General features: G+C 41.6%; 2 protein-coding genes across 2 annotated transcripts; both read right to left on the minus strand.

Annotated features, from left to right (window-relative positions):
• Window positions 1-12,672: 12,672 nt before the first annotated feature.
• zgc:109965 (Nicalin-1-like) lies at window positions 12,673-29,692 on the minus strand. The gene is made up of 15 exons (XM_060935512.1): window positions 29,536-29,692; window positions 29,014-29,204; window positions 28,048-28,192; window positions 26,186-26,283; window positions 26,013-26,090; window positions 22,450-22,553; window positions 22,074-22,162; window positions 20,265-20,404; window positions 19,966-20,144; window positions 19,784-19,871; window positions 19,627-19,665; window positions 18,840-19,012; window positions 17,175-17,228; window positions 12,879-12,957; window positions 12,673-12,794 (listed from the first exon to the last, which is right to left on the minus strand). The coding sequence occupies exons 1-15, from the start codon at window positions 29,690-29,692 to the stop codon at window positions 12,741-12,743; spliced, it is 1,668 nt and encodes a 555-aa protein (XP_060791495.1). The 3' UTR covers window positions 12,673-12,740.
• A 4,109-nt stretch (window positions 29,693-33,801) lies between these two features.
• Window positions 33,802-97,348, minus strand: fam219aa (family with sequence similarity 219 member Aa). The gene is made up of 6 exons (XM_060935513.1): window positions 97,147-97,348; window positions 54,661-54,760; window positions 50,290-50,392; window positions 46,438-46,518; window positions 45,099-45,153; window positions 33,802-39,045 (listed from the first exon to the last, which is right to left on the minus strand). The coding sequence occupies exons 1-6, from the start codon at window positions 97,204-97,206 to the stop codon at window positions 38,887-38,889; spliced, it is 558 nt and encodes a 185-aa protein (XP_060791496.1). The 5' UTR covers window positions 97,207-97,348; the 3' UTR covers window positions 33,802-38,886.
• Window positions 97,349-144,179: the final 46,831 nt, after the last annotated feature.

Below are 144,179 nucleotides of genomic sequence, written 5' to 3' on the forward strand. Positions count from 1 at the left end.
AGAGATATGCATAGATAGATAGAAAGAGGGATGGTTAGAGAGGGAATGAGATATATACTATATTATAGAAATTACTAAAACAGTAGAACAGTGCCAAAAAATCTTATTTCTTTCAGTAGGTTAAAACATTGCTAAAACATGCAGCAATCATTCCATCAATCATTTCATCATTATTCAATGTTCCAAGCGTTCAAATTGCAAGGGAACACCATTTGCCTCTCCCTCCGTGCTGTCCCCCCAACAGTAAAGGGGCGGGGCAATTTTTTCACAATATCCTGTCTTGACAGGACAGCCTTATCTTTCTCTTTGAAGACAAAGGTCGGCTTTCTTGCAGAGCCATGGCATGACCGGCTTCTTTTGACAAATCTTGCCTCTATTTCGAAGACATCCAATTTGATTATCTGGCCAATGAAGAAATGCACTTTCTTCTTCCCCGTGAATTTTGCCACAACATAATCCCCCACATCTAACAACTGGTCTTCCTCATCTGATGTCATATATATATATATATATATATATATATATATATATATATATATATAATGTTGTTGTCATATATGACCAGTAAATGTGAAAACTTAAGTGTCATCCATATTGGGTAAGCTCAGCCACCAATGGGGTAAGTTGAGCCAGTGGCTCAACTTGCCCCACATCTAATGGCTCATCTTACGCCGTGGCCACCATTTTGTAGAAAAATGCTAATAAAGGGGATTAGGCTAATCAAAATTATTTTTATTAGCATTCATATCGTAGCTTAGAAAGCCACTAACTTAACCCTAATGTGTCTAAATATTATTCTACTTTTGTCTTCTCTAAATCATCTTCACTGTGGACAAACATGGAATTGACTTAGAAAGCACAAAAACACATTTTTATAAATATCTCCCTCACCAAGTTTGACATGTGGTGCTCCTCTCCACAAGTGTAAGTAAATGGTCCCGCCCCCCCTTTGAATGTGGTCACATGATCACATTTGTTTACTGTTTCTTAGAAACAGGGGGTGGCTCATCTTACCCTCTGGCTCATCTTACCCCGCTCTCCCCTACTGTAGACACAGACAACCATTCACACTCGCATTCACACCTACGGTCAATTTAGAGTCACCAGTTAACCTAACCTGCATGTCTTTGGACTGTGGGGGAAACCGGAGCACCCGGAGGAAACCCACACAGACAACATGCAAACTCCGCACAGAATGGCCCTCGCCAGCCACGGGGCTCAGACCCGGACCTTCTTGCTCTGAGGCGACAGCGCTAACCACTACACCACCGCATACATGTCAACCCCTTTGGGCATCCACCTGTAGTATCAGAGGAAGAAATCCATAAAATCAACATAAAATCCTTATAGCCTTCGAATCGCACCAAACTTTTATTTTGATGTACATTTGTACAATACACATTTACTGCTGGGCGGCACAATGGTGTAGTGGTTAGCGCTGTTGCCTCACAGCAAGAAGGTCCGGGTTCGAGCCCTGTGGCCGGCGAGGGCCTTTCTGTGCGGAGTTTGCATGTTCTCCCCGTGTCCGCGTGGGTTTCCTCCAGGTGCTCCGGTTTCAGCCACAGTCCAAAGACATGCAGGTTAGGTTAACTGGTGACTCTAAATTGACTGTGAGTGTGAATGGTTGTCTGTGTCTATGTGTCAGCCCTGTGATGACCTGGCGACTTGTCCAGGGTGTACCCCGCCTTTCGCCCGTAGTCAGCTGGGATAGGCTCCAGCTTGCCTGCGACCCTGTAGAACAGGATAAAGCGGCTAGAGATAATGAGATGAGACATTTACTGCTATCCTATTGTTCATAGGGTAGGCTGCTCCCACTCCAAAGGAAAATACTTTTTACAGACTCAGGGAAAACACTCAAATTCCACTGTCTGTGCACTGTCAGTCAAAGTGTAGGCTGCTCCCATTTCAATGGGATACTTTTCACAGAGACCATTTTTGTCCACAGTCAACTTTTCATGTAGCCTGAGAAAGCACTCAAACTTCACCATTTTTGTCCACAGTCAGTCATGTTTACATATGATCTTGATTATAATCACTGGCAGCCTTCTTTGCCAGCTGTAACTGCCTTTCTGTGGGGGTGATGTCACAACAGAAGTCTGTGTTCAGTTTGCATTGCAGTAGTGCAGTAAGGGTGTCTGTGCCCAGGTTTTTTCTGCAGTCAGTGTGGATTTTCCTGACCTGTGAGAATACCCTCACACAGTCAGCATTGCTGTGAGGTAGACACAGCAATGCCTCCATAGTTTTTCTCAGGTTTGGAAATCTCTCTTGTCCGCATCTGCGCATGACCGGAACGAGCGAAGTCTCGCAGTCGCGATACTGCACGAGGCTTGAGGAATAAACATCCGGTTTCACATAGTCTGGGTTATCTGCCCCTGCATACACGCTGTTCTTTGTCTATAAATCAAGCTTTTGTATGTTTTTGCAACGATCAGCTGACGATGTTCCAGTAAGATACACAAAATAAATTTAGGTCAGAAAATACTGAAAAACTGTAAGACTTTGTTTATACGCCCGTACGCCCTTGAAATGAGCTAAAATCCATATAATTTCCGGACAATCCGTATAGGTTGACATGTATGCCACCGTGCCGCCCACCGAGACTATGGATGAGAGCTGCGGTACACCCTGGACAGGTCGCCAGGTCATCACAGGGTGAACACATAGACACAGACAGAGGGAGGGGAAAGTGGCATTCACGTCCCAGGAATTGAACCCAAAGCTGCTTCTCTGACCTTCAGGCCATGGCTGCCCCCATAAATTTTACTTGTATCAGGAGGACAAGGATAGATAGGGATTGAACCCATGACCTTCAGTTTACAAGGCCGTCACATTCCTACTTGGCCACTATGCCTGAGTGATAATGTGATATGCTCTGTCGAAGCAAACACACCCTTCAAGCCGGATTCACAGTCACATTCACACCTACAGTCAGTTTAGAGCCACCAATTTGCCTAACCTGCATGTCTTTGGACTGTCGGGGAAACCAGAGCAACCGGAGGAAACCCACGTGGACACCATGCAAACTCCACACAGAAAGGCTCTCGCCGGCCGCTAGGATCAAACCCAGGACCTTCTTGCTGTGAAGCGACAGTGCTAACCACTACACCACCGTGCCGAAAGCAGCGTCATGAAGTAGTTTATTTATTGATTTTTTGACTTATTAATCGAGTCACACTGATATCTATGTATGTGTCTTGTTGGACGAAGTCCCTGGAAAACATTTGAGAACTTATGTATTTAACTATTATTCAAAGAAGAAGCCACATGTACACTCAAGCATATCTTAACCCATCTGACACAGTGAACACACACATATCCAGAGGGGTTAGGTGTCTTGCTCAAGGAGCCTTGGGTTTGGTTCCTGGGATGTGAACAGCACTTTCTCCTCCCTCTGTATCATGGCTGAAATGCCCTTGATACAAAGGGAGGGGAAAGGGCTGTTCACATCCCAGGAATTGAACCCAAAGCTGCTTCTCTGACCTTCAGGCCATGGCTGCCCCCATAAATTTTGCTTGTATCAGGAGGACAAGGAGATGAACTTTGCATAGGATTGAACCCATAACCTTCAATTTGCAAGGCCAACAAATTCCCACTTGGCCACCATGCCTGAGTGATAATGTGACATGCTCTGTCAAACCAAACACATCCTTCGAGCCAGATTCGAACCAACGACCTTAGGATGGCTGTTGTAAGCACCTACAATCCTCCGCTTGACCAACTGAGCTATATTATTATTAGCCTTAGCAGCCGTGATTACCTCACCCGGGACGAAGTCCACGAGGGGGTGAGGTATTGTTTTCGGTGGGGTTTGTTTGTTAACAATATTACGGGAAACCGGCTGGAGCAATCTTCATGAAACTTTCAGGATAAATGGGTATTGGTCTCAAATAGAACCTCCAACATTTTGAGGGTCATCCGGTCAAGGTCACCAAAAAGGTCAAAATAGTTTTTGTTGCGGCTACTGCCTCATATACAGGCGCTAGCCACTACGTCATCATGCTGTAAGAATGTAAGAGTGTAACAAAAGCGCACTGCACATGTGCATACGTGTTCCAATTAAAATGGCAGGTGAGCATATACAAGTCGGTTCACCATTTGAAATAAAAGGACTAGACTAAAGAAATCGCTTTCAGACATGTTTATGCTTATTACAGAGGGAAAGTGCGTTCCACTGAGCTCTAGCGCCAGGCCAGTTTCAGGAAATAAGAGTTTGGGTCATGGCGACAGCGTGTGTATGTCAGCCTCGGTTCGGAGGTTTCAGTTTCGAAAACTGTAAGAGGTAAGAGTAGAATAATATAAAGTACAGGCACTTGGTATATTTTACTTCTGTGATTTTTAAATTGTTCATTTTTGGATTACTCTTCATTTTTGTGGCTACCGCCTCATAGAGTAAATACATATATATATATATATATATATATATATATATATATATATATATATATGTGTGTGTGTGTGTGTGTTATATTTACTGTATGGACATAGTATCAGAAAGCAATTTTATTTATAAGCAGTAGCCACATGGATCCACATGGTACCTATTTTTTTCACGATATCTTCCTTCATATTCATCATAAGTGCTACCAGGCGAGGTTTGTTTTGCCTGGCAACACTTATTATTGTCACATGTACACTCAAGCACAGAGAAATTCCTCCTCTGCATTTAACCCATCTGAAGCAGTGAACACACACATTATCCAGAGCAGTGGGCAGCTATGCTGCAGCACCCAGAGAGCAGTTCGGTGTCTTGCTCAAGGGCACTTCAGCCATGATACAGAGGGAGGAGAAAGTGCTGTTCACATCCCAGGAATTGAACCCAAGGCTTCTCTAACCTTCAGGCCCCAGACATTTTACCTGTATCAGGAGGATAAAGAAATGAACATTGCATTACTTGACTTTTACAAGGCATGGATGGGGATTGAACCCGACACGTTCCCTGAGGGATAATGTGATATGCTCTGTTGAAGCAAACACATCCTTCAAGCCAGATTTGAGCCAACAACCTTAGGGTGGCTGGTGTAAGCACCTACAAGCCTCCACTCTACCAACTGAGCTATCCATTCACCCATTAGCTGTAGCCACTTATCCTGTTCTACAGGGTCGCAGGCAAGCTGGAGCCTATCCCAGCAGATGATGGGCGAGAGGCAGGGTACACCCTGGACAAGTCGCCAGGTCATCACAGGGCTGACACATAGAGACAAACAACCATTCATAGCTACGGTCAATTTAGAGCCACCAATTAGCCTAACCTGCATGTCTTTGGACTGTGGGGGAAACCAGAGCACCTGGAAGAAACTCACACAGACACGGGGAGAGCATGCAAACTCCACACAGAAAGGCCCTCATCGGCCACTGGGCTCAAACCCAGGACCTTCTTGCTGTGAGGTGACAGCGCTAACCACTGTGCCGCCCCCAACTGAGCTATATTATTATTATTATTATTAGCAGCAGCAGCTGTTATTCTTATTTGTTTGTTTGGTTGGTTGGTTGGTTGGTTTGATGAAGATCTATGGGGATGGACCAATGATGTTACTTCAGTAAAGAGCTTGAACAACCACTAACTGTTACCATAAAATAACAGATTTAATGATCAGAAGATCTAGCTAGCTATTTAGCTATCAAAGACTTTCAGGACATGTCTACTCTCTAGCATGTTGTTTTTAGAGCAAACAGCATCATAAAGTAGTTTATTCATTGCTTTGTTTGTTTATTACATTACAGGCATTTAGCAGATGCTGTTATCTGGAACGACGTACAATGAGTGCAAAAGTCAGGTACAAGAAGTGCTGAACTTCTAGACAAGAATGTCTCATCTCATCTCATTATCTCTAGCCGCTTTATCCTGTCCTACAGGGTCACAGGCAAGCTGGAGCCTATCCCAGCTGACTACGGGCGAAAGGCGGGATACACCCTGGACAAGTCGCCAGGTCATTACAGGGCTGAAACATAGACACAAGACAACCATTCGCATTCACATTCACACCTACGGTCAATTTAGAGTCACCAGTTAACCTAACCTGCATGTCTTTGGACTGTGGGGGAAACCGGAGCACCCGGAGGAAACCCACGCGGACACGGGGAGAACATGCAAACTCCACACAGAAAGGCCCTCGCCGGCCACGGGGCTCGAACCCGGACCTTCTTGCTGTGAGGCGACAGTGCTAACCACTACACCACCGTGCCGCCCAGACAAGAACGTTCTAGTGCCAAATGAACAAGTGACAACAGAAGAACACTAAGTGTAAGATTCTGTTGAAATAACAACAACCAACAAACAGCCAAGGAAAACAAGCCAACCATATAAATGAGCTGACAAAGCACAACTAAATAGAGAAAAATTAAACCTCAGTGGCTAAAACTGAGTCATCATGACCAGGCTAGACAGTACATAGCCTGAGCTGGTCAAGACTGATATGCGATTACACAGTGGGCAGGGAAGCAGGGGAGAGGTGCACCCTGAAAAGGCAGGAGTCGACAGTTCTGACCTCAGTGGGAAGGTTCCACCGACGGGGAACCAGGACAGACAGTAGTCTTGAGCGGGTCGGGCAGGAACGGAGAGGAGGAGGGGCCAGGTGACCAGTAGCAGTGGAGTGTAGAGATCTGGCTGGCGTATGCTGGACCTGACTGCCTGGTAAGCTAGCACCAAAGTCTTAAATTTGATGCGAGATGCAATAAGCAGCCAGTGAAGGGCAGCAAGCATAGGGGTAATGTAGGAGGAACAAGGGAGGTTGTAGACCAGGCCTGGATGAGCTGCAGGGTCTGGTGTCAGATGCTGAGAGGCCGGTGAGGAGAGAGTTGCAGCAGTCCAAGTGGGAGAGGATCAGCATTTGGACCAGGAGCTGAGTAGAGTGGATGGTGAGAGGAAGGGGCAGATCCTTTGAATGTTGTAAAGGAGGAATCTGTACGTCCGGGTCACTGCAGCGATGTTCTCCAAAGAGGAGAGTGTGTGGCCGAACATCATCCCTTGGTTCTTCGCATTGGGTGAAGGTTTGTTATTTATTTAATTTGCCACCCTTTAACCACGAGTTAAACACAAAATTAAGGGACTGGAGTGCAGTAGGCTGGAAGTGCAGTCCAGTGAAAGCTGCACACTTTTCCAGCAGCATTTCAGGTATGAACTCAGTGAGGATGATGTAATATTCAGACTGAAATGTAGGCATTTAAAATGAACTCATCGTTACCAGTTTGATGCATGAAATGTTCATATTCACACAAAAGCATGACAACCCGTCATCAGATGTTGCAAGCTATAGAAAGTGCATAGCTCTGACATAAATTATATCATTACCAAAGAGTATTAAAGTTTTAAAACCAGTAAAATCTTTATTGAATATGGAAACACACTAACAGGAAACAGTGAGCTTTGGGATTGGACTGGTGATCCTCATGAGTTACCTGTCATGTGGACAGCAGCCATCCAGCAGGGGGCAGAGTACACACTACAACTGAGAGAGAGAGTACACAATAATATTTTTGACTGGTTTATGTTTTCAAACATATTATAACAGTTATAAATATAAACTTTGATCATCGAGGGTTGTGATATCCACTGTGATGTTTTTAGAAATGTACAAGATGTAAATCACTTCCCTTTCACTTTTTTAAGTATAAAAAAATGTTTGAAACAAACCTTATTAGGTGTCTTTCTTTCTTTTTAAATAAAACATCATATACATTCAGAGGTAAAACTATACACAGTATAAATACATATTTAAATATACATTTTCTGTTATTTTTTGCTTTAATGTTTACCTCGCCCGTGACGGAGTAAGCGGGATGAGGTATTGTAATCAGTGCGGTTTGTTTGTTTGTTTGTTTGTTACCTCCGCCAAGGAGGTTATGTTTTCGGTAGCGTTGGTTTGTTTGTTTGTTGGTTTGTCTGTAAGCAACATTACAAAAAAAGTTATGAACAGATTGCTCTGAATTTTTTTCCAGAGGTGTGACTGGGCACAAGTAACAATCCATTAAATTTTGGCAGTGATCCAGATCACTTTCTGGATCCCGGAATTTTTTAAAGGATTCTTGGTGGAAGTCTGCGCTCTCCGAGTGCTTTTCTAGTTTGTGTCTGTTAATTTAGTGTCTAGACAGTTGCACCGATTGACTTTAAATTTTCAGGGTAGGTGAGCAATGGTCTATAGATTACCTGATTAAATTTTGGGGGTAATCAGGTCAAGGTCACCGGAAAGGTCAATCCTCCATCCATCCATTATCTGTAGCCGCTTATCCTGTCCTACAGTACAGGGTCGCAGGCAAGCTGGAGCCTATCCCAGCTGACTATGGATGAGAGGCAGGGTACACCCTGGACAAGTCACCAGGTCATCGCAGACAATAATTCACACTCACGGTCAATTTAGAGCTATCAATTAGCCTAACCTGCATGCCTTTGGGGGAAACCGGAGCACCTAGAGGAAAACCCATGCAGACACAGGGAGAGCATGCAAACTCCACACAGAAAGGCCCTTGCCAGTCGCTGGGCTCAAACCCAGGACCTTCTTGCTGTGAGGTGACAGTGCGAACCACTACACCACCGTGCCACCCGGAAAGGTCAACCTTTCGGTCAAAATAGCATATTTTCCATTATAACTCAAAAACGGTTGCCGACAGACAGATGTTTACTATTATGAGCGTATAGGAACTCGCATATGGCCTTTCATTTGGCATCATGATCTTTGACCTTGAGTGACCCTGAAATGTCAAACTCAAGGTCATGGATTTTTAGAGGGCTGTAACTTGAAAACGGTTGATGGTAGACAGATATTTACCATTATCCACTTATAGGAAGCGCCATATGGGCTTTCATTTGGTACCATGATCTTTGACCTTGAATGACTTTGAAATGTCAAACTAACGGTCATTGATTTTCATAGGACTATAATCTGGCAGCTGATGATTGAGAAATATTACCATTATCAACATATAGGTATAAAATAAGTGCTCCTGGGCAAGTTTTTTTTTTTTTTTTTTTTGGGGGGGGGGGGGGTTGAGTTACGCTTACAATATTAATGAATAGCTTTTAACATTGTGTAACAGTACCCCATTTTATTCTACTTCATGGCAACTAAATTCAGTTGCCTTTGTGATATGAATTCATCTCATCTCATCTCATTATCTCTAGCCGCTTTATCCTGTTCTACAGGGTCGCAGGCAAGCTGGAGCCTATCCCAGCTGACTATGGGCGAAAGGCGGGGTACACCCTGGACAAGTCGCCAGGTCATCACAGGGCTGACAGATAGACACAGACAACCATTCACACTCACACCTACGGTCAATTTAGAGTCACCAGTTAACCTAACCTGCATGTCTTTGGACTGTGGGGGAAACCGGAGCACCCAGAGGAAACCCACGCGGACACGGGGAGAACATGCAAACTCCGCACAGAAAGGCCCTCGCCGGCCACGGGGCTCGAACCCGGACCTTCTTGCTGTGAGGCGACAGTGCTAACCACTACACCACCGTGCCGCCCGTGATATGAATTTATTCATTCATTCATGCTTTTTTATTTTTTTTGACAAAAAAAATCATGATGTGTTGTAATAATTTATTCCTGAAAAGGTTTATGAAGAAAATATTTTAACATTCCATAACATTACCCCCATTTTACTTGTACTTCATGGCTACTAATTTCAATTGCCTTTGTTATATGACTTATTTAAATTTTTATCTATCTATCTATCTATCTATCTATCTATCTATCTATCTATCTATCTATCTATCTATCTGCCTTTTTCATGTTTTTTTTTCTTTGTACAAAAAATCATGATGCATTAGAATGATTTATTCCTGAAAAGGTTTATGAAGAAAAGAATATTAAAGGTCTAAATTATTTCAAACACAACACACACATGAAAAACTCAACCCCCTTTTCGGACTTTCGGATATGGCTCTGCTCTCAGCAGAGACTTATTTCCAAATATAACATATATTTAACTTTGAACAGTAAATGTGATGGGACATCAGAACTGAAACATGTTTCTATTCCCCCAAATGCTACATGTGTGGGGGAAAAAATGGACCTGTATGTGCAGTCAGTGGCCAAAAACAATGGCCTGTACAGTATCTGCATGCTGTCTGTGGTTTACTCAGCAGCAGGACGTCTTGGGTACCAAGAGGGCAAAGGAAAGGAGAACCCTTTAGCCAAGTTGGCACCTGATCTTCCCAAACAGTGTCCCAGTGTGTTTTCACTTGTTTTGCCAACACAAATTGAGGTTTAAAGCAGCTGTGGGTAACTGGATGGATGGGGTCAAATACAGTATGTGGCTTTTGTACTGAGGGGCAAAACTGATAAATAATGGATTAAATGTAATGATAAGTAATTATCATTTAGTCCAATTAATAAAGAAATCTCATCTATGCTGAACCTTATATAAGCATTAAATATGCTGATGACTCAAATGAAATCTTTAATGTTTTTATCTTTCTTTTTTTTATAAATAGATCTCACAAAAGTGTATCATTTTGTTATTATTAGTTCCATTTCCAGCAAGTGACAAGTGAACGCTTTGAGAAAAAGAAATTTGATTGAGAAACAAGATGGATCCATAATTCCACGTTTCATTGGTTGCTCTTGGGGTTCCACCAACTACGGTATTTGGTGTCTTCTGTTTGGCTGGGATGAAAACTTGTAGTTACGTTGGTCCTAGCCAATCAAAAAATGTCTTTTCTAGCTGTTGAGCAAAAGGTTTTCTCACACTGGCATATTGTGTGTTTGTCCATCAATTTGAATTTATCATTTTAATACACAATAGGAATATGTTAAAGATCCTTATATCAAGTTTTCTTCAAAAATTTGGCTGAATAAGCATTGTAAGCAATTGTAGCCATTATTTAGCATTATTAAGCATTAACCGTCTACTGAACCAACATATACAGTGGTGCTTGAAAGTTTGTGAACCCTTTAGAATTTTCTATATTTCTGCTTAAATATGACCTAAAACATTATCAGATTTTCACACAAGTCCTAAAAGCAGATAAAGAGAACCCAGTTAAACAAATGAGACAAAAATATTATACTTGGTGATTTATTTATTGAGGAAAATGATCCAATATTACATATCTGTGAGTGGCAAAAATATGTGAACCTCTAGGATTAGCAGTTAATTTGAAGGTGAAATTAGAGTCAGGTGTTTTCAATTAATGGGATAACAATCAGGTGTGAGTGGGCACCCTGTTTTATTTAAAGAACAGTCAAACAAAGTTCAAAGATCAAAGTCTGATCTTCACAACACATGTTTGAGGAAGTGTATCATGGCACGAACAAAAGAGATTTCTGAGGACCTCAGAAAAAGCGTTGTTGATGCTCATCAGGCTGGAAAAGGTTACAAAACCATCTCTAAAGAGTTTGGACTCCACCAATCCACAGTCAGACAGATTCTGTACAAATGGAGGAAATTCAAGGCCATTGTTACCCTCCCCAGGAGTGGTCGACCAACAAAGATCACTCCGAGAGCAAGGCGTGTAATAGTCGGCAAGGTCACAAAGGACCCCAGGGTAACTTCTAAGCAACTGAAGGCCTCTCTCGCATTGGCTAATGTTAATGTTCATGAGTCCACCATCAGGAGAACACTGAACAACAATGGTGCGCATGACAGGGTTGCAAGGAGAAAACCACTGCTCTCCAAAAAGAGCATTGCTGCTAGTCTGCAGTTTGCTAAAGATCACGTGGACAAGCCAGAAGGCTATTGGAAAAATGTTTTGTGGACGGATGAGACCAAAATAGAACTTTTTGGTTTAAATGAGAAGCATTATGTTTAGAGAAAGGAAAACACTGCATTCCAGCATAAGAACCTTATCCCATCTGTGAAACATGGTGGTGGTAGTATCATGGTTTGGGCCTGTTTTGCTGCATCTGGGCCAGGACAGCTTGCCATCATTGATCGAACAATGAATTCTGAATTATACCAGCGAATTCTAAAGGAAAATGTCAGGACATCTGTCCATGAACTGAATCTCAAGAGAAGGTGGGTCATGCAGCAAAACAACGACCCTAAGCACACAAGTCGTTCTACCAGAGAATGGTTAAAGAAGAATAAAGTTAATGTTTTGGAATGGCCAAGTCAAAGTCCTGACCTTAATCCAATCGAAATGTTGTGGAAGGACCTGAAGTGAGCAGTTCATGTGAGGAAACCCACCAACATCCTAGAGTTGAAGCTGTTCTGTGCGGAGGAATGGGCTAAAATTCCTCCAAGCCGGTGTGCAGGACTGATCAACAGTTACCGGAAACATTTAGTTGCAGTTATTGCTGCACAAGGGGGTCACACCAGGTACTGAAAGCAAAGGTTCACATACTTTTGCCACTCACAGATATGTAATACTGGATCATTTTCCTCAACAATTAAATGACCAAGTATAATATTTTTGTCTCATTTGTTTAGCTGGGTTCTCTTGATCTACTTTTAGGACTTGTGTGAAAATCTGATGATGTTTTAGGTCATATTTAAGCAGAAATATGGAAAATTCTAAAGGGTTCACAAACTTTCAAACACCACTGTATATAGATGCCCAGCCAAATTCACAACAATGCAACAGGTGAAAATGTTCATTGCATGCTGCATGGATGTTGATAAAAATTAACGCAGCATGATTAGCTACAAGGTCCATTCTTTATTTATAAAAGTACACAACCAAGTGAAATACAGTACAACACAACATAAATGGTAATGTCTTATAGGACTGTTTAACACTCCTTCTTTTCTTAACCCGTCTTTAACACATGCATTCAGCACTGGTCTCACTGCATCTCACTACTGTTTGTATTTCATGACGGCTTTGAGTCTTGCATAGACATTTCCAAAGTTCTGCAAATAAAGAACAATGCCATTGATATTCATGAAATGATCACATGTAGTTTTATGTGTTTCATCATGAAGTGTGGAACAAACCTGGATCGCATAGGACACTAATCCTAAATAACCCGCAATACAGCCACCTAGGAAAAGATCAAATGCAGCCGGCTTTACCCTGGTGGAGGAAATTTAGATCGTTTGTTAGGAGGCTGAGTGTACAGTTGAGGTCAGAAGTTTACATACAGTGACATGAATGTCATCTTGGATATGAATGTCATGGCAATATTTGGGCTTTCAGTAATTTCTTTAAACTGTTCTTTTTCTGTGGCAGAATGATTGTACAGCATACAGCTTTAATTAAAAAAAAACACTAGAATTTGGTGCACAAGTTTTAATTTTCTTTGGGTTTTCTGAAATCAACACAGGGTCAAAATTATACATACAGGGTCAAAAATATACATTCAGCACAGCTAATATTTGGGTAAAATGTCTCTTTGCAAGATTCACCTTGACCAAACATTTTTGTTTACCATGAACAAGCTTCTGGCAGAATTCTGGTTGGATATTTCATGACTCTTCATGGTAGAATTGGTATAGTTCAATTAATTTTTTTTTTCTTGGCATGGACTTGACTTATAAGCACGGTCCATATATTTTCAACAGGGTTGAAGTCAGGACTTGTTTTAAGCTTAATATTAGCCTGCTTTATCCTCCACAACCAGCTCCAATACGTGTTTGGGTTCATTGTCCTGTTGTAAGTCCCAAGTCGTGTTCAAGTTTCTGATGGTTTATGCTGAAGAATTCTGAGGTAGTCCTCTTTCATTATTCCATCCACTTTGAGCAATGAACCAGTTCCACTGGCAGCAAAACAACTCCAGAGCATGATGATCCTACCACCACCAGCTGGTACAGTGTCCCTCTATACATGGTGGTCATTGTGGCCAAACAACTCAATCTTTGTCTCATCTGACCATACAGCTTTCCTCCAGAAGGCTTTTTCTTTGTCCGTGTGGTCAGATTCAAACTTTAGTTAAGCTTGAAGGTGTAAATTTTTGGAGCAGGGGGTTATTTCTTGGATAGCAGCCTTTTAGTCCATGGTGATCTGAACTGTAGACAATGATCCATCAGCTTCCACTTCATGGCAGGGCTGTGCCATGGTGGTTCCCAGGTTGTTCCTGACCATCCAAACCAATTTCCGTTCAGCTGAGGGTGACAGTTTGAGTTTCCTTGAAGCAAAGTGGCTTAGCAAAGTGATTACACCTCACAACTAGAAAAGCACTCGGAGAGTGCAGACCTCCGCCAAGAATCCTTTAAAAAAAATCCGGGATCCAGGTGATCCGGATCACCGCCAAAATTTAATGGATTGTTACTTGTGCCCAGTCACACCTCTGGAAAAAATTTCAGAGCAATCCGTTCATAACTTTTTCCGTAATGTTGCTAACAGACAAACAAACAAACAAACAAACAAACCAACGCTACCGAAAACATAACCTCCTTTGCGGAGGTAACTAGTTTAAGAGAGAGAAGGCCAGCTCAGCATCTACCGGTATATTGCAGCCATTTATCTCTTTTATATCTTGCCAGTGAGTAAAAGCCAGTCCAAGATTTGCTCTTGTCTGGTATCTTGTTCTGTTACTGAGCTAGATTCTTCTTATAGCAAGTTGAAGACTCATAGCTGTTGATGTGTGATGTGGTGCCATAAAGCGTTACACGGTTCTCGCAAGATGCCTCAGGGATGCTCCGCCAGAGTTACATAGTGTTATAGTTGGTGTTCCAGGCACGGAGTTGGTATGCAAGACAAGCCAATCTCCGTATTACAAGTCAATATACCATCAAAATTATTCTGAAGCTTGTATTTTAAGGTAAAATTCCTACATAATGCTGCTTTAAGTATACTAAGCTTATGCCTGGATGAAATTTTTTTTAGTTCAAAATTCTTTAATCGACAGGTTGGTCTATTTTAACTTTGGTTAATGGTCTCCTACAGTACATTACCAACGATACTGTTTAACTGCATGCTCAGCCCTTGCTTTACCTTTACCAAAAGACAATGGGCAGGACTTTAGTCCTTTTGTCTGTCCAGCACTATCACCTAACCCATCTGTACACTGCTCAAACAGATAAAGTTTTAAAGCCCCATTATGCGAGACTTGGAATTGTTTGCCCCGGGCTCCTCATACAGTTGCAGTGTGTAATTCAGTTTTCCACCATTGTCGTAAATACAGATCGTGCTTTGAGCTCCCCTCATGGACAACTATACACATGCATTTGTTGACAAGCTGAAGGATACAGAACCAACTAGAAAAGCACTCGGAGAGCGCAGACCTCCGCCAAGAATCCGTTAAAAAAAATCCGGGATCCAGAAGGTGATCCGGATCACCGCCAAAATTTAATGGATTGTTACTTGTGCCCAGTCACACCTCTGGAAAAAATTTCAGAGCAATCCGTTCATTACTTTTTCCGTAATGTTGCTAACAGACAAACCAACAAACAAACAAACCAACGCTACCGAAAACATAACCTCCTTGGCAGAGGTAATACTGTAATAATAACTAGAATACATTTCTGGAGAAAATGCAAAAGTGTGCTTGCTCAGGTGCGCCGCCATGGTGACCCCGCAAGAGAGGCGACCGCACGCCCACACAACAAGTTTTGTGTCAACACGCGAAAGTTTGGCCAAGACACAAGGCGGATTCTCATACGTAGATGACAGGTTGGCAAGGTTCTTTACAGGGACATCCCAGAGCATCACTAACATGAAAATGTAGATGTAATTCTAAATCCATAAAGAGATACAGTATGACTCAAAACACGTTTTTGCTCATTGTTGCACCCCCTAGTGGCCAAATGATACCAAATTTGATGAGGATACATGAACTGGTGCCGAAAGTCATCTCAACAAATATGGTCTTGATACGTCAAAGCGTTTCTGAGATCTGAGCCAAAATACGTTTTTGCTAATTGTGACACCCCCTAGAGGCCAAATGACACCATAGTTGATGAGGGTAATTTTGATGGTGTCCAAAGTCATGCCACTAAATATGGTCTTGATACGTCAAAGCGTTTCCGTGATATGAGCTCACTTCCTGTTTGGTGGCTTCACCATCGATTTTGATTGGCTGCCACGGGCGAACACTTCGACATATGAGAGCGAAACGAATATCATTCATTAGGCATGGACTGGAGATCATGTGTGCCAAGGTTCGTGATGATCGGACAAAACATGTGGCCAGGGTCACTCTACCTTCACTTTGGACAAAATTCAAAATGGCGGAAAATCTAATGAGGCGGAGAATGACGTCATAGGGTGCGTTGGAATCGTCTAGCTCCAAGGATTCCAACGGCACCAGACTTATGAAAATTGGACATATGGATCAAAAGTTACGTGCATGAACACATGTAAGACTGTGATCAGTTGGTGGCGCTACAGCGTGAGATGTACCAACATGAAACTTCATGAAATCAATCCGGGTCCACTCCTCTATCAGTGTACCAAGTTTCATGACTTTACACCTTACGGTTTGGCCTACAGAAGGAAAAATCTGTTTTTTGCGTCACGCGCCCATTCATTTCAATGGGGAAAAAATTAATCCTTTAAAAAAATCCAGGATCCAGAAGGTGATCCGGATCACTGCCAAAATTTAATGGATTGTTACTTGTGCCCAGTCACACCTCTGGAAAAAATTTCAGAGCAATCTGTTCATAACTTTTTCCGTAATGTTGCTAACAGACAGACAGACAAACAAACAAACGCTACAGAAAACATAACCTCCTTGGCAGAGGTAATAACTTGCATACAATTGTCTGAACTGATCTTGGAATTTGCAGTTGTTTAGAAATGGCTCCAAGAGACATTCCGGAGTTGTGTATATCTGCAATCCTTCTCATATCTGCACTGAGCTCCTTGGACTTTCCCATTTTACTGTGTGTTGGTCAATCCAATGAGTGCTGTAAACAAACCCTTTTTATAAAGGCACAGAGAAGCTACCAGCTGTAGTCAATCATAATCACTAACAGGAAGTTAAGAGGCCTTGGCCTTGGCAAGATAAGAGACATTTTGGAAGTTTCAGCACCTCTGAATTAATAATCTAAGTGAGTGTATATAAATGTTTGACCCTGTATGTATAATTTTGACCCTGTGTTGTTTTTAGAAAACCCAAAGAAAATAAAAACTTCTGCACCAAATTCATAGTTTTTTTTTCCTATTAAAGAAATATGTTGTACAATCATTTCACCACAGAAAATGAATAGTTCAGAGAAATCACTGAAAGCCCAATATTGCCAAGACATTCATATCCAAGATGACAATCATGCCACTGTATGTAAACTTCTGACCACAGTATAGGTTTTGTTATTGGGAATGGGAACAGATAAGACTTCTACAAATCTAACCTGTACATCATCATTGGCTGCTTCATTTGATCGAAGAATGTAATGTCAGCATCCCTGATAAAGAAAAGATTGGGAAATAAATAAATAAATAAATAAATACATTACTTCACATATGAATATACAGAGTACACTTTTCAACATGTTTATAGTCACATTTCTCATGTTTTGATGCCCAGAAACCTAAATGAACAGACAGAATAGATAATGTAAGGTAATAGCAGAGCAGAGCCCCATACTTAAGAGAATTCATCGACCTGATTTTTGATGGCTTTGACCGTACAACATCCATAGGTATGAACATGTACCACCTGATCATAAGTGCAAACAAATGTATCTCATAAACACTTGATCACCAGACAACATACTTTATATCTTTATTTCCATAACATAGATGGGTTTTTTATCCAGCACTTATTTTTAGTTTGCTTTTTAAAAAATATCATGGGATTATTTACAAACACATTCTATGGAAAATATTCACGACAGTTTCATATAAAACTAGTCAATACGGTTTGATTAGTCCCCTAGCTTGTTGGACAGTTGACAGTTTGTGTCATGTAAGGCCGATAGACGGATATATGTACAGGAAGAGTTTTATTAAAAGCACACTAGCAGACAGATCCAAAACGTAGACAAAGGCAGAGTCGAAAGACAGGCAATGATCGAGTGAGGCACAGACAGGATATCAGAGGGAATACAATATTCACAGTCCAAAAACACAAAGAGGGTCAAAAACAGAAAAGTGATGCAAAATACAAGACTTGGTAATGTCAGATGCAGGGTACAGAGTGTATACTTCACAAAGTCTGTGTGTTACTGAGAGTTCTTATATGTATGCGCTGTGATTGCGCTCTAATCAGGAACAGGTGCATGGTAATTAGTCCTAATAGAGCTGTGCAGGCATGTTGCACGCTTCTATTATTCTATTCAGGTTGATTTTGTGCCCTTGCAAATATTTTATGCATGCACTCATCGGGAGCTCTGCTTTTAGGCAGTGCCTAGACTTGTATATAAGTGCAACAATACACATTAGTGATGTAGCCAAATATGAATACTTTATTTGGCTGGACCAGACCTTCTTATTTCAGCTGTTCCCGTTAGGGGTCACCACAGCAGATCATCCACTTTATGATCCACATATTTGATTTAGCATATGTTTTACACCAGACGCCCTTCCTAACACAACCCTCCCCTATCCAAACTTGGGACCAGCACTAAGTACACACAGATACTTAGTAGATGTATTATTATTCTCTATTTATTTTTGCTGGGAAACTACGAATAAAAATGAATAACCCAGACATGGTATGTGTTTGTCCTCAGAATACAGGCTTCTGATTTTTCTTCTCCTATAGGTACTGCAATGCACTGTTTACTGCTATTATGTAGTAAATGATCATTTGGCATCTGTGTTCATCCAAATAGGTATATTAAGAAGAAGAAGAGAGAAACCTTTATTCATCACTTTACAGTGAAATTCATCCTCTGCATTTAACCCATCTGAAGCAGTGAACACATGCACACACACTCAGAGCAGTGGGCAGCCACACCAGAGCGCCCGGGGAGCAGTCAGGGGTTCGGTACCTTGCTCAAGGGCACCTCAGCCCAAGGCTGCCCCACGTTAACCTAACTGCATGTCTTTGGTGTATGTGTGTGAGTGTGTACCTGTGTTCCTGACGGAAAGTGTGTCTGTAGACCTGTTGGAGGTGCCGTCTGAACTCCTGCTCCAGGCTGTTGATGAGAACAGTGTGCTGCGGCTCTCTGTCCATCAGCTGAGTGGCTCGTGGCACAGAAGTCAACATGGTCATTAGGGCAGATAAACGACTGTCCAGGACATCCTGCAACACACACACACACCTCAGGTGTTATTTAAAGTCCGAATGTTTTGTTCCTTTCATTCCCACGACAGCAATTTGTAATGTATTAATTTATGGCATGTCATACTTTTTATCTGTTTACAACTAGTTATCCTCAGCCTTGCTTTTTTTCTCTCTCCTGAAAAACAAAGTCCTCTGTCCCGAAGACTTTTCAGTGTCAGAAAATGTTGATTGTTATAAAACACTGACACTGGAGACTCCTTCCAAATGCAATAATTAAATATCTCCTCACAGAAAGCTTCACCACTTTAAAATCCATTTATGTGGAGATTCCTTGTCTATAGTTACTATAGAAACGATAATGTATGAGAACGAGAACCTTGCAGCTTCTGAGCGATCAAGATCGAGTCTTCAACAGTACTGTGGTATCAGATATTATTTAAAATGTGTACAAAAGGTGTTTTTTGGAGTCACACTTCGTTCCAGTGTTAACTGACATGTGTTGCCTGTCACATCTATGAGGGTTAATGGCTGAAAACCTCAGTCACAGATATCACAAAAGACAGTTCAATTTTCTGATTGACGATATTTACATATCTCATAAAATCAAATAACAAAAAGTCAATAAGTCATACCAAACTTCCCTTGAAGACTTGCAATTCTTTTGGAGAACCCTGCACCATAAAACAAAGAGAATGCAAATGAAGTGAGTAGCATAAGTACTTCAGCTACTAGTTGACAGCATTTAAAGTGTAAAAAAAAAAAAAAATCACCGCAAAGTTTTCCCCTCACCTTGTCTGACAGATTATACATGTACCTCACCAAGGCCTCAGCAACAATGACTGCATTACGTTTCAGTTTTCTGATGTCCACCTGAGACCTACATGTACAAATAATACAGCAAATAAAATCGATTTAATTGATTTAAAGTACTATTCCAATTAATTCCGACTGATATGTTGATTGCTGTTTACATGGTGTCAAGGATGGAGCCACGACGCTCTGATCTGGGGTCTTGCAGGTGAGACAGAGTGAATCCTAGGATGTGTCTCATTCCATAACGCTCATGCTCCCATGCTAGAGTAGACTCTTGGAGGTTGATCTTCTTGTGTATGGTTGCAAACTTCACCCACGGAAACCTGGAAGAGATCACCTGTGTGTGTGTGTGGTGGGAGGGATGTGGGATACGTGTATGTTGCTTTATGTTCAGTAAGTGTAAAGATTTTTTTTAAATAATAATAACAAAAAAGGTTGGCACAAGATTTGGTCTCACTTCTTCGAGTTGCTGGATGAAGTTAAACTGAGGCGTCTTCGGTTTTGAGGGTCGAGATACGTGGAGGAAAAGTTCATCACCAGAACCAAGAGAGTCCAAACAGAGGACGAAGGCCACGTTATCATGAAGAAGACTGGATTCTGTAGAGTGGAGGGACACCAATCCAATGTTGAACAAAACATAAATTTATTAGCTAAATCACCAAGCAAGTGAAAGCTCCAATGTGCAACCAGTTCCATGTCTTGGTTGCCTAGACACCTAATTGGCCACGGTATGAAAAAAAAAGTGGTAATATAATAACATATGGGAGGTAGTTAGCTAGTTAAATGCATTCATGCAGACTAAGGAATATGAATCTTTGAATTTCTGTGGAGATGTTTATAATATTATTAATGTTGCTAATTAATCCTCCTCGTAAAAATCTTTCTATTGCCAACCAGGTCATGCTTCAGCCGGTGTATGTAGTGCAGCAGGCGGTGTGATTCAGAACAAGGACCTTGTGAGAGAGTTACATACATCACTGAGGTGTGATACATCACCATGAAGTGCATTGCTTAAATATAACTACATACAAAATGAAATGTTTTGTTTTGCAAAAGTCAATAGGCTATAGAGGGTTTTTTTAAAAGATATTATAAAGTTATATTAAAGATTCATAACATCAATGACCACAAAAGAGTTATTTGCTAGTTAGCTGTCAAAAATCACCAAACAGTTAGTAAGCCAGCCAGGAGATGTAAAAGATAATATACAACCTAAGACCATATTCAAGCTGTGACTTCTGAACATTCAATAAGACCCTCCAAGAGGAGAATGTGACAAATCACCTGTCAAATACCAGTCATTAAAGCATTTTATGTCATCAAGGGTATGGACTAACTCAAAAGCCTAACAACTGGCGAGCCAGCCAGGATATGAAAGAGATATGGATTGGACCACAAAGTAATTATATGCTGATGAACTAATAAAGCCTCTAAAGTTCAGCTGCCTTGACTTACTAATTTTCAATATACACAACAAAATGGGGCGGCACGGTGGTGTAGTGGTTAGCGCTGTCGCCTCACAGCAAGAAGGTCCGGGTTCGAGCCCCATGGCCGGCGAGGGCCTTTCTGTGTGGAGTTTGCATGTTCTCCCCGTGTCCGCGTGGGTTTCCTCCGGGTGCTCCGGTTTCCCCCACAGTCCAAAGACATGCAGGTTAGGTTAACTGGTGACTCTAAATTGACCGTAGGTGTGAATGTGAGTGTGAATGGTTGTCTGTGTCTATGTGTCAGCCCTGTGATGACCTGGCAACTTGTCCAGGGTGTACCCCGCCTTTCGCCCGTAGTCAGCTGGGATAGGCTCCAGCTTGCCTATGACCCTGTAGAACAGGATAAAGCGGCTAGAGATAATGAGATGAGATGAGACACAACAGAATGAAACTCATCTGACCTTCTGTTTCCTGTTGTTGAAAAGTTCTCACCAGGCAACTATGAATAAAAAACTAAATCGACCAAACATGGACTCTGTTGGGGGTCCCCCTGATATCCAGACTATGAATTTTCAACCATACAATAAATAAGTATGGCTCATTCTTCTGAGTTACAAACTGTTTGTCCTTGCAAATTGGTGGTTTACACACCAGCCTCATCATGACAAGAAATCTAATGGGGTTGGAATTTAGGCTGAGACTACACATGATGTGCATCAAACAAAGCAAGAGCATCCCACAATGCCAATCCTATTTAACAATAATTCCAGTAATGACCTGTGACTTTCCCCACAATGGCCAAACTCAGTTATCAGCAGTTATCCTCATACCAGGTCACTAACCTGCATGGTCCATGTTTTCAGCCAACCAGCGTTTGGTGCCGATGAAGTTATATTTCCCTCCACCGGTAAGAGAGAAAAGGAGGTGAAACCTATAAACAACATAATCCCAGAACAAGACACAGTACATGGCAAAATGAATATATAAATCAACAATATAATATTGATCAAAGTGATAATGCTACTGTTTTATACTTATTTGAGATCTTGTTCATTAATATGCAGGACATGTTACATACTGTACTTCCACAGCATATACTAGAATTTTTTTTTATTTATTTATCCTGATTGCTGGATGAAATACTTGTCAGGCACTGCATACTAAACACTTCTACAGTGTTGTATCTTTCCCCAGACCAGTAATGGAACCTGAACTTACGGTGCCTTGTTGCGAGGATCGCTGTATAGTCGCTGAAAGAGTCTTGCCAGTTCTAGCAGGATGGTGACCCCACTGCCATTCGAATCTGCTCCATATGACAACCACTGGGAAATATATAGGCTTTACGTACATGAACAAAATCAAATACAGCTACAAGTTAACCTTTTGTCATCTGACTTTATACCACGGTGCTGTTGAATTCTCAATTCTGGTTTTCTATAACAGCAGGTCTGACAGTAATTATGGCTGCAAAGCAAATCACAAAAAGTCCCTCCTATGTCAGGACCTGATCTTCTCAGCCAGTCTCCTGTCTTGGTATAAACCAGGCACTTAGTGCATTGGGCAGCACCGATCTCCGTTTCCATAGCTCTCGGCCTCTCACCTATTACATAGCTGGGGTTACAGTGGGGGGCTAGTCCTCTGGTAACTGCAAGACTTTGACTCCCTACTTGCATCTGTATTGCCTCGCCAGATGTCAGTAGGTACCATTTTGATAATGGTCTTTGGTATGACCCAACCACAAGTAGAACTCGCGATCTCCTGGTCAAGCGACAGACACACTAACCACTAGGCCAGCTTGGGGTAAAGCAAATCACAGGTTTTTACTAATGCACTCACACTAACGGGTTATCGTTTCTATAGTAATAACTCATTCAATAGGACTTGAATGGCAGTCCATACGGATTAAAAACTGTATTACTGAAGAAAAATGTATAAACGTTGATATAGTGACGCTTCCTGTAAGGAGTCTCCACTCATCAGTCAGCACTTCATAACAACAGACATGGGAAACTCTTCAAGTAGTAACCTGACAAGCTACTAGAGGCTAGTGGAATGCCCCCAAAACATGTTACTTCCTTTTATCATATTATGTTACCACAGCTACAGTGGTGCTTGAAAGTTTGTGAACCCTTTAGAATTTTCTATATTTCTGCATAAATATGACCTAAAACATCATCAGATTTTCACACAAGGCCTAAAAGTAGATACAGAGAGCCCAGTTAAACAAATGAGACAAAAATATTCTCATTCTCATTATCTCTAGCCGCTTTATCCTTCTACAGGGTCGCAGGCAAGCTGGAGCCTATCCCAGCTGACTACGGGCAAAAGGCGGGGTACACCCTGGACAAGTCGCCAGGTCATCACAGGGCTGACACATAGACACAGACAACCATTCACACCTACGGTCAATTTTAGAGTCACCAGTTAACCTAACCTGCATGTCTTTGGACTGTGGGGGAAACCGGAGCACCCGGAGGAAACCCACGCGGACACGGGGAGAACATGCAAACTCCACACAGAAAGGCCCTCGCCGGCCCCGGGGCTCGAACCCAGGACCTTCTTGCTGTGAGGCGACAGCGCTAACCACTACACCACCGTGCCGCCACAAAAATATTATACTTGGTCATTTATTTATTGAGGAAAATGATCCAATATTACATATCTGTGAGTGGCAAAAGTATGTGAACCTTTGCTTTCAATATCTGGTGTGACCCCCTTATACAGCAATAATTGCAACTACACATTTCTGGTAGCTGTTGATCAGTCCTGCACACCGGCTTGAAGGAATTTTAACCCATTCCTCTGTACAGAACCGCTTCAACTCTGGGATGTTGGTGGGTTTCCTCACAATAACTGCTTGCTTCAGGTCCTTCCACAACATTTCAATTGGATTAAGGTCAGGACTTTGACTTGGCCATTCCAAAACATTACCTTTATTCTTCTTTAACCATTTTTGGTAGAATGACTTGTGCGCTTAGGGTCATTGTCTTGCTGCATGACCCACCTTTTCTTGAGATTCAGTTCATGGACAGATGTCCTGACATTTTCCTTTAGAATTTGCTGGTATAATTCAGAATTCATTGTTCCATCAATGATGGCAAGCTGCCCTGTCCCAGATGCAGCAAAACAGGCCGAAACCATGACACTCCCACCACCATGTTTCACAGATGGGATAAGGTTCTTATGCTGGAATGCAGTGTTTTCCTTTCTCCAAACATAACACTCCTCATTTAAACCAAAAAGTTCTAGTTTGGTCTCATCCATCCACAAAACATTTTTCCAATAGCCTTCTGGCTTGTCCATGTGATCTTTAGCAAACCAGATGAGCAACAATGTTCTTTTTGGAGAGCACTGGATTTCTCCTTGCAACCCTGCCATGCACACCATTGTTGTTCAGTGTTCTCCTGATGGTGGACTCATGAACATTAACATTAGCCAGTGTGAGAGATGCCTTCAGTTGCTTAGAAGTTACCGTGCGGTCCTTTGTGACCTTGCCAACTATTACACGCCTTGCTCTTGGAGTGATCTTTGTTGGTCAACCACTCCTGGGGAGGGTAACAATGGTTTTGAATTTCCTCCATTTCTACACAATCTGTCTGATTGTGGATTGGTGGAGTCCAAACTCTTTAGAGATGGTTTTGTAACCTTTTCCAGCCTGATGAGCATCAACAATGCTTTTTCTGAGGTCCTCAGAAATCTCTTTTGTTTGTGCCATAATACGCTTCCACAAACATGTGTTGTGAATATCAGACTTTGATAGATCTCTGTTCTTTAAATAAAACAGGGTGCCCACTCACACCTGATTGTCATCCCATTGATTGAAAACACCTGACTCTAATTTCACCTTCAAATTAACTGCTAATCCTAGAGGTTCACATACTTTTGCCACTCACAGATATGTAATATTGGATCACTTTTCTCAATAAATAAATGACCAAGTATAATATTTTTATCTCATTTGTTTAACTGGGTTCTCTTTATCTACTTTTAGGACTTGTGTGAAAATCTGATGATGTTTTAGGTCATATTTATGCAGAAATATAGAAAATTCTAAAGGGTTCACAAACTTTCAAGCACCACTGTATAAACAGTCTCTCTCTTTTTTCACTCTCATCCTTGAACTTGTTACCATGTGACCAAGAAACTACACAGGCTTCTGTCCTGAAGAACGTGCAATAAAGAAACCTCTGATAATGGAGACTCCAACTCCAGATGTTAAATTAACATCTTTTAACACCTTTAAACCATCACCATATCAATTGTCTTTATTTCTTAAATCGATTTATCTTTTTATAACAATCAGGTTATGTGGGGTATCCATCAAACAAGTCCAAATGAATTTGCTGTAAGGATAAAAACAATAATATATTAGAACATTAATATAAAACTTGGGATATAACATTAGCTCTGAGAAAATTAATCCACATCCTCGGACCAATCTGATTTGAGAATTTAACAGCACTATGGTTTAAAGATACATGAATCATGGACGGAGATGTAGAGGAATGCTGAAGGTTTATCATCATAAGTGATATTTTAATAGTAACTAACTCCACTTAAACTTCATAATGTATGTGTTGTTGAAATGAATTAAGGCAATCGTTAAGGGCAGCTTAACACTGAAAGGGAATTCTGGTTGAGTGGCCACTTGAAATAAAATACATAAAATATCCAAAAAAAAATAGATAACCTTGACACGCATATATTACTAATAGAAGCATAAGTATAGTATAATGCTGTGATTGTTTGTGAATTTAGTTTTAGTCGGAATAGTGGCTTACTGGAGCAAGACCAAATGAGTCATAATGGGCGGTGATAACAATCGTGGGTGGGTCATCTCCAACTCCAGGAAGCACACCCTTGAAATAGAGACATTTTTCACTGTCACTCTGACAGGTCACATGTCAATATTTAATTGATGGTTTTCCTCATTAAGCCAGTCCACCAAGCTCACCTCTAATGTAATGATAGAGTTGTCAGTGATGGCCTTGATGGGGGAGTTGTTGTTCACCAATATCTGAAAGGCAGTGGTTGTGACCATACTACGGAGAACTACAACACCAAAAACAACACCACATTAACGTTCCAAAAGGATGCAAACTGGATATGACGACTACAGTTATTTCAGTTAGTGGCAAGGAATGGAAAAATACAAGCTCCAAAATGGGCATCTGGGTCACTTTGCAATCTCTAGGTATAGTAACTAATTGAGACTAGAATACAATGTTTTGATTCTCATCTCAAAGGGTCCACCACTTTTGTTCAATTGTGAAATATTCCTCAAAATTTAAATCTAAGTGCAAGGTTAATCAACCCTGCTAATGCCACATACTTTGACATTTGACTTGGTTTCGAACCCCTCCAGTATACCCAGTATGCTTATGGTCACTGTCTTGAAGACAGGGATGTTTTTTTTTTTAAGATTGCCCTGTATTTAGCACTTATAATCCTGACTAGTGTCCCAGTCCCTAATGATGAAAAGCACTCCTATAGCACTACCATGCTTCACTGCAGGGCTGGTTTTCTTGTGGGTGATGAGCAGTGTTGGGTTTCTGCCAAAAATAGCCAAAAAGTTCAATTTGGTCTCATCAAAGCAGAGGATCTATGTGTTTCCACATGTTTGTTCCAAATGGGATTGGTCTTCATGAATACATGCGTCAGACGTATATGGTTTGTGTGAGTATGATCATTTTCTGCTATAAATGTCTCTGTAAATAAAGAAACCACCCCTTCATAGTATGCCACAGTTCTCATAAAAATTGGTAAGCCAGCCAGTAGATGAAAAAGACAAGACTCAAGAACTACCTCAAGAACATTTTCAAGCTGCAACTGATCAACATCAGAAAAAAAACAGTCCACGTTGATCCAAATTCTGGCTCTGAGGTTCATCCAACTTAACCACTATTGACCAATGACACTTGATTGAGCAATTCAGGCTCCTGTTACATCACGCACACATTCCATCTTGACTGATTTTTTTAAACCTCTGGACTTCAGGTACTGTCATGTAAAAAGTTATTTAAAAAGATATTATAAAGTTATCTTGGCGGCACGGTGGTTAGCGCTGTCGCCTCACAGCAAGAACGTCCGGGTTCGAGCCCTGTGGCCGGCGAGGGCCTTTCTGTGTGGAGTTTGCATGTTCTCCCCGTGTCCACGTGGGTTTCCTCCAGGTGCTCCGGTTTCCCCCACAGACATGCAGGTTAGGTTAACTGGTGACTCTAAATTGACCATAGGTGTGAATGTGAGTGTGAATGGTTGTCTGTGTCTATTATGTGTCAGCCCTGTGATGACCTGGTGACTTGTCCAGGGTGTACCCCGCCTTTCGCCCATAGTCAGCTGGGATAGGCTCCAGCTTGCCTGCGACCCTGTAGAACAGGATAAAGCGGCTAGAGATAATGAGATGAGATGAGATAACATCAACTACCACAAAAGAGTTATTTGCTAATTAGCTGTCAAAAATCACCAAACAGTTAGTGAGCCAGCCAGGACAAGAAAAATATAATATCCAACTTCAGACCACATTCAAGCTGTGACTTCTGAACATTCAAGAAAACCTTCTAAGAACAGAATGTGACAAATCACCTATCAGATATCCGTCATTTAACATTTCATGCCATTAAAGGTATGGACGAACTCAAAATCCTAACAACTGGCGAACCAGCCAGGATATGAAAAAGACATGGATTGGATTACCATGAAATAATTATATGCTGATGAACTAATAAAGCCTCTGAACATCAGTTGCCTTGAATTACTCATTTTCAATATACACAGTGAATAAAACTCATCTGACCTTCTTTTTCTGACTCCTCTCACCTCTGATCAAGATGGAGGCGGACTTGGTGGCTGCTGCATGCTTCACCTCTGCATACATACATAGAAGCTGCTCATCCTCGAGGACCACATAAACAGGCATGAGGGTCTCCATCTTCAGGGCCTCAGACTCCGTAACCATGAAACCCTGGAGATGAGATGGTTTCATGGAGATGTGGCTGCTGCAGCAAGAGGTTTCATACTACTGAGTTTGTACTACAGGTTTATCATGATTAGCCTACTTGTAGCTGTAGGACTTACAAGTCGGCAAATGTATATTAGCATATGCTGGCAAATGATTAACAAATGGAGAACCATTTTGCATATCAAAACAAGCAACAAGTAATTTGCTCTAAATATGAATAATTTAGATTGGCACCACCGTGCCAATTTTGGGCGGCACGGTGGTGTAGTGGTTAGCGCTGTCGCCTCACAGCAAGAAGGTCCTAGGTTTGAGCCCAGCGGCCGATGAGGGCCTTTCTGTGTGGAGTTTGCATGTTCTCCCCGTGTCCACGTGGGTTTCCTCCGGGTGCTCCGGTTTCCCCCACAGTCCAAAGGCATGCAAGTTAGGCTAATTGGTGGCTCTAAACTGACCGTAGGTGTGAATGGTTGTCTGTGTCTATGTGTCAGCCCTGCAATGACCTGGCGACTTGTCCAGGGTGTACCCTGCCTCTCACCCATAGTCAGCTGGGATAGGCTTCAGCTTGCCTGTGACCCTGTAGGACAGGATAAGCGGCTACAGATGATGGATGGATGGATAGATGCATGGATATTCCAATTTCATGTTTCTGATTCATTATTTCATGAGCTAAATTGCTTGCTTGTGATATCACTGGCCTTGAGAACTACAGTTTTGTGTTGAGGAAACAAATAAAGGGAGTATGCTGTCTAGGTAAATAAAACAGAAATAGAAAATGCACAGAAAAAGTATTTGGTCAATAGTATGGAAAATAATTAGTTGGTAACCACCTGGATGACATCTTCTGATATATTAGAGATGTTCTGAGGAATCAGTATAATTACTGCTGCTGCATTCTGCCTCCTGGACTCTAGAAAGCGATCTATTGTAAAGTCAGACAGCTTCATGATCACGCAGCGCCGAGTCAAACTCGAATCGTCTGGTGAGCGTGCCTCTGCAACAACCATGGCACCATGACAACCTGTTAATGAAACACCAGATTCCTTTTGCAATAGATGTGGCGATAATACGTTATACTAGGGGTTAATGGGGGAAACATACTTTGATAAAATACTGTATACTTTGGGAAATTTGCTAAACTGCTTATAGAGCATTATTCATCATAATTCCAGAAAGTTTGTGGGAATTCAGACAAATCAACTTGTTCAGAATGTTCTAGTTAACAATACCAGTTGTAAGTTCTTATATTGGTATGAAATCCAAGGTATAATACAATATCGGGTGCAAAAGTTTGATTCTGGGTAGATCGTTTTGGGAAAAAAAAAATCCTTCTCAAAATGAGATGATGGTACCATGTTTTTCCTGTTGCAGATTATACTGCTGCATCCTGTAGGCCGTGAATCCGTACGACGATGCAGCAGGAAGAGCTGAAGCATGTAGCAAGTGTGCAGAGAGCAGCAGCATAGCCACCATTCTCAAGCTTCTGCAGGTCATGCTTCTGCTACACATTTCCAAAACCTTGTATTCTGAGCAAATCTACAATAAAGGCATCAGTACAACTACTAAAGACAAACCAAACTATATGGATGCAGGTCTAACAAACCAGGCATGACAGTTCAAAATACCTGCTTTTGGTCCATGTTATTAGAATGCACTACTAGTTGACTAGGTGTTGATCCCAGAAGCGACCCCTATTACCCTAAAGTTTAAAATCTTACCTGAATCTGAGGTGGTCTTCTGGCCCTTCCTATAGCACAAACAAGATGTTTTTCAAGAGGGCTCATCAAGGCCTGAAGGTAAGCCGACTGCACCATCTGTTCCAAAACGGATGAAGCATGGCTAATCAGACCTCACCACCAATCCGTGGCCTCCTTCTACACCAAGTGCGAGAATTACACTTCCTGGATTATCGCTAACACAGACCTTAATACCAAGTCATGCCAAGTCACGTGTCCATCTTCACTAACCACTTTATCCTGGAACACTGGTTAGCATGGCATACCAAATAATATTGCAAGCAATTACCATGGAATAGTCCTCTTGATCTAACATACACAAGGAACAACTTGTAATTATGATGTTTTATTTCAGGGTGCATTAATCCTTGGCAGCACGGTGGTGTAGTGGTTAGCACTGTCACCTCACAGCAAGAAGGTTCTGGGTTCGAGTTCAGTGGCCGACGAGGGCCTTTCTGTGTGGAGTTTGCATGTTCTCCCCGTGTCTGCGTGGGTTTCCTCCAGGTGCTCTGGTTTCCCCCACAGTCCAAAGACATGCAGATTAGGCTAACTGGTAGGCATGAATGAGAATGTGAAGGTTCTGTGTCAGCCCTGCAATGATCTGGTGACTTGTCCAGGGTGTACCCTGCCTCTCACCCATAGTCAGCTGGGATAGGCTCCAGCTTGCCTGTGACCCTGTAGAACAGGATAAGCGGCTACAGATAATGGATGGATGGATGCATTAATCCCAATGCAAATGCTATTGATGGAAGTGAACAATACAAATGCATTATTCAGAATGAATAGATAATGTATCCTAAACACATACAAATAGGAGGTATGTTTTTTAAAGAAAGCTTGACACAAAGGATAATAAGTCTCAAGGTCTACATTAAGACTGGGAGCCATCAGGATGCAACAAAAAATGGGAGATTTTTACTTTTATAAAGCAGTGAGGAAGCCATGACCGAAAGGTTAAAGATACAGCTTTGGGACGAAAAGGTTGCTGGGTTGATTCCCTGGACCAGCAAGAAAATGTATGGGGGGAAGCAAATTAACTTTCCCCTCCCTTGACATCTATGGCTTAAGTGTCCTTGAGCAAGGCACCTAACTCCCAGTTGCTCCCTGGGCATGTGACAAACAAAGGCTTAAAATAAAAAATAAATACATTTAAAAAAAAAAGAAAAAAGGACTTGCAGCGATGCATTTATAGCATCCTTAGTAACTGTCTGGTCTTCGTCATGGCGGTTTAACTCTTTACCCCTTAATGGCGACCCTGTGTATATCCCATAACGACGACATATGACACCTTGTCTAAAACCTTGTCAAAACCTTGTCTTTAGACATTTTTCTTGTAAATATGTTCTAAATACGTTCTATATTAGAGATGTTCTAATCTCTAATCTCTTCATTAAGTTTGCGGATGACACGACTGTGGTGGGTCTCATCAACAATGGCGATGAGACAATCTACAGGACTGAGGTGAGCTGCTTGGCCATGTGGTGCAAGGACAACAATCTCCGCCTGAATGTGGAGAAGACGAAGGACATTGTTGTGGACTTCAGGAGAGCGCACACCCAGCATGCTCCACTATCTATCGACGATGCTGCAGTGGAGAGGGTGAGCAGCACCAAGTTTCTGGGTGTGCACATCTCTGAAGACCTGTCCTGGAGCAACAACACCGTATCACTGGCCAAAAAAGCCCAACAGCATCTGTACTTCCTCCGCAAACTGAGGAGAGCAAGAGTCCTGGCCCCCATCATGCACACATTCTACAGAGGCACCATCGAGAACATCCTGACCAGCTGCATCACCGTGTGGTATGGCACCTGCACCGTGTCCTGCTGCAAGGCTCTGCAGTGCATTGTGAGAGCAGCTGAGAGGATCATTGGTGTCTCTCTTCCTTCTTTATCAGATATCTATAACTCCCGCCTCACCCGCAAAGCCATCAGGATTGCAGGTGACCCCACCCACCCATCTCACAGCCTCTTCAGTCTGCTGCCGTCGGGGAGGAGACTGCGGAGTCTTCGGGCCAAAACCAGCAGGCTCAAGGACAGTTTCTTTCACCAGGCGGTCAGGAGGCTCAACTCCCTCCCTGTTCTGCCCCTCCTCCCTGCCACAGATTCTGCTCGCACCCCCCCCCGCCCCCCCTTCAGCATCTGACATGTCACCCTCACAGTCGTCCCCCCCCCCCCCCCCCCCAACACACACACACATACTCTCAACGTTCATTAACTCACTGAACTCAGGGACTGCACATTTCACGTTACCTCGCTCATTTGCACTATTCCGCACTACCTCATCTTAACAGCTATAAGTTTGTTTATACTGCTTATTTCATGTTTACCTGCTATACCTTAAGTGCCCTTGACTGTTTTTTTGCTCCAATTTATGTGTATATATATGTTTAGTCTATGTCTAGTTCTTATCTAGAGTGTTTATACTGTTTGTATTGTTTATTTAGTCTATGTCTAGTTCTTATCTAGAGTGTTTATACTGTTTATTACAATTATTTTTATTTCAATTATTCTATTTTTTATTTATTGCATTGCCTGTTTGCACCGTGGGTCAGAGAGGACTGAAATTTCATCTGTGCTGTATGTCGAGCATGTATAGCATAATTGACAATAAAGTTGACTTGACTTGACTAAGGGTGAACAGTATATACATATACAAGGGTGGCTGTAGCAACTGCTTTAAGGGGTAAAGAGTTAAATTAGGCTAATGATTTGTCTATATTTTGGGAAATAGTAGCAACGAACTTTGATAGAAAATATCATAGGCAGGTACAAGCTGTTTATATTATTATAAAAAAAAAACCTGGGCACATTTCTAGTTCAGACCACCTGTAAACTTGAGTGATGTAGCTGAGGTTGAGGAACTATCATAGCCTATTTCCTTTCCTTTGCAACATAACGTCTTTTCTTCTCGCTTTCCGTTACTGTAGTCGGTCTTTCACGTTTCATTCGCACACTCATGTCCTCCATTTTTCTCTCCTGTTTCAAATTTGTATCTCACAATGCCTTGCGCGAACGGGGAAAGCCCACCACGTCATGCATGATGTAGTATCTTGAATAGGGTCATGGTGAAGCAGGAAAAAATAGTGGAGAATTTAGGGCCACGTGGCTGTAAATTCATTAACTGTTCGATTAAAAAAAAAATATGTAAATAAAATTGAAAACCTGTGATTCGAATTCAATAGCTTTTGGTCCACTAAACAAAAATAACTGGGTGTCAGGGAAAATTGTTTTTATGACCTAAACTTGAAAAATCTGAAAGGCAGTCCACCTTCAATTACACAAATACAAACAAACAAACCTTCTTTCTTATAGACCATGCCTGCTTTGGGTTTCAATCCGAATGCTGATCCAGATCCAGGTATTTGAAGCACTAAACTCATCTCATCTCATTATCTGTAGCCGCTTTATCCTGTTCTACAGGGTCGCAGGCAAGCTGGAGCCTATCCCAGCTGACTACGGGCGAAAGGCGGGGTACACCCTGGACAAGTCGCCAGGTCATCACAGGGCTGACACATAGACACAGACAACCATTCAAACTCACATTCACACCTACGGTCAATTTAGAGTCACCAGTTAACCTAACCTGCATGTCTTTGGACTGTGGGGGAAACCGGAGCACCCGGAGGAAACCCACGCGGACACGGGGAGAACATGCAAACTCCGCACAGAAAGGCCCTCGCTGGCCACGGGGCTCGAACCCGGACCTTCTTGCTGTGAGGCGACAGCGCTAACCACTACACCACCGTGCCACCCTGAAGCACTAAACTAATATAGATAAACAATATCATGTTACACCCCAACAAACACACAGAAAGACTGCAACTGTTTTGCGTCAGATGTATTTATTGATATGCTACACTACAACATTGTTAAATACTGGTATGGAAACTGTTCACATTTTTACAGTCATGATATTGATCAGGATAAAAAAAAAAGCAATACATCTATGTTAAAAATGCATACTTTCTCATTTGTTTCAATAAATTAAAACAAACCAGACACAATAAATAATATGTTCTACAGACACTGACTTAAGGCATACTCTAATTCAGCAGACCAGGAGAGGAACATGGTGAAAGATCACAGATGAAAAACAAAGAGGAGCGCTTGATGCTTGATTTACATCCAAAACAATTCCAAAATACAGGAAATTGAAACTCAGGTGTCGAGAGATGTATGCTGATTTAAAAAAACAAGCAAACAAACAAAAAAACCCGACCCCAACTCATTCCAGTGTCCTAACTCCTGCTAATAATAAATACGCAATTCAAAACTATGAAGTTGACCATCTATAGTTTTGAAATGTCGGACTTACAGATAATTTTATAGATAAACACAGTACCTAAGCAGATACTGAAATCAGATTTGGGTGTAAACACACCACAAACGAGTACTTCAATGAGTTCATGTTCAACCAATTTACTACTCACTTGTATTATCAATGACTCATCATTTTGATCTTTCCTGAAGAACCTTTCCAGTTGTTTAATTAGCAGATCAAGTCTACACAAGTTAAACAGTATGAATAAAAGTCTACGGTTATTTCCCTTCATATGTTACTCTAAAGCAATACATCATACAATTCATACAGTATTTAGAAAAGCTAGAGTTTTCATGCCTGGGCTGTGAATAACAGCATCATCAGGGCGCCATTACTTATTACTATGCAATGAACATGACTTTTTTTTTTTTTAATCCTTTACATAATAATCCTGTGTACGTCAACGGTACTGCATTTCAAACCTTAAAGAACTATCAATTCCTGCTTATACTGTATTATATAGTGGCGCTAAATCTTGACGTGCTGCAAAATGGTGTTTTTCGGTCACACTGCTGTGGTCCAGATCACAGTCCAAATGAGAAATAATTCATAAATCTTTGGCTAAAAGCAAGCAACCAAACTAAAGTTTTAAAAAAAAATGGCACTGGTCAATTGAAATCCTGTCACATGGGAAGTATTCGTAAATTCATCGTGCGGAAGTGTCAACATTGCTCACAAGAAAATTCGAGTGTAAAGGAAAAGTCCTGCCTATTTGATTTCTTTTTGGGCTTTTTTCACCTTTTATTGGATAGGACAGTGTAGAGACAGGAAATGAGTGGGACAGAGAGATGGGGAGGGATCGGGAAATGACCTTGGGTCAGAATCAAACCCGGGTCCCTGGATTTATGGTATGGCGCCTTATCCACCTGAGCCACGACGCCCCCTGCCCATTTGATTTCTGATGGCTCACATACTTGAGGACTGTGAATTCACAGGTCAAAGTTCACTTACATAAAATCAGAGCAAAGCAAAAGAAGGAAACGCGACATTTTTACATCTCGTGTCCTTTCCCCTTCAGTGAACTGGGTTTTTATTAGTATTTGGTCTGAGCGCTACTTTCGCCGAAGGGAAAAAAATAAATAAATAAAATACAGAAATGTGTGACTTTTAGTTGCCTCCAGTATTACTGTAGAAAAAGTCAAAAGTCATAAATGCTATGGCTAAACCACAAATATTGGCACCTTTGAATACTGTACCTAGCTTTAACAATATCACTTCTTCATATAAATTCGTGATAATGTGCATTTGGCACACGAAAAATAAAAATCAAAGTTTTGTCGTTTAGTTCGAGTAACATGATATGCATTTGTGCAATAAACCCAGACACAGTGCTATTTATATCATCCTACACGGTTACATTTTGTCATAAGAAATGCTAACTACTGTAATTCTGGTAGTACGGTACACAGAAGTCAATCTTGAAAATCCCTTTCTCATTCCCTTAATTTCAGATCATCACAGTCATGCAGCAGTAAACAGATGTTTATGGAAACAACAAGACAAGCAGCATCGAAAAAAAACAATAATAATTATGGTGATGATGATGCATATTTCTATCCAAAGCATCTGTCAACTCTGAACGGTGAATGAATGAAAATCTTAATTACATAATGAGTACATTTCAGTTTCCTGCACAATTTAAATTACTCTTCAAGCTCGTCCATGCAATCACCGGCAGAACTCAACTGTCCTTATTTCAGCTGGATTCTTTATTTTGGTTGATGAAAACCTCGCAAAAGCATTTGAAATCATTTTAATGCACCACACCTATCGCCACTTTAATAGGAAACTTGTACACGTGTTTATTCATGCAATCATCCGATCTGCCCATCATGTGACAACAGCGCAGTGCATAAAATCATTCAGACAGAGGTCAAGAGCTTCAGGAGGCGAAGTGGCCAAGTGGTTAGAGCGCTTGACCACTAAGCGAACGGTCCCCGGTTCGAGCCTCGGCTCGACGGGGATCTGGGGCTCGCTCCCTGTCCACCCAGCAGTGAATGGGGACCTGGTGGAAACACTGGGGGAAGTAAGGCGGCAAGGAAAGGAACTGGCCACCCTACCTCACTATGCCGATGGCCCAGGACAAGTGCGCTCTCTAACAGGCACTCCCCCAATGTACGAATCGTATATGGGACCCTCTCTTCTTCTTCAAGAGCTTCAGTTCGTGTTCATACATGAGAATGGGAAAAATGTGATCACGGTGACGTGGTGCTGCTTTGAGTACTCGCTGGTGCAGGATTTTCACAGACAAGTCTCTTGAGGTTACACAGAATGGTGTGACAAACAAAAAACATCCAGTGAGTGGGATTTCTTTACACAGAGATGAGAGATCGGAGGGGCAGTTCTTGAAAAGAAACTGGACATAAAGACCAGGCGGCGTTCAATTGTGTGTTGTGAGAATGCTTTTCTGTGTACCACGTTTGTAAAGAGTGGTGAGTTACTGTAGACTTCCTGTCAGTTTGAACAAGATCAACTGTGAGCTACTGCTCACTTACGTATCCCCCCGCTCTGGCTTATATCAGAATGCAAGCAATCGAAGGAATAGAACACTTACGAATGGTGACTTCAACAAATAATTAACCCTGAAACAAGTAAGTAAAGAGCAGTGTCTCTCCCCAGGGATTTCAAACAGCATCCTGGTAAACTGTCATTTTGAAATAGCATTTTGCTTCTTGAAACAGCGTCAAAATCCACGCTATATGTTTCGTAAATACATTCAGTCAGTAAACAGGAAGTCGATGTGCGACAGACCTGAAAACGGTATACACGGTATAGAACCCCAAGCTGAAGTTCGGTACCAAATATCAAGCAGTTGTGATTTGTAGTTGCTGAGAAAAGTGTGATTAAAAATTTTGTAAATCCACCCTATATGTTTCGTAAATACATTCAGTAGGTAAACAGAAAGTCGATGTGCGACAGACATGAAAACGGTACACATGGTATAGAACCCCAAGCTTAAGCTTGGTACCAAGTGGCGATGATTTGTGGTTGCTGAGAAAAAGGGTGTTTCGGACAGAGAAATACGGAGATACGGCCGGACGGACAGAAGTAAACCAGTATACACCACTCCAAGTCTGGTCATTCTCCTGTGATCTCACTCATTGACAAGGTGTTTCCACCCATCGAGCTGGATTTTTTTTTTTTCAGACCATTCTGTGTATACTGTTGAGACATCCTTGCAAACAATAGTGTGTGAAAATCTCCATCTAGCACCAAGAAACAATGTCACCGTTACCCCTTTTGAACCAACAGGGATTGGATTCTTTTTTAAAGATATTTTTTTGGGCTTTTTGCACCTTTATTGGATAGGACAGTGTAGAGACAGGAAATGAGCGGGAGAGAGAGACGGGAAGGGATCGGGAAATGACCTCGGGCCGGAATCGAACCCGGGTCGCCCGCATTCATGGTATGGCGCCTTAACCACCTGAGCCACGACGCCGCCAGGGATTGGATTCTTGAACTGGTTCCATTCAGGATTCTCTGAACCTCGGTGCCAGCGAGCGAACCAACCCACATTTTCACCAGTTTTGAACGGAACGGTTGTAATCAAGCATGCATCATGAACAGAGGGTGTTGCACAATTCACAACAGGAGTAAACAGTAGTCGCAAGATGGCGGACCATATTGACTACCTGCAAGCTTTTGTTCTGTTACTGTAGATGTTTTTAGTCCACTTCATTTTTTTTTTCTGAAGCTGTATCCTTTTCTGTTGAGTTCTCCATTGCTTGCGCTCAGCTTCCTTTCCAAATTAATGACACACCCACTGATGTCATCACTTTTTGCGCTGGAAAAACCAGCTATATTTTGGTTCCAGCTGGGAGCCAAGTTTTCAGGCTCCAAACCGATTTATTTTTGGTCGAACTGTTCCAAACAGTTCAAAATTGGGTGCACGGATCAGAACAGAACCCGTTCCCTGTTGGTCAAAAAGGGGTATGAGATCAGATTTCACAATTTTTTTCTGATGTTTGATTTGAACATGAACTAAAACACTTAATCTGTACGGTATCTACATGAGGCTATGCATCACCCTGCTGCCACATGATTGGCTAATTGGATAACTGCTGGAATGAACAGGGGTACAGGGTATGTACTCGTATTAAAGTAGCGAGTGAGTGGAATCTGGGATATGAAGAATAAATGTACCTAAAACAGAGGACAGCATTAATGTGAAGAAACAAACAAAAAAAAGAAGCCTCCCTGACATTCCAATATCTGAACACTGTTGTGCATCAAGACATCACTTAAAAAAAAAAAAAAAAACGAAATGAGAAGCTGCAGAGGTTTTTTTTTTTTTTTAAGATTTTACAGAATAACTTTATGTGAAATGTTCTACAAATAAACATGTTACTCCTTTCTCCCTTTTAAAATACGCATTCATTTTCATGTCGATGCATTCGATACACACACCCAACACTCTTACCTAACTAAATCTAACTCCCTCTTCGTGGTGATACCAACACTATGTCCTACCATAGGAGGAACCAATGACGTCATTATTTCTGCATTTCCTTCTTATATTTTTTTTCCTTTATTAGTTTTAGGATAACCATTTTATTTCTTTTAGTAGTTACTCGAGGGTTAAAGTCGAGCGGTGAGTTAAACTCACAGTACAGGGGGTCTGGGAATGAGGGGGTAATGAACACAGGGTTACTGGATCTGACAGGCTGAAGAGGAGGTCGCCTGGCAGCACACGCACGTAGGGTTGACTGATTTAGGAGGAATCAGATCGAGATCTTCATCATCTGGGATTTCGTCCAGGCGATAGCCGTCTTTCAGGAGCTGGATGTTCAGGTCTTGATTGATTTGCTGAAGAGGAAGCAAGAAGAAGATTGATGATTTAAAAAAAATAAATAAATAAAAAACACATTGTCAATCTGTTTTATTTTGCAGATCCCAAAACTAAAGGAATAAACAGCACAGGATGCGCTGTGATAGGAAAGTAATAAATAATGGGGTGGTATGAGGTCCCGAAGTGTAATCTTGAAAATTAATCAATACCAACAATTCAGTCATGCTGTTGGCTCTAATGATGAAGATATGACATATATTTGAAAGGATTTCTAGTGTGTGTGTGTATATATATATATATATATATATATATATATATATATATATACACACACACAGATTATTACATGGCTGAACGAAGATCTGAAGTTTATCTTCGTGTGGTGAATGTATACAGTATATTACGAGTGAGCGAAGTGAATGAGTGATGCATTTTTCAACACAAGAAGATAAACTTTATATCTTTGTGCCACCGTGTCTCATCTCATTATCTGTAGCCGCTTTATCCTGTTCTACAGGGTCGCAGGCAAGCTGAAGCCTATCCCAGCTGACTACGGGCAAAAGGCGGGGTACACCCTGGACAAATCGCCAGGTCATCACAGGGCTGACACATAGACACAGACAACCATTCACACTCACATTCACACCTACGGTCAATTTAGAGTCACCAGTTAACCTAACCTGCATGTCTTTGGACTGTGGGGGAAACCGGAGCACCCGGAGGAAACCTACGTGGATAACATGCAAACTCCGCACAGAAAGACCCTCGCCGGCCACGGGGCTCGAACCCGGACCTTCTTGCTGTGAGGTGACAGCGCTAACCACTACACCACCGTGCCACCCTGCCACTGTGTAATGTTCTTTATATTATACAGACACATCCACAAAAAAAGCAAGTTAATCAAAAGAATTTTAACTTCGAACCGGTTCGCCATTTTGACAACACGCGTCTAGTCAGCGGGAAAACACTGGGAGTGACGTTATCGGAGTGAAATATCAGGACTTATTATACATACAGGCCACTTTTCTGATGGAACACAAACATGTGTTCAATTCCCTTCTAGCGGGTTTCATTCATTTGCTTTGATAGCATGCAAGATTATTAGCATATCTCTTATCCGACGTGTATTACATGATTCTACCCAATGGAGAATGAGTGTTGAATATGGTTCACAATATTGCATGGTTGTCAAGACAACATGACGTCACACATCAGAGATGTAAAACTTCCATGCTAGCGAGCGACTGTGACAATTTGTGAACAAACATGGCCGCCAGGTTTGCTTCGTTAAATACGGAAGATTTTGAGAGAGAAAGACACGTTGAACACCCGAAAGGCTACCAAAACTTCATTAGATATTCTTCATGCATATTTACAAGAGAAAAACATGAGTTTTTGGAGTTGGACCATTTTTACTATTAGAACTTTGACTTTTTACATGTACATTGAATTGACAGAACACTGGATCAGAGTCAGCATTCAATACAGGGTTTCTGCAGGCTTGAACAAGTTCAATTTAAGACTTTTTAAGACCTTTTTAAGACCATAACAGGTTAAATTTAAGACTTATGCCGCACAAAAAAAAATAGAGAAAGTTGGGAGAGCCTGAATTACTTTCGAAATAACAAAATTTATTATCATTCACCGATGAACTCATTACATCCCTAGGGTGCGCTCTTGCATTAATGAGGAACTAAGTTGCAGTGGAGCCAAAGACATCCCGCAAATCACTTGAGGATGAGGCGTTCGATTCCGTACAGTTTGTGTGTTGTAACGTTACAGTTTGCACGGAGTTAGCTGATACACAGTCTCGAGATGTGCTTGGACCTGACAACGGTGAACAAAATTGAGTGATGGCATGCGATTGTTGCAGACTTTTATGGGCAGCCTGGTGCTTCTCCGCTTTCGTGTGCGATTCCGGTGCCTTTACACCCAGGGTGCTGAGTTTGAGTGTTCTTTTGCACAATGTGCAGTACGCCTCAAACGGATTGTTTGGTACACGTTTTAACCAGTCTACGAAATCATTGCGTTCAAGCCAGCAGTCGTTAAACTTGCATTTACCCATTTTGCTACAAATCGTGACAATAGGGCTGTGCGATATGGGAAAAAATGAATATCCTGATATATTTTCTCCATTTCACGATATACGATATGTATCTCGATATATTTAAATCTACGGTCAATTTAGAGTCACCAGTTAACCTAACCTGCATGTCTTTGGACTGTGGGGGAAACCGGAGCACCCGGAGGAAACCCACGCAGACACGGGGAGAACATGCAAACTCCGCACAGAAAGGCCCTCGCCGGCCACGGGGCTCGAACCCGGACCTTCTTGCTGTGAGGCGACAGCGCTAACCACTACACCACCGTGCCGCCCAAGTGCTCATTCATTAAATTATTTTAAAAAATAGATCTCCAAGCTATTAACCTGACTACTGAGAACCACTGGAACATTCACAATAGAGAGAGAGATTGAGGGAGAGAAGAGAGAGATCTGCAAAACATAATTTTCCTCTTTGCACACTTTTGAACTGAATGTTTTCTGGCTCTGCCTCTCAGATGTGTATCATTCCGATATTGCCTTCTCTGTAAAATGTCTGCGACCAGGCAACTCATGTTTGGGATCAAGTGTGTTTGGTAATTTTTGGAAGCCTGGTTTTTCCACTACACTAACTGGGATCATGTCTTCGGCAATGAAGTTAGTGATTGCATCCATTATAGCTCTCCATCTCTGACTCGTTTTCTCATATGGGGGGGCTTTGGAGAACGAGGCCACTATGGTCATTTGTTTAGCTCGTGGGGGGTTTTAGCTCGTGGGCAAGTAGTTCGGAGTTGAAGAGACTCTTCATACTGTACCGGGTGAGTTTTCAGGTGATGGAACATATTTGTCGTGCTGCTGCCTTTCGTGATGACAGGTTTTTTTGCACACTTTACAAACTGGCATTTGCTGTTCCACGTCCTCCTCGCGATATCCAAAAAATGCCAGATGACTGACCCTTTACTAGTTCTTTTAGGAACCAATTCGTCCGCTTCCATTTTTAATTTGTCGCTGAAATTGACAGAGCTTACACAGTAGCCTATGCAACACCAGCAATTGCACGAAGTGAGTCAGCGTTGTAAACCGGAACCAGGAAATCTTCCTGCCGGCAGTGTTGCCAGATACTGCTGACGTTTTTCAGCCCAAAATATGTTATAAAAACCCGCCAAAACGCACTTAAAACCGCCCAATCTGGCAACACAATTGAAACTAGAAAATCTTCCCGGAAGTTCCTTTCAGCACCGAGATGCCAACCAATCCCGGGTGACAGCTAGGTGCTGAAAGGAACTTCCGGGAAGATTTTTTACATGCAGAATAATTCTGCACGTAACCTAGGTCTTAAATTACCCAAATGAGATTTTAGACCAACAGTGCAAAATATCTCTGTATTTTAGACTTTTTTAGGCCTAAAATTGAAAATGTGTAATTTTAGACTTTTTTAGACTCCGCGGACACCCTGTCAATATTAATAAGTTACCCCCCTGTTCTTAACGTTTTGTAAAATCTATAATTGTTCAATTGAATGTGCATGTATTATAATAATAACAATAATAATAATAATAATAATATTGGCTGGCTTTTTTCATGGTATATCAGATATATTCTATTCAGCTAGCATGGTATTGAACTTTGACTTGTTCAGAATCATGCTAGCTGATTGAAATATATCTGAGGGTGTTTTCACACCTGGTCCCCTTTAAAGGAACCAGACTCAGTCCTCTTTAAGGGGACCAAAAAGTGGACCAACAGAAAAAGAACTCAGTTCTTTTTGTGTCCACACTGTGAATTTATTACAAAAAGGACTGGGTTCTCTTTCTGGTCCAGTTAAGCTTTGATGGGGCCTCAGTCCTCTTTCTGTTCACACCAGGTCCTCTAGAGCCCTCAGACCCCCAGTGCACGGAATTCTGGGTAATTTTCTCTTGAATCAAAATGTCTGCTGCCATGCTGTATTCTTTGATCAAAATAGTGCGGATTAAGGAAAATAAATAAATAAATAAATAAATAAAATATTAATATATTTATATGTGTGTTTATATATATATATATATACATATATATATATATATATATATATATATATATATATGTTTATATATATATATATATATATATATATATATGTTTATATTTATATATATATAAATACCCTTTCACACTTGGTCCCTTTCAGCCATCTAACCGAACTCAGATTGATGACTCAGCATTTTTTGTGCATATGTGAACACTCCAACCGTACCCAGACCCCTTTAAAGCGAACCGAACTGAGACCACCTCAGGAGGTGGTCTCAGTACGGTTCGCTAAAAATCAACGGTACGGTTCGCCTAATCTGCGCATTGTGAACAAAAAGCGCACCGGGTTCACTTCGCCTTTTTCACTGTAGTTTAACCTTCTTCGTTTGCCGTAGTTGGTCACGTGACTGTAGCAGGGAAACTCAACTTCTTTTTGGAACTTACCACAGCCGCTTTACAGTTCTCTGAACTAACTTACTGATGAGTCGGCCACAATAATATAACTATATTTTATATATTATATATATATATATATATATATATATATATATATATATATATAAATAAAATATAATAAATTTATTTTCCTTAATCCGCACTATTTTGATCAAAGAATACAGCAGGGCAAGCATGGCAGCAGACATTTTGATTCAAGAGAAAATTACCCAGAATTCCGTGCACTGGGGGTCTGAGGGCTCTAGAGGACCTGGTGTGAACAGAAAGAGGACTGAGGCCCATCAAAGCTTAACTGGACCAGAAAGAGAACCCAGTCCTCTTTGTAATAAATTCACAGTGTGAACACAAAAAGAACTGAGTTCTTTTTCTGTTGGTCCACTTTTTGGTCCACTTAAAGAGGACTGAGTCTGGTTCCTTTAAAGGGGACCAGGTGTGAAAACACCCTGATATACCACTCAACGCCAGCCAATATTACTTAGCCGCAGTGTATTTCTTCTGAAAAATGTGAGTTTTTCAACACGAGAAGATAAACTTCATATCTTCAAGTCAACGTGTGATTTTCTTTTTATTATATAGACACAATCACAAACAAAAAGTACCCAAATTTTTCAAAACAATTCATCAATTTCCTCACGAGAGGCATAGAGATTTATGTCACAGTTTTGGTTCTCCATGTCCCGGATGGAACTCGTATGAAAAATGCAAGTGCCGTATTTCCCAGTAAAATACTCGTCCATATACATATATATGTATAAAACATATGAAGAGTTTGGTTCCAAAATGCAATTCCATTGTTTCGAAAAAAAATCACTTTTTCTGATTATGGGAAGTGATAAAAAGAAAACCACTGTATCCTGTTTTAAAATGTATTGACTAACTCCTTAATGATAATAAACTTCAAAAATGAAATCCAGAACTAATTAACAGCTTTTAACTGAAACAAGTAAGTTTTTTTTTTGTCAAGTCGTGACATATCCATGCCACGGCATTTTCCCCCAAAATGCTACGTATCCCTTTCTATTTAAAATGCGTTTAACCATGTTCTTTCATGACAGATTATTTTATTTTATAGATTATTTCATTTTTTTAGATTATTTTATCAAAATTATTCATAATTCAGCATGAAATTGTCCAATAAATGAGAGAAGTGACGAAGCGAAGTGAGAAGTGACTCCATGGGCACAGCCATCTTAGAAGACTTCACGCCAATGTCGGCCTCTGATTGGCCAAATGTATATGTCTGGTTTTGAGAAAAATCAATCATGGCGCTTGTTGCGTTTTGGAATGAAAGGCCGTAATGCAGTGTGTAAATCAATGGCAGATATCGTGTTTTGGCGAAAACTGAACATGGTACCAGTAAGATATGATAATTGCTGATGGTTTGGTGGCGGGAGTTTCAATTTTTCAAATTTGGTGTTTATCGCGTTTTGGAACCAAACTCTTCCTGAAAGTGGTGGTGATGACAAGTAAATGCAGACAAACAGAGGTCAAAGTGGCATGGGAACTGTGGCAACTGTGATGACTAAAAGACTTTCGTGACGTCCGCAGGTCCCTTACAGATCTCACCTCAGCGGAGGAGTATCCTGACGACGAGTATCTAGACACGTCGAAATCATCATCGCTGAAAAATAAGGAAATAAATAAAAATTAGAGACCAACATATCGTCGCTGTCAGGTCAAAACCTGCTGTGTGACATTTTTCCTTTTTTTACAGGAGACGTAAAAAACTGAATAAAACTCTGAAATAACAAGCTGAGAAGCCAGTAAAAGTTGTTCTATTATTAGCTTGGTCAGTTAAATATCCATCAAAATAGCTAACTGCAGCATTATATTAGCGTAAATTGCAAAAAAAAAAAATCATCCTTGAGAATTGACCTAAATTGTCACATAGCAGGTTTTGAACTGACAGCGACGATATACAAGACATTGAACTTCAGTGAATAGTTATAGCACCATATGTAAGGAATAAAACGTGAATGGGTGTGCCATTATAGGAATTATATTAAAGGTAGAAAGAAGATCTGATGTGACCTATCCTGGGTTCAGTTTTGAAAAAGCTGCAATTTTAACAGGGATTTACAGATTTTTATATCCATTGTAAAAACGTAACCGCACATTTACGCTGATTTTATTGCGAGTAATGAAGATGCAACAGTGTGGCATTTTAGTGCAACTGATTTACAGTGGCATCCAGCGGGGAGAACCCGCCTCCATCTGTCGATGATTCTGCTAATTACAGCTTGGCTTTAATGAAAAAGACTAGAAATACAGGGGTGAAAAGTAAAAAGAGAGAGATAAGACTGAACTACATGAAAGTACACAGTGACAATAAGAGATGGAGCACTGAGAGAGAGAGAATGGAGATGAATGTACGCACTGCATGACCTAATGGCCTGACATCATAGCCATGACATCACAGGGTGACCATTATAAGCAGCTGAGAACCTGATATCATCTGCTATTACAGGAAAATAATCAAGGGCTTTACAGTTACCAATCCAAAGGTGATTATTTTCCAATAACAGCACATTCTGAACCGTTAATTCCCGTTATACTACAACTTACCAAGTCTATCAAATTTTATGCGACTTTTCTTGTTACATAAACATCCCAGATCAACAATTATACAGGACGTTTAATGCTTGTATCTGAGCAGCATGTTCCATAAGAGAGCACTTTTCAGATCAAAAAAGAAAACATAATGAAGGCTGCAGGGGTTTGGAGCAAATTTAAGAAGCGAGTGTGATGGTCCAAGTGTCCAGAAGAACTGGGGCTGGTTCTGCAAGATGCTCAGTAAAACCTACAGCTCATTTCCTTATCAAACTGCACTCACTGTACCTGAGACTACTATTTTTTTGGTGTACTTTTACTGAAAATGACCTTGAAATGCTTAAAATTATGATACCTGTCAGTATCCAGTGCTACCAGGGGCTTCTCGTCAGGACTCTGGTCTAAAGATGAGTAACCTTTATTAGGAACAACCAACCTACAGCATAAAAGAAAGAGGTAAAGAAAACTTATATTAAATTAAAGTTGTTGTTTTTTTTTTTAAAAAAAGGCATCACTATTTCACTTATACTGTGATCTTTCGATACAAACAAATTCAATGTCTGGCAAAATGAATAGGTTTTTTAGGAACAATTGATATCCAGGTGAAATGCACAGAAGAGAAGTGCATTTTATTAACCCTTTCAGGACTGGGGATGGGTGATATGACAAAATTATCATATCAAGATTCAAGGATTTCTATAATATACAGCATACATCAATGTATAAAACTAATGATAAAAATGGCAGTAAAAAATTGAAATGTGTTTATTTTATTATTAATCACATTTATAAACAACAAAATCTCTTTTCAGTGTCAAATATTATTTGCTTGTTTTTATTAACAAAAGACATAGTTAAAATATTAAACACGAATAAATAAATGCATTTTTTTTCTTTTTAATTTTTTTTTATTTATTAAAAAAGTAAAAGAAAAATATAGTGGTTTTTTTGCATTTAAAAGATTAAGTACAACATTTTCACATCAGCTGTCTCCACTTAGTTTATTGGATTTTTTTTTTTTAACTGACAAATTATCACAATATTTATTAGGCATGGAATGATATATCGTGCGGTGATAAATTGTGAAATAAATACAAATCGATGAAATTAAAAAATTATCACAATTATTATCAGGCTTAGTTTTTCCTAGTTGTAATCGCGTTGTTTAGACAGCATGTAAAATATAAACATTATTTATAAAATAAAAAATACAAATATAAATACAGGTAGTCGTCGACTTACGACTGCGTTTGGTTACGACTGACCGGTCGTAAACCGATCTGGTCGTAAGTCGGCCTATGTTAAATGAACGCAAGTATATTGTGATGTGTAATGATATTGTAATCATCTTAAAGTCTTATTTTATCAGCATTTTCTTATTTCATTACCGTGGCTCATTATTTGGTTTAAGTCAAACACTGCGTACAGTACAATTCGTTTAATATGTGCAAAACAAAAAATACAAAATACAGGTGTGAAAAATAGAAAACATTTTAGTTTGAAACACACCAAAATACAAATGTAAAACATAGCAAAATACAAAATTTAGTGACCGCTGGCATCACTGGTGCTTGGCTGTGGGTCGTCTACGTTATCAGCAGCTGTTGCAGCGCTCGGGGTGGCGGGAGCACTTGCTCGTTTCATAAACCAGGAGCTGGGGCGGAAACTGTATGATGGAGTGCGCGAGGGCACGCAAGAGAGACTGCGCATGTGCCTGGAGCTGGGGCGGAAACTGTATGACGGAGTGCGCGAGGGTGCGGGAGAGAGACTGCGCATGTGCCTGGAGCTGGGGCGGAAACTGTTGTACGCGGCGAGAGGCGCTGCCGGGAGCTGGGGCGGAAACTGTCGTACGCTCAGCTCGCTCAGCTGGGAAACACTTGCCAGTCATAATCAGACGGTCGTAAAGTCGATCGGTCGTAAGTCGCATAGGTCGTAAGTCGACGACTACCTGTAAATAAATATTTTATATATATCTCGTTATGGGCGGCACGGTGGTGTAGTGGTTAGCGCTGTCGCTTCACAGCAAGAAGGTCTGGGTTCGAGCCCCGTGGCCGGCGAGGGCCATTCTGTGTGGAGTTTGCATGTTCTCCCCGTGTCCGCGTGGGTTTCCTCCGGGTGCTCCGGTTTCCCCCACAGTCCAAAGACATGCAGGTTAGGTTAACTGGTGACTCTAAATTGACCGTAGGTGTGAGTGTGAATGGTTGTCTGTGTCTATGCCCATGTTTACATTAGACCGTATCAGTGGATCATCAGATTAACGTTTTTAAAACGATTAGTGTGCACACAGCAACACCAATACACGATTTGCGTGCACACAGCAACACCAATACACGGATACGCTTGGCTCCGCAGGCATCCTGCGCTCCAAATCACTCCGCCCTGAACAGCGAGTGCCCTCTGGAGGGTGCGCACTCCGGCCCTGCGCAGCTCACAGAGCGCGCGAGTGAAGTGCACGAGCCACGATTCAGGACTGAGCCGCTGTGTGTGTGATCCCAGCGCATATCACTTACCACTTGCAAGTGGAAGGATGGCAAGCCTAAAGACAATCATAACTACACAATGGGCAGTATTTGCATCAGTATTTGCAGTATTTTCATACTTTTATACTCTTTAATGAAAGGTGATACAAGGCGGAAGTCCGCGCCGTTTTTCAGCAGTCGCGTCACATGACCAACGCCAGCGAATCAGGAAGGTGGATGTCACAGTGACGTTGTCCAATGACGACGCCAGCTAGAGCTCAGCACAGCGTATCCACGTATTCTCAATGTTTACACAGCACCGGAGCTGACACGATCTAGATTGAATACGTGGACCCTGGCGGATTCCCGTTTCCCGGCGTTTCCAGGCGGTTTAATGTAAACGGACAGTGCATCCGCGAAGAAAACGAGACAGATACGGTCTAATGTAAACTTGGCCTATGTGTCAGCCCTGTGATGACCTGGCGACTTGTCCAGGGTGTACCCCGCCTTTCGCCCGTACTCAGCTGGGATAGGCTCCAGCTTGCCTGCGACCCTGTAGAACAGGATAAAGCGGCGAGAGATAATGAGATGGGATGAATAATAATAATAATAGTAAACAATATTATTGGCTGGATTTTTTTCGTGGTATATCAGATATATTCCATTCAGCTACTCATCTTCAACTTCTTCAGTATCATGCTAGCTGAATGGAATATATCTGATATACCATGAAAAAAATCCAGCCAATATTATTTAAATATGTCACTCAGATCCGCAATGTATTCTGTATGAAAAATGCGAGTTTTTCAACACGAGAAGATAAACTTCATATCTTCAGGCCAACATGTGATTTTATTATATAGACACATTCACAAACAAAAAGTACCCAAATTTATCGATTTCCTCACAAGTGACATATTGAGATTTATGTCACGGTTTTGGATCTACATGTCCTGGATTACAGCTCATGATCAATGCAAGTGGCGCATTTCCCAGTAAAACACTTGTGTCCATATAATATATTATAATATGAGACAATTCTCTTTCCTCTGTACTCAAAGTAACAAAGAAAGACAGTGGATGAAAAAATTATATTAAAAAAATGATGCAATGTACCAAGCAGCAGGGCTGTTTATCTTCTTTTCTTCTTCTTTTAAATCATGACAGGAAGCTCACAGGGGCTTGCTAATTAGTACGGTATCTCAAGTTTTACAGGAACAAATGGCTTTTTCCCCCCAAAATTACATTTGAAATAGCAATTCTCTCAAGACGAGTGGGAATTTTGTGTGGAGAAAAATAAACATGAGCACCATCAGAATATTACCTCCTGTCAATTCAATCTTTATAGATTTTAATAACACAGATATGTCCTGAGATGATGTAATTGATAGCACAAAAAAAAAGTGAACAAAGCAATACATCATGAGTTAATCATCTAGAAGACTAAGGCCTGCAGGAGGAAGCTGTACATCTCTTTCCCTCTGTAGAACAAAGGCTCGGCCTAATCTGCAGTCCATGTGCTCTCTGAGGAGACTATTGGTTGACACCGGCATGTTCTCATTTCTTCTAATCCCAGTAGGGGTGCGATGAGGACTTGTCTTCTCTCTGCCTTTCATTAGCGTTCACACTTTCTGTTCTGACACTTCAGGAGAGCTGTATGTTGGTTCAGGTCTATAATTGATGTCCAAAAGGACCATGGCTCCCTGTTATTTTCTCCCTGGCTATAATAACCAGCCATGTTGCCTTACCGTGTTCTGGCCATAACGTTATTTTTCTTGGGCTGCTGATTTACTGGGCTGCCCACACTTCCATTCTTTGCGGCGCTCTTCCTGGCCAACTCTCTCTGTTTCTCTGCAATCAGACAGAACACAAAGTACGTAAGAGCCTAGACTGTAAGTCATGATGAGCAACTAGCTGTTACCGCAAGGCATGTTTTCAACAATCATCATGATAAAATAGTGTAAAAAAAAAAAAAAAATTATGATTTATGACCAACTGTATGTTTAGCTGAAAAAGCCCCTAATCATTTAGACAATCATGCAATCAGCCAATCATTTGGCTGCTGCCATTAATGAACAAAAAAACATGGTAAAGCGCTTCAGTTCATGATCACATCAAAGATCAGAATGGGGGGAAAAAAGGATTGCGATCTCAGTGACTTGTTTTCTGGAGCCAGATAGGCTGGTTTAAAGTGCTGATGACACGTTTTTGACATCTTTGGCGATGTTTTATAACATAAAAAGTAATTCCCGATGATCCATATATTAATTCACGAAGGCGCCTATTTTACAAGTTATGATAAAAAACGCGGCTATTTGGGCAAATTTGACGGGGCTGCAGCACCCAGGAGACGAATGAGGAGGAGGAGGGGCTATATGACGTCAGCGAAAGAACCTTCCTCCTAACTTACCAGTTTGTTGTTGATGCGGCAGGTGTTCAGTTTATCATTATTAGTATTTTTATTATAATATATATATATATATATATATATCTCATCTCATTATCTCTAGCCGCTTTATCCTTCTACAGGGTCGCAGGCAAGCTGGAGCCTATCCCAGCTGACGCCTATCCCAGCTGACCACGGGCGAAAAGTGGGGTACACCCTGGACAAGTCGCCAGGTCATCACAGGGCCGACACATAGACACAGACAACCATTCACACTCCCATTCACACCTACGGTCAATTTAGAGTCACCAGTTAGACTAACCTGCATGTCTTTGGACTGTGGGGGAAACCGGAGTACCCGGAGGAAACCCACGCGGACACGGGGAGAACATGCAAACTCCGCACAGAAAGGCCCTCGCCGGCCCCGGGGCTCGAACCCAGGACCTTCTTGCTGTGAGGCGACAGCGCTAACCACTACACCACCGTGCCGCCCATATATATATGTTGCCGGCTTTTGCTCCAAAACCCACAAGGATGGGGTAAGTTTATTCAAGTTTCCCAGAGATCCTGAGCTGCATGCGAAGTGGGTGAAGCAAGTCAGGCGCACTCGTGACAAGTGGGAGCCCTCACCAACATCCGTCCTGTGCTCTGAACACTTCAATTTGGATTGTTTTGACACCCTTCCCAGCTTAAAAGAATCTCTTGGGTGTGCAGTTCAGCACAAACGTGTGCTGCTACCATCAGCAGTGCCTACAGTATTCCGGAGGGGGTCTACTAGTAACTATGCCGGATCCAGCAGTCGCCTGGGACAAGCCGACTCCTCCAAAGACAGTCCAACTGTCAGAACATGTGTTGAGAAACGACATAAGATAAAGGTACGTAGAGCTATAGAGTGCTCCGACATGATGCTAAAAATAGTAACACTGCGGTCTGCGCGGCCATCTTGGAAGTGACTTGCTCCAGAGCGCTCATAGAGTACACATCATAGAGTACACATTCATGATAATCATAAATGTAATCATAAAGTCGGCGTGATATCAGTCATGTATTTGCTTGTGAAAGCTTGCGGCTTTCATGTAAATGCCGCCTAGCAACGAGAGGCAAAGGGTAAAGAGGGTAGGCTATCATAGATTCTATTCGGAAGAGATCAATACATGATTGCTTAAAAATTAGGTATTTTAACAATTTGCATCTGTTTTGTGATTATCGTGACACTTGTGTGTTATATAGAACTGTATGTCTTATCAGCACATCGAGGATCTTCCACCGGAGGCTTTAGCAAGCACTCGTAGCAACACTACACTTTACCCTTTGCCATGCGTTGTTAGGGAACGGTAGCAAGTACCCCTCGATGACCGACTTCAAGAATATGTAGAAAAAATTTAGAAATTATACTTTCCAAAAGTCATTTGAGCTTAGTGTATTGCATTTCCATTTATATTGTAGGTTCTTGCTGATGTTTTTGCGGAGTATGACGCAGCTGCTGAATCAGAAGCTGCAGAGTTTGTATGTACTAGTTGTGAACATTCACATTATTATCAATCTCATTTATTTAAAATCAGATAAAATCATGCCACCATGATCACTGCTTAAAGTACCAGTATTTGGTTGTTGAAGAGCTAGCACTAGAGAGTTCACCGGCGTTTTCATGCACCATTTCCATTGAGTAGAACAGCCAGTGAACCGCAGCGTGTTCTTCCACTGACGTCACAGCATGGCCGCGAGCCACGGACCCAGTTTTCTTGCGCTGTGCAATTAAAAGTTGGATATTCGCGTAACAACAGCTTCTTTTCACGTAATTATAACAGAAATCTAACATGTTTGCCATGTTGTATAGTTTATTTAAGAAATTGCATAGAGTCATGTTCGTGTCATCAGCACTTTAAGTGTTTCAGAAACTTCTGACCTCCTGAGATTTTCACAAACTTTAGATTTTAGTCTCTAGAACTCTCCGAGTTCGAATCCCAGTTAAGTATGAAAAAAAGATATGTTAAAAAAAATAGGAAGGTGGATAGAAAGAGGTAGACAGACAAGAGGAAATACTCGGTAGGTGGAGACAGACAGGAAGTGGACGGAAGAAAGCGAGACTAAAGAAGTGATGGACAATCCCTTTTAAGAATCTTAGATAATCCAAAATTTTACCTGGGTTGGAAATTATGAACTTGGTTAAAAATTTTAACCCAGGTCAAAAAAAAAAAAAAAAAATCACCTAGGTTGAAATGTTTTGACCTGTAACATCTACAGTTGAATGTTGTTGCTCTGTGGGACTATTTTGTTTCACGGGTGGGTGGATCTAGGCTTTAGAGAGACATGTCCACTGACAATTTGCACAACCCGTTAACCATGAAATGTCACCCAAAATAGAAAACAAGTGTTGCCAGCCAAAACAAACCCTGCCCGGCAGCACTTATTTTATACCTACACTACCGTTCAAAAGTTTGGGGTCACCCAGACAATTTTGTGTTTTCCATGAAAAGTCACACTTTTATTTACCACCATAAGTTGCAAAATGAATAGAAAATATAGTCAAGACATTTTTCTGGCCATTTTGAGCATTTAATCGACCCCACAAATGTGATGCTCCAGAAACTCAATCTGCTCAAAGGAAGGTCAGTTTTATAGCTTCTCTAAAGAGCTCAACTGTTTTCAGCTGTGCTAACATGATTGTACAAGGGTTTTCTAATCATCCATTAGCCTTCTGAGGCAATGAGCAAACACATTGTACCATTAGAACACTGGAGTGATAGTTGCTGGAAATGGGCCTCTATACACCTATGGAGATATTGCACCAAAAACCAGACGTTTGCAGCTAGAATAGTCATTTACCACATTAGCAATGTATAGAGTGGATTTCTCATTAGTTTAAAGTGACCGTCATTGAAAAGAACAGTGCTTTTCTTTCAAAAATAAGGACATTTCAAAGTGACCCCAAACTTTTGAACGGTAGTGTATATGTCGATAATGGTAATATTTCTCAATCATCAGCTGTCAGATGATAGTCCAATGAAAATCCATGACCTTGAGTTTGACATTTCAGAGTCATTCAAGGTCAAAGATCATGGTGCCAAATGAAAGCCCATATGGGACTTCTTACGTATATGTTGAGAATGATTAACATCTGGCTATCATAAACCATTTTAAAAGTTATAGCCTTTTAAAAACCCATGACCTTCAGTTTGACTTTTCAAGGTCACTCAAGGTCAAAGATCATGGTGCCAAATGAAAGCCCATATGGCACTTCCTATAAGTTGATATGGGTAAATACCTGTCTACCATCAACCATTTTCAAGTTACAGCTCTCTGAAAATCCATGTCCTTGAGTTTGACCTTTCAAGGTCACTCAAGATCAAGGTGCCAAATGAAAGGCCATATAGGAGTTCCTATATGCTCATAATAGTAGACATCTGTCTATAGGCAACCGTTTTTGAGTTATAACGGAAAACGTGTTATTCTGACCGAAAGGTTGACCCCAAAATTTAATCAGGTAATCTACGGTCCACTGCCCACCTATGCTGAAAATTTGAAGTCAATCGGTGCAACCGCTAGATTGTTAACAGACAGATACACACACAAACATACCAACCGCACTGATTACGATATCTCGCCCTACTTACTCCGTCGCGGGTGAGGTAACAATGGATAACATGCTCAGCAGCAGATATTGATCAAATATCACAGTGTATGTAATATAGTCTGAGGCCATAGAAGCTCCTAATGATTGTTCTCAGCTCACCGATCTTCACTTGCAGCGGAGAAGGCTTGTAGTTCATGGGCACGGATTCGACCGTTCTTGTTTCTGAGTCAGCCTCTAATGTTGATGTCGCTGCTGGATCCTTGACACACACACAAAAAAAAGACACACAAGAAGAATGTTAAACAAAAAGGAAATTGAGAAATGCTTTTTTTTTTTTTTTTAAATAAATGGCAGTCCAGATATAACTCGGCTTGTTTTTCTCATCAATTACACAGTACCAGTCAAAAGTTTGGACACACCTAATTCTTTATTACCCTCGCCCGTGACGGAGTAAGCGCGGTGAGGTATTGTAATGTTTTTGGGTGTCTGTCTGTTAACATTCTAGCGTCTAGACGGTTGCACCAACTGACTTCAAATTTTCAGGGTAGGTGGGCAATGGTCCGTAGATGATCTGATTAAATTTTGGAGGTAATCGGGTCAAGGTGAAGGTCACCCTTTTGGTCAAAATAACATTTTCCATAATCACTCAAAAACGGTTGCCGATAGACAGATGTTTCCTATTATGAGCATATAGGAACTCCTATATGGCCTTTCATTTGGCACCATGATCTTTGAACTTGAGTAACCTTTAAAAGTCAAACTCAAGGTCACGGATTTTCAGAGGGCTATAACTTTAAAATGAACCGCGAGTTGGCCTAGTGGTTAGCGTGTCTGCCTCTCGATCGGGAGATTGTGAGTTCTACTCACGGTCGGGTCATACCAAAGACCATCATAAAAATGGTACCTACTGCCGTCTGGCAAGGCACGCTGCAATACAGATGCGAGTGGGGAGTCAAACTCTCACGGTTACCAGAGGACTAGCCCCCCACTGTAACCCTAGCTATGTAATAGGCGAGAGGCCGAGGGCTACGGAAATGGAGATCAGCACTGCCCTATGCGCCACATGACATGGGAAGGACTTTGGCTTTGATAACTTTAAAATGGTTCATGATAGCCAGATGTTTTCCATTATCAACATATAAGAAGTCCCATACGGGCTTTCAGTTGCCACCATGACCTTTGACCTTGAATGACTCTGAAATGTCAAACTCAAGGTCATGGATTTTCATAGGACTATAACCTGACAGCTGATGATTGAGAAATATTACCATCATCAACATATAGATATAAAATAAGTGCTGCTGGGTGAGGTTTGTTTTGCCTGGCAACACTTGTTTTAATTCATTAGAAGACACTTCATGTCTTAAAGTAATGATGGATGTTGTTTCTCTCTACTTAGTTGAGCGGTTCTTGAAATAAGATGGATTACTACAGTCGTGGTGTGGAATAGGGATATTTACTGCATTATTATTGTTTACTGTTTGGTCTCAAACTCATTAAGAAAGCAAGAACCTGGTTCACTAATTATCTTTTGACGAGACACGCCTGTTAATTGAAAAGCGTTCCAGGTGACTACCTCATGAAGCTGGTTAAGATAACGCCAATAGTGTACAAAGTGTCATCAAGGTAAACGCTGGATACTTTGACGAATCTAAAATATCAAACATTGTTTTTTCTAAACACTTTTTTGTTTACCACATAATTCTGAATATGTTCCATATGTTATTTCATAGTTTTGATATCTTCAGTATTGTTCTCCAATATAGAAAATATTCAAAATACAGAAAAACGTATGAATGAGTAGGGGTGAACAAACTTTTGACTGGTACTGTACAGTATTGAAATATTCAACACACTATATTGCTATTTCGACGTCTTCAGATGCTGTATCTAATGTCTGTAAGATTCGTATTCTTATTCACTAAAGTAAGCTAGCTAATTTAATGTAATCTCTCAAGCACCAAATTTAATTTGCTATGTAGACATGGGGCGGCACGGTGGTGTAGTGGTTAGCGCTGTCGCCTCACAGCAAGAAGGTCCGGGTTCGAGCCCCGGGGCCGGTGAGGGCCTTTCTGTGTGGAGTTTGCATGTTCTCCCCGTGTCCGCGTGGGTTTCCTCCGGGTGCTCCGGTTTCCCCCACAGTCCAAAGACATGCAGGTTAGGTTAACTGGTGACTCTAAATTGACCGTAGGTGTGAATGTGAGTGTGTGTCTGTGTCTATGTGTCAGCCCTGTGATGACCTGGCGACTTGTCCAGGGTGTACCCTGCCTTTCGCCCGTAGTCAGCTGGGATAGGCTCCAGCTTGCCTGCGACCCTGTAGAAGGATAAAGCGGCTACAGATAATGAGATGAGATGTAGACATGGTACAGTGTATTCACGTCATTGTACTATCGATACTTATGCGCTTTCATAAGAACTACTTTTATTCTATCCACAGTCACCGGATATGAGCAATTGCACGCTCTGATTGGCTACTCTACTACGAGGATATCAGCTCACTTACTGTGAGTAGAGAAAAACAAAATGGCAGAGCGTGTTGCTGAACCAACTGAGGACGAAATAAAACTCTACTTGAAAACAAAACCCCAAAAATTGTTATCAAGTATTTAAAAGAAACAGAAATAGCGAAAAGAATATATTTTTTTCCCCCCAATATCTCCTAATATTTCCCCCAATATGCCCAGTCGGTGGCAGTAATGCACCTTTAAGTTGGGTTGCCAACAACCAGAAAATCCCCGAAGAAGAAGAACACCCCAAAAAATAAAAAAAAATAAAAAAACGAAATAAAAGTATTTGATGGTAAGAACGTATCTTTTTTTAATTTTTATTTTTCAAGAATTATTATTATAGCATTTTCCACAAATTGCTACTGTCATTTCACCGGTTTGTTTATATTCTAAGTAGAAATGATTTTGTCGCATGTTTTGTGTAAAGTTTTTGTTTTAATCGAATTTGCCAGAAATAAAAATAAAAGTACTCCGTTTCTCAAAATTCAGTGAATGTGGGTAGAATAAAACAGTTATTCCACTCAATCTCAGCATATGTGGCTTATAGCCAACTTGGTGCTACGTGCCTCATCGGCATTCAGCTCATGTACGACTTGATTTTGTGGAATAACTTAATTATTTTTTTCGAGGTCCGGTTTCCATCAAATCCTGCGCTCTGATTGGCTAGCAAGCGGGTCCGTATCCTACGATACGGACCCCGGTTACGGACCTCTGGCGACTCGCTCGTTCACAACAACAGCAAACATCATAGCAATTTTTGTCAACATTTATTTTCGCATTTCTCAGGAGAATAGCATTAATTTTACATGATGGATAGCGATAACGACAGTCTTCACAGTGAAAGCGAGTTTTACTACCCTGAGGAAGAAGAAATAAAAGAAAACATTTCAGGAGGAAGCTAAAAACCTGTAACTGTTGCTAACGCCGAGCAAAAACATGGCTGAATCCTGAATGACTCAATTTTGTATAAATAGGGGACTACATAGGCGGCAAAATGTAGTTTTTTTCCTGGCGTGCAAGTGCACTTGTATACCGAGGAGGAAGCAATTTGGATTACAGCCGTGAATGAGGATTCAAAATGGCGGCTCGGCTCGGTTTTCCCTTTCAGGCGCTCTCGTTTTCTGTTAGAATTTGGTAAAGAAAAAAATATATTATTTACCAGCTTAAAGTCGGTCTGTATGGCGAAATACCGTGACCTCAACCTCGGTCAGTACTTTCAAGACCTCGGTCACGGTATTTCATGATACGGACCTCCCAGCTGGTAAATAACATATATATTAACTGAGTGTGAGGTCTTTATAGGAAAATATCAGACCGAGGTCTTGACAGTACGGATTGAGTCCGTACAAAAAGATCGAGGTCTGATATTTTCCCATAAAGACCGATCAAGTGAGGTTAATAAGGAGCATCTTATTTGGCTTTTTTATTTCTAAGATTAAAATAGACGGTCATTATAATGAGGCATGACGCTGCTTTCAGCCATGTCATATTTATTACGTAGTTGAGTCACACATGCAGAATAAAAACGGCTAGTGGTTTGAAAACTGAATTTCTGTTAGCGGTTTCTGAATGCTCTTCGTTGCTCATTTCTTGAATAACTCGATGATTTATTTGCCTTTTGTGTTCCTGATGTTTCTGACTCCGTTTTGATTTTTTTTTTTGTCTTTTTTTTTTGTAACACTGAAAGCCAGCGCCTTGGAAAGAAAGTCCGTGATCGTCCATGAGCATTACGAGAAAATACTACCCGTCAAGGAACCAATCAGAGCGCACGATTTTACTGGAAGTAGCTCGTGCCATATAATAATTTAGCATAATCAATCTACCGACGGGGCGGCACGGTGGTGTAGTGGTTAGCGCTGTCGCCTCACAGCAAGAAGGTCCTGGGTTCGAGCCCCGGGGCCGGCGAGGGCCTTTCTGTGTGGAGTTTGCATGTTCTCCCCGTGTCCGCGTGGGTTTCCTCCGGGTGCTCCGGTTTCCCCCACAGTCCAAAGACATGCAGGTTAGGTTAACTGGTGACTCTAAATTGACCGTAGGTGTGAATGTGAGTGTGAATGGTTGTCTGTGTCTATGTGTCAGCCCTGTGATGACCTGGCGACTTGTCCAGGGTGTACCCCGCCTTTCGCCCGTAGTCAGCTGGGATAGGCTCCAGCTTGCCTGCGACCCTGTAGAAGGATAAAGCGGCTAGAGATAATGAGATGAGAATCTACCGACATGCAAGTTTCTAGGAGAAGTAAGGAAACCAGCTAACATGGAGAAAACCCACATGAACACTGGGAGAACATGCAAAATTTCACTCGGACCGTAACCTCAGCTCAGGATCGAACCAGGCACCCTTCAGCTTGTAAGGCAAAGCCAGGAAAAAAAAAAAAAAAGCTCCTTTTTTAAAATACAACTGTAAACCATAATACATGCTTGGACAATGGCTGCTGGATGGAAAAGTGAAACACGGGCACATGCGTTGAAGGTTATTTATTTTATTCTCGCTTGCTAATCTCCAAAAGCTCTATCATCCATGTAGCATGAGAAGAAACAAAGGAACAGCAAGAGAAAGGCTGTGCATAAACGGTACAGAGCCTCCAGAGAGAGTGTCTAGACGGGCTGAGAGCGTTGATTAAGCTGGCGTTAGTCTACTTGCACAGTATGACTCAGCAGTCTTCTCAACCCATTTTAATCTTCCTCTCAGAACCCGTCCCACTTTAGCCGCTCAGTGATTAAGGCCTAAGACAAATGTAGAAGGCAGAACACTTCGATACAGCCCACTAATTAACAACATATTTAGTTCTACCTGCTTGTTTTTTGGAGATCTTCAGTTTGATGAAAGATGAGCAAACGTACGCAAGACCTACACTCACTGGCCACTTTATTAGGAACACCCATCTATCCACCCACCTGCTGTTTTATGCAGTTCTCGAATCAGCCAATCCCTTGACAGCAGCACATCATGTAGCTACAAACCAAGAGCTTCAGTTAATGTTCACGATGTTCAGACATCAGAACGGGAAAAATTGTGATTTCAAAGTGCGACTTTCACTGTGACATGGGTGTTGGTTCGAGCCAGATGGACTGGTTTGAGTATTTTCGAAACTGCTGATCTCCTGGGGTTTTCACACACAACAGTCAGAATGGTGCAAAAAACAAAAAACACTGAGTTGAGTGAGCGACGGTTCTGTGTTTGGAAACGCCTTGTTGATAAGAGGCGTCAGAAGAAAATGGACAGATTGGTTCGAGCTTAAAGGATATGGGACATGAAACATAAAAGCACGCTATATCAGTTTCTTTCCATTAAAAATATGAATTAATTGCATCAACAAATACAAAATCATCTATTAAATTCAGCAAAATCGTTATATTCGTGATTATATGGCATTTCTGCTCGACTTCCGATATGCATTTTTTGCAACCGGAAGAGCCGCTGTCACGTGATCGTACGTCACAAAAACTTTCGGGCACAGCACAAGCGGGTAGATGAATGGAGAAGTGGATGACAAGAAAATTGTTTTTATAGTCTTTAAAGTACATTGGACATCATACATTGGACATCATGGTGTATTGTGCTGCTTATGGTTGCAATAATTCCAATGGGAAATGCCCTGGAGTAAGTTTTTTTGCATTCCCCAAGGACCCGAAGCTGAGGAAAGTGTGGGCTCACCTGCGCATGCGCAGTAGGCTTCGTGCATGCGCAGTAGGCTTGGTAGGACAACTTTACAGAACACCTGTTGAAAAAAAACTTTGCACCTACTATTTCCCACAAACTGTATTCGGACCATTTCACTGAGGATTCTTTCAACATTAACACTCAGGTACTGAGCGATATTAATTCATGAAACATGAAACAGGAAGCATAAGGATGAGGAAAAAAAAACAACAGTTCAAATCGGGAAGCCGCGCACACCTGCGCCAGGCTGCACAAATGCGCGCAGCTTCCCGACCCAAACCGCCTCTCTCTCATCCTTACACTTCATGCCTCATGCTCCATGAACCAACATCGCTATTTTTATTTTTTTTTTTAATCGGATCTGCGCGATTCAGCCGTGAAAAAGGCGGCATCCGCCGAAAGGCGCGCTGTTTGCATCCCTGCACAGAGGCCAGGGGACAGGGCAGGAATATTTTTGTTGATATGAGTGATCCGGTGCGATTTCGCGACCCCCCTGTTGAAGACCTCTGCGCTAAGCGTCTGAAAGCCGAGGTAAGGATTAGTATTATAATTTTGGGTGTATCAATTATTGATTATCATAATTCTGACTCGTTTCGCCATTTTGAATGTTTTCATCTTGGACTCTGGAAGCATTGTATCTCAATCAATCTCGAAAAATATCAGCAAAAAAAAAACTAGCTTGCAACAGACTTTAGCTAGATCTATGATGAACTTTCAATGTATGATACAAAAATAATACTTCTTTCAACAGATCATTAGCCTTTGAGCAGAATTGTTTTTAACTTACCAGGAAGTGTTATCCAGCCGACCACTTTCAGTTTCATGGGGACTGAATGAACTCTCACTCTCAGAATCATCTGACCCGTCAGAGTAAAGACAAGATCCATGTTCATGTGAATTTCCAGCTATCGGTTCGAATTGATAGGGTCTAACTTCACATCTCTGTGAAACACCGGGAATATCACTGTCGATGGTGTCCATTTCGGTAACCTGTTTACATTAGATTCCCAAGCGCTGGCTCCTTGGAAAGTTTTTGTGACGTCACGGGTCACGTGACCACCTAGTTCGTTAACGAATCCTTGTTTTACGCTGATGTATAAAAAAACTTGAATAATGTGATGATTTTCACATTTTTGACGCCCTGCAGTGATTTAGATGGCATTTCTTATGTCCTTTATACATAATTATGCCCAGGTAAAAATCCATGTCCCATATCCTTTAAAATTCCTCTCTCTACATTTAACCCATCTGAAGCAGTGAACACACACACGTGAGCAATGAGCACACACACATATCCAGAGCAGTAGACAGCCATGCTAACAGCGCCCAGGGAGTAGTTGGGAGTTAGGTGCCTCGCTCAAGGGCACCTCAGCCCAAGGCCGTCCTATATTAACCTAACCGCATGTCTTTGGACTGTAGGGGGACCCGGAGGAAACCCATGCAGACACGGGGAGAACATGCAAACTCCACACAGAAAGGCCCTCGCCAGCTGCTGGGCTCGAACCCAGAACCTTCTTGCTGTGAGGCGACCGTGCTAACCACTTACACCACCGTGCTGACCATGGCAACGCTTTACAACCATGGTGAGCAGAAAAGCATCTCAGCATGCAACAGCAGAAGACCACATTGGGTTCCACTCCTGCAGCCAAGAATAAGAATCTTAGAATGAAGAAATTAAAGTGGCCAGTAAGTGTAGTTATTTAATTTATTATATTTTTCATTTGATTCTCACAAATAACATCGCGCAGAAAAAAAAAAAAAAAGTGTGTCTTCTTGTGCTGCTTCTTGGCTGTCAGACCAAAGATCTCTACTCGTACCACTCTCATGTATCCAAGTTCTCCTTTAAAGTGACTACTAATACTAATGCTTTTACATGCTGGAAAGAGAAAACACCATACATTTTTTCTTCACTTCTCACTGAGACCATTTTTTCCCCAGAACAAGTGCACGTTTTTGGTGCTCGCCGATATGATCATGATACCGAAATGAGCAACTTACTTCGTCGTAATCACTCAGGGATATCATGAAACATTTTATTTTGCCCTGTTTACATTTCCGCGGTTTACATCGTGGCTGACTCGGCTCATTCTTTGTCATAGTGGCTCGCAGATTTTAAATGAAGAAGTGCATTAGCTAGTTAGATTAGCTACATTAGTTATGTTGGATTGAGTGAGTTGCAGGGAACAAGATGGGATTTTGTTTCACTTCAGAAGAGCACATCTGTACAGATGGAAATAAAGTACGTTTTTGTTTTTATTGAGTTGGAATGAGAGCAAGTGGCTGATTGACAAGAAGCCAGTGTCTCCTGCAATGAAGTAGCGATATGTTAAAGGGCATATTCTGGACCAATTTCGGATTTTTTTTATATGAAAGTATGTCCCTTTACACACTCATCCAGAAGGTAATTTTGCACAAGGCCATCTGTCTACAGTAGAAAAAAATAAAATAACAAAACGCGTCTGGAAAAATCCCAAGGGAGTCTGGAGCCACATTCGTGACGTTACCTGCGGAAGCGCCAGCAGGCTGCGCGAGCTTTGTACGGTTTCAGTGCACAGCCTGTGTAGACCAAGCGCTCCCATTTCTCTCTCATTGTCCGGTCTTTTGGAAAACGATGAGTACTAATCCCATCAAGATTGGTGTTGCTACACCCTCCTACGATACATCTGTTAGCCATTTTAATAATTACATGATAACGTTGAAGAAATTTACAGAAAACCACCAGGTCGTTTTCTCATAAACAAACCAGCGCTGACGTAGGATTCAGAGGGAGGCGTCCCGCACGCGACGTCACGAAAATCAACGTTTCCCGGGAAATCCAAATGCCAACTTTTCCAGAGGCGGATCAATTCACCTCAAACGGCTTGATTTCAACTGAATTTTTCTGGTATTGCGCAAGATAAAAAAAATTGCACAAAATGCAAAATGTGACAGATATTTGACCAAAGTTTACTATAAAATAGGGCCAAAAAAAAAAAAAGAAAAATGTGTTTCAGGTAACATGAAATACTAAAATAGGGTTGGTAGGTACGAAAAAGTTTTTTTTTTTTCTTAAAATTTTTATATATATATATATATATATATATATATATATATATATATATATATATACACACACACACACACACACACACACACACACACACACACACACACACACTAAAAAACGTTGGAACACATGAAAATAATGACAAACATTGACCGCTACATATTTCACACACACACACACACACATTTTATATATATATATATATATATATATATATATATATTAGAATTAATAAAATGTTCTCCATCTGACAAAAATATTAAAGGCCGTATTATAATGAAACTTTAATACTGGTAAAATTTCAGAATTTATAGAATCAGTGTACTAAATAGACGGTGTGTGGGTCTACCTACCGTACCTTTGAAGCTTTTTCTGAAATTCTTTCGTTTTTCCCTTTTCTGAACGTGCTGCCTGCATCATGACATCGAATGCGTTTTCTTGTGTCTCTACACACTCAGGGGTTGGCACTGATTCAAGTTCTACACACCGAAACCATATCGACTGGATATCAGGAAAAACACTTAATATATCAAATACTGTCATATCGAGATCATCGATATCGTAAAAAATCACGATCGGGTGTGCTGGATTCACACTGACACTGTGCTGAAGCTTTCACTCGGACGTTAGATGTAATGTTGTCAATTGGTCCGTGGAAAGCATTAAATAATTGAATAAAAGTTTTTGATAAATCGATCGATGCTAGTTTTCTCAGACCTGATGATGGGTGTGAACATCTGCCAACGGTAATACACAAAACGCGTTGACAAGTTTGTGAACTGCCACTGTCGGTGGCCGCCATGATGTTAGTTTATCAGACGACTCACGCGATCGACGTGAATATCGCGAGAGTTCGAGTTATGATGTTCTACGCGAGATGGCTGCGCCCATGTTTATGCAGAGGGGCTGATAGAAGTGGCGAAACATTTTACTTTTTATCGTTTCTTTCACAACTTGAATGCGTTGAAACAAAGAATTATGACAAACTAACGCCGCTTACACTAAAATATCGAGGGAAATTTGTAATAAAAACTTTATGGTCGGCAATTTCGATGCGGAAATTCTCGATCGGTCGGGTTACCGGAAACACACTATTTTTTTTATTTGGCCTCGGAGAATTACATTGACCTTGCTCCTGAATTTACTCATGATATGCCCTTTAAAGATGTTTTATCAGATTACTTGTATAGTTGGAAGATACTGTTGTTCCTTTTCTTGACATTTTAAAACTAGACTGCCTTTCAGATTTTAAGTGTAGGTCATAAAAAGAATTTTCCCTGACACCCAATTATTTTTGTTTAGTGACTGAAAGCTACGGAATTCGAATCACAGACTTCCAATTTTATTAGTTTTTTTTAAATTAAACAATTAATGAATTTAAGGCCATGTGGCCCTAAATTCGCCGTTATTTTTTCCTCCTTCACCATGACCCAATTCAAGATACTACGTCATGCATCACGTGGTGGGTTTTCGCTGTTTGCACAAGGCATTGTGGGATATAAATTTGAAACGGGAGAGAAAAATGGAAGACGTGAGTGCGCGAATGAAACATGAAAGACCGACTACAGTAACGGAAAGCGAGAAGAAAAGACGTTATGTTATATACGAAGGAAAGGAAACGCAGGACCAAACTAATAAATATCGGTGCTCAGCGAGCACCTCGGTGTGATCAGCTGTTCGTTTAGCAACAGAATGATATAACAGTCAGTGCATGGTCAAGGTAAACCTGTAGATGGCAGTAATGCAACACTGTGGATGCCAGCTGCCGTAAAACCCAAAAGATGAAGGAGGTGGTAAACCTGCACATGCACACACACACACACACACACACACACACAGTCTGCTTGACTGCACGAAGCGAGCGATTTCATGCACATTATTTGCTCAGGAATCCCGTCTCGTCTCGTCTTCTTCCGCTTATCCGGGACCGGGTCGCGGAGGCAGCAGTCTAAGCATGGAAGCCCAAACTTCCCTTTCCCCAGACACCTCAGCCAGCTCCTCGGGAAGAACACCGAGGCGTTCCCAAGCCAGCCGAGAGACATAGTCCCTCCAGCATGTCCTGGGTCTTCCCCGGGGCCTCCTCCCCGGGGGACATGCCTGGAACACCTCCCCAGGGAGGCATCCAGGAGGCATCCGAAAAAGATGCCCGAGCCACCTCAGCTGGTCCCTCTCGATGTGGAGGAGCAGCGGCTCTACTCCGAGCTCCTCCCGAGTGACTGTGCTTCTCACCCTATCTCTAAGGGAGCGCCCAGCCACCCTGCGAAGGAAACTCATTTCAGCCGCTTGTATCCGCGATCTTGTTCTTTCTGTCATTACCCAAAGCTCATGACCATAGAAATCCCCTCAAATTAAATAACTTCCCAGCCACAGAATGGCCTGATATTTTGTGAGATATTACAGAAATAAATATATATCACAATGACCAAATTTCAGAGGGAACTAAATTTCACCGATTTTATGAAATCGAAAGGCCGTCTAGCTTTAACAGACCACACAGTTTGCAATCTTTGCTCTGACTGACATAATTAATCCTGAAATACGTCCAGATCGCTGTCATTTTTTGTGGTCTGTTCTTTAGCAGGACAATGTACACTATACTTACATCATATAGTATCACGTTGTATCAGATATTGGTATTGGAACGTTTTTATGAGTAAAATGCTGATGACTTTGCTACGTTCTTTAATAACAACAAAATCTGCCAATCTTTCCCTTTTACCTCAATTCCTACACTGAACTCATCAGTTTGTCACATTCATGGTTTAGAAACTAGTGGCTTGCAAGATCAGTTGATCTCAGACAAAACATGGCCATGTTGAAGCAAACAAAGGACTTTATTGAAAGAGGGCAACCCAATATAGACATAACAATAGTAAAATGCAATGTGGCTTCCAAGGTTCCCGCTGGCACTCGTCACACTTGTCAGTGATGAACATAATCCATCAGTGATGTAGAGAAAATTACTAGCAGTCATCACAGTGAGAAATGTATTTGCCATCTTTATCACAAGTCATTTTTTCTAGAAATCCCTCCGTTTGCTGAAATCCAACCCCAGTGAAGAGATGGCAGGAAGCCAAAGTGTAAACAATGAGCACGTGCTTGTGACCAATAAAAATCAACTGCACATAATGACCAAATGAGTGCCAAGCTTTTGAGCAATCACAATGCATCTTAATTGGCCTGGTGTGGTAGTGTAATTATCTCTGCGTGAACCGAACAATGGCGCAGTCTAAGCTGATGAAGTTTTTTGGCCAGGCTTCTTCAAGCACTGAAGATGATTTAAGGGCCACGAGGGAGGCACACTCAGAGCCCCGACCGTCCCCCAGCACGTCGGACTGTGTGAGTAATACAGGGGTCAGTTAAAAAATAAATAACGCCAAAATGAAAGTGCTGTCAACCGGCAAGTGACTGAAGGGAGCTATGTTTCAGGCGGCATGGCGTGTTGAGTCCCTGTGGCGAATGCATGATGAAAAACATAGCGTCATTCTGTGTTCGGTTTGCAATTCGATGGGAAAATCGAATTCCTTCACTGTTATTTGTTCCAAGATTCTTGATTCTGTTCAATTGTAAATCGAGTTTTGTGTTGAACTAAAGGTTAAAGGGAGTCCTAATACCTCTTTTGAAGAATTCCATGCTAAAATAACCTTCAGCAAGCTCAAACTAAAGAGGTTTAGTTTAGCTTGATGGTGCACAGGCTGCCCAAAATCAAGTCTCTCTTATTAGAAACTGGAGTGGAGCCTAAATTTATATGTAATGGAGAGGCCTAGCTGTATCTGTACGGTACAAATATTTGAATTGTATCAGTTTGGTTGGTATAAACCTGTATTAAAGGTAGACTGCCTTTCAGATTTTTCAAGTTGAGGTCATAAAAAGAATCCCTGACACCCAATTATTTTTGTTTAGTGGACCGAAAGCTACTGAATTCGAATCACAGACTTTCAATTTTATTAGTTTTTTTTTTAAATAGAACAATTAACAAGACGACAGAGTCATCCAGGGTTTTTTTCTAGAAAAATTTAGTATGAGGGCGCTAACCATGGCGAGGGAGCGAAGCGGGGGGGGGCAGGGCTCGAAATTAACTTTTTTTCTTTGTGTCCCCCAGTGGTCCCGAATTCTGTGTTGTATTGTCCCGAATGGAAGCAATAGTGTCCCCATTTTTTTCCTCTCTGAAATAACCAGTGGTTAATATTATCATATGAAGTCTCATCTCATCTCATTATCTCTAGTCGCTTTATCCTGCCCTACAGGGTCGCAGGCAAGCTGGAGCCTATCCCAGCTGACCACGGGCGAAAGGCGGGGTACACCCTGGACAAGTCGCCAGGTCATCACAGGGCTGACACATAGACACAGACAACCATTCACACTCACACCTACGGTCAATTTAGAGTCACCAGTTAACCTAACCTGCATGTCTTTGGACTGTGGGGGAAACCGGAGCACCCGGAGGAAACCCACGCGGACACGGGGAGAACATGCAAACTCCACACAGAAAGGCCCTCGCCGGCCCCGGGGCTCGAACCCGGACCTTCTTGCTGTGAGACGACAGCGCTAACCACTACACCACCGTGCCGCCCATCATATGAAGTTACTATTATATTTGTAACTATGCGATTTTGAACCCTTTATATCATTTTTACAATAAGTCACAAGACACAAGCGACACATGTCCTATACATCATCTACTTCAAAATTACAGTTATTGCATTTTCAGTTTATTAAACTTTGGCGATCTCACTGTATGAATAGATACCTGTTTATTTAAAGGGGCCAACTAGCTCATTCAGAAAATGTTTCAACTCCCTACATCTGCATTACACTTTAGTTGAAAATAAGACCCCTTTTATGTTCATTTCATCTACTTATACCTTGAATATCTGTTGGCACTTATAAGGCCAACTTATAATTTTCACCATTACCGTTATCCATTTTTATGAACTTTCCGTTATCCATTACCGTTATCCATTTTTATGAACTTTCCGTTATCCATTTTTATGAACTTTCCGTTATCCATTTTATGAACTTTCGCTGCCGGGTGCAAATGTTAGCAACATCAACATAGTGGCAGGTCCGAGCCTAGTTGTGCTGCTGACTGACTAAACTTTCTGAACTAGAAAGACACCAAGAAAACTCACTTATTCTGTTGAACGGTATCTTCCGTCAATATCATCCACATCATTCCTGTTGTATTTTATAACGTGTCTAACAGTGTTCATTAAGTTCATTCAGTTGCTAGCGTTGCCTGCAGACCAGGCGATGACACTTTGGATCCTGAAGGTCCCGGAGACGTTATGTCTGGGCTTTCAGTTTCTTCCCCGCGGTCGGTCCGCTTCAACCACTTAAGCATTTTTGTTCTGGCAAGAGTCGGCGCAGCGTGTGCGGTAGCAATTCCATTCCAAGTCCATATAATGCGGACTCCGGCCGAAGATTCTAGAACAGAATGCGCTGCTCTGTAGCCTACGGATGCAGGTGCATCGAAAGTGTAGCTACTATGTATTTTTCGCTGTTAACGTTTCAAAATTAAAATTGACAAATTAGGTGAATGTCTACGTATGTGTTACGGCTTTGTAAATAATATTAATGTAGAACTTTTTTCTAGATCTATTTTTTTCCATTGTCCCGGGATTGTCCCAGATATGATAATTTTGTGTCCCAATGACATTTTTTATGGTCCCCGGGACATCGGGACACCGTTAGTTTCGAGCGCTGGGGGGGGGATGGTGCCGGTTGTCCCCCCCCCCGCCATGCAAAGCCTTTGAAAAATGCTCCAATGGGACATTCTGAGTATCTGAGAGGGAAATTGTAACAAATTGTCTGTCAACATTGAAAAAGAAAGAAGTAATCTTCTGCCCCGGACAGTCTTTGGCTTTCTTCCGCTTTGTGCCGCGGGATGACGTCTTTAAATGCCCAAGTGTCAACAAAAACAACTCGCAAACTACTTCTGTCAAAAGCTCCCGCGCCGGTGGGTAAAAGGTCATTCAGTCTCGAGAAATCTCGCTCTACAAGTCAGCTGACCTTGTATGTGACCCATGTCAAATCTCGCGAGAGCAGCCGCGACAAGTAAACAACTAAACAACATGGCGCCTCAATCTGGAAACCGCCAATTCGGATTGTTTTTGCACCGTCTGGCGGTGTATCTACTATGATTGGAATATTTTTGGAGCAATTATATTTGATTTTTTGATGATCAGACATCGTATCGTATTTGATGATCAGACACATTGTCACGTAGTGTTGCTGGGATGTTTTCACAGAGTCGGTAAGGGGGCACACGCCGAGAGTAAGAGGGCGCAGCGCCCCTGTTCCCCCGTTTAGACGAAAGCCTGGTCATCTATATCCCCCGCCCTATATACCAAGTTTCAAGATATTACGTATTTGTCACATTTTTCAAGTTCTGCTGCAGGAAGCCAACCCTACCTCTTTACACTGACCTCAGCAGTCCGTGGCATAAACCTTTGGTCCAGGTGAGCTAAAAATTTTAATTTCTCACATTTCTTAGGATCAAAAGGCACATATACATGACTTAATCAACACATATAACAACTTTCAAGACCAGACCACTCCAAGTTTTCAAGTTCTGCTCCGGAAACAAAACCTACCCCTAAGACTAACCTGAGAGACTAAGTCTGAAATTGTTTCCATGGAAACAAATTAAAATTTCTCAAAACTTTTAGTATGAAAAGTCACGTCTACATCACCTTGTTAACATGTACAGTGGGGCCAAAAAGTATTTAGTCAGTCACCAATTGTGCAAGTTCTCCCACTTAAAAAGATGAGAGAGGCCTGTAATTTTCATCATAGGTATACCTCAACTATGAGAGACAAAATGAGAAAAAAAAAATCAAGAAAATCACATTGTCTGATTTTTAAAGAATTTATTTGCAAATTATGGTGGAAAATAAGTATTTGGTCAATAACAAAAGTTCATCTCAATACTTTGTTATATACCCTTTGTTGGCAATGGCAGAGGTCAAACGTTTTCTGTAAGTCTTCACAAGGTTTTCACACACTGTTACTGGTATTTTGGCCCATTCCTCCATGCAGATCTCCTCTAGAGCAGTGATGTTTTGGGGCTGTCGCTGGACAACACGGACTTTCAACTCCCTCCAAAGATTTTCTATGGGGTTGAGATCTGGAGACTGGCTAGGCCACTCCAGGACCTTGAAATGCTTCTTACAAAGCCACTCCTTCGTTGCCCGGGCAGTGTGTTTGGGATCATTGTCATGCTGAAAGACCCAGCCACGTTTCATCTTCAACGCCCTTGCTGATGGAAGGAGGTTTTCACTCAAAATCTCACGATACATGGCCCCATTCATTCTTTCCTTTACACGGATCAGTCGTCCTGGTCCCTTTGCAGAAAAACAGCCCCAAAGCATGATGTTTCCACCCCCATCCTTCACAGTAGGTATGGTGTTCTTTGGATGCAACTCAGCATTCTTTCTCCTCCAAACACGACAAGTTGAGTTTTTACCAAAAAGCTCTATTTTGGTTTCATCTGACCATATGACATTCTCCCAATCCTCTTCTGGATCATCCAAATGCTCTCTAGCAAACTTCAGATGGGCCTGGACATGTACTGGCTTAAGCAGGGGGACACGTCTGGCACTGCAGGATTTGAGTCCCTGGCGGCGTAGTGTGTTACTGATGGTAGCCTTTGTTACTTTGGTCCCAGCTCTCTGCAGGTCATTCACTAGGTCCCCCCGTGTGTTTCTGGGATTTTTGCTCACCGTTCTTGTGATCATTTTGACCCCACGGGGTGAGATCTTGCGTGGAGCCCCAGATCGAGGGAGATTATCAGTGGTCTTGTATGTCTTCCATTTTCTAATAATTGCTCCCACAGTTGATTTCTTCACACCAAGCTGTGAAGATTCACCAAGCTATTGCAGATTCAGTCTTCCCAGCCTGGTGCAGGTCTACAATTTTTATTTCTGGTGTCCTTTGACAGCTCTTTGGTCTTGGCCATAGTGGAGTTTGGAGTGTGACTGTTTGAGGTTATGGACAGGTGTCCTTTATACTGATAACGCGTTCAAACAGGTGCCATTAATACAGGTAACGAGTGGAGGACAGAGGAGCCTCTTAAAGAAGTTGTTACAGGTCTGTGAGAGCCAGAAATCTTGCTTGTTTGTAGGTAACCAAATACTTATTTTACCGAGGAATTTACCAATTAATTCATTAAAAATCCTACAATGTGATTTCCTGGATTCTTTCCCCCCATTCTGTCTCTCATATTTGAAGTGTACCTATGATGAAAATTACAGGCCTCTCTCATCTTTTTAAGTGGGAGAACTTGCACAATTGGTGGCTGACTAAATACTTTTTTGCCCCACTGTATACCAAGTTTCAAATCCGTATCATGAATAGTTTTGGATATATGCTCCGGAAACAAACATTGCTCTTAGAAACTGAGTCAAAATCTAGTTATGTAAAAATCTGAAAAATACTTTTTTTTTTTTTTTCAAAAATCCAAAATAGCAAAAGGCACCAGTTGACATGTTGTTTGATATGTATACAAAGTTTCATGAAGATATCATCAGTAGTTTAAAAGATATGACCCGGAAACAAAAATGTGACCCGAAAGACAGAACCCGTTTCTATATCCCCCACCGAACTTCGTTTGGGTGGGGGATAATGAATTTAGGATTACATAGCCCTAAATTCTCCACTATTTTTTCCTGCTTCACCATGACCCAATTCAAGATACTACGTCATGCATCACGTGGTGGGCTTTCCCCGTTCGCACATGGCATTGTGGGATACAAATTTGAAACAGGAGAGCAAAATGGAGGACGTGTGTGTGCGAATGAAATGTGAAAGGCTGACTACAGTAACAGAAAGTGAGAAGAAAAGACTTTTTGTTATATACGAAGGAAAGGAAACGCAGGACCAAACTAATAAATATCGGCGGTCAGCGAGCATGTCGGTGTGATCAGCTGTTCGTTTAGCGACACAATGATGGAACGGTCAGTGCACAGTCAAGGTAAACCTGTAGATGGCAGTAATGCAACACTGTAGATGCCAGCTGCCGTAAAACCCAAAAGAAGATAAACCCGCACATGCGCATACGGACTTCCTCTGTCTGCTTGATTGCACGAAGCAAGCGATTTCACGCACATTATTTGCTCAGGAATCCCCTCAAATTAAATAACTTCCCAGCCACAGAATGGCCTGATATTTTGTGAGATATTACAGAAATAAACAATCACAATGACCAAATTTTATGAACTCGAAAGGCCGTCTAGCTTTAAGTCTACTTTGATAAGTCAGTAACTAATGCCGCTTTTCCACTACAAACACGGCTGAGCCGTGCCGTGCTGAGTCGAGCTGAGTGGGGCTGTTGGAGTTGCATTTCGACTACAACCGCGCTGAACCGTGCTGGCTGGAAGTGGGTGGACACATTGGGTGGAGTTAGCGAAAGTGGGTGGATGTCACGTGATGTCGTTAAGCAGCGCAAACAGTGACATCAGTGAGCTTTTAAGCGGTAGTCTCACGACCTGAATAGTAAACAATAAACATGGAGGACACGGAGTCGTTAGTGTTGCTGGTCTTGGTTCTGTGGCTTGTTGTCACCGACAACGCCAACAGATACTGGCAAGAGCGTATAGATGAGGCGAGGCGCATAAGGCTTCATAATTCTCGTAATTCTTCTTCTTCCGGGTTTACGGTGTTTACAGATCCCAGCGTGCTCGCGGGGCATGTGTGGGCATGTGAGGACACTCCTCCTCACCAATCAGTGCACCTCAATCTGCTCACGCCCCCAGCCTCACTCGGCACGGTTTGGCTCGCTTCAGCCCCACTCCAAAACGGTGCGAGTTTTAGGGGCTAAGCAGGGCTGAAGCGAGCTGAGTCGTGCTGTTTTTTGGTAGTCGAAACGCGAGCCGTGTCGGGCTGAAGTGAGCTGAAGCGAGCTGAAGTGAGCTGAAAAAGGGTAGTGGAAAAGGGCCATAAGAAAAAAATACAGACTAAGTGAAGAAAAAAAGAAAAAGCGAAGCATATTTGACGTTGTTTTTCAAGGAAAATATCGAGAATATTTTTCAGAACCCAGGAGGAACCCTGGGCTTCTTTTATTGATCAAAAAACACACAACACCAGCTGGCATTACAGTTTGCTTTGAAACCTGTACTGGGAGTTTTAGCATAATTCAAAAAAAAAAAAAACTTCAAACTTGGTCAAATTCATGAACAGCGGCATAAACAACTTATCTGAAATGAACAATGCTTGTTTTGGCAAAGAGTTTATGCACGATGTTCCTGAAACGTATTAGGTAACTTCATGGGAGAACGCTATGAAAATGTTAAGACATAAATACTTGCTGCTAAATACAGTACATTCATTCACTTTCCTTTTCTAGACCTGCTTTTCTAAAGAAAACAAAGCAAGATGGGAGGTTTCCTGATGCCATAGCTACCACCTAGTATTTCCTCTATAAGACCATGCCAGCTTTTTGTTCACTTTGTAAGGTTTGGGCCCTCGGTGGAAACTGGGAAGCGAACAGAAAGTGTCTGTTAGAGGAAAAGAGAGAGAGAGAGACTAATATTCTCTGCCAACAGAGCTCTTCTTATAAGCACAAGCCTGGCCTTATTACAGGAGGCCACGAGGCACCGTGGGTAAATGTCACAGACCAATCAGAGCAGAGCAGGGGGCTCACAGCATACAGCCACACTATCCGTAGTAGCTGTCAGACCATGTTTACTTTCTGACTAAGGGTTCTAAATGGAACACAGAACTGAAACAAAGCTGGGCATTATTACAAATTCAATGTGTGACCTTGTCTTGAAAACCCCAAGCCAGCGATGCAGTGATGTCGAGCACAATGAAGAGGCTCATACAAATATAGCTGAGGTAACGAGAGGTCATATGACCAGAGAGACACTACTCATTCATTCATTGTTTGTCACTTACAAATAGGGGTTTGATATTTTCACAATCATAAGCAAATATCACGGTTTCCTCACTGAGAAATGAAGGGTGCCCATTGGAGGAGTCCAGAGGAACCATGTTATGAATTTTTTTTCATCACAGTTGGATAAAAATGTGACGAGAACCACTGGAGTAAGTAACTTGAATAGGTTAAAAAAAACAATTTAATTAATGGGTACTAGATGAAAATGCATTTTAATTAGTATTTTGAACGTAAGGTAATCATCGGATCATACATGACTAACTGTGAAACTGTAACGCTCAAACAATCCTACTCTCTGATCAAAAAACCTTTTAGATGTTCAATGTTGTGGTGAAAAAAAACAACAACCATAGCACACAACTAAAATTCTGAGCTTCTTATTCAAACCTCCCAGGCTTGAAATGAACACCCATCTACACACCAAACGTAAAGTCAAAGTCCCTCTTGCATCAGGTTTTCCCAGGCAGTCTCCTGTCCCAGTACTAACCAGTCTTTTGGGGCACATTAGACAGTGCTGATCTCCGTTTCTATAGCCCTCAGCCTCTTACAGTGGGGCAAAAAAGTATTTAGTCAGCCACCAATTGTGCAAGTTCTCCCACTTAAAAAGATGAGAGAGGCCTGTAATTTTCATCATAGGTACGCTTCAACTATGAGAGACAGAATGGGCGGAAGAATCCAGGAAATCACATTGTAGGATTTTTAATGAATTAATTGGTAAATTCCTCGGTAAAATAAGTATTTGGTCACCTACAAACAAGCAAGATTTCTGGCTCTCACGGACCTGTAACAACTTCTTTAAGAGGCTCCTCTGTCCTCCACTCGTTACCTGTATTAATGGCACCTGTTTGAACTCGTTATCAGTATAAAAGACACCTGTCCACAACCTCAAACAGTCACAATCCAAACTCCACTATGGCCAAGACCAAAGAGCTGTCAAAGGACACCAGAAACAAAATTATAGACCTGCACCAAGCTGGGAAAACTGAATCTGCAATAGGTAAGCAGCTTGGTGTGAAGAAATCAACTGTGGGAGCAATTATTAGAAAATGGAAGACATACAAGACCACTGATAACTCCCTCGATCTGGGGCTCCACGCAAGATCTCACCCCGTGGGGTCAAAATGATCACAGGAACGGTGAGCAAAAGTCCCAGAACCACACGGGGGGACCTAGTGAATAACCTGCAGAGAGCTGGGACCAAAGTAACAAAGGCTACCATCAGTAACACACTACGCCGCCAGGGACTCAAATCCTGCAGTGCCAGACGTGTCCCCCTGCTTAAGCCAGTACATGTCCAGGCCCATCTGAAGTTTGCTAGAGAGCATTTGGATGATCCAGAAGAGGACTGGGAGAATGTCATATGGTCAGATGAAACCAAAATGTTCTATTTTCAACTTGTGTTTGGAGGAGAAAGAATGCTGAGTTGTATCCAAATAACACCATACCTACTGTGAAACATGGGGGTGGAAACATCATGCTTTAGGGCTGGTTTTCTGCAAAGGGACCAGGACGACTGATCCGTGTAAAGGAAAGAATGAATGGGGCCATGTATCGTGAGATTTTGAGTGAAAACCTCCTTCCATCAGCAAGGGCATTGAAGATGAAACGTGGCTGGGTCTTTCAGCATGACAATGATCCCAAACACACCGCCCGGGCAACGAAGGAGTGGCTTCGTAAGAAGCATTTCAAGGTCCTGGAGTGGCCTAGCCAGTCTCCAGATCTCAACCCCATAGAAAATCTTTGGAGGGAGTTGAAAGTCTGTGTTGTCCAGCGACAGCCCCAAAACATCACTGCTCTAGAGGAGATCTGCATGGAGGAATGGGCCAAAATTCCAGTCACAGTGTGTGAAAACCTTGTGAAGACTTACAGAAAACATTTGACCTCTGTCATTGCCAACAAAGGGTATATAACAAAGTATTGAGATGAACTTTTGTTATTGACCAAATACTTATTTTCCACCATAATTTGCAAATCAATTCTTTAAAAATCAGACAATGTGATTTTCTGGATTTTTTTTCTCATTTTGTCTCTCATAGTTGAGGTATACCTATGATGAAAATTACAGGCCTCTCTCATCTTTTTAAGTGAGAGAACTTGCACAATTGGTGACTGACTAAATACTTTTTTGCCCCACTGTACTTATTACATAGTTGGGTTACAGTGGGGGGCTGGTCCTCTGGTAACTGTGAGAGTTTGAATCCTTACTCACATCTGTATTACTTGCCAGATAGCAGTAGGTACCATTTTTATGATGGTCTTTGGCATGACCCAACCACGAGTAGAACTCATGGTCTCCCGGTCAATAGATGGACACGCTAACCACTAGGCCAGCTCGTGGTGGTATTGAAGGTAACGGAGGTAAAAATAACGTCTCCGTTGATTTACCAACCAGGTTGGCAACATTGCGTGCACTCACACTAACAGTTTTCCAACCTGTTTCTGACACCTGGACGTGGCGATGTATAATAAAGTTCCTGGCTAAAACCTGACTCAAATGCTGAGGAAACAGAGAAGTCAAAAAGACTGCAAAGAGGAAACAAGATGTTTTTGGTCATCTCTGAAAATGGTCTTAGCTACACATTGTTTAGCAGTTAAATCCACCGTAGTTAAAAGCTTTGATGTGACCAACCCATGGAATTTCAATTACTAGTTAATTCTAATTTTATCGATCTATCCTATCCTTCGGCCTCGGCCGAGATGCCCCGCACAACTCTTTGCCACACCTTTCTATCGGCCATTACGTTTGGCAGGTCATTCACATCGATCCCAGTATCCTTCAACACGGATGCAGGGAAGGTGAGTTTTCTTGACCTTACTGGTCAGTGACTCTGGCTCCACAACAAGAAGCGAGATATCGGTTCCTCCCTAGCACGGAAGCAGTGCCCGGCAAAGAGCACCCTTCAGACAGGTGGTAAGTCTTGATAAATTTCCTCTAGGGTAGCATGAGTGGACCAGTGGATATTTCAGACGTGACGTAGTAGGTTGGTATAGATTCCATCTAGTCACTGCTGTTGTTTGACTGTCAGCGTCCAGGTCTCGGCTCCATAAAGGAGGATGGGCTCTATGAAAGATCTGAACAGGTCAATTTTCAGATTGTTATCCAGGCTAGAGCGCTATATCTTGTCAAGGGCAATACAGGCTTTCCAGGCCAGAGCTTTACGAATGTTAAAGTCCTTATAGGAGTCCATTATGTAGGAGCCTAGGTACTTGAAATCTTCAACACGTTTAATCTCCTTCCCAGATAGAGAAGTTATAACAGAAGGATCAGAAGAAGTGGATATGTATTCCGTCTTGATTTCATTACAGTAAAGCCCAACTAGGGCAGCTGAAGTTTCAAGGGCTCAGGGAAGGAATTCCGCATCTCTGACATGCTCCGACACAATTGCTAGATCGTCAACATAGTCCAGGTCGGTGAGAAATTGTTAACTTTAAATCAACTCCCAGGGATCCGAGTACTTGCATATTTTCCATTGTTTGTATTATTGACTGTATTTTTTCCCCTCGATAAGGTCACTTTCCAATTCCCACCCACCAGCCAGCTCTTTCCAATCATACCACACCTACCAGCTGGGAAAAACAAAGGCGAATATGTGCTCCTTCCAAGACATGTAAAGCCAGCCAACTACAATTGCTCACGATGTGTCACAGTACAGAAGAACACCCTCTTCCACATCCATGAGCTCACACACCCTCATGATTGACAAGAGCCAGAACTCATGTCATGGCCTAATGGTTAGAGAAGCAGTTTTGGAACCAAACAGTCACCGGTTCAATTCCCTAGACCAGCAGGAATGGCTGAAGTACCCTTGAGCAAGGCCTCAAACTGCTCCCCAGGCTACTCTAGGTACGTTTTACGTCGCTCTGGATAAGGGAATTCTGCTAAATTCCTGTAATGTAATGTATTTGGAAGACGGCAGACAACACTTTCCTGCGAGTCTGTTACACTTTTCTTTTGTGTTCCTAGCCCATCATACTTTTGAATTAAATGATAAATCATACAACCCCGATTCCAAAAAAGTTGGGACAAAGTACAAATTGTAAATAAAACCTATGCAATGATGTGGAAGTTTCAAAATTCCATATTTTATTCAGAATAGAACATAGATGACATATCAAATGTTTAAACTGAGAAAATGTATCATTTAAAGAGAAAAATTAGGTGATTTTAAATTTCATGACAACAACACATCTCAAAAAAGTTGGGACAAGGCCATGTTTACCACTGTGAGACATCCCCTTTTCTCTTTACAACAGTCTGTAAATGTCTGGGGACTGAGGAGACAAGTTGCTCAAGTTTAGGGATAGGAATGTTAACCCATTCTTGTCTAATGTAGGATTCTAGTTGCTCAACTGTCTTAGGTCTTTTTTTGTCGTATCTTCCGTTTTATGATGCGCCAAATGTTTTCTATGGGTGAAAGATCTGGACTGCAGGCTGGCCAGTTCAGTACCCGGACCCTTCTTCTACGCAGCCATGATGCTGTAATTGATGCAGTATGTGGTTTGGCATTGTCATGTTGGAAAATGCAAGGTCTTCCCTGGAAGAGACGTCGTCTGGATGGGAGCATATGTTGCTCTAGAACCTGGATATACCTTTCAGCATTGATGGTGTCTTTCCAGATGTGTAAGCTGCCCGTGCCACACGCACTAATGCAACCCCATACCATCAGAGATGCAGGCTTCTGAACTGAGCGCTGATAACAACTTGGGTCGTCCTTCTCCTCTTTAGTCCGAATGACACGACGTCCCTGATTTCCATAAAGAACTTCAAATTTTGATTCGTCTGACCACAGAACAGTTTTCCACTTTGCCACAGTCAATTTTAAATGTGCCTTGGCCCAGAGAAGACATCTGTGCTTCTGGATCATGTTTAGATACGGCTTCTTCTTTGAACTATAGAGTTTTAGCTGGCAACGGCAGATGGCACGGTGAATTGTGTTCACAGATAGTGTTCTCTGGAAATATTCCTGAGCCCATTTTGTGATTTCCAATACAGAAGTATGCCTGTATGTGATACAGTGCCGTCTAAGGGCCCGAAGATCACGAGCACCCAGTATGGTTTTCCGGCCTTGACCCTTACGCACAGAGATTCTTCCAGATTCTCTGGATCTTTTGATGATATTATGCACTGTAGATGATGATATGTTCAAACTCTTTGCAATTTTACACTGTCGAACTCCTTTCTGATATTGCTCCACTATTTGTCGGCGCAGAATTAGGGGGATTGGTGATCCTCTTCCCATCTTTACTTCTGAGAGCCGCTACCACTCCAAGATGCTCTTTTTATACCCAGTCATGTTAATGACCTATTGCCAATTGACCTAATGAGTTGCAATTTGGTCCTCCAGCTGTTCCTTTTTTGTACCTTTAACTTTTCCAGCCTCTTATTGCCCCTGTCCCAATGTGTTGCTGTCATGAAATTTCAAATGAGCCAATATTTGGCATGAAATTTCAAAATGTCTCACTTTCAACATTTGATATGTTGTCTATGTTCTATTGTGAATACAACATCGTTTTTTGAGATTTGTAAATTATTGCATTCCGTTTTTATTTACAATTTGTACTCTGTCCCAACTTTTTTGGAATCGGGGTTGTATTTTTAACCTACTTAATAAGTTTCTCGAAATGTATCGCATACTTTCGAACAAGAATCTCAGTGGACCTTGTATTTGCCCCTGAGGTAACTAAAGAATGTATAATTTGTCCAAATTTGTGCATATCAAACAGCTTATACTTTAATAGTGGATTAAAAGAGACAAAAATGGCAAATCATGTGGCATTTATTTAAAAATATTAGAATATAATTGTCAGGTAAACATCATAATAAAACACTGTGGTTTATTAGGATATTGCAGCATTCTGATATATTGTCATTATTGCTCTAACAATGAACAAATGCTGCTCTCTAGCTTAAAAATGTATTTATTTTTGAATACATTTTAAATCATCTCTGAATGTGCAGATATTCCCAGGCAACCAAATGCTTCCAAAATACAGCAAGCTATTGATTCAGCGTCAAAAAAGCAGGTTGGTAGCTTATAGTTAAAAACACATTGTTCCTTCTGAATCTCTGGGGAAGAACCAGGATAGAATTAAGCTCTCTCTCTTTTTTTTTTTTTTTGAGGAACATGTGCATGCATGGCAGTGGTGGGTAGTGCCACTGGAGCCCTTCCTGCCCAGGCACTCCGTTTGGACTCCTTCAGCACACGTCCATGGACAATAAAGCAAGGAACATTGGGACTCTGGGAAAAGCCTGCAAAAGTAATTTATGATACAGCAAGTGCAGTCTGACTAGACAAAAAAAAAAAAAAAGTTGACTGTATGTTCTTTTCAAAAAAAGATGAGCGTACAGGCAACACATGGAATGCTAAATAATTCAGCTGGACTGACAGCTGCGAAAAAGATCATGCTGCGTGTAATCTTGACATGAAGGAAAATGTCAACGCACCAAATCTGACACCAAAAATCTCTCAAATACTAGTTCTGTTCCGAGTTGCTTTTTCCTCGTGCTACAAAAATGCAGCCCTTCCAAAACTGAAGAAAGATGGAAACGTGAACAACATGAAGCACAAAGATTGCTTCAGTGTTCTCATGCCTCATGAGGTGCCCTTCTCACGTCAACAATTTTCTTTCACTTAAAAAACCCTGACTGAACATTTTTGATGGATATAAATACCCACTAAATACGAAACTAAATAGCTAAATTATACTCTGATTACTTTTCGCAATATTTTAACTTGTTTACACTGGAATTTCATTTACTTCCAAGTGTTGAGACACATTAACAACATCAGGTCACAACAAGCTCGCTTTTTACTTCTCAAACTAACTAAACCATGCCAAATAATTATCGTTTCAGTTTGAGTGTCTCATAGGAACAGATATTTAACCCAATCTGTTACCATGTTTACTGTCCTTATTACCAAGTAGTGGCCCTTTTCCACTACCCTTTTTCAGCTCACTTCAGCTCACTTCAGCCCGACACAGCTCGCGTTTCGACTACCAAAGAACAGCACGACTCGGCTCGCTTCAGCCCTGCTTAGCCCCTAAAACTCGCACCATTTTGGAGTGGGGCTGAAGCGAGCCAAAGCGAGCTGAGTGAGGCTGGGGGCGTGAGCAGACACTCCCCTGTGCACTGATTGGTGAGGAGGAGTGTCCTCACATGCCCACACACGCCCCGCGAGCACGCTGGGATCTGTAAACACCGTAAACCCGGAAGAAGAAGAATTACGAGAATTTCTGAAGCCTTATGCGCCTCGCCTCATCTATACGCTCTTGCCAGTATCTGTTGGCGTTGTCGGTGACAACAAGCCACAGAACCAAGACCAGCAACACTAACGACTCCATGTTTATTGTTTACTATCCGGGTTGTGAGACTACTGCTTAAAAGCTCACTGATGTCACTGTTTGCGCCGCTTAACGACATCACGTGACGTCCACCCGCTTTCGCTAACTCCACCCAATGTGTCCACCCACTTCCAGCCAGCACGGTTCAGTGCGGTTGTAGTCGAAATGCAACTCCAACAGCCCCGCTCAGCTCGACTCAGCCCAACTCAGCACGGCACGGCTCAGCCCGACTCAGCCGCGTTTGTAGTGGAAAAGCGGCATAAGTAAGCCCCTTCCTTACCCTTGTCTGTGCCCCGTTACCCCTTTTCAACCAGCAGGGAATGGGTTCTTGAACCAGTTCCATTCAGGATTCTTTGAACCTTGGTGCCAGCTAACAAACCGGCCCACATTTCCACCAGTTTTGAGTGGAACCGTTGTAATCAAGGATGCGTCATGAACGGAGGGCGTTGCACAATTCACAATGGGAGTAAACAGTAGTCACAAGATGGTGGAGCGCACTGATTAGCTGCGAGCTTTTGTTTTGTTATTGCAGATATTTGCTTTCGGTCCGTTTTTTCTGAAGATGTATATTTTCCGTTGCGTTCTCCATTGCTGTGCTCTGGTTCTTCTCCAAACTAATGACACCCATTGATGTCATGGTTCGCACTGGAAAAAACAGCTATATTTTGGTTCCAGCTGGGAGCCAAGTTTTCAGACTCCGAACCAATTTATTTTTGGTCGAAATGCTCAGAACAGTTCAAAATTGGGTGCACAAACCAGAACGGAACCCATTTCCTGTTGGTCGAAAAGGGGGATGTGTGTGTTCACAGCTGATCCAGCTGGACAACAAGAGAGATCATTGAGATAAAGTGCAGGTGATGTATTAGTTTAACATGACATTACATTAATTTAACAGACGCTGTTATCCAGAGCGATGTACAACATACCCAGAAAAGCCTGGAAAGCAATTGGGGATTCAGTGCCTTGCTCAAGGGCACCTCAGTCACTCCTGTTGAGCCAAGGAATTGAACCAGTGACCTTCTGGTCCCAAAACTGCTTCTCTAACCATTAGGCCATGGCTTCCCATACTACTTAACATGTCCTGTTTGGGTGAAGTCAGTAAAGTTACATGAAACCAGGTCACAAACCACTGGCATGGTAGGATAAGGCCCAACATGAAGCGAAGTTAATGTTACCACTCCAAAGTTGGCTATTTTCCAAGACCAGCGCATCCAAAAGTGTTCTCTCATTATCTCTAGCTGCTTTATCCTGTTCTACAGGGTCGCAGGCAAGCTGGAGCCTATCCCAGCTGACTACGGGCGAAAGGCGGGGTACACCCTGGACAAGTCGCCAGGTCATCACAGGGCTGACACATAGACACAGACAACCATTCACACTCACATTCACACCTACGGTCAATTTAGAGTCACCAGTTAACCTAACCTGCATGTCTTTGGACTGTGGGGGAAACCGGAGCACCCAGAGGAAACCCACGCGGACACGGGGAGAACATGCAAACTCTGCACAGAAAGGCCCTTGCCAGCCACGGGGCTCGAACCCAGACCTTCTTGCTGTGAGACGACAGCGCTAACCACTACACCACCGTGCCACCCTCCAAAAGTGTTCTATTCCTCTAATATTATCCTTGAATAAGAATAAGAACCACCAACATGTTTTGTCCAGAAAAGTTACATCTTTACCTCTGATTGGTAGAAAGCATGGACACTGGAGACTCCTTCCAAAAATGTCATACAAGTCTACCAATCAAGTTCCATACAAGTGTAAGCTGTTGTTACTATAGAAACGATAACATATTACAAAGAGCACATCAATACAAACTTTACAACCAGAACTCACCCCAGTGCTATGCTGTTACAGAAAAGGAATCAACACCATCTGACCAATCAGATTTGAGAATTCAACAGCACTGTGGTCTAAAGGTAGATAACAACAATTCCAGCTATTGAGGCACAATAGCCATAAATCCGGAATTAACATGAGAAAAGTGTAGCATGGGGTAACAGCTGGCTCTCTGAATAGCGGGATAGGATGAAAGCGAGGTACAATATCACCCCAGGCTGTGTCACCTCGTCGCAACTCCATTTCAATGAGCAAATGTCAAGCTGAGCTCAATATACTACACACACTCATGTCAATTTGATCGTTATGGAAGTGGACATCTGAACGTTGAGTGAAGTGGATTGATCTCAGACATAAACTGTTCAGTCTGATCAGCATTTAGGCAGTGATGTGGCCAATTACTAATGAGAAATTACTGAGAAGTAGTCTCAGTAACTTGCCATGTGTATAAAATGTACATAATAGTAATAAAAGATAGTTTTGTCTACGTATACATGCATAGGTTTTAGAGATTAAACCTCATCTTCACTTTAAAAAAGGCAGCTCTGGCCTTTTTTGACCATGCTAGCTCACCCATCTTATGTCGGACTATTTTATCTCATCTCATCATCTCTAGCCGCTTTATCCTGTTCTACAGGGTCGCAGGCAAGCTGGAGCCTATCCCAGCTGACTACGGGCGAAAGGCGGGGTACACCCTGGACAAGTCGCCAGGTCATCGCAGGGCTGACACATAGACACAGACAACCATTCACACTCACATTCACACCTACGGTCAATTTAGGCTACGTTTACATTAGACCGTATCTGTCTCGTTTTCTTCGCGGATGCACTGTCCGTTTACATTAAACCGCCTGGAAACGCCGGGAAACGGGAATCCGCCAGCGTCCACGTATTCAATCCAGATCGTGTCAGCTCCGGTGCTGTGTAAACATTCAGAATACGCGGATACGCTGTGCTGAGCTCTAGCTGGCGTCTCATTGGACAACGTCACTGTGACATCCACCTTCCTGATTCGCTGGCGTTGGTCATGTGACGCGACTGCTGAAAAACGGCGCGGACTTCCGCCTTGTATCACCTTTCATTAAAGAGTATAGAAGTATGAAAATACTGCAAATACTGATGCAAATACTGCCCATTGTGTAGTTATGATTGTCTTTAGGCTTGCCATCCTTCCACTTGCAAGTGATAAGTGATATGCGCTGGGATCACACACACAGCGGCTCAGTCCCGAAAACACTGCTAGTGTGCTTCACTCGCGCGCTCTGTGAGCTGCGCAGGGCCGGAGTGCGCACCCTCCAGAGGGCACTCGCTGTTCAGGGCGGAGTGATTTGGAGCGCAGGATGCCTGCGGAGCCGAGCGTATCCGTGTATTGGTATTGTTGTGTGCATGCAAATCGTGTATTGGTGTTGCTGTGTGCACACTAATTGTTTTTTAAAAACGTTAATCTGATGATCCGCTGATACGGTCTAATGTAAACATGGGCTTAGAGTCACCAGTTAACCTAACCTGCATGTCTTTGGACTGTGGGGGAAACCGGAGCACCCGGAGGAAACCCACGCGGACACGGGGAGAACATGCAAACTCCACACAGAAAGGCCCTCACCAGCCACGGGGCTCGAACCCGGACCTTCTTGCTGTGAGGCGACAGCGCTAACCACTACGCCACCGTGCCGCCCGGACTATTTTATACTATATGCAAAAAAAAAAAAAAACACCTTTACTCTTTGCAGTATATCATGAAACAAAATCTGGGCATTAAAATGCAACAAAAATTACACATGTTGAATTAAACATTGCACTCTGGCCCAGAGAGTTAATGTGCAGGGTTGCCAGATCTCATCATTACATTACAGGCATTTAGCAGATATTCTTATCCAGAGTGATGCATGTACAACATACCCAAAGCAGCCTGGGGAGCAGTTGGGGGTTAGGTGCCTTGCTCAACGTCATTTCAGCCATTCATGCTGGTCCAGGGAATTGAACCGGTGACCTTTTGGTCCCAAAGCTGCTTCCTGAACCCTTAGACCACAGCTTCCCCTTCAAAAGGACCACTCCGAATACAACTCAAAAACAGCATAACTAATTCCTTTTAGAGGTTTTTTTTTTTTTTTGGGGGGGGAACAAGCTAACTGTAGTTCACACGCATTTTTGTTTGCTGTTCCAAAACAACTCACTTTGATGTAAACAAAAATGCAACCCTGTTGCTAGCTGTGAAAGTCACGCAGCTCTCTGTAACTAATATGCGTTTTTGAATCCTGCGTTCTCCACCACTTTCCGAATATGAAAGCCAGGAAATGCTGTTTATAGCGAGAGAGAGAGAGAGAGAGAGAGAGAGAGAGAGATTAGCATCAGATTATACCCCTAGCAATGAATAAATCAAATGCTCCGACAATAACACTCCACCATCTGTGGCAGTCACAGAACAGTAAAAATCCCGTCCAATCATTTCATTCAATTCGAACAAGATCAACGGTGAGCTACTGCTCACTTACGTATACCCCCGCCGCTCTGGCTTATATCAGAATGCAAGCAATCAAAGGAATAGGACACTTACTATGAATATTGACTCCAACAAATAATTAACCCTGAAACAAGTAAAGAGCAGTGTCTCTCCCCAGGGATTTCAAACAGCATCCTGGTAAATAGACTGGTACCAAAATTCAAAAAAAGTGCTTATTTAAGGAGTTAAAGGCATTTTTGAGACAAAGTCGGCAAGCAGTCTTATTTTGTCAATTTTGGTGTGCCGAATTCAAATCTGCAATATGCCGAGCTCTATCTGACCTCTGTTGACCTCTAGAGGTCATTGAACTTTGGGCCTGTAAACGTCTCAGCTGAACCCAGTTTCTCAGCTTTCTAAGGAATGAAATGTACTAAAATGATTAATGAAGTTAGCAAATGGCCTTGTTTGTTAAATGTTTGAGTGCTGAATTCATTTTTCATTTGTAAAACGACATATGACCTCTGATAACCTCAAGGTCATTAAACTTGGCCTATAGAGATCTTGCAGTCACGTGACCGGAAAGTTAACAGCCGCCATCTTGTCGGCAAACAACACCGCTGAATACTGCTGCACTCGTGTACAGAATGGATCGATTTCAACCGACGGACTACACGGCTCATTTTTCTAATGAACAGATAACTAGATATATGTCTAAAATAAACGATCTACAGATTAGTGACCCTTATGGCTTACCGGACGTAGTTTTCACGACCGTGTCAGTGGATATTGAACTGCCGGAGGTGGAATACCCGGACGTGTATAATTACCTCATTAACTTTCCCTCGCTGTTCAGTGGTGAAGCACTGCGTGCTTATAAATCTTTGGACAGTTATCTCTACAGAAATTCAGGATCTGTCAGCCCCCCTAAGATGTGGCATCTTGTAAAGAAGAAAATAACAATCCTCATTGGACGGGTAAGTCACTTAAGTATTGAGCACTAGAACTGATGCTAGATATATCAGTAGTATCTAGCATAGCACTGACCAGCCGATTATGGTTGAATCATACATGGCATATATATTTATTTATAAATCCTTATAAGGATTTATCCTTATATTTATAAGGATTTACTACTAAGACAGTGGTAAATTCTTATAAGTTCTTTACTGTTTTTTTTCGTACCACACCGCTAAAGACCCAATCCACCCCGCCCCAACCCTTTTCTCAGGCTCCCACTTCCCGGAATTTTTTATTAGAGCAAGTCATAAACTTATGCTGCAAATAACCACATGGATATACTGAAATAAATACATGACGAACCTGAGATGAAATGGTCACTGCACAGGCACCAGTGATCGTTCCTTCCAGTCGGTACCCATGCCTTGTTCTTGTTGTCTGGATCAGCCCGGCCGATAGCAGCAATCCATTTTGCGCGCCTGTCAGGGTCCCGTGGCAGCCTATGAAACTAACTTCCCGTTTTCTGACCTCTCCTGTTGTGGCATTTATATGCCATGCAACTCTCCGGCATTGTGGCATGGTAATATTTGAATATTTCGGTGAAAAATAATGAAAGTCAGTGTCGGAAATATGGCGTTTAACCGACAAGATGGCGTTTGTCTACAATCTGGAGCGGATGTGACGTCACATGCAAGTGCTCCATAGGCCTATGCATTTAACGGCATTTTTAAACTGACTTTACTCCCCCAAAAAGAATATGAACAGACAAAAAACAAATAGAAAGGAACAAATACAACATTAAATGCCAGTCCATGTACATGTGACTTAGTTTTCACAAATGAGAATGCCTAGGCGATCACCTTACATAACACTGCATTACATTTAGCGGTTATTGTTTATACAAAGCTACTGAAAAAAGGGCAGATTCAGCAGCATACAAAATGTGGGGGCATACAGGTATACAGGTTAATCAGGGTTAGTATATGAGAGTTTTTTTTCTTTGTTGCTTGTTTTTTGTAAAGGCTTTACCCCGTTTAAAACAAAAAACAAACAACAAAGAAAAAAACTCTCATATATACTAACCCTGTTTAACCTGTATACCCTGTATACCCCCACATTTTGTATGCTGCTGAATCTGTCCTTTTTTCAGTAGCTTTGTATAAAAAATAACCGCTAAATGTAATGCAATGTTATGTAAGGTGATCGCCTAGGCATTCTCATTGTGAAAAGTAAGGCCCTGTCCACACGGCAACAGATTCAGGTGAATCTGATAAAATTGTTTATCGTTTCGGCCTGGCGTCCACACGGCACCGGCGTTTTGGGTGCCCCAAAACGAAATCTTTTGAGAATGGGTTCCAGAGTGGAAAGATCTGGCAACGGCGCCGTTGCGAAGTCGTCTGGATGAGTAGAACGGATTTGTTTATGATGACGTCACAACCACATGACTGTGAGTGCTTAACGCCGGGTAGAAGTGTAACAAACTCGTTGCGAGTTGTCAACAAATCAAACAATCCCGCCAGCAAAAATAGGGAAAAAAAAGGAGCGATCTCACCTCTTCAGATGTTGGTTTAAGTCCGACAATACATTCCTTAAAAGGGGCGTAGAAGAACAAAGTAATCCATCAACGTGTAGCATTCAATTTATTCCGGACCATTAAAGAATTCTGGAGGATATCAGAATGCTGGCGTACCAGCTTCCATCTACCCCCATTCATTCCTCTTTCCGCGTCTCCATTCAAAAACAAGCACGTGATTTAAAGGGATAGGATAGGGAGTGAGAAGGTGTGTGCGTGTGACAGTGACAGGAAAGAACCTTCCGCGCATGCGTCATACTTCTTCTATTGTTCTGGTGTCTCGGATGGGACCGTCTTACAGCGCATGTAGCGGTGTGGCATGTATATTGCATCGTTTTCAGCAAGCATTGCGTTGCCATATGTACCTGATATTTTACTGATCCATTGCCCATGTGGACGCGATATTTAAAAAAAAAATAAATCTCGTTGCCGTTGTCGTGTGGATGTAGCCTAAGTCACATGTACATGGACTGGCATTTAATGTTGTATTTGTTCTTTTCTATTTGTTTTTTGTCTGTTCATATTCTTTTTGGGGGAGTAAAGTCAGTTTAAAAATGCCGTTAAATGCATAGGCCTATAGGCCAAGTTTAATGACCTTGAGACTATCAGAGGTCATATGTCGTTTTACAAATGAAAAATGAATTCAGCACTCAAACATTTAACAAACAAGGCCATTTGCTAACTTTATTAATCATTTTAGTACATTTCATTCCTTAGAAAGCTGAGAAACTGGGTTCAGCTGAGACGTTTACAGGCCCAAAGGTCAATGACCTCTAGAGGTCAACAGAGGTCAGATAGAGCTCGGCATATTGCAGATTTGAATTCGGCACACCCAAATTGACAAAATAAGACTGTTTGCCGACTTTGTCTCAAAAATGCCTTTGGGTGTCACAATTCTGGATTTTGGTATCGGTCTAAAACTGTCATTTTGAAATAGCATTTTGCTTCTTGAAACAGCGTCAAAATCCACCCTATAGGTTTCATAAATACATTCAATCGGTAAACAGGAAGTTGATGTGCAACAGACCTGAAAATGGTATACACGGTATAGAATACCAAGCTGAAGCTCGGTACCAAATATCAAGCAGTTGTGATTTGTAGCTGCTGAGAAAAAAGTGTTACAAAAATTTTGTAAATCCACACTATGTTTTGTAAATACATTCAGTCGGTAAACAGGAAGTTGATGTGCAACAGACCTGAAAATGGTAGACATGGTATAGAACCCCAAGCTGAAGCTCGGTACAAAATATCAAGCAATTGTAATTTGCAGTTGCTGAGAAGTGTAGCAAAAATTTTGTAAATCCACGCTATATGTTTCATAAATACATTCAGTCAGTAAACAGGAAGTTGATGTATGACACACCTGAAAACAGTATACATGGTATAGAACCCCAAGCTGAAGTTTGGTACCAAATGGCTATGATTTGTGGCTGCTGAGAAAAAGGGTGTGACGGACGGACGAACAGAGGTAAACCAGTATCCCACCCCACCCCACCCCCCGTCGGAGCAGGGGTATTATAATAATAATAATAATAATAATAATAATAATAAATGATTGGATGGCCTACCTGCCTGTCTACCTATGGACACACTGCCTGTGCATTCAGAACACATTACCAGAATCTTCCACAAGACTAGGCAGGCATATTTTAGACCTAGTACAAAAGCTAGCAAGCTAGTCGACAGCTGTGAGGACTAACCATAGCCATGCTTGTTGTTTACATTCATTATGATAATGTTCGGTGTCTTCTGACACATGAATGAGACATGAGGTAGTCGGATGTGACAACGATGCCCAACACTCCTCCCCTCAACACTCTCTTTCATGGACTCATCCTCCGGCAGTAGTCAGGCAGTGCGCGTTCATGTGTTTTAAAGGAGTGGATTTGGAGGGATGCCTGAAGGAAAGGGGTGGAATTTTTCATTTGGATATTTTCAAAATCTAGCTTACTCTGACTGCTTTCTCCTACGTTGCTTATCCTAGTTTTAATCGAGCTTAAATGTTTATTACACTTCATGTAACATAAAAGGTGTTTTACGACAAATGATTAGCTTAGTTCAGCATGTGGACTGTTAAACATATTGCTGTAGTACAGCCTTAACATTTCCCATTTTACAACTGTAAGCCGTGAAGTAGTTGCCATCAGTCGTTCTCCTCATTTAGATCAGAACAATTACAGGCTAACAATAGACCTGACTTATCGTCTTCATCCATATTCAGCAAAAGTGAAATCTATTTGCAAATTCAGCAGATGGATTATCTCACACTGACACTTTCAGTGTAGTCAATAGTGTGATAAATTACTCTGGAAGTTAGCAGACAGAAAACTTAATTACTTTTATCTGTAATTAAGCATTTCTATTTCCTGCTTCACCACAGGATAAGCCTTTTAACGGTGTGAAAAATCCTTCTTAGCGTATCTCAGCCCAGGAAAAGCTTACACAATACAAAGCTCAGAGCTGGAGTGACTGTGCTAGCTTAACGGGCGTTTTATTTAATGAGGAAAGAAATTTTTGTTTTGTTTTATTCTCTTGTTGATGATTTTCCAATAATAGCGCATCCTGATATGTTTTATTCTTTTTATACCAGAGCAATGACCCAAAACCAAGAACTTATTAAAGAACAACAGGTCGTACATTTTATCTGCTTATACATCAATCAGCCATAAAACTAAAACCACCGACAGGCGAAGTGAATTACATTGATTATGTTGTGACAGTGGCACCCGTCGGGGGGGGATTTATTAGACAGCAAGAGAACAGTCAGTGCTCAAAGTTGACATATTGGAAGCAAGAAAAAAGGGAAAGTGTAAGGATCTGAGTGACTTTGACAAGGGCCAAATTGTGATGGCTAGATGACTGGGTCTGAGCATCTCCAAAATGGCACACCTTGTGGGGTGTTCCTGGTATGCAGTGTTTAGTACCCATCAAAAGTGGTCCAAGGAAGGACAACTGGTGAACCAGTGACAGGGTCATGGGTGTCAAAGGCTCATTGAGTCACATGGGTCACAAAGGCTAGTTCATATGGTCCAATCCCACAGAAGAGCCCACCACCACCACCATCATCATCACCACCACCACAGCCTCAACTCTCTTCATTCTGGAGAGGGATGTCAACAAACTGCAAAGCAGCAGGTCCCAACTTTGTCTCACCATTTACCCTGAAGCACTGTGCTGATCAGCTGTCTCCACTGTTCAGACATCTTCAACACCTCACTGGAAACATGCCATGTGCCAGCCTGCTTCAAGGCTTCCACCATTATCCTCACCCCCAAAAAGCCAAGGATTAAATGACTACAGACCAATCGCCCTGACTTCTGTGGTTATGAAATCCTTTGAGCACCTTGTGCTTTGCCACCTTAAAGTCATCACTGACCTGCTCCTCGACCCCATGCAGTTCACCTACAGACCCAACAGATCTGCAGATAATTCGGTCAACATGGCTCTTCATTTCATCCTTCAGCACCTGGACTCCCCAGGAACCTATGCTAGGATCCAGTTTGTGGATTTCAGTTCCACCTTCAACACCATCATCCCAGCTCTTCTGCAGGACAAGCTCTCCCAGCTGAACGTACCTAACTCCACCTGCAGATGGATCACTGACTTCCTGTCTGACAAGAAGCAGCATGTGAAGCTAGGGAAACATCTCTGGCTCCCAAACCATCAGCACCAGATTCCCCCCTTCCCCACCAGGCTGTGACCTCTCTCCTCCACTTTTCTCCCTGTGCACCAACAGCTGCACCTCCAGTCATCAGTCTGTCAAGCTCCTGACGTTTGCAGACGACACCACCCTCATTAGACTCATCTCTGATGAGGATGAATCTGCCTACAGGTGGGAGATTGACCATCAGGTGTCCTGATGCAGGCAGAACAACTTAGAACTCAATACTCTAAAGACACTGGAGATGATTGTGGACTTCAGGAGGAGCTCTGCCACACCCTGTTTGACTTCCCAGTAACCTCTGTGGAGTATTTCCACTTCCTGGGTACTGCAATCACTCAGAACCTCAAGTAGGAGAAGAATACCTGCCCTCTCACCAAGAAATCACAGCAGAGGATGTACTTCCTGTGGCAGTTGAAGAAGTTCAATCTGCCAAAGACAATGATGGTGCATTTTTGTACCACCATCATCGAGTCCATCCTCACCTCCTCCATCACCATCTGGTACGCTGCTGCCAATGCCAGGGACAAGGGCAGACTGAAGCGCATCATTCCAGGGCTCGAAATTCATATATTTTTTCACCAGCCAGCCGGACTAGTTACCTTCCAAAGTAACTAACCAAACAGAAAATCAACTCGCCAAAATTTGTTAATGTATGAATTTTACTTCTGTCAAAAATAACACAAAAGAGAGTAGTTACCATTGTTCATGACTAATGTGCATTTATTTCAAGACCCAAGTATTTTGATACTGGTTTTTTTTTTTGCACAATTTACAAATTGGCATTTGCTGTTCCACGTCCTCCACGCGATATCCAAAAAAATGCCAGATGACTGACCCCTTACTAGTTCTTTTAGGAACCAATTCGTCCGCTTCCATTTTTAATTTGCCGCTGAAATTGACAGAGCTTACACGGTAGCCGATGCAACACCAGCGACTGCACGAACTGAGTCAGCGCTGTAAACCAGAACTAGAAAATCTTCCTGCAAGCAGTGTTGCCAGATACTGCTGATGTTTTCCAGCCCAAAATATGTTCAAAACAAGCCAAAATGCACTTAAAACCACCCAATCTGGCAACACTGCCTGCAAGTTCCTTTCAGCACCTTGATGTCACCCGGGATTGGTTGGTGAGTGCGTGACATTATTGTTTTTTTTTTTTTACCCTTAGGCAGCCTATCACGTTACTGCCTGAGGGACAGAGAGAAAACCACCGGTAAATGTTTTAAACAAACGCAACAAACACGAAACAAACGCAAGTTGGCAGATGACCATAAAATACTCGATAGTTACGATATAATAATTATATGTATCTCACACAGAATTTTCGGAGATATATCGAGTATATTCGATATATCGCACAGCCCTAGTCCAAATCTTCGCTTCATATATATTTTTTATTTTCAACTAGCCAGCCGGGGGCGGCACGGTGGTGTAGTGGTTAGCACTGTCGCCTCACAGCAAGAAGGTCCAGGTTCGAGCCCCGTGGCCGGCGAGGGCCTTTCTGTGTGGAGTTTGCATGTTGTCTGCATGGGTTTCCTCCGGGTGCTCCGGTTTCCCCCACAGTCCAAAGACATGCAGGTTAGGTTAACTGGTGACTCTAAATTGACCGTAGGTGTGAATGTGAGTGTGAATGGTTGTCTGTGTCTATGTGTCAGCCCTGTGATGACCTGGCGACTTATCCAGGGTGTACCCCGCCTTTCGCCCGGAGTCAGCTGGGATAGGCTCCAGCTTGCCTGCGATCCTGTAGAAGGATAAAGCGGCTAGAGATAATGAGATGAGACTAGCCAGCCGGGCTGCCTAGTGACAGGAATTACCCGCCAAATGACAAATTAAGTCGCCTCGGGCGACAGGACCACCGCAAATTTCGAGCCCTGCATTCACTCTGCTGAGAGGATGATAGACTGCAACCTTGTATCTTTTCTGGACCTGTACAAGTTCAGGACCCTGAGGAGAGCAGAAAGGATTGTGGCCAACCCCTAGCACCCCAGACACACACTTTTTGAATCACTCCCCTCTGGTAGGAGGTTGCGGTCCATTAGAACCAAAACCTCACACCATAAGGCCAGCTTTTTCCCCACTGCAGCTGGCCTCATCAAGATCAGAGAGCCCCCAATGACTCTAAACTCACATTCTCATTCTGTAACATTAATGCACTTTGTCTCTGAACTGCGATTTTGCACATTCATGGTCATATCATGCATTGCACATTCTGGCACACACTGTCAAAGTCACTGTCCCTCCTACATCAGGACCTGGTCTTCGCAGGCAGTCTCCCATCCTAGTACTAACCAGTCTTTTGAGGAGCACTGAGTGGCACCGATCTCCGTTTCTATAGCCCTCAGCCTCTTGTCTATTACATAGCTAGGGTTACAGTGGGAGGCTGGTCCTCTGGTAACTGCGAGAGTTTGACTCCCTACTCGCATCTGTATTGCAGCGTGCCTTGCCAGACGGCAGTAGGTACCATTCTGATGATGGTCTTTGGTATGACCCAACCACGAATAGAACTCGTGATCTCCCGGTTGAGGGGTGGACACGCTAACTACTTGGCCAGTTTGTGGTCAGCACACACTGTACGGCTTGGCTATTTATCTAACCCATTGCACATATTGACTGTGAGCTGGCCTCATGGTTAGCGTGTCATTGTGAGTTCTACTCGCGGTTGGGTCATACCAAAGACCATCATAAAAATGGTACCTACAACCATCTGGCAAGGCACACTGAAATACAGATGCAAGTACGGAAGTCAAACTCTCACGGCTACCAGAGAACTAGCCCCCCACTGTAACCCTAGCTGAATAGGTGAGAGACCGAGCGCTATGGAAATGGAGATCGGCGTGCCATGCGCCTCAAAGAACTGGTTAGTACTGGGACAGGAGATTGCCTGGGAAGACCAGATAGAATAGAATAGAATGCCTTTATTGTCACTGCACAAATGTACAATGAGATTTAGTTCATCACAGGAGAGCAAAGCCACTGCATACGTATGCGCCACCACTCTTGGGCACTTCAGCCTATGTTAACCTAACTGCATGTCTTTGAACTGTGGGGGAAACCGGAGCACCTGGAGGAAACCCACGCAGACACAAGGAGAACATGCAAACTCCACACGGAAAGGCCCCCGTTGGCCGCTGGGCTCGAACCCAGAACCTTCTTGCTGTGAGGCGACAGTGCTAACCACTACACCACCGTGCCGCCCGTATACAGATACTGGCATGGAAGGGACTTTGACTTGACGTTTGACGTGACTGCACATATTCTCTTCTTCTCGCACATTCATGTCATGACTCTTGTTCATCTTCACCTTCATCCTGTGACCTGTTTTTGCACATTATTTCAGGTCATCTAAACAACTCCTTAAAGTGCCATTCCACCATTGGATGTATTCTTTGGCATAAAATACAATATATTTTATGACAACATGACTAGACAGAGAAATCTTTTAGCTTCAAAATGATATATCAAACATAATTTTTTGACAACGACAAGTATATTAATTTTGCGACCAAAGTCACCTACCCTTTTAATTTCCGCGCGGTAGTGAAACGTGATGTCATCGGCAGGTTACCCTTCTTGTGTACCACATGTCGGTCTATTTTTAGACCAGGAAACCCCCAAAGTGAGAGAGTCATTTCTCCTCGTATATGGGGGCCAAAAAAATTGCGAAAAATTTTGAGTTAATCTTTCAGTTAGCTAGATTTATTGGTATTAACTAGATTTATTGGTATTATTTTTATCGCGTTCTATCCGCCATTGCTGATAATATGTGCCACGTCACACGTCACGTGGTACACAAGAAGGGGAACCTGCCAATGACATCACGCGTGGAAATTAAGAGGGTAGGTGACTTTGGTCGCAAAATTAATATACTTGTTGTTGTCAAAAAATTATGTTTGATATATCATTTTGAAGCTAAAAGATTTCTCTATCTAGTGATACCATTTATATATGTTGTCAAAATATATTGTATTTTATGCCAAAGAATACATCCAATGGTGGAATGGCACTTTAAACGTGTCTATTTTTCAAACTTGAAAATCTTCTTATCTCATCTCATTACCTCTAGCCGCTTTATCCTGTTCTACAGGGTCGCAGGCAAGCTGGAGCCTATCCCAGCTGACTACGGTCGAAAGGCGGGGTACACCCTGGACAAGTCGCCAGGTCATCACAGGGCTGACACATAGACACAGACAACCATTCACACTCACATTCACACCTACGGTCAATTTAGAGTCACCAGTTAACCTAACCTGCATGTCTTTGAACTGTGGGGGAAACCGGAGCACCCGGAGGAAACCCACGCGGACAACATGCAAACTCCGCACAGAAAGGCCCTCACTGGCCACGGGGCTCGAACCCGGACCTTCTTGCTGTGAGGCGACAGCGTTAACCACTACACCACCGTGCCACCCCAGATTCTTCTTACTTTTATTCTATTTATATACCTGCTTTTTGTCTATTATTAAATTATTTTATCTTAACTGTCCAAGCACCAGTCACCAAAGCGAATTCCTTGTATGTGTGAACACACTTGGCAGTAAACTCGATTCTGATTTGGATTCAATACTTCTCTCCATTCTCGGCCTTTTATCTTATTTTATTAGAACATTGAGATTTCTTGTTTTCCTAGAGAGAACGTTCCTTGAGCTACTATTTAGCATTTTGTGCTGGTCTTTGTGATGAACTCCGAAAGCCAGATGTGTTCCTGCTGTTTGGAAACGCTACTCACCAGCGGCTGCATCTCCGAGTTCACTGGAGGGACCTGAAACCTGTCTATTTCTTCCATCATTTTGGCAAAACGGCCTTTTTATACAATAAATCTCCGAGATTTAAGCTGACCTCGGAACTGGTAAAACGCATTTAATCAGTCGGATACATCCACCGTGACTTAGGTTTGTTGTCAGCTATCTAACAGTTCCGCTGCTCAGGGGTGACTCAACGTCAACGCGTTATTTTTTTTTTTTTCTTGTCCACCCGTATTCCAAGAAAATCCCGCCTCCTGCTCTGTGATTGGTCATTTTCACAACCTGTCTGCGAAGCAGTTAGTCTGTATTAGCCAATCAGCGACTACCCAGATATCACACCGTCGGCGGAATGTTCCTAACCAATCCTAATGGAGAACCCGGGATTTGTCAGAATACGGGTGGACGGGAATAGCGTAACGTCAACATTTCACTTCCGGATACACAAACCCCGCCCACTTTGATGCGTTAATGAATAATTCAAACGCACGCCTGGAAAGCTCTGTGCTTGAAGTACATTGGATTGTCCTCTTCTTCTTCTTCTTCTTCTTCTTCTTCTTCTATTCATTTGTGTATTCATTCACTCAGTGCACAACGTTTACAAATAGATAGATAGATAGATAGATAGATAGATAGATAGATAGATAGATAGATAGATAGATAGATAGATAGATAGATAGATAGATAGATAGATAGGTTTGTTTGTTTGTTTTTAATTATTTATAGGGGAAGGGTTATTAGTAAATTTGCACTTTTCAAAATGAAAAATTACAAGAAATATAAATTTTATGCTACAATTTATTTATTATAAACACATTATTAACTTATTTATAATATGTATACATTATACACACTGACATTCACTCTCGTAAACATGTACTAATAAATTAAATTACATGAAAATTCAAATGCTCTGTATGGCTGAATAAATAAAAATAAAGATCCATGTCTGATGGAAATGAACATTTATTGTCATTTATTATACATATATTATACACAGATATTGTTGTTGTTTTCTTCTTTTTCTATTCATTTGTGTATTCATTTACTCAGTGCACAACGTTTACAGATAGATAGATAGATAGATAGATAGATAGATAGATAGATAGATAGATAGATAGATAGATAGATTTGTTTGTTTGTTTTTAATTCTTTATAGGGGAAGGGTTATTAGTAAATTTGCACTTTTCAAAATGAAAAATTACAAGAAATATACATTTTATGCTACAATTTATTTATTATAAATACATTATAAATGTATTTATAATATGTATACATTATACACACTGACATTCACTCTCGTAAACATGAACTAATACATTAAATTACATGAAAATTCAAATGCTCTGTATGGCTGAACAAATAAAAATAAAGATCCATGTCTGGTGGAAATTAACATTTATTGTCATATATTATACATTATACACAGACATTGTTGTTGTTTTCTTCTTCTTTTTCTATTCATTTGTGTATTCATTTACTCAGTGCACAATGTTTATAGATAGATAGATAGATAGATAGATAGATAGATAGATAGATAGATAGATAGATAGATAGATAGATAGATAGATAGATAGATAGATAGATAGATAGATTTGTTTGTTTTTAATTATTTATGGGGAAGGGTTATTAGTAAATTTGCACTTTTCAAAATGGAAATTACAAGAAATATAAATTTTATGCTGTCCGGGTTCGAGCCCCGTGGCCGGCGAGGGCCTTTCTGTGCGGAGTTTGCATGTTCTCCCCGTGTCCGCGTGGGTTTCCTCCGGGTGCTCCGGTTTCCCCCACAGTCCAAAGACATGCAGGTTAGGTTAACTGGTGACTCTAAATTGACCGTAGGTGTGAATGTGAGTGTGAATGGTTGTCTGTGTCTATGTGTCAGCCCTGTGATGACCTGGCGACTTGTCCAGGGTGTACTCCGCCTTTCGCCCGTAGTCAGCTGGGATAGGCTCCAGCTTGCCTGCGACCCTGTAGAACAGGGTAAAGCAGCTACAGATGATGAGATGAGATGAGATAAATTTTATGCTACAATTTATTTATTATAAATGTATTATTAATTTATTTATAATATGTATACATTATACACACTGACATTTACTCTCGTAAACATGAACTAATAAATTAAATTACATGAAAATTCAAATGATCTGTATGGCTGAATAAATAAAAATAAAGATCCATTTCTGGCAGAAATGAACATTTATTGTCATTTATTATACATATATTATGCACAGATATTATATTGTGCATGTTTTTTTGTTTGTTTTAGCTTTTTTTTAATTAACCTTAGACAAGCCTTTTAGTTTTGTATGTTTAAAGATATTCAAATAATATCGGTCATTATCTTGTAATGTTCAGGTCATTAGCATGCCTTTTGTGTGCTATATTTGCTATGTTCTATGTTGTTTGTTTGTTTGCATACAAAGCATGAATTACATTTACAATGAGGTCTTAATTAATTAATAGTTTAACAATATGGTATTGTTATTACCCTTTGGATAATGTTCACGAACCCTGTTTCAGATTTGGTTGTCACTCAACAAAACAACACACTGCACATCATTCATTCATTCACTCCTTAAAACTCATTATAAGTTCTATGAAATCTGTGTGATTTGATTATGTGTTACTTATTTTGTGCAGAATAGCCTGGGTTTTCATCAGAGTCAGGATTAGTTCATATTAGTTGTTTGGTTCAGGAAATGTCAGAGCCAAAGTGAATTTATTACTGATACAGGGTGTTTTACAATCAGAGTAAACTTATCAGGTTCACAATAGTCCAAAAATCAAACCTCTAATTTTTTTAGCTTCTCCACTGCCAAAAATCACCTTTTGAGATGGAAATGAACTGCGCAGAATTTCAGAGCTACAAGTCAGATACTGGGCGTATTTGTTGTGTTGAAAAGACAGCATATAGTGTATTTCTCAACTTGACCCGCTTTCTTGTAGTCCTCAAGAGTAAGGTATACAAAGTGTAAAACTGTTGAAATGGATGTGATGTATATTAAGTACAAATTTTCAAGTCCGGTGCAGCGATGTTTGTACATGGTGTTAACTGCAATAACAACTGAAGTGGTGATAACCTTTGTGGTTTTCCGGAGAGAACACTTTTCAATGGATTCACATTTCAACCACATGTGAAGCTCTGCTGCAAATATGTCTCACATCTGTTTCAAGTCTTTTTTTTTTTAAAACTGAGCAACAACAAAGTATTCTGCTTCAAACGAGACAAATATTTCCTTTAAAAAAATCATTTACAGCCTCATTATATAGTTAGTGCTTTCCAGAGACAATTTTTGATGGACAAAGGATCCTGTCTGAGGCATTTAGTTTACAAAAAAATGTAACTTCCACTTAAATATCTTTTGTGAATGAAAGTACTGTATACATCCCAAAGTAAAACCTAGTTAGTGCTAAAATGCAATTCTGGATTTAACCAGTAAAATCTAAGTGTAATATTTAAAGTAGAATTAAATGAAATGACCACAAGGTCCAAACTGAGCCTGTATTTGACTCTTACAAACATTTATAAGAACTTCTAAGACATTAGTGCTGTAGGTAGGGCTGTAAAATAGTCCCTGTAAAATAAGATTGAAGTGGACTTCGATCCAGTATACTGGATCGAAGTCCAGGAGTTAGTTGGTGTTATTCACAATGACAACCATGACTGTGAAACAGCCCTTATGTTCAAGCAAGGTCGTTTGGGTGAAATGGGCTTGGATTAATATAACACTGCTGCAGTATATGACTTGTCCTACAGATGGTGCTGTAACATTAGGTGAATCCAAATGGCATTTCAAGGCACAGATGAAAACAAGTACAGAAACTGGAGAGTAACCTTCAAGCCTCCTGAACACATTGGGGATGAACTGGAACACCAACGTCACATCAGGCCTTCTTTCTAGACATCACTGCCCAGCCATTTGTGCTGTTGTGGCTGAATGGGCAATTCCCAACAACCATGTTCCAAAATGTTGTGGAAAACCTTCCCAGAAGAGTGGAGGTTATTATCATAGTGAAGAGAAAACAATTTAATATGAATGTCCACTGTTTTGGAATTAGATGTTCAGTACTCTGGTGTTCACTTACTTTTGGCTATCTATCTATCTATCTATCTATCTATCTATCTATCTATCTATCTATCTATCTATCTATCTATCTATCTATCTATCTATCTATCTATCTATTACAACAAGAAGACAAAAGGATAAAAAGGGATACAATCTCAGAAAGAGAAAAAGGACAAATTTTAAATTTTAATTTGCTCTTCCTTTTTTTAATAGCACTTCTTTGTGTTTTTGTGTGATGTAATATTTCCCATTATCTGATTATCTTATCATCCCATTATATCAGCACACATATATCATTCTATGCACTCACTGGCCACTTTATTAGGAACCTGCTCTTTTATGCAGTTCTCTAATCAGCCGATCCCTTGACAGCAGCACAATGCATCAGATCATGCAGAAACAAATCAAGAGCTTCAGTTAATGTTCACAAAATTCAAACATCAGAATGGGAAAAATTGTAATCTCACAGTGTGACTTTCACTGTGACATGGGTGTTGGTTTGAGCCAGATAGACTGGTTTGAGTATTTCAGAAACTAATGATCTCCTGGGGTTTTCACACACGCACACACAACAGTCCATAGAGTTGACACAGAATGGTGCGAAAAGCAAAAAAACATCAAGTGAGCTACAGTTCTGTGGGTGGAAACGTCTTGTTGATAGGCGTCAGAGGAAAATGGCCAGATTGGTTCGGGCTACCAGTAAGCATATAGTAACTCATAGCAACTCTTTACAACCATGGTGAGCAGAAAAGCGTCTCAACATGCAACAGCAGAAGACCACACTGGGTTCCATTCCTGCCAGCCAAGAACAGGAGTCTCCCCCCCCCCAATCTGTCCCTCTGAGTTACATGTTGATCCTGGGATTGAGATGCTGGCCTCTTCTGCCCCTCGGACCTGCTTGATCCATCCTGGTGCCCTGTGTCTGGTCGGAGTTTTATCGCACCGCTCCTGTGAAGGACGGCCCCATGAGGACAGTTGAGGGTTATACCTGTTAAAACTGTTAATATTATAGTCAGGCTGTCTGTTGTTGCCCAAATGAGGATGGGTTCCCTTTTGAGTCTGGTTCCTCTCGAGGTTTCTTCCTCATGTCGTCTGAGGGAGTTTTTCCTTGCCACCGTCGCCACAGGCTTGCTCATTGGGGATAGATTAGGGATAAAATTAGCTCATGTTTTAAGTCGTTCAAATTCTGTAAAGCTGCTTTGCGACAATGTTTATTGTTAAAAGCGCTATACAAATAAACTTGATTTGATTTGATTTGAGTCTTAGAACAAGAACAAGTTCCTATTAAAGTGGCCAAGTGTGTATTACTGTTGATTTCATGAATGTAATCTTGAGGAATTGTTCCAGCTCCAAGGCAAATCTCATATTTATAATGGATGCGCTCATTCTAACATGTTAAGTGCACTAGTTTACGCAGGGACTTATATGGTGGACACTCCACTCCATCCATCCATTATCTGTAGCTGCTTACCCTGTTCTACAGGGTCGCAGGGAAGCTGGAGCCTATCCCAGCTGACGATGGGCGAGAGGCGGGGTACACCCTGGACAAGTCACCAGGTCATCGCAGGGCTGACACATAGACACAGACAACCATTCACACCTACAGTCAATTTAGAGCCACCAATTAGCCTAACCTGCATGTCTTTGGACTGTGGGGGGAACCGGAGCACCCAGAGGAAACCCACGCGGACAGGGGGAGGGCATGGAAACTCCACACAGAAAGTCCCTAATCGGCCACTGGGCTCGAACCCAGGACCTTCTTGCTGTGAGGCGACAGTGCTCACCACTACACCACCGTGCCGCCCACTCCACTCTAGTCCAGTCCATGTGGTTTTTTTTAACTTAGAAAAGCACATAATTAATAATTTGGTGAAGTTTGGTGTTAGAGGACATTCATGGAAGGAGTCTCCAGTGCCAGTGTTTTGGTGATGACTTCTGCGATGGGAACATTTTCAGAACAGAGGATTGTGTGCTTTGCAGTTGCTCAGTAACAAAAGTTGAAAGATAGAAGAAAACAACAAGCAAGACTGGTGAGGGAACAAGTGTCTATAATTTCTGTAACATATATTATAAAAGAATTGTCTTCTCAGATGCTTTACAATATTTAATGTGTGCACTTACAGTGTAGAACTGTTACAAAACCAAACCTGACACACCATTTGATATGTACACATTTGTAGAAACAGACTGTCTGTTTCATATCTCACACACAAACTTTTAATGATAACCTTTATATAATGAAGTAATGGTTTAGAACTTGGCCCTCACCCTCCCAAATTGGTAGCTGTCAACAGATTGTGGAGAAATAACTCATGGGTGGGAATTGGTGATGATTTGACAATGATTTAATTGGGTGTGAAAATGGACTAAAACAGTTTGTAGGTGCTCCATATTATTTTGAATGTCACATCACAGGAGAATTAAATGCACACAGTGAGCCATCACCAAAAATCAAACACTTCTAAAATGGTACAGCTTATACTGTCCTTAGCTGAAGAATGATAGCACTTTGCCAGTTGTTTACCAGATGCTGAGACAGAAGCTGGGTTTATGAAGCTGTTGTTGTTGGAGCAGATCAGGAGCCTCAGCACCTAACCATCTGCCTCGTATAGAGCAATAAAATTCAATTAGCAAATTAGTGAAAAATACAATAAGCATTCCACCAATGGAAAAGAAAAATAAATAAAAAGGTAGCTCGGTGAGTTTACTTCAACAAACATAATTCATGCAGGATGAATTATGTCAGTTTTCACCAATAGATAGTTTTCACATGATGTCACAGAGTCGGGGATTCCCTAGTGGCGGCCATCTTGTGGGTCAAGCTTACCGTACGGGTGACTGAGCACACATTGTAACGCGCGAGTACAAAGTCTTCAAAAGAACCCAAGCAGGCTATTTAAAGCTAGGAATGGTGCACACCTGTTGTATTCACGGCTGTCGTAATAGGTCAAATGATGAAGTCAAGCGGAGCTTTTATGGAATTCCCACTGTACGGGAGCACGAAGGCGAACAAACAAAGAAACTCAGCATACAAAGGAGAAATCTATGGCTTGCGAGAATCAACCGCAAGGATTATCAGCCTTCCAAACACAGCAAAGTCTGCTCCAATCATTTTATAAGTGGTAAGTTGTTTAAATAAACAATCAATTGTGTTTAAGTTTGTTTTTTGAAACCAAAACATCATGTGAACAATCTCTGGAGAATACCTAACTGGAACCGCTGAGTGTACGTTTACATTGTAATGTACACGTAATATCGCTCGTTTGTCACGTTTCTATTTGACACTTGTCACTTCACTCACGCAAGGGTCATTTTTGAAAAACATTTTAAGTCTATTCTGTATGATTTGATTTGTGTTTGGGATGCAAACAGTGCGCCTTTTGGCGGATGCCGCCTGAATCGCGCAGATCCGATTTTTTTTTTAGGGGGGGCGTTGGAGTGTCTGATTATAATTTCAAAGTAAATTCTGTATTAAAATTACTAAATAAGCAAATCCGTTACAGTCCATGAAACAGGAAGTATAAGGATGAGAAAAAAACAGTTTAAATCGGAAAGCTGCGCGCATTTGCGCAGCCCGAGCGGTGTGCAGGACTGTGCAAATGTGCGCAGCTTTCCGATTTAAACTGTTTTTTTTCTTATCCTTATACTTCCTGTTTCATGGACTGTAACGGATTTGCTTATTTAGTAATTTTAATACAGAATTTACTTTGAAATTATAATCAGACACTCCAACGCCCCCCCCCTAAAAAAAAAATCGGATCTGCGTGATTCAGCTGTGAAAAAGGCGGCATCCGCCAAAAGGCGCGCTGTGAATATATAAAGTTGTATATATCAGACAGCCTTTAAAGTTTGATGAAGTCAGTTTCAGGCTTTGGAGCAGGCTTTGGCAGTTTCAGGCTTTGGCAGCCCTGCATAGTCACTTGAAAATGCATCTTTGTCCACTTCGTAGGGGTCAATTCCCCCAATCAAGGCCAGTTTGGCTGCATACTGTTGTCGTGAGATGTCGTCTAATGTATCTATATACTTCTGTTTGCTTGATTTTGCCGACATTGATCTTTATTTTAGAAAACTGACGATATAACTTCATAAATTCGTCTGAGATAACGTAGCCGGTAATGGCGATGGTCCGTTTTGTTTGCCCCACAAGATGGCGGCTGGAGGGCATTCCCCGGAATGCCGTGACGTCAGTGAAAACTATCTATAAAGAACCTTTAAGTTACAGTGGTGCTTGAAAGTTTGTGAACCCTTTAAAGTTTTCTATATTTCTGCATAAATATGACCTAAAACATCATCAGATTTTCACACAGGTCCTAAAAGTAGATAAAGAAAATCCAGTTAAACAAATGAGACAAAAATATTATATTTGGTCATTTATTTATTGAGGAAAATGATCCAATATTACATATCTGTGAGTGGAAAAAGTTCATGAACCTCTAGGATTAGCAGTTAATTTGAAGGTGAAATTCGAGTCAGGTGTTTTCAATCGATGGGATGAAAATCAAGTGTGAGGGGTCACCTTGTTTTATTTAAAGAACAGGGATCTATCAAAGTATGATCTTCACAACACATGTTTGTGGAAGTGTATCATGGCACGAACAAAGGAGATTTCTGAGGACCTCAGAAAAAGTGTTGTTGATGCTCATCAGGCTGGAAAAGGTTACAAAACCATCTCTAAAGAGTTTGGACTCCACCAATCCACAGTCAGACAGATTGTGTACAAATAGAGGAAATTCAAGACTATTGTTACCCTCCCTAGGAGTGGTCGACCAACAAAGATCACTCCAAGAGCAAGGCGTGTGATAGTCAGCGAAGTCACAAAGGACCCCAGGGTAATTTCTAAGCAACTGAAGGCCTCTCTCACATTGGCTAATGTTAATGTTCATGAGTCCACCATCAGGAGAATACTGAACAACAATGGTGCGCATGACAGGGTTGCAAGGAGAAAGCCACTGCTCTCCAAAAAGAACATTGCTATTTGTCTGCAGTTTGCTAAAGATCATGTGGACAAGCCAGAAGGCTATTGGAAAAATGTTTTGTGGACGGATGAGACCAAAATAGAACTTTTTGGTTTAAATGAGAAGTGTTATGTTTGGAGAAAGGAAAACACTGCATTCCAGCATAAGAACCTTATCCCATCTGTGAAACATGGTGGTGGTAATAGTATCATGGTTTGGGCCTATTTTGCTGCATCTGGGCCAGGATGGCTTGCCATCATTGAAGGAACAATGAATTCTGAATTATACCAGCAAATTCTAAAGGAAAATGTCAGGACATCTGTCCATGAACTGAATCTCAAGAGAAGGTGGGTCATGCAGCAAGACAATGACCCTAAGCACACAAGTCGTTCTACCAAAGAATGGTTAAAGAAGAATAAAGTTAATGTTTTGGAATGGCCAAGTCAAAGTCCTGACCTTAATCCAGTCAAAATATTGTGGAAGGACCTGAAGCGAGCAGTTCATGTGAGGAAACCCACTAACATCCCAGAGTTGAAGCTGTTCTGTACGGAGGAATGGGCTAAAATTCCTCCAAGCCGGTGTGCAGGACTGATCAACAGTTACCAGAGACGTTTAGTTGCAGTTATTGCTGCACAAGGGAGTCACACCAGATACTGAAAGCAAAGGTTCACATACTTTTGCCACTCACAGATATGTAATATTGGATCATTTTCCTCAATAAATAAATGACCAAGTATAATATTTTTGTCTCATTTGTTTAACTGGGTTCTCTTTATCTACTTTTAGGACTTGTGTGAAAATCTCATGATGTTTTAGGTCATATTTATGCAGAAATTTAGAAAATTCTAAAGGGTTCACAAACTTTCAAGCACCACTATATATGTGTAATATAAGCCTGGCTCTCCTACAGTTATCCTGTGGGTGACAATGGCTATAGGTCTTGCATGTCAATGTTATTACTTTAATTAAAGATGTCTATTCACAGTGGAGACTTGCTCAAAACATGGAAAGCTTTAATTAAGTTAAAGACTCTCAATACCCCACCCCACCCCTCACACACACACTCACAGATTCTGTTCTTGGCTGACAGGAGTGGAACTTGATGTGGTATTCTTCTGTTGTTGCCCACCCACCTTTTTTTTATGTGTTATGCATTCTGAGATGCTTTTCTGCTCACCATGGTTGTAAAGAGTGGTAACCAGTTTGGTCATTCCCCTCTGACCTCAACAAGGTGTTTCTGCCTGGATTGGATATTTGAACAGTTGCATAAGTGCAATGTCCTGAATGGAAGGAAGAGAAGTCCCAATCATTTTCTCTGCTGTCCTCACCACTCTCCTCACATTCTTCCAGTCAGAGGCACTGTAGCCTCCACACCACACAGAGATGCAGCTGGTTAGAATGCTCTCTATGGTGCTTCTGTAGAATGTAGTGAGGATGGGCAGGGGCAGCTGGGCTCTTCTCATCCTATGCAGGAAGTGCAGATGTTACTGTGCCTTCTTGACCAGTGAGTTGGTGTTCACAGACCAGGTGAAGTTGTCTGTGATGTGCACCCCCAGGAACTTGGTGCTATTGACCACCTCCACAGCCATGTTGTTGAGGAGAAGTGGAGCGTGGCTGGGTTGGTTTTTCCTGAAGTCAACAATGATCTCTTTAGTTTTGTCCACGTTCAGGATCAGGTTGTTTTCCCTGCACCAGCCCACCAACTGCTCCACCTCCTCTCTATAGGCCAGGTCGTTATCATCCCTGATGAGGCCCACCACTGTTGTGTCATCCGCAAACTTCACAATGTAGTTGCTAGTAGCCCTGGGAACACAGTCGTGTGTCATCAGAGTGAACAGCAGAGGGCTCAAGACACAGCCCTGAGGGGAGCCTATGCTGAGGGTGATGATACTGGAGGTATTCTGTTCGACCTGCACTGACTGTGGTCTTTCAGTGAGGAAGTCTAGCAGCCAGTTGCACAAGAAGCCCAGGGGACCCAGTTTGTTCACCAGATGCTGTGGAATGATAGTACTGAATGCTGAACTGAAGTCCAGGAACAGCATCTGCACATGAGTGTTCTTCTCTTCCAGGTGTGCAAGGCTCAGGTGAAGAGCGGAGGAGATGGCATCTTCAGTGGAGCAGTTTGGCGGGAAGCACAGGCACAGATAGAGGGTGGGACGGGTGGGATTCGTCCCACCCAGATTTAAATTCACCTCGTTCGGTCCCCCCCACTTATAGGGAGGAAAAAACATCTATGCTGTCTTTCTTTGCATAAGGCAAACCTCACGGAAAAATCAAAAGACTAATTACCATTCGGTTTATTGAGGTGCACAGCAGTACATACATAGTTGCAACAACTCACATAAAACAAAACAAAGACTGATATTCGGTTGGTTGAGCTGCGCAGACTGCACAGGTTGCGAGCTCGAGCTTGGTTGCTATGGTTACCCACAACAAGTTTGACAGGCATATCGGGGACAGCTCCTAGTTCAGGACCCCAACACGGCATGATGAAGGGTGCCAAACCGAAAAGGCAGAAAACGATTGCATCATTTTTTAAAAAAACAACGACTGTAAGTAAACTGTGCCTTACTTTATCATATCACCTTGCAATTTTTTGATAGTCTGTTCAAAGTAATGTTGTAGTGAAAGTAAAATCGTACGGAGTAGAGATGCCTTTCTGGTAGCCTCCTTCTTTTGGTGGTAGCCTGTAGATACAGTGCTCAGAAGGCAGTTTTAATGTTTAATCTGGCATTCCCTGCCATAATTTTAGCTAGCATATTGTTTCATAAGGAAACTTTGCAAAGAGTTGTTGACTGACTGCCGCTCACGCAACACACAGGCATAGTTAGAAAGTCAACACATGTTGACAACACATGTTGGGGGTGGGGTTGGGGTTGGTTTGCTGGCAGCTTTGTCCCCCCCAGTTCAAAAAACGTATCTGCGCCCCTGGCCGGAAGGCATACTGGAAGGGGTCGAATGTGGGAGGGAGCTTGGAGGTGATGTACTCCTTTACCAGCCTCTCAAAGCACTTCATCATAATGGGAGTGAGTGCAACAGGCCGGTAGTCATTGAGTGATGTGATATGAGGTTTTTTAATAAACTCATAAACTGTAAAGCACAAGTGTGTTGCACCACATATCTCTAATTATAGGGCTAAAGACTTTGGCCTTTTCTGATCACATTAGCTCTCTCCAGTAATTCACTCAATTCACAAAACATGTTCAGGTATAATAATAATAATAATAATAATAATAATAATAAACATTTCATGGCACACTGAGATCTATTCCTTGGTAAGATTTTCAAAAACTTTGTTAAAAAACGTTTGACTTGAAATATACACTCACCGGCCACTTTAAGAGGAACTTGTTCTTGATTCTAAGATTCCTGTTCTTGGCTGGCAGGAGTGGAACCCAGTGTGGTCTTCTGCTGTTGCATGCTGAGATGCTTTTCTGCTCACCATGGTTGAAAAGAGTTGCTATATTCTTCCTGGCCAAAAAGCTCAAACCAATCTGGCCATTTCCCTCTGACCTCTTTTATCAAGAAGACGTTTCCACCCACAGAACTGTCGCTCACTCAGTGTTTTTTTTCCACACCATTCTGTCTGTGTAAACTCTGGAGACTGTTGTGTGTGAAAACCCCAGGAGATCAGCCATTTCTGAAATACTCAAACCAGTCCATCTGGCTCAAACCAACACCCATACCATGGTGAAAGAAAGTCAGACTTTGAGATCACAATTTTTCCCATTCGGATGTTTAAAGTGAACATTAACTGAAGCTCTTGATTTGTATCTGCATGATGTGCTACTGTCAAGGGACTGGCTGATTAGATAACTGCATGAAACAGCAAGTGGATGGATGGGTGTTCCTAAAAAAGTGGCCGGTGGGTGTACACAGTAATGCTCACAGTTTAGTGGATAAATGCAGATAAATGTGATCTAATCTTATTACCACTGAATTAGCCTGCGTTTGGGGAAGTTTGAGCTCATGCTCTTGTTGTGTAGGCACCGAATCCAAAAACAGCCTGAAAGAACAGACAAATCCAGGATTATGTAAAATCATGAACAATTCAATCTGCACTACAATGATTTCATACACCACGGTCATCTCAGTGTTTTCTCTTGTGTCTCAAAGCTAATCTACTATTTTCCAGATGAAGAGAGGAAAGTAGCAGGTTGAGTGAGACAAATCAATTTTAGCTGTATAACGGCCTACATTTGATTCAAGTGCGAAACTATATTGACTTCCGATGCTTTGAACATGCTGTGAATTGCACCTTGAGTTCTGAGAAAAGCATAGAGTAAGGTACACAGGAAATGCCTGTGTCTTGGTGCTCAGTGCTCACATAACTACGATGATGTATTTGGGCCATTTGAGGTACAAAAAATGAGATGGGGGTAATTTTCTGAGACAAGCTCAGAGTTTCTGAGATTAAAGTTATACATTTATGAGGAAAAAACTCAGATATTCTCTCAGATTATAAAGTCATACATTTGCAAGAAAAAAAACCTCAAATTCTGATATTCACCTTTTCACCACTGCGCAACTTTTTCCAGAAGGAAATGAGTTACAATGAGTGCAGTGGCGAAAGGGTTAAAACATCAGAAATTCTAGGATTAAGACGTCACAAGTTTGCAAGAAAAATGCTATCATGCTTCCTGGCTGCAGTGCATTCTGAGAAATATAGTTGAAAATACCTGAGTGCTTCATTCAATACCCAAACACCCAATAAAAAACTACAAATACCCAAAGCCCTCTTCCATGGGGACCTCACAAACGACCAACCTGCTCAAGGGGGGCAGTATAAGAGGTATAAGGATGTCTTGGAGTCCAATCTCAAGGCATGTGACATATCCATCGACGCATGGGAAAGACAAGCACTCAGTCGATCAGAGAGGTGGTTAAAGTGCTATAATGGCATAATGTGCTTCGAATACCAATGTATCACCAAATTACAAGAGCGCCGTGCTGCCCGAAACATGAGGTTCTACTACCAGCATGGGATACCTTCACTTACACAGAATGTCATTGTCACTGTCATTCGCAAATCAGGCTGTTTAGCCACCGCAGATCTAAACACAACATCATCAATTAATCAGACACAAGAAGATCCGTCAAATTCGACAGCTTAGTCTGTCAGTGCTTAATTCTTTTATATTGCACAACCAGAGTGGAAAGACTGCATGTCCTATCAATCTTGGCTCAGTAGTGGTGTCTGTGGTGTGATGACATTGATCCAACCATTTTTTCTTTCTTGACAAAAAAAATCCACCATTTTTCCAATGTTTTTTTCTTCTTCTCATAAATATGTGACTTGTTAACCTTGGAATTTCTGACTTTATAATCTTGGAATTTCTGATTTTTTTTCCTTGAAAATTTGTGACTTTTTAACCTTGGACTTTCTGACTTTTTAATCTAGAATTTCTGAGGGATTTTTTTTCTCACAAATTTGTGACTACTTAAACTTGGAATTTCTGAATTTTTAATCTTGGAATTTCAGAACTTTTTTCTCATAAATTTGTGAGAAAAACCTTGGAATTTCTGAGGTGATTTTTTTTGTCATAAATTTGTGACTTCTTAACCTTGGAATTTCTGACTTTTTAATCTTGGAATTTCTGAGGTGTTTTTTGTCATAAATTTGTGACTTCTTAACCTTGGAATTTCTGACTTTTTAATCTTGGAACTTCTGAGGGGTTTTTTTCCTCACAAATTTGTGAAGACTTGTGCAGATTTGTGAAGACCTTGGAAATTCTGTTTTTTTTTCTCACAAATTTGTCACTTCTTAACCTTGGAATTTCTGACTTTTTAGTGTCGGAATTTACGAGTTATTTTTCTTATAAATTTGTGACTTCTTAACCTTGGAATTTCTGACTTTTTAATCTTGGAATTTCTGAGGGTTTTTTTCTCACAAATTTGTGACTTCTTAACCTTGGAATTTTTGACTTTTTAATCTTGGAACTTCTGAGTTTTTTTTCCTTACAAATTTGTGAAGACTTATGAAGATTTGTGAAGACCTTGGAGTTTCTGATTTTTTTTCTCACAAATTTGTGACTTCTTAACCTTGGAATTTCTGACTTTTTAGTGTCAGAATTTATGAGTTATTTTTCTTATAAATTTGTGACTTCTTAACCTTGGAATTTCTGACTTTTTAATTTCTGAATTTCTGAGGTTTTTTTCTCACAAGTTTGTCATGACTTATTCTTGGACTTTTTCATATTGAAATTTCTGATTTTTTTCCTCACAAATTTGTGAAGACTTGTGAAGATTTGTGAAGACCTTGGAATTTCAGGGGTTTTTTCTCACAAATTTGTGACTTCTTAACCTTGGAATTTCTGACTTTTTAGTGTCAGAATTTATGAGTTCTTTTTCTTATAAATTTGTGACTTCTTAATCAAATCAAATCAAGTTTATTTGTATAGCGCTTTTAACAATAAACATTGTCGCAAAGCAGCTTTACAGAATTTGAACGACTTAAAACATGAGCTAATTTTATCCCTAATCTATCCCCAATGAGCAAGCCTGTGGCGACGGTGGCAAGGAAAAACTCCCTCAGACGACATGAGGAAGAAACCTCAAGAGGAACCAGACTCAAAAGGGAACCCATCCTCATTTGGGCAACAACAGACAGCCTGACTATAATATTAACAGTTTTAACAGGTATAACCCTCAACTGTCCTCATGGGGCCGTCCTTCACATGAGCGGTGCGATAAAACTCCGACCAGACACAGGGCACCAGGATGGATCAAGCAGGTCCGAGGGGCAGAAGAGGCCAGCATCTCAATCTCAGGATCAACATGTAACTCAGAGGGACAGATTGGGGGGGGAAGAGAGAGAGAAAGAAAACACGTTGTTAGGTATGCCCTAAAAATGACAAGTATTAAATCTGTGTGGTAGGCTCGCAGAGACGAGAGTCTTTACATTAGGCATAACACACAACAATGGCGTGTTAATATGGTAAAATATATCATGACCTGCTCTGGCTGGATGCTTGATTGGGTGATGGGAGCACACTCCTCAGCAATGATGAGATGCAGATGGGACCTTTAGGGCTGGCCAAGACAATTCAGTTACATTTCACCGGGTCTGGGACATGCAAATTACCCTTGGAATTTCTGACTTTTTAATCTCAGAATTTCTGAGGTTTTTTTCTCACAAATTTGTGACTTCTTAACCTTGGAATTTCTGACTTTTTAATCTTGGAACTTCTGAGTTTTTTTCCCTCACAAATTTGTGAAGACTTGTGAAGATTTGTGAAGACCTTGGAATTTCTTTTTTTTTTTTCTCACAAATTTGTGACTTCTTAACCTTGGAATTTCTGACTTTTAGTGTCAGAATTTATGAGTTCTTTTTCTTATAAATTTGTGACTTCTTAACCTTGGAATTTCAGACTTTTTAATCTCAGAATTTCTGAGTTTTTTTTTTCTTGTAAATGTGTGACTTCTTAACCTTGGAATTTCTGACTTTTTAATCTTGGAATTTCTGAGTTCTTTTTTTTTCCTCACAAGTTTGTCACAACTTATCCTTGGAACTGGAAGTTCCGACTTTTTCATATTGAAATTTCTGATTTTTTTTTCCTCACAAATTTGTGATGACTTAACTTTGGAATTTCTGAGGTTTTTTCTTGCAAATTTGTGATTTTCTAACATTGGAAATTCTGACTTTTTAATCTTGGAATTTCTGAGGTTCTTTTCTAATAGATTTATGACTTTAATCTCAGAACTTCTGAGGATTTTTTCCCAGACTATTACTCCCTGCTTCAGCTCCATTTTTACCTACAATGGCAATAATACACCATCATACATAACTGATGTGAACTGAGGTTTCTGTTTCCACCCTGAATTCGATTATTTACTGAAAATAACACATCCTGAAATGTTTTCATGCTACAGAGAAACCAAAAAGTACTCTGTCCTGAAGATTTTCCTGTGGCAGAAAACTTTACAAGGTGTTAACTCTGGAGATGCTTTCCATAAATGTTCACCGTATCAATCATTATACCTTTCCCTTTGCTAGATAACAATATGAATTTATTTATTAGGCTTCCACCAAACAAGTTCATGTGATTTCTCTTTTACCAATCAAATGCAATAATTCAATATTGCTGTGGCATAAAAGACTTACACTCTATAATACTTTAGCAAATGTTCTCAAATCCATGAACTGATAGAAATGTTTGGTAGTTTAATAATTACAGAGATCTGTTCCCAATATTAAGATCCATTTCAACCTAATGGAGGTTGACATGCTCATCCATTCACAATCTGTTGCTTGGTGAAATGTCTTAAAACGGTGCATTTAACAAAACACTATATTACGCCTGCTCATCAAACAAAGCACAAATATCAGGATGGTACATTAAGCTGTCTTTATTAACAGTAATGAGCTCGGTGATGTGCGTTCTGTTCTGTTTAATCATACTCTTGGGAAAGCGTCAGGAAATAGCTTTGCTACATAACAAAGAGCAAGACAATTTCCAAAGGACTTTTACAAGGGACTCTGTCTACTTGATGGCAGGTACCTGCAGTGGTACTGTATTTAGATTAGATTAGATTAGATTAGATTAGATTAGATTAGATTAGATTAGATTAGATTAGATTAGATTAGATAAAACTTTATTGATCCCTTTGGGAGGGTTCCCTCAGGGAAATTAAAATTCCAGCAGCATCATTACAGGATAAACAGAGAATAGAAAATAGAGAAAACTTCTAGATAAATTAAGTATTTACACAAATATAAAAAATAACATATGAAAAAAAAAGTCCAGCAGGAGAGGTATTGCACATTGTCCAGTATTACTTTTAGTCAGGCTAGGCTACTGCTCCTTCCCGTCCTCTGTCCTCCTGTTCCCCCCCGAGAGGAGTTGTACAGTCTGATGGCGTGAGGTACAAAGGAGTTTTTAAGTCTGTTAGGCCTGCACTTGGGAAGGAGCATTCTGTCACTGAACAGGCTCCTCCGGTTGCTGATGATGGTTTGGGCCTGTTTTGCTGCATCTGGCCCAGGACGGCTTGCCATCATTAATGGAACCATGAATTCTGAATTATACCAGCGAATTCTAAAAGGAAATGTCAGGACATCTGTCCATAAACTGAATCTCAAGAGAAGGTGAGTCATGCAGCAAGACAACGACCCTAAGCACACAAGTTGTTCCACCAAAGAATGGTTAAAGAAGAATAAAGTGAATGTTTTGGAATGGCCAAGTCAAAGTCCTGACCTTAATCCAATCGAAATATTGTGGAAGGACCTGAACCAAGCAGTTCATGTGAGGAAACCCACCAACATCCCAGAGTTGAAGCTGTCCTGGACGGAGGAAAGGGCTAAAATTCCTCCAAGCCGGTGTGCAGGACTGATCAACAGTTACCGGAAACATGTATTTGCAGTTATTGCTGCACAAGGGGGCCACACCAGATACTGAAAGCAAGGGTTCACATACTTTTGCCACTCACAGATATGTAATATTGGATCATTTTCCTCAATAAATAAATGACCAAGTATAATTTTTTTGTCTCCTTTGTTTAACTGGGTTCTCTTTATCTACTTTGAGGACTTGTGTGAAAATCTGATGATGTTTTAGGTCATATTTATGCAGAAATATAGAACATTCTAAAGGGTTCACAAACTTTCAAGCACCACTGTATTATTAATTCGTCATTAACAATGACTATTTTGAGCTGGAAACCTGAGCATGTAGGAGGATAATAGATAGAGAGGCCAATCATCGAGCTCAGTGGCACAGCCTGCTTAAATCTCATTAAGTTCTGACTCTGTTTAATATTCATGTCAGTCTGCAATCTGAATGAAATGACAGGATAATTCCTTCGTGTAAAAAAATTAGCCCCACTAATATTATCTACTTGTTTCAGTGACACGTTTGGTAACAGGTTCTTAGTTTCAAATTATCCCTTTTTAAAACAGCATATTTACCAAAGCTATTACAGTTAAATGCTTGTCTCAGAGGTACTGAGGCAATTGAAATGCTTTGCGTCTCCTAACTGGTGTCATATTTGAGCGATCCATCCACCCTAATAGCTGTAATCAGGCTTCCTCATTAAAACTCCTGCTTTATATACAGTATTATGTCACTTAAGTCTCAAGTTCTAATTTGCTGTTGCAGACAGTTCACGTTAGATGGCAATCTTGCCTAACCATGAGTCGCTTCTGTTTATGCCTTTATGTGGAAGGCCGAGAGATTTCCTGGTTGTGGCAGCTACAGATTACGTTAATCACCATAGTTTTTCTGTTTTGTCATAAGACTGCTCCGAGAGTTCAGGAGGCTTTGAACGTATATAGTGTTCATTTGTTATTTTCCATCCTTCGCCAGTATTGATCCATGTGCACCATGCAGCCTCGTTGTGAACTCTTTGAAAATGATTATTTTTTTCCTCCCTAGGCAGAGTTATAAAGTGTCTCATTTCACATCTTGAAGACTAGAAACAACCACAGGCAAGACATTACAGGTGATTTAAAAATATCTATCTATATATATCGCAATCTCTTCTGTTTGTTTGTTTGTTTGTTTGTTTGTTTGTTTTCTCCTCATGCAAAAGAGGCTTCATCTATTTAGACATGTGTACATTTGCATTTGCACATTTTATACAACCAAAAATCAAATCATTTTTCCTCGTACAGTTTTGGAAAAAGAACAGAAATATTATCGGCACAATTTATCCAAAGATCCAAAAAACGTCTGACAAAAATTATTGCACGTCTTCGCTTAAACGGCTACAAAACCTAAAAGCCGCCTGAAGAGCTTTATAGTCTCTAGCATCTCTGCTTATTTGTCACAGTCATTTTCTCTCACCTTTGGTGCATGATGCTATCTAAGATGAAGTTATATTATGGGTCCATTTATAACCCTGTTCAGTTTTTACATAAACTATATCACCTTGGAGGATGATCTAGGATGATATAACATTATAAACACTATATGCGCACCATGCATCATGTTTTTCCAAGTTTAGCTGCAATGTGTTAAGTGAGTAAATCAGGCAGTGTGCAGTCGTTCTACTTCATACAGCTCATTAAATAGATAAAACAAACTAGGCTTAAAGTGCTATGATGCGTTCTCAATTTATTTGATTGCTGTATTTGTCATAAAGCAAGGCAAGCCTATCGAGGGTAACTGTGTAAATGTGAAATATTATGGTTCTGCCATGCAAGCAGTGGCTCTGCTGTGTTTAATAAAGCCACAAGCAGTTCATCTCTTTTGGGTAAGACAGAAGGCAGAACTCAAACTAATAGCTATCATGGAAATGCAAGCAAGAAAGAGAAAATGAATCAAAAATTCAGAATAAACCTACTCCATGGACTTATAATGGAATTTCAGTGTCCACTTTGATGACATACTTTGCTCCAGTAACGTGACAGTATAATTAGTGGCTAAGTTCAGGCTCTTGATCCACATACTCGTCCCACTCATGTCCTGAAAGCTCATAATTCTGTGGCCTGAAAATTGTGGGGAAGGATTCTATATATGTTCCTGACAATATTATTCACAAGAGTGATGGCTCGTCTGGATATTAAATGAGAAGGTTCAAATCTAATACACTGGATGTATCAATAGCTTGACAATGACACTATTAAGGTTAAACAATGTATATGGACACCGATATGTGGGTCTTCCCGAACTTGTTGCCACAACATTTGAAGCACACAATTTTCTAGAATGCCTTTGTATGCTGTAACATTAAGAAATTCCCTTTACTGGAACGAAGAGGTCCAAACCTTAGCTGTGCACAAAGTGAGGTCCTAGAAGTGGAGTGGATGAATTTGGAGTGGACAAATTGACCCTAGCCCCACTTTTGAACATTTTTGGGATGAAGTCATGGTCGGTGTCATCACCTGTCATTAGTACCTGATCTCAATAATGTTCTAATAGCTGAAAGAGCACAAATCCCAACAGCCACATTTATAAAATCTAGTGGAAAACCTTCCCAGAAGAGTGGAGGATATAACGAGACCATCAATCATGGTATACTGTAGTTCACTCCAGCCCCATCTAGTCCAGAAAGAATGATCTAAAGTGGGCCACCTTGTGCAATAAATGTTGCAAGCTCATCTCATTATCTCTAGCCGCTTTATCCTGTTCTACAGGGTCGCAGGCAAGCTGGAGCCTATCCCAGCTGACTACGGGCAAAAGGCGGGGTACACCCTGGACAAGTTGCCAGGTCATCACAGGGCTGACACATAGACACAGACAACCATTCACACCTACGGTCAATTTAGAGTCACCAGTTAACCTAACCTGCATGTCTTTGGACTGTGGGGGAAACCGGAGCACCCGGAGGAAACCCACACGGACACGGGGAGAACATGCAAACTCCACACAGAAAGGCCCTCGCCGGCCCCGGGGCTCGAACCCAGGACCTTCTTGCTGTGAGGCGACAGCGCTAACCACTACACCACCGTGCCGCCCATGTTGCAAGCTATACACACTATATACCCATACAAGCCATATATAGAAGCTATATACACCCTAGGAATACTGACCTATTTGCCAGAAAGAATCCAAAACAGTGAATTGGCCAAGAAGAAGCGATTTTTGTTGAACTGCTCATTGAGGCTTAATTAGTCCATAACTTCATTAATAATTGTAATTAGGCAAATCTGGATAGAAGTTATATGCAGCCTAGGTACACCTACCTTCATGCCAGAAAGAATCAAAATCGGTGAAGAATTCAGGGAGAAGAAGCGATTTGTGTGGAAACTGCTTGTTAGGGCTTCATTACTCCATATCTTCATTATTAATTGCAATTATGCAAATTTGGGTAGAAGCCATATGCACCCCAGGCAGACCTACCCTCCTGCCAAAATGAATAAAAATCGGTGAAGAATTGAGCGAGAAGAAGTGATTTTCGTGAAATGTGGATGATGCCAGATGGACGATGGACAACACATGATGGTATAAACTCATCACCTGTTGGCCGGATGAGCTCATAATGGCAAAAGGGGAAATAACTCTGGAATGGAAAGTTCAAAAATTACTTATGGGTGTTGTTCATGTCCAGGTGTGGGCATCCATATACTTTTGGCCATATAGTGTATATAACCTAAGCATGGGCATGTACTGATAAAATGGTTGAGTTTTGCCCTGGGGAAAATTCCATGCCCCTGAAAGTCATGGTGAAAAGAAATGAATAAATGACTCAAAAAAATCAAAAACTAAAATAGTTCATTAGTTTATTAGTTTGTCTTTATGTGAAGAAACTATTGATGAGAAATTGGTCCTAATTAACAGTAACAACAACAAAATATAGTGCCCTCCAGAATTATTGGCACCGGTTCTAAAAACAAGCTTCCTTTTTTTTTCCCTACAAATCACTTGCTTCAAAATGACTGGCACCCAGTGATCAACAATTTGTGGTTTCTGCCCTGGATATACTGTAATTACATTACAAAGTCTCTTCCAGCAAGTTTGAAAATACTTATACAGTGATCTTGGACCACTCCTCCATGTAGAACATTTGAAATTTCTGTATATTCTTAGGTTTTGTGCAAGAGGACTTCTCTTATTACTTCAGTCCACAGGTTTAGATTAGGGTTCAAACCCAGACATCGAGATGAGATGGTCATTGCAAAACAATGATTTTGTGTTACTTTAACAATTACTGTCTTGATTTGGGTCACCATCTTGCTGAAAGCTAGATGGTCAAGTCTGAACCTCCTGGCAGGAGCAACCAGGATTTGTGCTGAAATATCCAGGGATTTATTCATGGTGGCATCGGATTTCATAAGAGTCCCTGAACCATAAGGGATCAAGGAGAAGCCATGGCCTAATGGTTCAAGAAGCACCTTTGGGACCAAAAGGTTGCTGGTTCAATTCCCTGGACCAACAGGAATGGCTGAAGTGCTCTTGAACAAGGCATCTAACCCCCCAGGCTACTCTGGGTATGGTATATGTCACTCTGGATAAAAGCACCTGCTAAATGCCATTAATGTAATGGAGCAAGGAAACTGGGGAACCCAAAGGAAACCTACATACAGGTAAAGTTACACATAGAAAAATTTCTCAGATCCAGGTTATTCACCTGCTTAATTTGATTTCCTGGGCTCCACATTCAGATTATTAAAATTCTATTTGGATGTTGTGATGATACTATAAACCAGTTCTAACTGTGAGTTTGCAGTGGTACTTGTTTGTTTGATTTTAGCTTATGTATGCACAATGCTCTTCATTTCTGCATTGTGCATTGTTTGCTTCATGTAACAAGAAAGTTTCCCTTATGGGTTCATTAAAGAATTTGTTTGTACAGCACGGCATCCTGTACAAATCATGTTTTGCTTCATTCCGTTTGGCTTCTATTCTAACTTTCTGGTTTATTACGGATTTCCAGAGGGCTTGGTGTTGTAGGCTGGCTCATAAATCTAGCATAAAAAACAACACTAGGACAATTCAGACTCAAGTAGATAACAAGGTCAGACCACAAATAACCTTCAGGTTAGGGACTTGAAAAACAAGAAAACTTAGTCATACTGCATAAGTACAATTTTGCAACTAAAAAAGAAAAAAATCACAGCCAAGATATGATTCAGAGCATAATAGAATATAATTTTTTCAAGGCAATGTGTTCTCATACATGTCCACATTTGCAGAAACGTTTTTTTCTTTTTATCTCACCCAAACTCCATTGTTGGATTTGTTGTAAGTTCAAATGGAAAGGAAATTACTGTGAGCACTGATTTATAGCAACCCTGGTTAAAATCAGTGCATTTACAGTGGATGGGAAAAAAGTTTACACACCGCTGTTAAAATAGCATTTTTTTGTGATGTAAAAAAAAAATTAAAAATTAAACCGAGATAAAAGAAAAAGAAAACTTAGAATAGCCTAGTTGTTCAATCTAAGTCAAGTCAAGTTTATTTTTTATAACACTTTTAACAATAGACATTGTCGCAAAGTAGCTTTACAGAAATTTCAAGACTTTAAACATTAACTAATTTTATCCCTAATCTATCCTTGATGAGTAAGCCTGTGGCGACAGTGGCAAGGAAAAACTCCCTCAGACAACATGAGGAAGGAACCTTGAGAAGAACCAGACTCAAAAGGGAACCCATCCTTATTTGGGTGATAACAGATAACGTGATTATAAATAACTTGCTTCTATAACAGTGTCCTAAAGATTCACAAAGTATAACTGTGAAACCAGGAAATTCATTATAGTTTTAGCATGAAGTCTGTTTTGTTGAAGTTATAAACTGTTCATTGATGGAAACTTGAGTGCAAAACTATTCATGACAACTGCAGTCCTCGAGTTAGCAAGTTAACTATAGTCCTCAGCCATAAAAGCATTACTGTAAGTGTCCAGCGCCATCTTCCAAGTGCAACTTTCGACTGTCCATATGGGGCTGTCCTCAGGAGCAATGTGATGAGACTCCAGCAAAATGTAGGGCATCAGGATGGATCAGGCAGGTCCGAGGAGCAAAGTTAAGTGATATTGCCAAGAACAGAACCAAAATAGATGAAAGGACAAGAAGAAAACTTATCAGAGAGGCTGCCAAGAGATCTTCAGGAATATCTGGCAAGTACTGGTCACTTCCAAGCCTGCTGAAATCACTCCAACTCATGTGGCCAAATGTGTTATGGTGTGATGAAGCCAGGGTGGAAATTTTGGGACATAATTCTAAAATATGTATGGAACAAAAATGCAACTGGAATTCGGTCTCTAGTCAAGATAAAGGGTGCCATACAACCCCAAATCATGAAAAGTTGGGGTTATAAAGAAAATCCAAATTAAAAATAAATAAAATAAATAAATAAATAAATAAAGCAGTGATTTCTAAATTTACTTTGACTTGTATTTCATTGCAGACAGTATGAAACCAAGATATTTCATGTTTTATTTGGTCAAATTCATTTCATTTATGAATATACATTCATTCCTATGTTTCAGGCCTGCAACACATTCCAAAAAAACAAACAAATAAATAGCCCTGGGATGGGGGGCAATTTAGGGCTAGTAATGAGGTACAACAATTAAATAATGATGTGATTTAAAACAGGTGATGTCAACAGGTGATTTTAATCATAATTTAGTACAAAATCAGTATCCAGGAAAGGCCTAGTCTTTGAAGAGCAAAGATGGGCTGAAGATCTCCAGTTTGTCAATAAATGCATGAGAAAATTATTGAAATTATTAAAAACGATGTTCCTCAATGAAATATAGGAAGGGATTTGGATATTATTTGTATAACATCATTAAACAATTTGAGGAATCTGGAGAAATTTTGGTGTGTAAAGGGCAAGGGCACAAGCCTACAGTAAGTTGAACACCTGTGATCTCCAATCTCTCAGATGGCACTGTATCAAGAACTGTCATTCATTTATAGCTGCTATAACCACATGGGATCAGGATTACTTTGGCAAACCTTTGTCAAGTACTACAATCCAGAGTTACATCCACAAATGCCAGTTAAAACTTTACTGTGCAAAAAGGAAGCCTTATGCTAACTGTGTCCAGAAGCACTACTGATTTCTCTGGGCTCTGAGGCATCTGGGATGGACCATCACACAATAGAAATGTGTACTGTGGTCAGACAAATCAATATTCCAGGTCTTTTTAGGAAGAAATGGACGATATGTGCTCTGGACCAAAGATGAAAAGGACCATCCAGACTGTTACCAGGAACAAGTCCAAAAGCCAGGGTGTCATGGTATGGAGTTGTGTCATTGCCCTTGGCAAAAGTAACTTACATTTCTTTGATGGCAGCATTAATGCAAAAAGGTACACTGAGATTTTGGAGCAACATATTCTGCCTTCAAGGTGGCATCTTTTCCAGGGACATTTCAACTAGACAATGCAAAACCACATTCTGCACACATTAAAAGAATGCCTGTCTCCTTTGTCTCCAGTAGAGAATGTGTGGTGAATTTTGAAATGAAAAATAAGACAGTGATGACCCTGTACTGTTGTATCCCTTAAGATCTGTTTTCAAGAAGAATGGGACAAAATAACACCTGAAACATTTCATCACTAGGTGTCTTCAATCCCTCAACATCTTTTAAGTGTTGTGAGAATCACATAATAAGAATCGAGAAAGCTGTGATGACCTGGCGACTTGTCCAGGGTGTACCCCGCCTTTCGCCCATAGTCAGCTGGGATAGGCTCCAGCTTGCCTGCGACCCTGTAGAACAGGATAAAGCAGCTACAGATAATGAGATGAGATGAAATGAGAATCGAGAAAGTGTATACTTTTTAAAAATATATATAAAAACTGCTATGCTAGGCTGTTATTTGTTGATTACATCTCAGCATTTAACACTCTTTTTCAAACTCTCATGGTTACCAGAAGACTGGCCCCCCACTGTAACCCCAGCTATGTAATAGGTGAAAGGCCAAGGGCTACTGAAACAGAGATTGGCACCGCCCAATGCACCTCAAGAGACTGGTTAGTATTGGGACAGTAGAATGCCTAGGAAGATCAGGTCCTGGCATGAGAAGGAAAGGACTTTGAATTTAACACTGCCATCCCATCCAAGCTGATTCACAAACTGGTAGATCAAGGTCTCAATGCAACTGGATCCTGGATCTCCTCATCATTGGACTCTAACATGTAAATTGGCAGAAACACCTCCTCCACCATTATCCTCAACACTGGTACTCAACAGGAGAGTGTTCTGAGGCTGCTGCTGTACTCCTTGTTCAAACATGACTGTCTGGTCATATACAGCTCCACCAAAGGTTGGTTAAAACAGACCAAAATATCATTGGCATGATGCTCCCAGTAATCCAGAACATTATACCACACGCTACTTCAGAAAGACAAAGTGCATGGTAATAAATAAACACAACAGCCTCAGAACACATAATCGCTAAGCTACAAACCAATTGAAGAAGCAAAACACCACTGGAGAGAAGCACACACGAAAACAGCAAGTGACACACTGAACAAGAATGTATTATTGGCCAAATTTGCACAAGCAATCCGGGATCAGAAGCTAAGCCTTTTTGTATTCCTGTTTCATCTTGTTACCAAATATACATCTGTCATGTATCTGACAACCTTTTTTCTCTATTGCACAGTCCATAATCTTGAGAAGGAGAGAAGGATTTTCTCCAACATTTTAGGCTAATTTCAGTAGACAAGGGTGAGATTAATGACTCACTTGCTTTATATACTTCCATCACATTTTAATTCCCCACTTAAGGCTTTGAATTTGCAAAATCCGAGAGCAGAAATGATTTTACTTTGGCTCCCAAGGTTGTTCAAATACATTTCTCTTTCTCTGCATGAACCCTATACTGTCTGTACAGATACATACGTATATGAACTTCTTTCAGTGGTGGCAATTATTTATTATTTTGTGGACCACACCAGTTTCATGGTCAGGTTTTCTTTATTTGTTTATTTATTTTAAAAAAGGAGAGGAAAGCTATTCGTTCTTCCCAGCAGCTTTTCAGGCATATGAAATGTCAGCCTGGAGTGCATAATGATAAAAAAACATATTCACAGAAAGTCTATGACAGCCACAAACAGCCCCATTTCTGATACAGAAAGGTGCTGAATTACAGTGTTATAATCTGGTGGAATGAAGATTGACAAATTGTACCCATTCCCTGCCTAGTGATTTTCAGGGATGCAATTTCTATGCTTCGGACATACTAAGAAAAGTACTTTTCCCATCGTGTCTTTTCTACTAGTTTGCAATTTTTTTATGACTCTTATCAACTGCTTTGTGTGCAGTTTACAGCAATTTTGCTAACTCTAAAAGATTCCATTTTGTACGTTGTGTCCCTTGAAACCTACAATAAATATAAATAATGATATTAGTAAAGGGATATTCGTAATGAGCCTAGGTTTGCAAACATTTTTCCAATATTTCTAACCACCAGCAAGCTTCCTTTCTCTCAATTCCCGATCTCCACTCTGAAATCAATTTACATAGACAACCTCCAGATTGCTTGTATATTGTATATGCTTATATATATATATATATATATATATATATATATATATATATATATATATATATAAACCATTGTGATGAACCATTTTGATCACTTGACCTGATGGGATTAAGAGTTGGCCGTGGGAGGGGGTTTTCACACTTCTCAATGAATGGAATGGAATTTTTTACTCTTTTCATTGAATACCCCCACCCCCACACTGCCAACCCTTTATCCCAAAATAATAGGACATAAACTTTTTTGATGGGCAGTTAATTGTCCAAATCAACAGAGCAGATTTAAGTTTTTGTTCTGGATGCATTCCTAAGACTGAACAGAATCAACTCAAGTGACCAACACGGTTTGTCACAATGGGGAAGGTCATGTTTTTTCACACATTCCAACACAGTTCTAAAACTGCTTTTTACAACATCTTCATTTATCTGTTATTTTTTAAAGTACAATCACAACATACATACTACATAGATATTATTGTAGCTGAACTTGTGCTGAATACAAAAAAGTCATATGACTTTGAAAATACTGCTTAGATTTGTTGACATTGACAACAAAATCATAGCATGACAAAATCATTAGAATGCCAGAAAATACCCTCAGACCCCAGAGGGTTAATTATATTCCCTGGTACCAAAAAAATTTTAAGTTCCAACAGACATCCAATTTTCTTTTATCTGTTGAATGACAATGAGTTTCTCATGGCACACACTACAATTTTTCAAAGCTTTACTCAGAGAGCACTTTTGTTTACCAGGATTGATCGGCCTCGTAGAAATGAAATGATAATCTAGGTGGTGTAGCCCCTAGAGCACTAGGCTGCATACATTTGTTTGTATGAAGCGATGGAGGTCAAACAGACCCATTGGCATTTGGGAAATCCAAGAAGCCATTAGTGTTATTAGATTGGCAGACCCTTTCATTTCCCATGCCACCACTGAGTCAAATAACATAAAACTTACCAAACATGAATTAATGGTGACACACAGTTATGACTCAATTTGATTTCTTCTGAGCTACAGGGATTTTGCAAAATTAGCTTAATACGATCATGAAACTCTACTGTAATAAATTTATCATGCATTTCACAAGGAAGGGTTTGATTCTCAGATCCAGAGATGCATTGCAATTCTACAAGAATAGTTTGAGCTTCAGATATCAAGCCTCAATTAACAAACTTTTAGGAGCATGTACATCTCATCTCATTATCTGCAGCTGCTTTATCCTGTTCTACAGGGTCGCAGGCAAGCTGGAGCCTATCCCAGCTGACTACAGGCGAAAGGCGGGGTACACCCTGGACAAGTCGCCAGGTCATCACAGGGCTGACACATAGACACAGACAACCATTCACACTCACATTCACACCTACGATCAATTTAGAGTCACCAGTTAACCTAACCTGCATGTCTTTGGACTGTGGGGGAAACCGGAGCACCTGGAGGAAACCCACGCGGACACGGGGAGAACATGCAAACTCCGCACAGAAAGGCCCTCGCCGGCCATGGGGCTTGAACCCGGACCTTCTTGCTGTGAGGCGACAGCGCTAACCACTACACCGCCATGCCGCCTGGAACATGTACATGTGTGTGCAAATGTTTTCATGGGCTGAGCAGAAGTAAAAATTCAAGCCAGATTTACAAAAGCACGCACTCATATGTTGATGCTGATAAATGACACTTAGGCGGAGATCACCAAGCGCATTCATAGCACAGCTGATTTACATTTAGTGACCCTCTTCTCTTCTTCAGCAGTCCATCATTTTCGAAGTTGACTGTATTTTGGGGAGTTTATTTTTGGCAAGCGTGTTTGTGGGCCACAAGGATCGACAGTGGAATGGCAGTGCTGTCTGTATCAGTCGTATCTGGGTGTTGTCTGGTCTGACACAGAATGTCTACGATCGTGGGCTTTAACACACTCTAACCTGCATTTTTCTTCCCATATGAAATAATTTAGCTTGAATAAACACATTTTTAATCAAAATTACACCTAAATGTGGTTTATTCCCTGTTCTTTAACCAAAATCAGTACAAAATTAAGTCATAACCAAAAATTGGCTTGTATCCCAAAGCCAAATTTTGGTTTACAACCTTGCTCAGTTGACCAAATTTTGGTTGAGCTTATATATATATTCTCAGGAATGAAAAGCAATCCCCTGACCAAATTTTGGTCATGAGAATTCTCCAGTCTGAGGTGAATAATTAGAAGTCCAGAGTTGGAGGATGCTTAAGCTTGAAAACTTTCTAAGTGCCACCATATGAGAAAATGAGAATTTTTTTAAAAATCAAAATCAAGCCACAATTTTGCTAAAACCAGACCAAAATTAAGTCAAACTTTAAACCAAAATGTGCAGAAGGACTCTTGACCAAAATTAAACCCAAATTTTGGTCAAGCTCATTTAAATCTTTTGGCTTATTTTTAAGGCCTAATTTTGGTCAACAGACCAAGCCAACATCAGGTTTAATTTTGGTGAAAAGTTTCGGTTAATTTTGGTCAAACCTTAGTCAAAATATTTAATAAAGGTTTGATTGCTAGTTTGGACATCCTCAAGCTTGCTGCCATCACATCCACTCCACTGTCACAGGACTTTCCACGTCTTCCAAAAACTCTTCTCACAACATGCCTTGCATAAAAAAATAAGACAGATGGTGTAGTGCCCCCACCAATGGCCTCACTGGACTTCCAAACCCAGACTCAAGTGGGGCACAGCAACAGACTTGATGGATAGGGAAGCTGCCCCACAGTGACAATTAACTAGTCTGGTGGTGCCATCCGTTGCGTTGACCAGCATTTTGGTTCCTCCTCATGCCACCAAGGTGGCTGTACCATTGACCCCAATGGATTCATCTGTCACACACCACCATCAGACACCCTGGTGCCGACATCCTCAGTTGGATGCAGTTTAACGTCATCCCCAGGACCAGTGACCTCTAAAACTTCATAAAAGGCAAAATGCTCACAGAGATCTGCAAACAAAAAAATGATACTTTAACAGTGAAAGAGTATTGCTGAAATATGTCTGTATGTCTGTCTGTTCCCATCATAGTGGAGTGTTGACAGCCCAGGGAGCCATTCTGCAATTTTTTCTCCGCCTGGACCTGTCAGGGGCCAGAGAAGAGCACTGGGCACCAGACAGACCCATCCACTCTCTGATGCCATCTAGCCATCTTCTCCGTTCCCTACCCTTGGATCACTTCCCCTCTACCAGCCTTTCCAGAATAATGGTGGACAGCTTTCCAGCCCTAGTTACATGCCCAAATGAAGCTTGCATGTCACTATATTCTGGAGGTGTTTGCAGGTGGTGTTCAGCTCCACAAGTATCAACTTATTAGTATGGTGTTCTGTCCAACTCAGTCTCAGGATGCAAAGGTACCCGAATATCTCAAAGGCTTGGATCCACCTCATGTCATCCTTGAGGAGGGTCTAGCTTTCAGCACCATATGTCGATATAGGCCATACGAGTGTCCGTAGAAGACTACCATCAGATGCCCTGCTGCCAGTGTCCTTGATTAGATATTGTTTAACGTCATGCCCAGGACCAGTGACCCCGAAAACTTCACATGCTCACAGAGATCTGCAAGCAAAAAAAGATACATTAACGGTGAAAGAGCATTGATGAAACATGGCATGCACTAAATCATCCAATAATGCAGCTCAGCCATCGCAGCACGTCAGCTGTCATAGCCAATCATTAACTCTTCTTCCTGTAAAACAGCACCATTTCTTTTTTTCCTCACTCAATAGCAAACCTTATTTGTCTTAAGTTATTGCCTTCTTTTGCACGATATCAACATGAAAAGACTGGGTTTCACAAAATGTTCTTTATATGATATTTATATAAATAAGGGATTTAAAACTGTCATGGTCCTGGGGGCCTCACCCCACCAGGACAAGGAACTGTGTAACCTTGTTGAGATGTGGCAGCTTGTTCCCACCTGGTGTCTGCTCAGGTCTGATGCATGGGAGACCTGTAACCTTCGGGGGGCTTACGACACGAGGAAGGTACTAATTAGCAGTTCCAACACTTTTGGCCATGAAGCATATACATCATATGCAACATGCCAGTCCTCAAGCCTGGATGAACAAAGAGGGTTGCCATGACAGCCCCTGCAAGCTGGTGGAGTAAAAAGCTTGCTGCACATGCAACACATGATCAGCCTCGAAACTCGGATGGACCAGGTCACCAGACACAGAACAGAAATGGACACGATTCTTGCAAAAAGCAGAGGAGGAACTGTTCCTTGACTGGCAGAAATGGAGATGCTTGAGTAAAAGGCCGATCAACTGACAAGCACTTCAGTGTTTACCTTGCACAGGGTGAGAAAGGTGAGAAAGGGATTTAAACTTTGCAGAGTAATCTGGATATAAAATTAAGGTAATTTATCATTGAGATTTACATTCAAGGTAGGTCTTCTGGCATAGAAAATCAAGAGGACTACAGAAGTTAGTCACTCACTTTTGCACTAACTCCATCCATCCATTATCTGTAGCCACTTATCCTGTACAGGGTTGCGAGCAAGCTGGAGCCTATCCCAGCTGACTATGGGCAAGAGGCAGGGTACACCCTGGAAAAGTCATTACAGGGCTGACACATAGAGACAAACAACCATTCATACTCACACCTACAGTCAATTTAGAGCCACCAATTAACCTAACCTGCATGTCTTCAGGGGAAGCCAGAGCACCCAGAGGGAACATGCAAGCTAAACACAGAAAGGCCCTCGTCAGCCACCAGGCTTGAACCCAGGACCTTCTTGCTGTGAGGCGACAGTGCTAACCACTACACCACCATGCTGCCTTTGCACTAACTCACTTTTATGAATACCACATTTTTGTTTCCTTTCAACAATCCATTGTTCAGATCATTATCAATCTAAACCTTATGTTCCAGTGCTTCTGCTCAGAAAATAAAAGACAAGCTGGATAAATGTTCATGTGAATTATTTGTTTTTTAATTCTACAAAGAATGTGTTTATATCCAGCTTGATAAATGCTGATTCAATATTTGAATCAGGTTCACCCTCAAACCAGTAGCAGCCCATATGCTGAGTACAGACTTGGGAGCTATTCTGCTCCTACAAAGCATCATTCAGGCATTCAGTCATGCTCTCTGTGACCTGATCAGGCTTCTTGATGAATCTTTGCCTCTCCACCTGAGCCTCTCTGAAATGGAACGCTGCTGCAGCACTGAGACATCAAGCATTTCATTTTCATTTGTAATTTGAAGGCACAAGTTGAGGTCACGGTGCAGCTCAAGCACCTGCCCCATTTCTAAAGCGATTTCATACAGGATGAATTGAGCTTCTGGTTTGTCTCAAATAGCTTCTTTAAACAAAATTCAAACAAATAGGAAATATCCAATCTGGACAAGTTGCATCTCATGAAATTCCCAGTTGTCTTTTTTTGTTATTCAAACATCTTTCATTGACATGTTGGGCTCTGTTTACTTTGGTTAATGATGGGCTACATTATCTACAATGCCATTTGATGAGTAGCACCAGTGGGATTTATCCCTCACTTCATCTCTACCTAGAAGAGTAACATTGGCATTTTAGTCCTTTAGTCTACTCAGCTCTTGGACCTCCTTGTCTGGACCAGAGGTGGACAGTAATGAAATACATTTACTTGAGTACTGTACTTAAGTACACTTTTTGAGTATCTGTACTTTACTTGAGTATTATTATTATTTTTTTAAAATTATGACTTTAACTTCACAACATTTGAAAGGCAAATATCATACTTTTCACTCCACTACATTTCTGTCAAGGTCCTCGTTACTCGTTACTATGAAGCAGCTTTGAAAGTGGATGTGTTTTTCTTTTCTTTTCTAAAATGTGATCGTTTTTTTTTCGCAGGTGGCACTGAGACAACCGATCAGTAATCACGATGGTCACATCATGTCCATATAAAATCAAGTTCACTGATTTCTTCGCATCATTATTTAACACGATCAGTTGATGGCAGAATGGAAGGAGGCAGTTCTTCTGGGGAATGCACATACTCAAGGCCATACGAACCCATGTTTCAGTTTTCTGAAAGGATTAAAGATTCATTTCGTTTGAAATGTTTGCTTTGTTTGCTGAAAACGAACCACATCACAGCCTACAAAAACTCGCCGTCCAACCTGCAGAAGCATATTGAGGTTGTGGCAGTGGGGGAGTGGTCAAGCATCGGTCTGTGAATGGAGGGCGGAGTCAGGGAAGGTAAGTGGCAGAATCACTGCACCTGACATGAATTAACCTGTGTTTGTGTCTCCCCCAGTGACCGCGCCCTATAAAAGGAGAGAGAGAGCAGAGAAAGGCAGCTCTCCCCAATCTGGACACTTGTGTGCGTGTGTGTGTGTGCGTGGGCGAGTGAAGTAAGCCGCTGAAAAGCGCAAAATAAAGTTTTTTGTAAGAACTCAGTTCTGGCCTGCCGTGCTTCTGTGCTCCACCCACCTTCAACTATTTCTACAGTGGTGCCGAAACCCGGGAGGGAGTACAGAAGAGAACAGCCTCATGGAGTCCTCCCCCTTCAAGGACCTGGTCCATGCCCTCACCACGGCCCAACAGAGCCAGCACCAGGCGCTGGTCGCCCTCTGGAAGGAGCAGGAACAACGGTTCGAAGCCCTGGTGCTGGCGCAGAAGGAAGATCGCCAGGCATTCTGGCACCTACTCGCATCGGTGGGGTCCACCATCACCACCGCTGCGGACCCTCTCCACCTCACCCTAATGAAGATGGGTCCTCAGGATGACCCCGAAGCCTTCCTCGCTCTTTCTGAGCAGGCAGCAGAGGTGTGGGGTTGGTCGGTGGAACGGCGCGCCTCCTCCCCCTGCTAACGGGCCATGCTACAGCTCCCCGCTGACAGCCGGCTGGTCTATGCCAACTTCCACAGGGCTATCCTCCAACGTGTGGGGCACACCCCGGAGCAGCAATGGCAGCGCTTCCGCGTGCTTCCCCATGAAGGAGGTTGGCTGGCCGTTCGCATTTGACCAGCAACTCTGGGACGCCTGCTGGCAGTGGCTGAGGGCCGACAACTGTGACACCAAGGGAATCATCAACCTAGGGGCGCTGGAACAATTCATTGCCCAACTTCCGGAAGGAACAGCGGAGTGGGTCCAGTGCCATCACCCGGCATTGCTGGATCAGGCCATCGTGCTGGCGGAGGACCATATGGCAGCTGTTCCGATGGCAGGACAGCGTGTCTCCTCTTCTCCCCTCTTTTCTCTCTCTCTCCCCTTCTGTTCTTCATCCTCGCCCCATTCCCCCACCGCAGAGGCGGGGGCTGGCTCCACCCCAGCTGGCCCGCCGCACCCGCAGTGCCCTACCGTTTCCTACTTCCTTGTCTGTGTCTTCCCCCCCTCAGGTGAGTGAGCTCCTAAACACCGGTGCAGAGGGAGAGCCTGGACCGGTATGCTGGCGCTGCAGGGAGCTGGGGCACCTCCAGCATCAGTGCTCGGCGATGGAGGTGGGCGTGGTGGTCTGGATCCCCAACGCGCCAGGGACCGTCCTCAATCGGGCCGGAGTGCATCGCATACTGGTGAGTATCCAAGGGGATACGTATCAGGCTTTGGTGGACTCCGGCTGTAATCAGACCTCAATCCACCAAAGCCTGGTGCAAGACGAGGCATTGGGGAAAGCACGAATGTTGAAGGTATTGTGTGTGCACGGGGATGTTCACAACTACCCTTTAGTGTCGGTCCACATTCTATTTCGAGGGGAGAAATTTATAGTAAAGGCAGCGGTTAATCCTTGCCTTACCCACTCGATAATTTTGGGGACTGATTGGCCAGGATTTAGGGAATTAATGGCACATTTAGTGAAGAGTGGGGCCTGCCATAATTTAGCGGGGGGAGGTCCCAGTGTGGCATTGGCGGGAGCAGCTGTCACAGAGCCATCTACGTCATCACCGTGTCAGAGTGAGGAGCAGCAGGCTCCTCCTCCCTCTCTTGGGAAGTGAGAGTAATCGATGGTCAAACGCTCCAGCCAAACGCCACCCCGTCCTTCCCCTACTTCTCCATTATTAAGGATAGGCTATACCGAGTGACACAGGACACTCAGACTAAGGAACAGATAACACAGCTTTTAATCCCAAAGAGCCGCCAGGAATTTATATTCCAGCCAGCTCACTTTAATCCCATGGCTGGACACTTGGGGCAGAATAAGACACCAGCCCGAATAATGGCCCAGTTCTATTGGCCAGGGATTCTCGGCGATGTCCGTAGGTGGTGTACGGCATGCCACAAATGCCAGTTAGTAAACCCCGTGGCCATTCCAAAAGCACCTTTGCACCCTCGGCCATTAATTGAGACCCCATTCAAAAGAATTGGGATGGATCTCATCGGGCCATTAGATCGGTCAACATGAGGATATCGCTTTATTTTAGTTCTGGTGGATTATGCAACGCGATATCCAGAAGCAGTGCCTCTTCGCAATATCTCAGCACGTAGTATTGCAGAAGCACTCTTCCACGTGATCTCCCGAGTCGGAATCCCCAAAGAGATTCTGACTGATCAAGGTACTACATTTATGTCACGCACACTGCGCGAACTGTATGGGTTACTGGGAATTAAGCCTATCCACACCAGCATTTATCACCCACAAATGGATGGCTTAGTTGAACGGTTCAATCGCACCCTCAAGAACATTATTCGGAAATTTGTAAGCGAGGATGCATGCAACTGGGATAAATGGCTTAAGCCCCTGTTATTCGCAGTGCGAGAGGTCCCACAAGCCTTCACGAGGTTCTCCCCATTCGAATTATTATACAGGCGTAAGCCGCGTGGCATTCTAGATGTACTGTGTAAAAATTGGGAGGAGGGACCTTCAACAAGTAAAAATGAAATTCAATACATTATCGATCTGCGCGCCAAACTCCACACACTCACGCACCTAACCCAGGAGGATTTGCGGCAGGCCCAAGAATGTCAAGTCCATCTGTATGACAGGGGCACGTGCCTTAGGGAATTCACACCAGGAGATAAAGTACTCATGTTGTTGCCCACGTTGAGCTCCAAATTGATCACCAGGTGGCAAGGACCCTTTGAGGTCACATGGCAAGTCGGGGACGTCGACTATGAGGTGAGACAAATGGACAGGGGTGGGGCGTTACAGATTTACCACCTCAATCTGTTAAAACTTTGGAACGAGGAGGTCCCCGTGGCATTGGTGTCGGTGGTTCCAGAGAAGGCGGAGCTGGGGCTGGAGGTTCAAAAAGGAAAATTGACATCGCCCACCGCTCCGGTCCCCTGTGGAGACCACCTCTCCCCAACCCAACTCACGGAGGTCGCCCAGTTGCAGACAGAATTTTCTGACGTGTTCTCGCCCCTGCCTGGCCGCACACACCTCATAGAACACCACACTGAAATGCCCCCAGGGGTAGTAGTGCGCAGCCGCCCTTACAGACTGCTTGAACACAAAAAAAAAGGTGTTTCAGGAAGAACTTGAGGCCATGCTCAAAATGGGCATCGTCGAGGGGCACGTGCCTTAGGGAATTCACACCAGGAGATAAAGTACTCATGTTGTTGCCCACGTTGAGCTCCAAATTGATCACCAGGTGGCAAGGACCCTTTGAGGTCACATGGCAAGTCGGGGACGTCGACTATGAGGTGAGACAAATGGACAGGGGTGGGGCGTTACAGATTTACCACCTCAATCTGTTAAAACTTTGGAACGAGGAGGTCCCCGTGGCATTGGTGTCGGTGGTTCCAGAGAAGGCGGAGCTGGGGCTGGAGGTTCAAAAAGGAAAATTGACATCGCCCACCGCTCCGGTCCCCTGTGGAGACCACCTCTCCCCAACCCAACTCACGGAGGTCGCCCAGTTGCAGACAGAATTTTCTGACGTGTTCTCGCCCCTGCCTGGCCGCACACACCTCATAGAACACCACACTGAAATGCCCCCAGGGGTAGTAGTGCGCAGCCGCCCTTACAGACTGCTTGAACACAAAAAAAAAGGTGTTTCAGGAAGAACTTGAGGCCATGCTCAAAATGGGCATCGTCGAGGAGTCCCACAGTGACTGGAGCAGCCCGGTGGTCTTGGTTCCCAAGGCCGACAGGTCAGTCCGGTTCTGTGTGGACTATAGAAAAGTCAACGCAGTGTCTAAATTCGATGCGTACCCAATGCCTCGCATTGACGAGTTGCTCGATCGACTAGGCATGGCTCGTTTTTATTCGACACTGGATTTGACAAAGGGTTATTGGCAGATCCCCTTGACTCCACTATCCCGAGAGAAAATGGCCTTTTCCACACCGTTTGGCTTACACCAATTTGTCACACTTCCTTTTGGGCTGTTTGGGGCCCCTGCTACGTTCCAGCGGCTTATGGATAGGGTCCTCCACCCCCACGCCACCTACGCGGCTGCATACTTGGATGACATCATGATTTATAGTAATGGCTGGCCGCAGCACTTAGATCACCTAAGGGCCGTCCTTAGGTCGCTGAGGCGAGCGGGTCTCACAGCCAACCTGAAGAAGTGTGCGATTGGGCGGGTGGAAGTACGGTATCTCCAAATCAATAAGACAGCAGCAATTGCGGCCTGCCCGAGGCCCAAGACCAAAAAGTGGGTGAGACAGTTCCTGGGGCTGGCTGGCTACTATTGTAGGTTTATACCTAATTATTCAGACGTCACCAGCCTGCTGACTGATCTCACTAAAAAGGGAGCACCAGATCTGGTCCAGTGGACGGAGCAATGCCAGCGGGCTTTCTCTGAGGTAAAGGCTGCACTGTGTGGGGGGCCACTGTTGCACTCCCCTGACTTTTCTCTCCCCTTTGTTTTGCAGACGGACGCATCGGACAGAGGGCTGGGGGCTGTTCTGTCATAGGAGGTGGAGGGGAAGGACCGTCCAGTGCTGTACATCAGCCGGAAGCTGTCGGTGCGTGAGGGCAGGTACAGCACAATAGAAAAGGAATGCCTCACCATCAAGTGGGCGGTCCTCACCCTCCGCTACTACCTGCTGGGAAGCCCTTTCACCCTCTGTTCGGACCACGCGCCCCTGCAGTGGCTCCACCGCATGAAGGATGCCAATGCGTGGATCACCCGTTGGTATCTGGCACTCCAGCCGTTTAAGTTCGAGGTGGTCCACAGGCCGGGGACGCAGATGGTCGTGGCGGATTTCCTCTCCCATCAAGGGAAGGGAGTCAGCTGCAGGTCAGACAGCTCCCTGGCCTGAGTCAGGCGGTGGGGGTATGTGGCAGTGGGGGCGTGGTCAAGCGTCGGTCTGTGAATGAAGGGTGGAGTCAGGGAAGGTAAGTGGCAGAATCACTGCACCTGACGTGAATTAACCTGTGTTTGTGTCTCCCCCAGTGACCACGCCCTATAAAAGGAGAGAGAGAGCAGAGAAATGCAGCTCTCCCCAACCTGGACACTTGGGGGGGGGGTGAGTGAGCAAAGTAAGCCGCTGAAAAGCGCAAAATAAATTTTTTTGTAAGAACTCAGTTCTGGCCTGCCGTGCTTCTATGCTCCACCCACCTTCAACTATTTCTACAGAGGTATATAAATGTTTTATTCCAAGTGAAAGCCTGCAACGAAGTTGTCTGTGCTTTTAGAGCTAGCAGTAACATTGCAATAGCTATGTAGTCTGGTTAGTCAAATGACTTTCTATGGATTTGCCTGCCGAGTTGCCATAGCTTTGTCCATGGCTAACATTTACACATAGCTAGTTAACTTGGACACTGTTAGTTAGCATGTAAAAACGGAGTTACTCTAACATGAATAACGTTAACTTATTCATCTAGCAGCATTAGCTACCCAACATGATTTTGAGTTTGAAAACTCGATGTCAGGTGGAGCTTCACTGACTAGCTAGCTTAACGTTAAACCACCATGATGGCACAGCATGTGTTCATTTTGTGAATTCACATTTCTGTCTTTGGTAATAGCATTAGGTTTTGTAAGCGCTGTGGCAATAATACAATGATGCATTGAAAGGAAACGTACTTTTAATACTTAAGTATTTTTAAAAGCAAGTATTTCAGTACTTTAACTTAAGTAAAAAAAATTGACTATACAACTTTCACTTGCATCGGAGTAACATTTGACCAGTGGGATCTGTACTTTGACTTCAGTAATGAAGTTGGGTACTTTGTCCACCTCTGGTCTGGACACTCTAAAGCGCCAATTTCCATGTTAATATCACCATCAATGCCATCATGCTTGTCGTCTGCATTGTAGAGCTGCATTGCATCCTGGATGTTTGAGCCCATTGTTCACTTCCCACTACTTCTACGTTGGATTTCTCATTAAGTTGAATGTTACTGTAAAATGATGCATGAGAAAAGAAGCTCTTGCGTTTTTCAGAGCTAACATCAAAACCTGACTATTATTATCCCTCCTTGTAATGTCAGTACTAATTACTTTACAGGAATTTAGCAGACACTCTTATCCAAAGTAGCATACAACAGACCCAGAGCAGCCTGGGGAGCAAATGCCTTAATCAAAGGCACATCAGCCATTCCTGCTTGTCGAGGGAATCAAATCAGCAACCTTTTAGTCCCAAAACCACCTCTCTAACCATTAGGCTATCACTTACTTTTGTCCAATATGAATAACAAAATACATCACCAACCAACAACTCAGTGCCACACTCGCTAAACACATCACAAATATTTCAATATAAATATGTAATTTGTTTCAGGATGGAGTTTTCCGTTCAGTACTGGGGTGTTGATATTGTTCTCAGCCAGCATCATGGTTCTCAGACCATGTGGACTCATATGTGCTTTAGTAATGAAGCTAAAGACTTGGAACAATCAATTGAGGCCAAAGCTGATTAATTCTGGTGACCAGGTCATGATGAATGCATGAAAGAAAAGGGGGCCAATTGAGATAATGAGGAAAAAGAGTGCTGTTAGAGTTTTTCTAGAGAGAACCTATCCTTCAGGGAAAACTTTTAGCTCATTAGGTGCAGATTAGCTTTAGACGCAGCTGTGAATGTCGCTACTGTGTAGTAGGTAATGATTGTAAATGCATCAGCATTCTGTAATTGCATTTTATAAGCAAATACAATTTCTGTTCAACAATGAAAATGACTCGGTGCAGCTGTGGAAACTTGTTTTTCATCTTTAAATGCTTCAATACAAGGATTTTATTGTTATTCGGTCCTTTGGGGTCTTGCACGTACATGATGTGAATCGCTCGTTCTACCACATGCCAAAGGTGAGCTATTGGAACCAGTCATGTGCTTCATGGTGTGATGTTTTATCATGCTGGAAATAGATATTATAAGATGGGTAAATATGAACATAAAAGGATCAGCAACAATATTCAAATAACTTGTGGAATTCAAAAGATGCTTGATTGGTATCAAGGAGCCCAATCTATGCTAAGAAAACATTCACCACACCATTACACCACCACGAACTGTTGACACAAGGAAGGTTGGGTGAATGGATTCATGCTGTCGATGCCCAATTCTGACCCTACAATCTTCACATTGCAGCAGAAATTAAGATTCACCTGACCAGATGACATTTTTCCAGTCTAGAGTTATTCAGTTTTGGTCAACCTGTACCCACTGTAGCATGAGAATATGTTTTTGGCTGACAGGAGTGGAACCCAAGGTGATGGTCTGTTGTTATAGTCCAGCTGCCTTGATGTGTTTATGCATTGAAATGCTTTTCTTCTTACCACATTTGTATAGAGTGGTTAATTGATATACCATAGTCTTATGTTACCATCATAGATTCCTTCAGGATTTTATTTATTGCCAAAAATGTTAATTGCATTATTTGTGGAGCTCCTCATGTGCGCCATACTTAAGAGAATATGGTAATGCATCAACCTGATTTTTAATGGCTTGACTGCACAACATCCGTACGTACGAACGTGTACCACCACAGGGAACCTGGCCATAAGTACAAGGCAACGTATCTCATAAACACTTGACCACAAAATTTGCATCTTATAGATGAGTTTTTATCCAGTGGTTAGTTTTAATTTGCTTTTTCCAAACATCAAAGTCAAAGAGTCCCATATACATTTTTGTACATATGTTGGGGAGTGCCTGTTAGAGAGCACACTTGTCCTGGGCCGTCGGCATGGTGAGGTAGGGTAGCCAGTTCCTTTCCTCGCCGCCTTAACTTCCCCAGTGTTTCCACCAGGTCCCCATTCACTGCTGGGTGGACAGGAGGCGAGCCCCAGATCACCATCCGAGACGAGGCTCGAACCAGGGACCGTTTGCTTAGCGGTCAAGCACTCTAACCACTTGGCCACCTCGCCTCTTTTTCCAAACATAACGTGGGATTATTTACTAACACATTTTATGGAAAATATTCACTACACTTTCAAATAAAACCAGTAAAAACAGTTTTATTAGTCCACTCACTTGTTGAACAGTTGACAGTTTGTGTAATGTAAGGATGATAGATGTAAGTGCAGGAAGAGTTTTACTGAACACGCTAACAAACAGATCCAAAATGTAGACAAAGGCAGAGTCGAAAAACAGGCAGTAAGGCACCAACAGGATATGAGGTAATACAATACTCAAGGTCCAAAAACACAAACAGGGTCAAAACCAGAAAAGCGATACAAAATACAAGGCTTTCACTAAATCTGTGTGTTACTGAGAGTCCTAATATGTATGTGCTGTGATTCAGCTCTAATCAGGAACAGGTGCATGGTAATTAGTCCTAGTGGCAGGCATGAGCTTTAAAGTCTGGCTGTACTCTGAGCTCCAAAGCATGTGGATGTGACCAATGTAACCAGACAACTGTTTGACATATCAAGTTTGATATTTGATCATAACTATATATCAGTGATGTAAAGTGAAAGCGCTGGTTCACTGCTGTCCACCAGGCACCCAACAGAGTCACACCATAATAATGTCATAGTGTTGTTTCTGGCATATGGCATGCAGTGTCAAAGAAAGGACTAAATCTGGATTTGTAACTGCGATACGTATCTCATTATTGGTATCACAATAACGTCACAAAACAATGCAGCAATTTATTGACATGAAATACACAACACTACACAATTCAATGGTTCATATGCTATAATATTATTATTCTCGAGGGGTTGATTTTGTGCCTTTGCAAATATTTTTCTCATACACTCATCAGGAGCTCTGCTTTTAGGCAGTGCATACATATGTATATTATATGATACAGTTTGAATGACAATTTTTAAATTGCTCCCAGTTTAATTATTATAAAGCCGGCTTAGATCAGAGGCAGATATTATCACAAGGAAAGAAGTTGCCTTTGGAAAATTATATCTGTTCTTTAGTAACGTGAGATGAGTGAAAAGTTGGCAAAGTATGAAAAAACAGCTATTTTTTGGCCCTGTGCAAGCTGTTCAGTATGCATTAGAGAGCATGTGTAATGGCTTCAAGGAGTATAAACAGTCATCCTGCCCATATTCAACCACTTGTCACTTTCAAAGCCAGGGATAAGACATATATTGAAAAGGGGCAACTAAAGGGCACTACGTTTTTAATACACTAGAAAATATATGAACTCCGCAATCCGCTTATTGTAAGAGGCAGACTATTCGTATAGCATGCAGAATGAGGTGCACAGGCAAGTACAGAGTGCTCTCATCATTCACAGAGTGTGTATGTGAGTGCATAGTGCAAATACTAAACTAAAAATCTATTACTGAAAAAAAAAATGCCAACGTACTTTTCCATTTTCTGCTGCACTGTGTAAAACAAGTAATTTTTGATTTATGTTAGTTTCTAAAGCTTGGGATTGTGACTCCACATGGGATCTCCTGAGATGTGAATGGAATTGCTGGAGTTTTTACTAACCATGATTTATGATGTAGGTTTGTCCATGGAAATTTGATTTATAGATTATATTATAATCATAATGAGATCTGACACATTATTCATAATTATTATTATTCTCATCAGCCTTTGCTGGTTAATGTTTGGTTAAAACTTTGTGAATAATCGAACGGTCACAGAATGCACAGTCGGAGTACAAATTTTAATGGATTAACAAAATGTATGCGATCATATAGAGTTGTAATCCATGTTATTATAATGTTTACAAATAGTTGAATGTTACATTTACAAAAACAGTGCAAGAATGTACAGAGGCCAAGTTGCTTCTGCTGTAAAATGGGCTTTATGCACAGCAAAAATTTATCTTAGCAAATATAAATATCTTCAGGTTGATTCAAACTAATATTTCTCTTTATTAGATTGGTTTTAAGCAAATATAAGATTATTACACCTACTTCCAGTTTTAATTTTAAATTCAAGCTTCATTAAATGATCTTATTCTATAACAGAAGAGAGGTAAATAATTTAATTCAGGTCTTGATTTCGAGAAAGAAGCAGAATTAGGTGCCAATTTACAATAAGACACCTTAAAGCATGAAATTAATAAATATGTTGAAAGAATAAGCTTAATGGTCTTCTGTATTTTATTCTATCCACATTCACTGGATATGAGCAATCGCGCACTCTATTGGCTACTCTACTACTAGGCTATTAGCTCATATACCGTGAGTAGAGGAAAACAAAATGGCGGCACGTTTTGCTGAACCAACCAAAGATGAAAGAAAAACTCTACTCGAAAACAAAACCCCAAATAATACAAAAAAGCAACAAAATATGGAATTAAAGTATTTGAAGATAAGAACTTTTTTTTGTTTTTCAAGAATTATTATTATTGCATTTTTCACAAATTGCTCCTGTCATTTCACTGGTTTGTTTACATTCTCATCTCATCTCATGATCTCTAGCCGCTTTATCCTTCTACAGGGTGGCAGGCAAGCTGGAGCCTATCCCAGCTGACTACGGGCGAAAGGCGGGGTACACCCTGGACAAGTCGCCAGGTCATCACAGGACTGACACATAGATACAGACAACCATTCACACTCACATTCACACCTACAGTCAATTTAGAGTCCCCAGTTAACCTAACCTGCATGTCTTTGGACTGTGGGGGAAACCGGAGCACCCGGAGGAAATCCACGCGGACACGGGGAGAACATGCAAACTCCACACAGAAAGGCCCTCGCCGGCCCTGGGGCTCGAACCCAGGACCTTCTTGCTGTGAGGCGACAGCGCTAACCACTACACCACCGTGCCACCCTGTTTACATTCTTCATCTTTAAAATTTGTTTAATTTTTTTGACTGGTTGAAAAGCTCAAAGAAGTTTGAAAATTGCAGAATTGATGTCCTAGGAAGAAATAAATAAATGCCTAAAGCTATTCTATTCCACAAAAAACAACAACACTAAAGTCAATTCGTGCAGCCATCGATAGGTTTTTAAGAAGTCCACCGAATAACAAAGCCTTTTCAATAGTTACTGACTCAGAATTTTCAGAAGCGAATGATGTCCTTGATGACTTCTAAAAGACTTGAAGAAAACGGGAAAAATTGCAGGAGTTGTGCACAAAAAAGCAATTATTTTTTCAAGTTGGCAAATAAATAAATAAATAAATAAATAAATAATGCTCTGTTTCTCAAAATCCAGTGAATGTGGATAGGATAAAACAATTATTCCACTCAATCTCGTCATACACTACCGTTCAAAAATTTGGGGTCACCCAGACAATTTTGTGTTTTCCATGAAAAGCCACACTTTTATTTACCACCATAAGTTGTAAAATGAATAGAAAATATAGTCAAGACATTTTTCTGGCCATTTTGAGCATTTAATCGACCCCACAAATGTGATGCTCCAGAAACTCAATCTGCTCAAAGGAAGGTCAGTTTTATAGCTTCTCTAAAGAGCTCAACTGTTTTCAGCTGTGCTAACATGATTGTACAAGGGTTTTCTAATCATCCATTAGCCTTCTGAGGCAATGAGCAAACACATTGTACCATTAGAACACTGGAGTGAGAGTTGCTGGAAATGGGCCTCTATACACCTATGGAGATATTGCACCAAAAACCAGACATTTGCAGCTAGAATAGTCATTTACCACATTAGCAATGTATAGAGTGGATTTCTGATTAGTTTAAAGTGACCTTCATTGAAAAGAACAGTGCTTTTCTTTCAAAAATAAGGACATTTCAAAGTGACCCCAAACTTTTGAACGGTAGTGTACATGGCTTATGGTTTCCATTATGTACGACTTAATTTCATGGAATAACTATGAAATATACGGTATTAATCTCACAATGAGAAATATGAGGTAACTTTTCCTTTATTCTGTATATCTTGTCTTTTTTGCAGTGTGCTCATGAAAAGATGACATAATAATGCAATACATCAACAGGACTAAACCAACAAACAAACTCTGGAACCATTTGCTAGCACTTATTTATGAGGTGCACTTATATGTGCATTAATATCAAAGCTCTTGGATGGATGGAGGACTGATAAACTGCAGCGGGATGCAGAAGCCCAGTCCTCATCATGTTACCGTAGATGTGGTGAGTGCAGAGTGGTTCCAGCTGTATGCTTTGTGATTCATAAAATAATTTTCAAATGTGTAAATAAAGAAAATCAAGAATCCATGTACCTGATGGATAACAATTAAAAAGTAGTGACTGAGAAAAACGTTGTGTACTTCTGTTTTATATCTTCGTTTCTGAATGTGTGCACTAGATTGATTTTTTTTTAACTGTGCTAAAGAATTTTTCTGTCATGGAATGGACCAGCACGATGATGTGGTGCATCATAAGCCTCCATATGAATATGGGTTCATAGGCTAATTAATTGAATTATTACTTGATGTGATTGACAGCTTCTCCTCTGAGCATGTGGTGAAGAATGACAAGCTAATGAACCTCAAAGTGAGGTGTGTGTGTGTGTACTGTGCCAGCATTAACCTGGGTTGATAATTACAGCCTCAAATCAGAAAAAGTTGGGATGGTACGTTGAAACTGAAATTACAACTAAAAATGATTGTAATGATTTGTAAATAATCTTTGACTTGTATTGCACTCAAAACAGCACAGCAGCACATTATTTGATGGTTTTCCTCATGAATTTTATTGTTTTTTAAAAAATAAACACATTTCAATTTTGATTACTGCAACACATTTTTTTTTAAGTTGGGACGGTAAAGCATTTACCACTTTATAACGTTGCCATTCCTTCTCACAACACTTAAAAGATACTTAGAGACTGAAGACACCAATTAATGAAGCGTTTCATGTGTTATTTTGTCCCATTCTTCCTGCAAACTGGTCTTAAGATGTGCAACAGTACGTCATATTTTTCGTTCCAAAATTCACC

Source organism: Neoarius graeffei, chromosome 12, assembly GCF_027579695.1.
Source record: "Neoarius graeffei isolate fNeoGra1 chromosome 12, fNeoGra1.pri, whole genome shotgun sequence".
NCBI classification, from domain to species: Eukaryota; Metazoa; Chordata; class Actinopteri; order Siluriformes; family Ariidae; genus Neoarius; species Neoarius graeffei.

What these genes read in the sequence shown, in the direction of transcription:
- zgc:109965 (XM_060935512.1), bottom strand. Translation starts at nt 29,692, where the DNA reads ATGTGTAGCAGAAGCATGACCTGCAGAAGCTTGAGAATGGTGGCTATG. An exon ending in TATCAGAAGATGTCATCCAG is followed by an intron (nt 28,193 to 29,013) that starts GTGGTTACCAAC and finishes TCTCATCTCCAG; the next exon opens with GGTTTCATGGTTACGGAGTC. An exon ending in CGCCTCCATCTTGATCAGAG is followed by an intron (nt 26,284 to 28,047) that starts GTGAGAGGAGTC and finishes TTGGTGTTGTAG; the next exon opens with TTCTCCGTAGTATGGTCACA.
- fam219aa (XM_060935513.1), bottom strand. Translation starts at nt 97,206, where the DNA reads ATGATGGAAGAAATAGACAGGTTTCAGGTCCCTCCAGTGAACTCGGAG. An exon ending in AACGTTATGGCCAGAACACG is followed by an intron (nt 46,519 to 50,289) that starts GTAAGGCAACAT and finishes TTTATGCTGTAG; the next exon opens with GTTGGTTGTTCCTAATAAAG. An exon ending in GTAGCACTGGATACTGACAG is followed by an intron (nt 45,154 to 46,437) that starts GTATCATAATTT and finishes CTTATTTTTCAG; the next exon opens with CGATGATGATTTCGACGTGT.